Source organism: Notothenia rossii (genome assembly GCF_949606895.1).
Source record: "Notothenia rossii genome assembly, chromosome: 2".
Classification (NCBI taxonomy): domain Eukaryota; kingdom Metazoa; phylum Chordata; class Actinopteri; order Perciformes; family Nototheniidae; genus Notothenia; species Notothenia rossii.
Window position 1 is genome coordinate 20,375,513 of NC_136904.1, and position 139,011 is coordinate 20,514,523.

Genomic DNA, 139,011 nt, shown 5'->3' on the forward strand with positions numbered 1-139,011 from the left:
TTTTTTCTTCCCTCCCTTTTGTCTTCTGTCTCTCCTCTTCATATTTGCCCCAGTTTATCGGACCATCTGCCCATCCATCAGCAGGAAACCTCAGATAAATCCTCCTTTCAGGAAGAACATTATGGGACTATTCCTCCCGGCTTTGTAGGTGGACAAATGGGTCCATCATCGGCTGCATGTGTCAGGTTATCACGCAGCTTGACCACTAAACGAGGATCCTGTCTGACCTGCCATTACAGACAGTTATGGAAACTGAGAACACAATTAATCTGTTTGGCTTCGTTGTCTTTCTGTCTGTGCCTTTTAATGTTTGTAATTGATTTTAAGTAGGCTTTGCACCTCAGCAGTCGAAGGGGCCAGAATTAGTTCGGTCAATTTCCGTCCATCTCTGGTCTGGGCCAATTGATTCTACGACAAGGTCATATTCCCTGGACTGTATTGATCAATTAATCATAATGGATTTCCAATTGTCAGAGGCCACAGTTTGTAAGATCCTCCTTTATTACCTTAGAGACTGATAGAATGACCTTTGCTGGCCTTGCGATACCATCAGGAATAAAGATTTTTTTACACTACACACACACACAACAGCGAGTGTTTAATATGGGAGATAAAATATTTGATCAGTTTTATTCCTTAGAAGATTTAGTTTTATAAAGAACCAGCTTGTAAAATGGCACTGATCATAATTTTTATCAAGATCCTCTGAGAGTAGGAGTGGTTCAATGTGACTGTAAAATGATGAGTGAATGATGGGATGTGACAGTGACAGAATAATTCGTCCCATGTGCAGCATAAAAGCAGTATACATTGAAGAATATCACTGACACCTCATTAAATCAGCAATATTTGTGTTTCACATTCTGAGAAGTCACATTTAATTCTCCAATGTATATATTTGATAAATGGCATTTGGGGGTCTCTGCATCAGATTCTGTACGCTGCTCGGTGGAAAGGCTCCTCCTCTTCTTTGATTAGTGCCTTAGTTGTTCAGATGAAGGGCAGGAGGTGAATTGATCCGAGCGGTGTCCTGTTCATAGGCAGAGCTCAGCCATTTGATGTGAGTCAGGAGGGGACAGCCAGTCCGACGGCAGAGACGCACAGGACTGAACGACATTACTCTGAGGCGGGGGAGGGGAGAGGAGAAAAAGGGTTTGCTTTGACCTTCAGCAGACCTTCGACAGACAATAATAACCGGAATGCCACGCCTCCCTCTGCTCCTCCAATGTTGTGCACTCTCCTCACATCTTCTGTTCACACAAGCACTTATCATTTTAAATTACGACTGTGACCAGTTGAGAGTGGAGTGCACAAATACAGAGACCTTTTTCTTCATTTGAAGGCTGTCTCTGTCTGTCTCTTAGAAATAACATTTATATTCTACTAAACTGCACCAGTTTATTCACATTATTAAGAAATATGTAAGGGAAGTTTGTCATTTGGGAAAATGCTTTTTGGTTTGGTTTCCTGGCTGAGAGTTAGAGGTGAAAGTACCACTCTTATGTCTGTGTGGTAAATATGAATCTAATTCAGCTTCCAGTTACCTTAGCATAGCATAAAGACTGGAAACAAGGGCCACAGTAAAGCTCACCTGTTTGAGCTGACAGCCAATGGGACTCAATCCCCGTGCCAAGGAACCAGATTAAAATCTGGCCTGGGACCATTCACTAATTTCATCCACTATGTGTTCCCCCTTCAACCATTTCTTTGTCCAATAAAGGCTAATTTGGCCCCAAAAATCTTTAAAAAAACAAACAAAGGGAAACAGGGGGAAACTGTAACAACCCCATCTACCAGTGTTCGTATTCCCTAAATAACCTTTTACTATCCCATTTTATCTTAGACACTCAAAGAAGATTAGTATTAATTTGAGACATTGAAGATTAAGCACGACAAATGACATGTTTACCTTTGTAAAATTCATCATAACAACCATTTTTAACTAAACTTGACCAAAGCATTTTGTTGCCAAAATGTCAACACACAGGAATCAGGATACAAACATCCATAGAAAAACAAAGCTAGCACTTCCTGTACTGAAAAGAAGACTGACCAACAACCCTAATGGCAACATTTCGGTTATTTATTGAGAGACAATCACTGATGGAGATAATGAGCAAAGAGGGGAACTATATTCTCTGGCTGGATCACAGCTTTTGAAAGAGGACAGAGACACAAACACACACACACACACACACACACACACACACACACACACACACACACACACACACACACACACACACACACACACACACACACACACACACACACACACACACACACACACACACACACACACACACACACACACACACACACACACACACACACACACACACACACACACACACACACACACACACACACACACTTTGTTACTCGGGCATAATTAAATCAATGCTCGACCGTGAAGCATTATTGCTTAATTGAAGACTTGGTAATTATAAATGCTCATACATATTGAGCAGCAGCGGCAGACAATTCCTGGATGCCTCTCCAGCTGTGGAATTCACTTCGACAGTTACTGTAAGTGTCTCAATTCACAATCTGGGTGTAAAACCAGGAGAGGAAAGACTTCCACGTTCAGCGTTATTGCCATGTGCTTGACAGGCATTATCTCTCCTGAAACTACATGTGGCACCTTCAGCTATTGAAATGCTAATTTGAAAAACACTAAAGGGGTGGCAAACATCAGCATATTTCTTCATATCATATTAAAGCTGGGAGGCTGGAGGACTGAGTGATATCGTAGGTACCATACTGTGCTCGGCCCTGAAGAATAGCAATGTTATCTAAATCAGGTGAACACAAATCCACATCTCTAGTACATTCAATCCAATTTCACCAAAACTGTCCACACATTTCCATAATTGCTTCTGATGACAAGGAAAGGATGGGATGTCAAACAAGAAGCAGCAGAACTTAAAGGGATGGAGAGGAAAGGAAGCGCAAACATTGAGATTATGAGATCTGAGGAAGGAGGAGAGAGCGTGAGATTTGAGGGACAAACAGTCTTTCTGAGAATAATTAATCTTTTCTAAAACATGTGGTGGCAAACACATTTTCACATAGTTCTAAATGAGAACACAGTGATTACCTGTACAGTTTCTGTCACACTCTTTGTTCTCAACATTTCAACATTTTGGGTGGAAAATCTAATTGCTTTAGGCATTTGGATGTGGATGCAGGACCTGGTGCTCTTTGTTCTGCGCTGTAGAAGCATATGCAATTATGCATGCTGAGAATTAACATGCAGAGTAGAGTGAGGAGGCTTTGAATCTTCCATCTCCATATGAACAGTTCCGCCAGTGTAATGCATAATGAATTATTCAAGGTGTGTGTGTATGTAAATTACAGGAGATAGTTATGATTTGATTTCAATAAAGGTTGAGGACCTTCTGTGTGATTGTAACTGACGTGAGGGGAGGGACAATTGCTCTTTGTAGCGCAACTCAACATATTCATATACTTATTATTAAAAATCACTGCACAAATCACATCACACACACACACACACACACACACACACACACACACACACACACACACACACACACACACACACACACACACACACACACACACACACACACACACACACACACACACACACACACACACACACACACACACACAAACAAGTCCACTGTATGCTTAATATCTTTTGAGATATATGGTTTCAGTGCAAAAATTAAGCAACTGAGTAGCATCTTGTGTGTTTGCGTTGCCTAACTGATGTGGCAGAGAGAGGGAGAGAATGCGAATATATGAATGTAGAAAAAGGTTTTCTTGGTATACTGTGACACCAATATTGACCTTACAGTGACGTACCCCACAGTGAGAGTTGGGGGGCGGATCTTCAGAAGATCGGACAGAGTGGAGACAATAAAAACCACCAGTACTTCAACCGTAGTGATCACCTTCACATTTGCCTCAGTCGAGCTGCTCTAAAACGCTTACATTTGGTTTAAAAAGCATCTGCCAGGTTATTGACTAGTGCTAGCCATTATCCTCATATTATCTAAATTGGATACCTGTCAAATTCAGAATAAAATGCAAATCATGTCTATTACATAAAGCACTACATGAACTTACAGACAATTATATTTCTCCATTGAAATGTCTCTACTACTCGACAACTCCATACTCAAATATCGGCTCCAGTCTCAATTTAAAGAGGCTTTTTGTTTTGTTCTTGTTTTGTCTGACTCTCATTATTAATTTCTATTGTATTTTTACTTAGTTATTTTATATTTAACCAAGCACAAACATTTGCATATCTGGTTTTGTTGTTTGTTGTTTATGTTTACATGCTTCCTGATCGACCTTTACAGTAATACAATCATCAGGATTACAGGAATGCACATGTTTTTGTTCAGTTTAATCATGTCTTTCTTGTGTAGCTACAATTCCATTTGGATTAAGCTGGAATCACATTTGTTGCACAGCCTTGTGTTGCATTATGACAATAAATGATCCTTGAATGTTTGATTGAGTATTCTCCATGTAAATTTCATTTCAGCTCCAATGGCAAGCTGGAACAGGATGGTACAGAAGGTAAGACGCATGATACTGTCAGACATTGTAGAGTAATATAATTTCAACAGCATTTAAGATACTTAAAGGGAGACAAAAGGGCAAATCTGAATGCCTGTCATTCATCAAATGCCAAAATGCATGAAATGACATTCACAAATAAAACAAACACTCCTATAAAGTAATAGTATCAACCACTGTCAGATGGAGTTTCTTCAAAAAAACAACCAAAAAACGAATAACCCTCCTCAGTTTCTGTCGCTTCACATTTGGATCCAGTGGAAAACATCACCTGCTGCTGAATTCACATGAAATCCAATAAACAGACTCATATAGCACCGTGATGAAGTTTTGGTCAGTCCAGCATCCGAAAACCACTGATGTGGCTGACCAAACCAATGATACAGTATGGCTCTATCCACAATAGCACAAGATCGATAGCAACACAGAATTGGTTTATGTGGTAGCTCAAAAGAGATGTCCACAGGTTACAGGTATAGGGGGTTAAGTCAGTGGAAGCAGAATGGGGGCAGGGGGATGTGAAGCAGCTTCTCCTGGGATTATTGACAAATCCCCAGATATTGATTGGATGCAGTAGCTTCTGGACACATGCGTCCAAACTGATCCCTTCAAAGCTCACTGTAAACTGCAGAAGAGGAAGCTGGAGGGGTATGTTGTGACAAAGACATATGTTCTGCGAAGAGAAAGTGTGTGTCTCTCTGATAGCCTTATTGCTGCTTGGTTTACTGTTTACAATATTCAGCACTGAATGAAAGATTGCCCTGCAAGGGTTTATGGTTGTTGCAATTGGACCCTGTGTGTGTGTGTGTGTGTGTGTGTGTGTGTGTGTGTGTGTGTGTGTGTGTGTGTGTGTGTGTGTGTGTGTGTGTGTGTGTGTGTGTGTGTGTGTGTGTGTGTGTGTGTGTGTGTGTGTGTCTGTGTGTGTGTGCTGTTCAGCTAGTCAGTGAGATAGTGGTCTGTTTGTATTGACATGGTAAAGAAACTGCACACTGGTCAGCAATACTCAGCAAGACATTCAATCACCGCTCTGACGACTCGCACGCTCCTCCCTCCCTGGGGTTTCGGCACACACACACACACACACACACACACACACACACACACACACACACACACACACACACACACACACACACACACACACACACACACACACACACACACACACACACACACACACACACACACACACACACACACACACACACACACACAACCCTTGTGACATGTTGAGAATGGCAATATACTTCCTCAATGTCTGAGTATAGTATCGAGTAGGACCTCTCTTCTTTAGGCGTCAAAATAATAATAATAATAATAACAATAATAATAGTATTATTTTTGCCTTTATTTTAAAAGGAATATCTCTAGTTATATTCAGAGATTCATATTCATGCTCCCTTCAAGTGTTCAGTAGCAAACAGGAAAGAGTTATCACCTAGCTGGATGAGCAGAATGGAGCACTTTCTAGCTAGCTGCAAGATATACCTGCTGCTGACGGAATAGATGAATAATGATGAGGCATTGTTGGGCTACATATGATCAAAGGTTATTTTTGTTTCCCAACAAGTTATTTAAATGTCAAGGATTTTACATATATATACATAGTTTGAGGGAAATAACTAGAAAAATGATTAGAAAAAGTCTAAGTTATTGTGTTTAAACTATTGAGATTAAGACAAATAAAATGACTACCACTTAACTTGAAATTAGCGTGTCTTCTTATCTAATCTTCTACATTATATTTATGTCAAATGCTTGGATATACCTTAACTAAAAGTACAAATAAAAGTTTGCTTCATGGGAAAGATTTGAGGTGAACTCTGCCTGTAGTGATTACATCTGGCCATCAGGGGGCAATGCTTTTCTTTCCTGTTCAATGAGAGAATTTCATTTTTTGTCTACATTGTGTGTGTGTGTGTGTGTGTGTGTGTGTGTGTGTGTGTGTGTGTGTGTGTGTGTGTGTGTGTGTGTGTGTGTGTGTGCGCGTGCGTGTGTGTCATCATTCATACATTACCAAGCATGCAGACCAATAACATCGTGCCTATAGGATGAGACAACAAAGAGAAGGCCCACAGTAAAGAGTCTCTGTAATGGATGCAAAGATGGACAAAGGCCAGTCAGGTCTAATCATAACATGGAGCCAGTTAAATGATTTTTACCAGAAATGCTATTTAAAACTTGAACTTTGTGAAGATGACCGTGAAGTATGCAGTATATAAGCCGATTGTCAATTGTGAATGATTGTACTCTCTGTCCCCTTGATATCATTATGAGCTGTGAGATTCAGTCAGTGGTCCACTCTTTATACTAATAGATCCCTCTGGTGAGCTCGCTGGTATTTTATGGTCACCTATTGATTGTGTGATTAGCGGCCCTGCGGGGTCCACCCACTTCATGTCCAGTTGAGAGTAATGGTTATTGAGTGAGCTGTCAATGGTTAAGAAGGACCAGAGGAACATGGTGGTGGTGATGCTGGTTGACGGGGGATTGGGGTAGCTGCACTGACCATCCTGACCTTCACCTCGCCTCCACACCAGCCCACTGATTCGATAAGGCAAACCAGAAACCACGTTGACCGCCATCTGGGACCTCACCATCCACCCATATCTCCATCCCTTTGAGTCTTTATCACACAGAGCTTGGAAATTGGCCCTGTGTTTCAGCACAAAAATATAGGTCCATCCATTAGGCGGACTACCCTTCATCCTGCGGGTGATGATGCAATTTAAGAGCAATGCAATCATTCCACATGATCCAATCTTGGAGTACAATCATGGGATTAAAGTGGACCCTCAGGCCAGTACTCATTTTTATATGTTTCTGTTGTCAATAAAACAAGCTCAGCAGCTTCATATTTGTATCTTTGTGCTCCTAAAGGTTCAATTAAATACCTTGTATACATGAAAAAGAAACTTCAGGGCTGAGCCTCTAGGAAAGTGGATTAAACATTCAAACATTCTGATGATGTACCCTGCTAGAAGATACTGTACGAATACATTTGAAAAATAGTCATTTAAAGTTATTAATTGAGTTTTTTCACTGTTTTTTCTATATTGCCTCTAAGACACAATTTCAGTTTGCAAAAAAAAAATCTAATAAATGTGGTTGTGTTTGATAGAGGATTAAGGATCTGTACGTTACAGGCTTGTCTCACAGGATTTGGTAAAGCAGATGAATGAAGAGTGAATTCTCCCGGGACCCCTGAGAGGGCAGCAGAATAATGGAGGGTAACTTTGAGAGGATTATCCTGACCGCAGAGGATTGGAAAAAGAAGAATATCAGAGCAGTGAATATAAGTGACCACATATTGAGTCAAGAAATATGCAACTGCCGGTTCTTTCAGACTGCATTACCACAAGCTAAGACGTCCATACATTGTTGATACACATTCAGACAATTAACTACAGGACATGAACGGCAGCTTCAAGGTGAACCAGAGGGGACGAAGTTCAAATAAAATACACTGGTCCCCTTATTAGCTTTGAAAGCTCTCCAAACACATCTCATGGTCCTCATTCACAGATTCCCACTGAAATCAAAAGCTATTAAGTGGAACCTTGACCTTAAGTTACCAAAAAATGGAATGTTAAATCTTCACAAAGGTCAAGGATAAACTCTTATGCTCAATGTCTTTACTACTTTAAACCTTTGAGTATTTTAAAGTTTAAAAGCTGAAAGACGCTGAAACACTCAGTAGAGCTTCTCGGGACAGATGAAAAAAAAAAAAGAGTTAGCAACTAGCTTATTTCCATGGTGAAATTGAGCAGTTTAAGAGCCAAATATATCCATCAGGAGTTGGCTGAGAACAAAAACAGAGTTTAAAAAAAGTTTCGAGCTCTGAGACAAGAGTTTTGGTCCAATATCTTGGATTCATTTAACAAGTTACCAGAATCACGTCTCCAAATGATCAACATACAGTAAGAGGAAATGATTTGTCAGTGTTGAGTTTAGAGCTTTCTTCTGCTGCCTCCAAGTGGCCAACAAACAGGTTCTAGGGACACGATACTGTAAGACATGTTATAATAAACACTATTTCAAGCATTCACTGCCTGTGTTCAGCCATATTTGTCCACATAAAGCACAATTCCTGAATAAGAACGTCACACCTATCTCCCCCCAACCAAGCCATCTCTATCCAATAACTTCCTTCTCAAATCTCCGGGGGACAGCTGGGCAAACACTGACCCGTATCTGCCTCTTTTTCCATGACCCTTTAAGCTGACCTCCCCCCCACCGGCTCCCCCTTTAGGCCCCACTGCTCCCTGTGCTGGCCCCTTAGTTCAAGCGTCCCACCTCGCCAGCCAAGCAACTGGACCTGATGCCCACCCAGGGCTGCGGTCCCTCGGCGGGAGCGACGTATGAGACTCAGGAATTCACAACACTTAAGAGTTTGGGCAAATACAGAAGGTCGCTCCACAGAAGCAACAGGGTCAGCCCCCTTAGACAAAACCAGCGTAGAAGCCTCTGCTGCCAACTTTTCTTTCTTTCTTTCTTTCTTTCTCTTTTTTTTTTTTCCTCTCAGGCACTTAGCTAACTATCTAAACTTTTATTTCTTGTTTTATCGGTTATTTTCTGCAGTTGCCTGCTGACAGAACATAGGCATCTTCTTTATCTCTTGTTCTTTGTTTTAAACATAGACATACACATACACACACACACACACACACACACACACACACACACACACACACACACACACACACACACACACACACACACACACACACACACACACACACACACACACTCACACACACAAACAAAGACAACAATTCTCGCCTCATTCATTCCCCAGTGACTGCACTCCTTAACCCTTCCAGGGCTCAGACAGCCAGGCTTATATAACCTGCAAAATACAATCTTATGTGTGTACAGTTATAACCTCAGCCGTCATTCTTACAAAGCAAAAAATACTCTTCAGGAGCTTTTTATTCTTTCAGCATTTTTGTAGAGTACTTGATTGTATTAAGAAATACATGCAGATGAGGTATACGTGTGTGAAAACAACATCATCAACGTCATCTCAGTGAGTTCTCAGTGAGTTTGTGCAACCTTATGGAGAATGACAGCTTTGTGTACAGAACAAATTGCTCCATTTGCTTAATGTAAATAGTAGTGAACAAATATAATTCCTCACACAAACACGTTTTATATTAACACATTTGTTAACAAAAAACTTCAAGTGTGAGTGATGCTTTCTGGTCCTGTAATTTTATAGTATTATAGTTAAAAGACGTATAAGGCATTATAAGGGACAATGAGTTATTTAATGGTTACTTTACATCATTTGTAAAAGGACGTGGATGAGTTCAGAATGTACTTCTCAAATCATAATGATTGTATGAAATCAAGTCATGTAATATGTGTTTATGCACCCTAAATGAAAAATCACATGCTTGCTTAAAATAGCTTCACAATCTGTGCAGCACAAGACTCCCTCTATCCTTAGACCCTTGGTTTGTTGGAAAACTGTAGATTGTGAAGACTGCACGGTCTTGCTTCACACAGAATAAAAAGGCAATTTCTTTAATAAAGGGGGGTAACATTACCAATGAATTGTAGAAAGAAAGTTTACGGATTTCTATTTCCTTTCTGGGAAGTTACTAGAACACTATGGCCCCTGGATAAAACAATGTGCTACTGATTATTGAATCCATTAAACCACAAACCTTTCAAATAGACGGGTGGTGCTATTTTATCACATCTTAGTTTTGATCTTACATATATAAGCTATCTATAAACAATCAGATACATACAAAACATGTTCTCACAATCAATAAAATGGTTTCATTTTGCACCAGAGGAAATAATAACTCAATAAAAGTAGAATATTCTCAGTGAGATTATTTGATTAGCTGAATGTGAGATATTCATGTTACAGGGCAGTTATCCAAAAAACAAATTGATGTGGATTCAATGATGAACTTTGTTTAATTGATCAACTTGCATATTCAGACTTGATATCATTCATATCTGTTGATATTCCTCCTGGGTACCTTGAATCATTTTACATTCAGTTCAACATTAGTTGTATTCCTCCCTTGTGAGCGTTCTGCTCGGCTGCCCTGCCAGCAGACAGACACAACCAGCGTGCCAACAGGGGCTGATCTGAGGCCAGAACTGTTGCTCTTTCAAAACACAGGTCTCCTCCGTAGCAGTGCTAGTACTAGGACAATAATTTGCTCCCTGTGACTTATCCTCAGCTACTTTATCTCCATCCTGCCAGTTGATGCTGGAAGGTAGATTTCTGCTCCCAGCATAGCAACTGCTAGTCACTCTAGTCCCCAGTGTGTGGCCACGCCCTGGGGTCTAATTAATACAACACACTGTGCATCCATATGGCTCTGTGTGATTAAACAGATAGAGAGAGGAGGGGAGAGAAAGGGAGAGAAAGGGGTGGGGGTGCAGGCGGGGTCTACTCTTCCATGTTTTCCTCACTGATGGATAAGAATATATTGCTGCATTAGCTGTTTCCCTGTTCCCGCTACAACTGTACTCCGTTCAGGCAGTGAAACAGGAAGCCGCCCTTGGCACAAAGCAGCGTGATTAGACCCTGAAAAATCAATACGTAAAATGTTTGAGTCAATCAAAGAGACAATGAATACCATCTTTTTTTCATGTCATTCGCTATGAAACAACACTTCCTCAAGGCCAGATACAAGTGTTGGAACAAAGCCCTGTTTGCAGACTGCTATTCCCCTAGGGGGATTCTTCCTGAGTATGGATTAGAGACAGGTGAGGGCTGGGGGTAATGGGCAGGGACAGGCCTGGGGCAACAAGCAGCAAGATGAAATGAAGACCAGGAGAGGAAGAAAAAACTGAGGAGAAGAGAATATGTGCTTAAATAGTGAACCTGCCGTAGTGATGGTGAAGATGCCTCACCTCCCACCTCCATCTCTTTCTTTCTCAAATAAATGTATCCTAATCACTAGAGAATCCCTTACATTGTACTCAGTTTGAGTGGTATCTATACTGTACATGTGGCTGTACAGAGATTTCTGACTCCACCTCAGAACGACATTAACATAATTGTTTTTGTGGTGCTCCAGGAATGGCAAAATATCGTTTAAACAGTCTTCAGCGCTGGCATTTATGAGGCTGTGCTTTAAGTTAAATGCTAATATTGGCATGCCAAAATTATTTCAAGAGCATGTAAGCTTTGTTTACAATACTAAGCATCTTAGTTGGGTGTACATTTGAATCAGCATTCAACACAAAGTGCAGCTGAAGCGTGTGATTAGTTTTGCAGTTACTGTGAATTAGTAAAATATTAGTCTACTTTGACCTGATGATGCTTGAAGAAAATGTATGGGATTGTCAAAGTTATTCCAATTCATCCTCTGGGGCTCATGAATGTCTAAACCAGACTTCATGGAAGTACATCTTATATAAGTTGTGACCTTTTACTCAAATACAGCTTATCACAGAACAATTTTCATTCAAATGTCTTTCTACACATGAATAGACTTCGAAACTGTGGCCTTTTTGAGCCATTTCTACACACTTTCCTTGAGACTGCAATCCAGCAGGCTTTCTTGAGGGAATATCCCACAGTTCATTGTGTGTATAACCTAATGGTGGAGCAAACACACACAACCTTCTATCACCTCTGCAGAAATCTCACCTTAATATCTACATCTAATGTTAAAATACTGTATGAGAAGGCAAGGCTGGATACCACAGGGGTAAGTCAGTATGTTTTCCTTTTTGTAAGCACACACCATATTTCCCTCCCTCTCTAGTTTACATTCTCACACCTTTTTCCGTTCGTTCGTACCTCCACCATCCTTCGATCCTCCCTCTCCTCGAAGCCACCCCACATCTCCATCCCTTGCTCCCTTTGTCCCACCCTCCCTCTTTTCTTTGTCCTGCTCCACACATCACTGCCTCCGTGCGCACAGGGGATGCGATATCTCTGCCACTCCCCCTCCCCCACACTATACCCTCCTCCCACCTCTTTTTCTTGAGGGCGCGTGGGTGCGTTGTAGATGTTAACCGTGAGTGGTCGCAAGTATGTGCGTGCATGTGTGTTTAAGTGACAAATGAAGAGAGACTTGATGGTTAGATGGGGAGGAGGGGGGGGTTGCTCTGTCAAAGATGATAACTGCATATCTCTGCATGTGAGCCCTACACACCCTGCCATTGAAAAGGCCACCCAATGTATCTCTCAAATACATATAAATGTGCTATAAGGGCATCTATACAGCCTGCATGGTCGGCTCCTGCAGAACCATTCCCCCGGCACCCATTGCAATCACATCAGCCCTCCTTTTCTCAGAAACAGCCACTCCATTAATGCTTTCAGTGCCACGTCTCCTGTGGCCTCAGCATGTTAATGCCCACATTCTCCATCAGTCACCCTCCACCACATGACACTCCATCTTAAACCGGAGCCACAGGCAACAGCACAGGGAAGAGAGAAGTGGCAGAAATTATAGTCTATTTTTCAAACCACGCAGGCCTTCACACAAACGCACCCAGAAGAACACAGTCACTGCACAGTATTACATAACAGGCTATTATTCAGCTAAGCTATTAAGTTAAGTGCCGGTAGTCTATTTGCCAATTTTACATCAAACATCTTGTTAAATATGGGCTGCACCCTTATTTTGTATACATTCTTTTCAACCCTATTTTTACAAACATAAAGTGAGTTAGTGGAGAGAAAAAAAGAGAGAAAAAAGAGAATGGATAATTGGACTTAAGTTTCCCAAGCGACCAGAACCATGACTCCAAAGGAAAATGTGTCTGGACCAATAAGAAACTGTTTGCTAACACATTTGTGATATCAATATCAAATAAAGGGTCATATGTCAAAATGTTAAGAACCTGAAGTGAGAAGTGAGTCAATATCAATTAATCGTTGTTCACACTTGACGCGCAACACCTGAGGTGGTAAAGACCAGAGCATTTTAATTAAACAGATCCCTAAGTGACTAAAATGACATCTGTTCTGACCACTCGGCAGCAAACACACCATGAGTGGAAACTCTGCAAGTGAAGAGAGGATGGGTGCCTAGTGTATATGTTTTAGCAAAACAACTTGAGTTTGAGTCAGGTTGTTTTAAAGAGAAGAGTAAAGAAGACAGATGTTATATGAACAGCAACAGCTAAAACAAATTCAGACCATTAACCACATTTTAAACAATTTGACGCAATGAAAAGGATTATACTTAAAGATGACTTTGACATTTTTACTCATAAGTAAGTTATTTGACATTGTGATAATACTATGTAAAGCCTGCCCATAATATATCTAATTGATTGTTGAAACCACACACACACACGCACACACACACGCACGCACGCACGCACGCACGCACGCACGCACGCACGCACGCACACGCACGCACGCACACACACACACACACACACACACACACACCACACACACACACACACACACACACACACACACACAGAGGACCGCACTTAAAAAAGAAACAGGAGCTGACAAGATGGTTCTGATTATTTGCGACGTGAGAGGAGGGATGTCACCTGGGAAGTGTGTTACGGCTGGGAAATCTGGAAACAGTAAAAAAAAAAGAGGGGAAAAAAACATGGAACATCAGAGGTAGGTGGCCGGGTATGAGAGTTTGCTGGTGTGACCTCTGGCCTCCCTCCCTCTTGGCTGCTCCCTTTGAGCCGCTAAAAGGCGTGCGGTGTGAGAAGCCAGAAGACAGCTGCACCCCCCCTCTCCTCCTCTGGGCCCTCTCTGGGAAACTGAGGTCCCCTTTCCCAACTCACTTTAAAAGCTGTGGGGTCAGGAGGAGCCGGGGCCCAGTTGAGGTGGTCCAGCCGGGGATAGAGTTTCACTGCTTTACACGGCCAGTCTGTCTGTGTGTGTGTGTGTGTGTGTGTGTGTGTGTGTGTGTGTGTGTGTGTGTGTGTGTGTGCGCGCGCGTGTGTGTGTGTGTGTGTGTGTGTTGGTGTGTGTGTGTGTGTGTGTGTGTGTGTGTGTGTGTGTGTGTGTGTGTGTGTGTGTGTGTGTGTGTGTGTGTGTGTGTGTGTGTGTGTGTGTGTGTGTGTGTGTGTGTGTGTTGGTAAAAAGGGGAAATAAATGGGATGCTGTTGTCTCTATATTTAAACTACAAATAAAGAAGAAACTTACTGTAATAATCACAATCACCTTCACTCTGCCACATTATCCAGTGCAGAAAACATGTATTTACACATGGATGCCATGTTGCACAGGATGCTACAGTTCCTGAAGTATGTGCAAACAATATAGTGAATCAGTGATATTACGGAAAGTACAACATAATTTGTAGTTTTACTTGCCATCCTAACTTTACAGAAGCACTGTCCTGAACACAAACTGAGAGTGTGTGTCTTGGGAATTGCACAGATGCTAATGTTTCATAGCTTTGCCAGTGTTTATTGATTACTATAAGAGCACACTCTGCAGGGTAAATGCACTGAGATCTGTGATCTGTGAATTTGCCCGCATCTGCAAAGTGAGATATTCAAGATAGTATACAGTATTTAAGACATATTGTGCAAACCACTGAATTAGACTGCAAGTACAATAGGTCAAAGGACTAAAGGAAACTGGGAAATCAGTGAGTAAACTGGATGGATGATTGATGGTTTGGCCAATAATTTAACCAAGATCAAGAGCAATCTCGATGGGAAGTTCTTTAAGTGCTCAGAAAAATGAAAGTTTCAACATCTGTGTAACATCTGAGGGCCACTGTGTGATATGATCCAACGCTGCAGAATAACTACTCAATGGACCTTGAAGTGAGATGGTTTTGTTTGATAATTTTACCATTAACCTTCATTTCCTCTTCTGAATTAGTTGGGCTTGTTTAAAAACTCATCTGACAGTTTTTTTTCCTGCACCGCTGGACTTGTTTATAATTATTATTGCTGTATTCCCAGTTCATCAACGATGGTAAGGATAACCAACACTATAAAAACAAACTGGAATTGTCTTTGGATTGAAAGCAGAGACCAAAAGAGGAGGTTGATCTATGTCTGACTTCCCCTTTGTCTCCAAGTTCAATCACGCATTGGGATTCACAGTGATTAGAGGTCCGGCACCAACCTTTATCGACCAGGAGCTCTGGGCCTCATGCTCAATACTCTTTGTCTGTCCAGCAGGCCATGAGTTAATGTGCCGAACAGTACAGCAGGAAGGTAAAGTAGGGAGACTGCACCAGATTGATCTGCTGCATCTCAGAGGACCACAGGAAGCAAGCAAACACATCTGTGCTGTACATTACGCTTCTTTATCCACCAAGCTCAAGTCTTAGGTACACACACACACACACACACACACACACACACACACACACACACACACACACACACACACACACACACACACACACACACACACACACACACGCACACACACACACAAATAAAGACAATCTCTGGACTTTTTATTTCTAGAGCTAGTTTATTATCACTGTTATTGTTTTTTATTCAGTTTTGCACAATGAAACCTTAAACAATACAAACCACTAAACATTTTCTATGTTTTTACACACATACACACATACAGTACACACTTTGTATGTGGATATGTATACAGAGTTAAACTTCAACACCTTGGTCTAGAGAGTGTAGAAACATACATTTGTGGAAACATACAGAAGTGATCCCTGACAATGCTCTGAGAACGCTTTTTAAATCATCTCGTATTGACCTGAATTAAACTGTGGGAGAAACAGTAAGACAGACAGAGGCAGTGACCTCTGCAGACAGACAGACAGATGTGTGATCATAGGCTGGCTTTACAGATCTATGCTCCTTTGTTCCAACTGGTCGATCTGTTAATTGAACGCAGGCAACACAATGGATGAGGCTTGTTTTTTGACATAAACAAGTAGTTTACACAGCTGGTATATGCATATGGTTTTTGGTTTCAGGCTGGCACCACATTTGAACCCTGTAGGAATTTAAAAATAATGATAAACTGCATAGACACAAAAATATTTAGTTGTATCGTTAAAAGAAACTGAAGCTAGAATAAAACGTCTGACAGCGTTTGCCTTCTCTTGCCCTTTGTTGCTGTCACATGTTCTACTGCAGGTGAAGACAACAATTATTTCTGTGAAAGCATATACATAAAAGACTGATTGAAAAAAGCCATACATTTTTTTATACATACATAACTAGTTTTGTGTGTGATAAGATTCCTGTCCTATATCATCTCAACCAGGACAGCTTATATACTGTTAATATATCAATCTATGAAGAGATGGTGAACATAAATAACAGCCATGCTTTCATTGGTCATGTCCTGGTTGACAATGCCAGTAAAGTTAAAAACTGGTGGTATCTGTGCACCAATCAGGATTGATCTAATCTTTAACAATATAAACAATTAAATATAGTTCACCCCAGTTCATCTATTTTATGCATATGAGTACAATTCTGGATACAAACCAGCAACATTGGGCAAGAGCAGGTCAGATATTCTTACGCCTACATGGTTAAATATGGCAACAAGATATTGGCATCATTTTATCTTTAGACTAAATAAAACTATTTTGCCTGCAGTGCTGCAGGATCAAAGCTTAGACTGAGAATCACAAACGTTAATGTGGTGCTTTTGATTTTACAATGCATGTCTCTGAAAGCTTAAACAAAGATGTTTTTTACTGACAAGCTGTTATTCACCTTCATGTTTGACGCTAACCTCAAAGGGAAGGTTTTGGGGGGTGGGGCGGTCTATCACCTGCATGCACAGTAGATCTGACCCAGGAGCTTTGTTCTTATATCTGTGGCCAAATTAGGGATCACCCAGTTGCTTTAGAGAGTGTTGACAATCAGAACAGACATCAATACAGAACAGACATTGTCCTTAAGCAAAGAGGGTTTGCAAAGGAAAATCAAAACAGCTTGTCAGTTTAAAAGGTAACAGGACTGACAGGATGTCAACCCGAGTCACTCGTGAGGATGACTGGTGGAAACAAGATGAAGATGAGGTGATAATCAGACATCAGTGAGAGCAAGACAGATTTATCAACGGAAAAAAGGTCACTCAACCTATTTTCATCAATACACACCATCAAAACAGATTGACCGACAGTGACCATCAATAGCACCATATTGAGCTCACAACATTATTTGTCTAAATATCACAGTGCTACCATCACAAGTCCAATAATGCTAACCAACACTTTTCATTTCAGCTTAAATAACACTTTAGCTTTTACATAATTTCTCATGCAGATCTACTGTAGGGTTCTCTCTGCCTACTACCTTTAAACACATTGGATTCAATCTGCTTTCTTGACAGAGGTATATAAAATATAATACTGATCTCAAACATTAAAGTACATTTACATTAAATCAACATTTGACAAGAGTATAAATCACTTCCAAATCTTTAAACTCAGCATTATTTGACATGTACAGTCATCGGGGTCTCAGAGCAGAACAACATAGAGATAAATGCATCGGAAATGTAATCAATTCACAATCATATAGGGTGATCATTTGGTGCCACAATGATCAATACCATATCAGATAAAGGTAATGTATTTCAAGCAGAGGCTTTGGACTTTCAGAGAAACCAAAGAGAAAATATTTCAGGTTACCCAAAACATACTTGCCCTTGAGATCAACCATTGACAGCATTGTATTTTTACATCCATGACAGACATTATACAGAGACAATGTCAGTCTAACCAGTCGAATATGGTCATTCTGATCTGGTTACCTGGGTTCAGTAAATGCATAAGACAGAGAATTGCACAGACATGTATAGTCAACACAGTTAGAGACATACTGTATACTGGCAATGCAAAACAAATCCTACACATGCCCAGCCCAGGATGCCTTTTTTGTGAGAACCTGAGAAGAAGTATGAATAAAATGTAAATGCAACTAATATTTTTTTTAATGTTGTTTAATACTTATGTAATACCTTTATTTATTTCAGTAAACTATTGTCTCAGTTAACAGTTAAAACATTAGTCTAAAATGTAAAAAAAGAAGTCCCAAACAATTTATTCGCTTGAAGCTCAAGATAAATTATTTAATACTTTTTGTCTAAAACCCAAAAATATTCAGTCTACCATCATTTAGTGCTTGAGAAATGTGTTAAATGGTTAATCAATTGTTATGCCGATTTATTTATAGATGTATTGAGTGAATAGTTACAGCATTAGAATGAATATCAATACTAAAGAGAGAACTACAGAAGGTTTTTAGTCATTTAGGTTTTACGTGAATGTGATTTCCCTGAAGTTGTCACATATTATATATTCGCAGAAATTGTTACTTTGTGTTTATGTCTAATCCCTACATCCACGTTTTTAATCACACTCTGGGAAACTAAGGTGGAATTTAAACTATTTTCCGATACATTGTCCCTATCTGTTTCTAGCACAGCAGCCAAAAAGAGGACACATGTTTATCATCCTGCCAACTATTTATTTTATTTATGTAAAATGACCAACAAAAAAGGCATCCCTTAACTGGGCATTAGCAGAATTTAAAGAGGGAAATGAAGTAAAGTCCAGAAGGCCAAGTGCGGCCCGCTAAGGATCAGAGAGTCCCTGAGCATACACTCTCTCTGTCCAAAGTTCAGGATTCCTTAATAGAGAAACAGAGGCTGGCTTACTGACAGGAGCTTAGTTTGGTGATATAGGACTTCCCAAGGCTGCAAAATATACAAGACAAAGGCCCTTTTATCTCAGTGTCAGCGAAGGAATCATGTTCCTTCTACTGATGGAGTTACAGAAGCCAGTCAGTCTCCGGTAAATCACACAAGTTCTAATATTAAACAGTAAAATGACAACCTGACCTATCGAAGTCTTATCACGTAAACATGATCGTCACTGCACCACATCCGCAGTGAATCAGGTTAAACATTATGGCACTAAAATCTGTCACATCCACGGGTGAGATGTGGGCAATTTCCTGCAGGATATTAACCCTAAATTACACAGAGGGACAGAGGAAGGAAGGAAGGAAGGAAGGAAGAGAGAAAAGCACACCACTTGTTTCCCCAGTGAAATTACTCTCAACAGTAAATACACTGATTAAGGCTGCAGCAGCCCTGGAGATTAAATATCACGTTGGTAGGTATACAAATATACAAGCAGGAGACATTTAGGCTCAAGCATTTGTTTCTGCTATTTTGACAAGTACCACTATTGTTTTTCCAACACTTGTAACATAATATTAACACCAGAGCGTACAATTAAATACAATAAATGAATGCAGGGAAAACATCTGCCAACAAATAAGCATAGACAAATAAATTCATAAGGCATAACATTACAGTACCGAAGGTGATCAATACAACAGAAACTGTGTCTAATGCAGGTTTGCAAAAATACACGAGGGTGGCAGGTGATCCTCTGTGGGGACAGAAACAACTCTCAAGGTGAATGTCAATTATTAATTTTCCAATTTCCTACATTTTCATTGCTCATTATGCTTCATTTACTAAACAGCTTCAATAACGGTAAAACTGTAAAACCACCAAATGCTAGCCTTGCTAGCTCTGCTGCTTCTCAGAATAGCAGAGAGTTGTTATTTTTGCAAACGCAACGTGGGGAAAGCTGGCAGACAAATAGCTACCAAGTGAGCTGACCAACCTACACCAAATGACATTTCTTGGATTAAACACCACAAATGTAGATAAAGGTGTAGTTGCCTTTGCAAAGTGCAACTCAATGTTAGCTTTTCACTGAAGTGAGGCAACATAACCATTTAGGTCAACACTGCAAACATTAAAACAAATGACTAATTTGTCAAATTTGTATACTTCTGTGCTTGTTTTTGCTAAGTGGAAAATGTTGCACCTGTCAGAAATTCCCAATTTTTACCGTAAATGTAGCATGGTTTAGGTAATAACCAATTTACCTGAGGTTAAGGAGCAAGTACGGAATGAATTAATTTGAGTTGTAAGTGTTGGAGTTGTAAGTGCCACCCGCTCTATGTTTTCCAGTTTACTTATTCAGTGATCAACTTTTTACAGAGAATATATAGTCAAACAGCTTGAAGGCTTGTGATATGAAAAGAAAAAATTAACCAAATTACACATTCACATCCTCATGAAACTAAGCATGAAATTGAATAAAAGTAAGTGCACGAGATAAAATTCCTGAAAAAGTTCTCCCTCCTTTTGTGTTTGTGTACTGTGTACCCTTTTCCTGTCTGACCAGCATGTGGCGACCATTGCAATATATATATATGTACATTTTTATATACGTATGTGTGTATTCTTCTAATCCTTTGTTCATACTCTGTGTCTTTCCTTCATTAAGACCTAAGAGAAAGGCCAAAAACAGGGTTGAGGTAGGTAACCATGATGCATCAGAGCAAGTCCTGTACAGTATGTGACGACAAAGAGAAACAGAGAGCCGGGAAAGGAGCCCTGTGATTGGAGAGTCACCCTCACCCTGCTCTACACTACATCTGTAATCGTCAACATCCAGCGATATTATAAACATGGTATTCCTGAAGCACTTAAACCAGTCAGTGTTGACAGGAGGGAGGAGGCTGAGCAGCAGTTGTGTTTTTTGAGGAAGAAAGTATCAATAGTCAAGCATGACCAGCAACTGTCATGTCTGAAAGGCTACTACTTTGTTTAAAAAAGGAGGCAGATAATGTGACATGAAAATAACATCACTATAATAAGAGCACTGCAGCAAAAAATATCCAGAATGCGGTTAGACATACATTGCATCCCATTCAAATCAAAGGAACAGTTTTGGGAAACACGCTTACTCGTTTGTTTTGATCAGGTAAGAGAAGACCAATACACCTCTCACATCTGTCCGTTAAATATGTTATGATTAGTTGGAGTTACTGCTCACAGTCAATAGATAATCCAGCACATAATCCCCCCTAATAGGTAAATTAATTGAGCTTTATATACAGATAAAGAAAATGTGTGTATTTCCCAACATCTAAGTATGAAGATGGAGCTGGGAGGGAATTCAATTAGCTAAGCATAACGACTTGAATGACGGGAAACAGCCAACCTTGCTGTCTAATCAAATCTGCAAACTAGAACCTCTAAAGCTCACTAATACCTTAGTTATTTCTCATTTATTGTATTTGTGCTCAAACAGTAATTTAAATATTTAAATGTGATTTTAGGGGCGAAAATGTGCTGCACTGTACATGCTAAGCTAGTGCTAAGCTAGGCTAATCGTCTAGCAGCCGTAGCTTCTTGGATAAAATATGAGTGGTATCATACGACTGTCAGCAATAAGCGTATTTACCAGAACAATTTCTTTAAGTCAGTATACACCAACAACTGTGATTTGGTAAGATTTGTGCTTAAAAATCTTCTTGTTATACAAAAATCATATAGCCTACCTATGAAAACATTCATTCCAAAAAAAGAAAAATCTGCATACAAACTCACACAAATAGACACAATTCAATCAGCGCCATTTCAACACACATGTATGATGTCTGCATATGACATAATTTTGCCTGTTGTCCAATTGAACATGATGTAATATGACTCGTTGAGCAGTAAAGAGCCCTGGATAGATCATTAGCAATGCAGTGTATCTCTAATGCTCTTCTCATTTAAAAAGAAAAAAAAAAAAAGGTTAAAATGGAACAACATTATTCATACCTAACGTACTGTAATTCATACAACAGTGTTATCAGTCTGTCAACTTGCATGAGGTACTGACATTGTATCTACAAACGCCATATTCATCAACAGAGGGAAACCAGGATTTCACAGAGGGGAGAGAAAAGAGGGTTTTTCATTATGCAATAAACAGACAAACAACAACAGCGACAACATTAACATTGTTATCTTGAGGTAGAACATTAACTTCAGCATTTGGAAGTGCTTTATGTTGGATACTTGTTTTTTTGTTCGTTTTGCTTCAACAAGCAGGAGAAGAGAGACGATCCTTGACATCTGAGGTAGTGCGGCACCTGATCTTTTAATTTTTGAACCAATCAGTTCCTCCGCATGTAACGTAATTGTGAGCACAGGGGAAGGTCATGTCCCGAAAAGCTTCCCGCAACACATTCATTCCGGCTGAGGTAGGTTTTTGTTGAATCGTAAGGTTCACACAGTCAAGTCTAGAGCCTGTATGAAGGCCAAGACCTCATTTAAAATGTTGATATCACTGAAACAATGTCCTGAGACAGAATACATCGAGTCCCTGGACGAAGGCTGAGGTCTTCTGTGAGCGATAAGGTGGAATCATTGGTAGTGTGAGCAGGCAGCAGGAGTCTTTGACATCCACAGAAAAGTAGAGATAAGACCAATAACTTATAACCACTTTGACATATAGGTGATAAAGATATATATGTATATATATATTTATAACAATTAAAAATTAAATCATCATTGTATAACAAGGACATTCTGGGGCCTCTATTCTGTGTGCTACCCAACACCAGAAAATTAACAAAAGACCAAATTGTAAAAAATAAAGAGTGTTTGACTGGCCTGTCTGGCTAGAAAGAGCCAACCCCCAGAAGAGGGCTCAGGCAGAAAACACTCTGATATACTGTCCTAGATCCTCTAGAACTTCTTAACTTACTAATAAAAAACATCTTTGCACAAAAGGAAAAACTACTTTGAAAGGAAACACTTGTCAACCTGAGTGAGAGAAGAGTCTAAGTGGACACTGTGGACAGTGTCGTGTGAGGGGCCTTTCGTCCTGATCAGCCCTAGTCCTGCCGACCCACTCCGGCTGCAGGACGCTCCTGGAACTGCGTCTCTCGCTCCAGCCCAAACTCGTCCAGCGGTATCGTAGACAGCTGGGTGTCATTCAGCACGTAGGAGTCAGACTGAAACACATGCATTATAAATAGAGTTAGATAGAGAGCACATAGTAGAGAAAGACAGGAAACATGGCAGGTTCCCAGCCACCACGAGGCTTTTGTTTATCCTCATTATTCCTAACCTCGACTTCATTTTTGAGTGCTTTCATCACACAATAAGGTTGGTATAAAACACTGTAGCTTTAGCCTACGCCAAATGTTCTTCCTAAGGTTTTGCCTAAATGTAGTAATACAATAAGTAGTGAGTGTTAGAACCTGCAGTTATTCTAAACCAAAGAAACACAATGCTTTAGGTCATATTTTGGTTTTAGGAAAAGATTGAAACATTTCAGAGAGGTAAAAAAAACATATACTGTTGTTTGTTTCTGCTCAAAAGGTGTTACACATTTTAAAGCCTGGATTAAAGCCATTAAACATAATGTTCAGCCTCTCACACATATTGCTAAATAGGATTTTCTGATCAAGATAAATAAGTATATGGAGCGGTTTAACATGCCTTCTTGGAAATAAATCGGGCATGACTGAGAATAAAAGTACAACAGATTTAAAGATCACAAATTCTACACTTTATTACATTTTTTGCAGCTCCAGGCAAGGCTTTCAGAAACACTACATTTACCAAAGTAACTTCTGAGATATTAGAATGTGGCGATAATGCCAAGAACACAAGAGATACAAAGATTATACTTAATCGTGCTTTTAAAACAAGCTTTCAAGTTAAAGTAAAAGTGGATGTTCCTGTGAGGTTGTTAATAATCTCTGAACAGGAAAACCGTGACTGTGCACAGTTAAAGCACGTGCAGCATGTCAAACTTTAACCAGGAAATGAGGCTGTAAGCTGTGCTGGATGTTAACATTGGACATCTTAGGTTATAATATCATGTCACATTTAAAACCGAATGGCTTTCAGTTTATATCATTTCTCGTAACCAGGACTCACCATGCATGCATCTTGTGTGGTGGGCTGAGTGAAAAGTCTCTCAAGCTCGTTGCTGTCGGCCACCTTCTTCCCAGCTGTGCTGCCATTGACCTCCATCTCTCTCCTGGCACCCCCGTTGAGCCCAGAGGCCCTCTGGGAGGAGGAGGAGGACTCCAGCACAGCGCTGTGCCCTGCCTGGGGGGTGGCCTGAACCGCCTTACACATCATTAACCTGGGGATTACATGAACACACACACATGAAACTCAGCTACACACACACATGATAGGCAGACATTAACCTGGAACATTCATTATTGGAAAGTTATTTAAATTGCTACTATTGTTGGTTTACACATGATGTTTGTACTGACCTGCCGCGGTAGCTGAAGACGAGGAAAAGCACACAGAAGATGATGCAGGTGACTCCGATGTGTATGCCGATTATGATGCCTGTGGTGGATGTTTTGCTCTGTTCATCTTTCACACAGTCACATGGGGCATCCAACACTGAGGAGACACAGCACACCTCACAGTCAAACATTCATTAAAGTTTGTGTAAACAAAGCTAAGTCAGGAAGGAGCAATACAATCAGATGACCTGGGTGTGATGTAGGACAGTGTGTAAATACATAAAGATGTGTCAGACAATTACCGGATTTCTCCAACGCCTCTCGAAGAGAAACAAATCGGATGGTGGCGTTGCCATCTCCGTGTTGGTTGTATGCGAACAGCTTTATCTCATAGACCAGAGAAGGATCTGCACAAAAAGAAAAGACGGAAAGAGATTTTCAGATATGTCTTTTAAGCTACGGTAAATCAATAATTAAGTCAACTAAACCTAAAAGATTTATTAAATTGTGACACTTTCACTCATTTTCTTTGTTGAAATTCATAAATAACTTGTTTGTGCATAGAGATTATGAGCTGCTTGTTTTTGCACCCAGATCACAATTTTCAAATAAGGTTTCTTAATGAAGATAACAATACGATTTAAAGATAGAGATCAGTTGGTTGAAAAAGCTAAATCCTAACGAGCTACACATCTCACCCAGCTGAGTGATGTTGTACTGTGTGACGTTGCGAGGGAAGAGGATGGGGCCAGTGAACATCGGAGTGTGGGCTCTTCTGTAGTACAGTCTGAAGCCCTGTTGTTGGCCCATCTTGGAGGAAGGTTCCCACGTTGCCTGTATAACACTGCTGTTCATCACCTTGGTGAAGAGAGAAGGGGACGCTGGCACTGCAACACAACACAGACCTTAATCAAAATTCTGCAACAATATGATAGTCAAAGTTTATATTTTGTGGTTTGAATAGTGACTACTCGTGTTTAGTAAGATTTACAGTTAAGTGATGACTACTAGCTCAAAATCTTTCATTTTTCCCACTCTCAGCAAGCAGTTCAAATCTATATTGCAAACCTCCAAGCATGTTTATTCTTGGTGATAGATATGCTGTGTGTTTGTGTTCTTCTTTCTCCAGCTCACCCTCCCCGTGAGTGGTCTCCGTGACACTGTCTGATGGTTTGCTGGCCCCATGGGATGTGTAGGCCTTGACGTAGAAAGAGTAACTGGTGGAGGGCTCCAGGTCTCGGATGATCTGCTGCAGCGTCGCTTTACTGAGGGCCTCCTCATACTCCATCTCCGCAGGGTCTGAAGGAAGACGATGGGTTGAAAACACATAAATAGGAAAAGAAAGCAGGAGCAGGCGTTAAAGTGGTGGAAATGGGATCAAGAGAGGAAACAATAAATACAATCTGTTTCTGTCATGATTTTATGATTATTGCCCATTTCGCTGGTTTTATCAGAGCAGCTCCGTTAGGTAATAGCTAATCTAGTTTGGCCCTGGGAGCCTGAATGATGATGGTTGGCTGAATTGCAGGGTGGAGAGAGGAGATTGAGGGGGCAAAAGGGGGAGTTTCAAAGGCTGTGTTAAAGCATTTTATTGCTCTCAATTCAGAGACAACCAACCATAACCACTATCTACATCCAGCCCTCAAACCATTGGGCCATACCATCGTGCAAGGGTAATTACAGATCCTATTGGTTGGCCCCCAGGGCCCTTAATTATCCATCTGATGAAACTATTGAGGAGAACAGCAGCTGGCGCTACGAGACCCTCACCCCACACAAATACACACAAGACACACATACTTGCCCAAAGCTGTAACAAACATACTGCATGTGTGTAAACAGGCATGCACATGTATGTACACACACAGACAGTATCATTCCAATACACTCATAGATCCCAAGGCCAAAATATATGAAGTTTAGTTATTTAATTATCCTCATTATTTCCCAGTATATAGTAGAGGCTAGGAACTCGTACTGTTGCAAAAACACAATTTTGGTAATTTATTAGATTCTATGATTTTACACTGCCACTGTAAGTTGGCATTGGATAGAAGTGTACCCGCACTGGGAGTTTCTTTTATAATTAATTGAAACTGTTTATTGGGCTGTTGGGTTGTTTCTCTCTGGGGTCCTTTTCAGATTTTCTAACAACAAAATGCAACTTGAAACATGAGATCACTTCCTTGTGTGTTCATTTTGACACATTTAATTGATCATAGAAACACCTTACTTAGCGTTAGAGATGAGAGTGACAGTCATTTATTAAAGGGATGCTGGCACCATTTGTAATTTGTGTGTTAGTCCTGCTCGCCAATTGTTTCCCCAGGCCACTCACTGTCAGTGTCAGTAATGTCTATCAACATCACTTCAGTATAAGCGTTTCATCAGATCATCATATCTAATGGTGACTTATTTTCATGTAATTTATTGCATATAGCCATTTAGATCTTCATTGCAGCCCTACCTGAAGTCTTGCGGATGTGCAGCACATAACCGATGATGTCCTGCGTGTTTTGCTCCGGCTTTCTCCAGGACACCTGGATTTTGGAGGGGGAGAGGGCCTCGGCCCGCACCTGGGAGGGCACACCGGGCAGTCCGTTGGCCCCGAGCACTGTGAGGCGGGCGCTGGCCTGTGTGGAGCCGGCGCTGTTCTCAGCGATACACTGGTAGATCGCCTCGTCGTCCTGGCTGATACCATAAATCGTCAGAGTGCTGTGAGAGGAGCAGGACAGAAGAGAGGGGACAGGAAGGAATCAAAGTGGGAAAGAAAAAAGAAAAAGGGGGATGTTTAGTTTCTCTGACATCAATATGAAAGAGAAGATGTTTGAATTTTCAAACCCAAAGAAGTTCATTTTAAAATGATGTTAATAGTTATTTTAAATTAATCTTAATTACATTTTATGATGTTATGTACCAAAATTGTTACATAACTACAATTGTCAAAATCCCCTTGTGACACTTTTCTTTAAAACTGAATTAATATCTGTTTTTCTGATCAAAAATTGTTTTAATGCGTTTCAACAATGCATAACCAGTGTTTGTCATTTAGAGATTCGAAAGCAACATCTTTGCATACAAATGAGACAGCGGTCTGTACTGTTTGTATGTACAAAGAGAAAAAATTATTACAAAGAACACAAACAAACAATAACAATGATATCTGTTTTTGACTAGTTTTCCTTATTGAGGAAAGTATACTTATATCTTCTTCTAGTAGAGCATCACATTTGATTGTATAGTTTTATGTCTTGAGAACTAACGTATGACTTGTCTCCAAGAAATAAATTACTCCACTGAATGAATGTACTGTAACTTCACACCTAAGGAAAGGACTGCACAGAGCAAAGAAGATGAATGTGACATTGTGACAGCATGTCAAAAGTGTGTGTGTGTGTGTGTGTGTGTGTGTGTGTGTGTGTGTGTGTGTGTGTGTGTGTGTGTGTGTGTGTGTGTGTGTTTGAGTGAGTTACAGAAAGAGCCACACATCACATCACACACTTCAGACAGCAGCAGTGTGCACAGAAGATCCTCACTACTCATGCAGAGGCTAGCGTGCACTTTCAAACTGATTCGTCTTCGACTCGAACTCACAGAGTAGATACATCTATTTCACTATTTCAAAAAATGTAATTTGCCTATATCAGTGAAACCTTTCATCTGTCCATCCCCACATAATGTACTCACCTCATCACTCATACCTATATACACACATACACATCCTCCCACGCTCAATGCCTTCACTCTATATTCCCTTTCTTCCACCCGACGCTCCTCACGTCGCACATCCACAACTCTGCTCTTTGTCTTTCTACTGTACCACTGCTGCTTCTTCTTCCCTCCCTCCCACCTGGCCTGTCTCCTGTTATAGGAGAAGTATAAGCTGTGTGTGTGTGTGTGTGTGTGTGTGTGTGTGTGTGTGTGTGTGTGTGTGTGTGTGTGTGTGTGTGTGTGTGTGTGTGTGTGTTGTGTGTGTGTGCATGTTGGGTAAGTGTTATTAGATGAGAATAAATAATTCCACTCCTCTTATTTGCCCTAAGGCAAAAATAAAACATTTAACATACTATTGAAATGAGACCCTGTGGCGCAAAACAATTCTGCATGCCATTTTCCTATCATGGCCATTTTGTCTGTATTTATCGAGTAAAATGTGCAGGAGAAAATTGAAAACGCACACATAATGTATACCTTGGCAATGTTGAAGGGCTTGTATCTTGACTTTATCTATTTTCTCTGCTTTAAAATACCTTGGTTTTGGCATTTTAAGAGATCAGAAGCGCTTTTCAATTGAAAGAAGGAAAACCCTCTGGCTCCTGGCTCTCATGCTGTGCTTTAAGTTGAAACAGTAGGATTGAATGCCGCAGGAGTTCACCACACCCTGCAGCATTCTGCCTAATCCGCCACTTGCAATTTCTAAGAACCTGTTGAACAGATTGTAATCTTTCTTTGACGGACAGGTAGCATAATTTCTGTATTAAATTAAAATGTATTAAGAAATGCCAGGTTGATCCCCGTGAGGGAAAGCATGGCATTTATTGAAAGAACTACATATCAGCCGTGTGCGGTGCATGGGGACTGTGACCGACCACCTTCTGGACCTGTGAAATTGGACATGAAGAAATTGACATTTCAGCTATCGACACACGGCGCTGAAGTCCAACCAGCCTCAGCGTGGTATGTCGGGATGAATTTGTAAGGACGGGGGGGGTGCCGTGCCGGGTCAGCAGGCAGGATGGAGAAGAGAATCGTTCCATTTGCTTTTCAAAATTGATGTGCTGGCTGGGATACAATTATTGTACGTCTCTAATCTGGGTCAGAATACGCTGCGAGGTGGAAGAGTTATTATTCTCCCTGCTCTGCCAGGTGGATTCAATCTGGACAATTATCAGGTCAGAGAGGCCCTCTGTGTTTCACCCACTCTGAGCCAATCTCACCTCTGACCCCTGAGGTGGCAGCAGTCGCCAGCCTCAGCTCACTACTCAACCATCACATTTCTGACAGCCTTTCATATCAGCGATGGATGGAGTGTTCGCAGACAGGCAGCCCTGACCAGACGCCGCAAAGAGGCCCCGGAGACACACTGCCCCGATGCCACCGGGCCTGGACGGGCCTCATGGGTGTGTGAGGGGAATGCAGGGAAATTTCACAAGACGTTGCGTATTTCAGAAAGTTCAGTAGCGGCCGGCATGTGTGCTCACTCACATGCAAGAACACACAGACACATGTATACATGAATTGCCAAATATACACAGTCTGATCCTGCTGACGTTTAGCTTATGAAATACCACACCTGATGTCCAAACTTCCTTTCCAAATTCCAAAACGATAAAAGCTTTAGTGGTTTCAACGTTTAGAGTATCCGAAAATAAGTATATGAGTAAGAGACAGAGAAGTAATTTGGAGATATACTGTATATTTTAACTTTTATAAATTATATTGTTCACATATCCCTTATAAATGATTTAAGATGTGGGATCAATAGGGTTTTTTGTTGTTTTTAATGTTTTACAAAGATAAGAAATATTCTGTGTTTTGGTTTCACCTTTGCATCATATTTGGGTGTGAACCAATACTTTGTTTTTTTTAGAGACTCTATAAACAACTTGGCAAAGGAGAATAGCGTCAAACCTGACAGACCTGATGGATGCTCGATGTTTAGAATAATTTGTTTTAGGCTGCATTGCAATTTTGTTGATTAAGATAAAAGAAAAACCTGGGGTACTGTAAGTACCCAAGGACTACGAGATGCAGTTAATGAAAATAAGTTAGAACTGCAAAGAAAAATACTTCTTATAAGTTAAGTTCTTTGTCTGGACAACTGTTTTCTTCTACAGGTGAAAGAAGAGAATAAGATAAAAACAGTTTCTCTTTCAAACATCCTCAGTAAAGGAGAGGACAATACCACACAAGGTTCAAGGGACTCTTTAAATCTCTCTTATAATGATTTTTTAGAAGAGCTTTTAAATAAATAGTTTTGCCCCGAATTGTACAATACATTAATATTCAACAGTAGAGCAAGGCCACCAAAGATCCCTACAAGGCGTGAGAAAAAAAAAGAAGGATGGGAAGTCTGAGTGAGACAGAAGAAGAGGTCTGGGAAGTATATGGCCTGAATTTGGGCTCTTTGCTTGTCTTACATGATCTCCAGAGCCAAGCTGTCCTATCCTGACAGGTTGACACCATCATTTACTCATCAGTTCAAGGTCACTTCACAGATTGATGGATAAGGCCGTGGGCCAGGGGAGTGGCTGACAGAGGGGCCTTGGGCCTGTTGTTTGGCTGTGTTTACTCTCCGTTGTCTCTGAGCAGCACCCCATCAAAAGCCAGCGTGGCCATTGTGGATTCAGCAAGAGGGAGAGGGGGAGAAAACTAAGGGGACAAAGAGAGAACAGGAGGAAGAGGTGGGAAAGGGGGAGGGGAGGAACGATGAGCTGTCTCTGGCCTGAGAGGAGGGAAGGGCCCAGGGATATGACTGATTACAGGCGGGGTCAGAGTTCAAGGCCAATGCCCAGGCCCCAGCTCTCTGTAATGGGGGCAGGAAAGGGGGATGTGGGGCACAGAGAGGGGCCGCAAACAAGAAAGGCACGTCTGGGTAAAAGAAAGAGAAGAAAAAGTGAAAAAAAGAAAGCCCTTTGAAAGGATTCTGCAACGAAATGTCCAGGTTTGTGTGCAGCCTGTTCCTTCAGATGTTGGCCATTAATTATAAAACACACCACGATGCTCACACACACTTGAAGCATGTTCTTTCCCTTACTATACAACTTAAACTCTCTCCACACCAGTGTCAAAAAGGATCCTATGTATTCTAAATTATTTACAGAAAGAGAGTAAACTGATCAAATGTTTATGGGATCTTTCCTTTAAATCTTCATTCATCACAAGAGAGAACTAAATGTTTGTCAATAGTACAGTATCACTTTAAAAAAACACAGATTGGATTTCAACCTAACGATTATTTCACTGTCTGATGTGAGATCACAGCTTGTACGTGTTTGATTATAAGTATTAGCGTTAGTGGCTTTATAGTGAGGCAAGTCCTTATAGTACATCATTAGTAACAGCTCTCATCCAGGCTTCTCATAGCTACAATAGGATGTTTCACAGGAGCCTGGCGAACAAGGCCCAATAATGTTCTGTTTACAGAAGCTGCTTATTAGCTTTTCTCTGACATCATTGCATCTTATGCAGCCTTTCCTGTTGCTGTGTCTTCCTTGTTTGTGTAAAGTGTGTAAAGAGTGTAAAGAGTGCGTGTGGACGAAGCTAGATAGTGCAACACGTTGGTGAATTTTCATGTTTGATTATGCGTGTGCACAAAACGAATGATGGAATGCACCACAGGGCTATTTGTGCACATACAGGGCTCACTTGCTTTTTGATTAATGTGTGTGCATGCATGTGTGTGAATGAAATGTACAATCGATTCCCCATCCTTCCCTTGTCCGATTCGCTTTTGAAGGTCAGCGTCATGAGAGATGGCTTAGGGAGAAACCTTAGTGTACAGTATGTGTGTGTATGTGCTTTTGTGTGTGTGTGCACACACACACACACACACACACACACACACACACACACACACACACACACACACACACACACACACACACACACACACACACACACACACACACATACACACACACACACACACACACACACACACATACACACACACACACACAAACACACACACACACACACTAATTAATATTTCTGCTAGGTACAGTACACGGCACTCACTATATGCAAGCTTCCCGTATCCGATAGAGTATATATATCTATCTATAGATAAGAACAGAATTGTTGTGCCGCCCAGAGCTGTTGAATACAATTTGCATATCATTACTGCTGTTTTGCCTTGGTTCACGAGGTAAATTGTGCCCTATGCCACATAATTTCCCTCCTTTCAGGACCTCCACTGCACTAAAAACACACCACATAGCTCTTTTGGCTTCAAGTTATTTTTTTTAATTTCATATACAGCTTAACTTGAGCGGATGGTTATAGCTCGCAGGGAGAGCATGTAGGCTCCAATGATAAATAAATAATCTAAAAATCTTGACTTGATTTAATCATGGGGGTTGGTTGTTCGACCCCTTTCTCCTCTAATGTGTGTACTGCACATGAAATGTTAACCATGGAACGCTATTCCACTAAATTATATTTTGGGAGAGGAAACGTTTATATTTAACAATTCTGGTAACTGTTCCCAGGCCACGCTAGGTGTGAACATTATTTCACTGGTAACATATCACATTTTTAACCCTAACCCATAAATCAGTTACTCTATTCAGATCCAATTTATTGAAAACATGTCATATTCTTTTTTTATTCAAAACAGTAAAAATGACACCTGAAGCCTACTGGTTTGCAAATGCGAATCTTTGCTGGGATTTACTTTAATCTATTTATAATAAACAAAGAGTACTTTTGTTTGGGGTTGGAGTTTGGGACATTGTGATGTTCAAGTCAACATTTCCCAAACAACTCTAATTAATAATAAAATAAATCGGCAATTAATCAATGATTAGAATAATTGTTAGTTGCGAATGAACGCAATCCAGGAAATAGTAACATTATCAAAAACAAAATAATAACCCTATAATTTCAGGGTTAACACTCTGGATAGGACTGATATTCACATTAAACTATTAACAAATTATTACGACAATAGAGATAATGATAACGACTCAGACTGATATGTGTTCTTTGTGTTCTCCTCACAGTTCAGCTACACAATACAAAAAGATGCACATCACGCTGCCCTGCTCTCCAAATGGCTGACTGCTTTTCCTGGTCAGCTAGCTGAGTTTATGAGATAATTAGCTAATGGTAGATCTCAAGCTGAGACCTGCCTCCTTAACCAATCACAGAGCAGAGTCTATGATGTATGACATGCACATTATAGCAGGTCTAAAGCATACACTAATGGTGGCAAGTGGAAAACACTATGATTCTCTCAACCCGCTCTATCTTTCTCCCTCTCTTCTCATTTGCTCTTCTTGCCGACTCATCATTTCTCATCTGACCACCAGTTCATTTTTTCTCCTCTTTTTTTATATGTCTGAGTCCGGCCTTTCATTTATTTCTTCCCCTCTCTTCTTTCCTCCTTTGTTAGTCCCTCGCTCAATCTCTCTGACTAATATGGACTGGTGGAGGCAAGTGGGAGTGGAGCAGTGTGTGTGAGCGATGGAGGTGTCCGCCCCCTTCACTCACTGCTGCGGAGTGCAAGTATTGATTTTTTTGGGTGCAACTTCAATATATTCACTTCACATCTCTCTTTTATGAATAATAACAAAATGCACGGATGGTTGGCTGCAAGGGTGAACTGGAGAAACGTAACTTTCCACATCCAGGAATGCATAAATGCAGAATTGACTTTAATGGATGGAGTGTCACAGTTTAAAACCACACACCCAGAAGTAATAGCAACAGGCTGGACACTCAAGTGCTTGAAACCATGTGAAGGAAAACTATTGATCATGACATCTTATCAGCTATCACTCTGTACAACTCACATGCAGCATCTACAACAGCTGAACTGTAGATCCAATGTGTAATTGCTCCTCTTTTATCTCTAAGATAGATCTCTGTCCAGCTACAGTACTGTAACCCACTGAATGCAAGTTTTACAGTGTGTGGCACTGGGAATGATAACTAGCAGAGCCTGTCTCGGGGTCCTCCTCCTAACGACATTCCTGGGGAGTGCCATGGGAAAGCCTCCAACATCCAGTCAATACGCTGCTCGCATACAAAGGCACAAATAAATTGAGGTTCATGTCTTGGCAAGCGTGTATTCCAGCAGCTGCCGTGATAGAGGCAACAGTTAAGCAGATACATTGAAAATGTGATGATGCCAATGATCAGCTCAAGGCAGCAGTGATTAATACTGACACCCATGTTACTTCTGCGAGCTCGGTCCAAGTTTGTCGTCAAGGTTGAGAGGAGATCGGCGCTGTGTTAATGACAGCTCGTATTATGTGGTGGATTATATCATTGTTCTATTTTCAGATTCAAATAATAATAAGATCACTGAACCACTTTCTAATAAGTCCCCCTTTATAAAGAGGTTAATAAGGCTGCAACACAAGTTGATTATTTATTTCCCATCAATACGACATAAAGACTCTTAATATACATGTAAAGGGTGACTTTTTAAAAATGGTACCAACATATCTTCTAATAGGAATTATCCATTCTGTTTTAAATATACCTACATGTAGAATATAAATATGAAGAATACATTGGTATATCAGATGTTAGCACTGCAAACGTCTTAAAAAACATGATGCCATAAACTTTGCTAAGCAAATTTAATTTTAAATAAAAAAATGTGAATAAAAGCCGAAAAAGAGAAGTTTCACCAAATGTAATGCAGAGCTCTAGTTTTGTTTGGTTATTGTTTTCTGAACCCAATGGTCCTTCAGATTGTTCTATCTGAAGGAATTCCTATATGATTACATATACGTAAGAATACAGGGAAAATGTTTGTCCTCACCTGTTGTTGTTCCTGAGTTTGACGTGGCCCCCGGGCTCCAGGATCTGCCCGTTCTTCAGCCAGGTGAGCTGGGGCTCCGGCTCGCCCTGTGCCTGGCAGGTGAAGATAGCGGTGGTGCCGACGGGCCGAGCGATGGACTGGGGTGCTTGAACAAACTTTGCCGGAGCTGAAAGAGGAAGGAGAAAGGGAGACAGATTAATCAGTGCCAGAGAAAGAAAGAGGTTGATCTTAGCAGGTTCCAAACGTTATATCAAGTGGTGTCAGAAGAAGAAAACAAAGCAAGAAAAAACAATATGGTTAATAAGAATAGAAAAGGCAAGAGAAAGCGGGAATGAGAGGAGACAGCTGCATGTAGGCAGGCAGCTGTCAATTACAATAAAGAAGCACCGTACTGCATTATACTGTAGGTGTATGATATAAATACCGTTACAATATATAAGACAGGGTCAATTAACAGGATTATATGAGACACCAGCTCAATGCAGATACAGGGAATTAAAAGAGAGCGAGAAGAGCAGAGAAGTGGAAGAAAGCTCTACCCTGTGCTTTAAAACAGCAACACATTTTCATGAAAATAATGTGCTACAGTTCATAGTTTCATCATTTCCTCTCTCATCCTATGCTACAGGCTTCCAGCTATGGTCAATTAGTGGTAATAACTTATTCATATGAAAGGATTCTGGTAGCAGAGAAGGTTCTTTCTTTGAATCACAGAGTAATAACGCTTTTATCCGCTGCAGTTTAATTAATAGTGGGGTGTTTTTATTTGAGCTGACAGACAGAGTCTCTCCTCTGCACTCGTTATTGTCCCAGACATTATCTGTGATTTGATAACCTGAATTATTTATTCCCATATTAACTAAGAAAAATGTTATGGTAATTATAATATCCCGGAGTAATCACTCGAGGGTAGAAAGCTTGAACACTAGGACTATCATATTGGATGATAAAAAACAGACCATTTAAATCATCATTACCTGGTAAGAGCAAATTGTAAAATGTCACCTTTAACAATAAAACTATTTTCAATTATGCTAAGTGACTTTTAATGCTAAGAAAAACCCTGCATGAATCTCCAATGGCAACAGTTGTTCATAAAGAGCTAAGCTTAAGAGATTATTAGTTTCAAGCCCATTCCTCCAGCATTACATCTTAAAAACAAGTCACACATACACAGGTCATCTTTTGAGTTAGTTTCTTTAACAGAAGTAAGTAGTGCAATTTATTAGGGACTATTTTTCGCAGCGGACTAATACCTTTTTGGTGCACATGTGAGCTATAGCTGCTGTGTATATGGGATTGAACGAACATGTCACTAAAAATATATTTTGTGCAAAAACAAAGGTCTATGGCAGAATGTCACATATAAGTCTTAGGCAACAATCAATTTATTGTGAGCTTTGTTCTTTTCAAGGTAAAGCTTTACATCAACAGCAACATTTTTTTACGATTATTGTGTTATGTCACGTTTTGTATGTCTTGTTTTGGGTGTTTTGCTGTTCTCCCTGTCATGTTTTCCTCTTGGTATATTGTCTGGTCCTTTTCCCTGTGTTTTTCCTCCTGTCGTTAGTTTCCCTGGTGTGTCTAATTGTCTGATTGTGTTCACCTGTTGCACTTGTGTTTCTCCTCCCCTGCCCGGCTGTATATTATGGGCTCAGAACAGTCTCATAATACACACATGCACACGGAAGGATTCACACTTGTTTTTCATGATCCGCAAAACGATTCACACTTGTGTTTTTCAATGCACACACAAATGTGTTCCGTTTCATATACATGTAAATAAAAGCAAACACAGAAAAAAGTTTTACATATGTATTTTTGATCCACACATATTTGTTTTCCGTTTAAATCCCCTGAACCTGCAAAGACAAACCGCTTTCTGTGCACGGATCGCTGTGCATTCGTGTGTGGGTTTTTTGAGACTCCCCTGACGCTCACCCGATTCGTACTTGTAATTTCTGTCATCTATAGCCAATCAGATGTCTCCTCCAGTCTAAGCCAATCACATGAGCGCGCCCCCACGAGGGTAGGATTTATTGCGTGCATGACGCTTCATATACGCATTTTGCGCAGTCCGGTCAGCTCGCTAAACAGAGGGCGGAGCTTCAGGTGATCATGCAGAGCTGCGTGTCTCCGTCAGACTCAGCAGCTCATCTGATCTCTCTCTCGCGTCCGGTTACACTTCACTCGCATTTATGCCCATATCGATCAGATCCAGCTCTCCTGATCGGCCTTTATAGAGAGCACCGATCAAACTATTAAGAGTGAATATCGGCCGATAATGACCGGCGGGGCTCCCCCCCGTTGACAGTTCACTGTCTAGCACTGGCTTCGTAGTGCACTGATCGATTAGGCTAAGCTAAACTGTAGCTGCTCCCTCCACACTCACAACTTCATAGAGACATAAATAAAGCAGCTGTATTCGCCATACAGGAAACACACATTTAAAACGGTTTTGCCTGCCGTTTTTGTGTACACACAAGCATTCATCAATGGTTCGGAAAGTGGCGCTGTACATTAATAATATAAAGGCTTGTATTTGCGTGCATTTCCAGTTCGGAAAGTGGCAATGTACTGAGAGTGGAGGTGTCCTGAGATTAGCGCCTGCAAGCAGGCTCCATGGACCTGTCAGCTCCGGACATCGCAAAATGCGTACATGAAGCGCTACGTCATGAACGCAAGAAATCTACCCTCGTGGGGGCGCGCCCATGTGATTGGCTTAGAATTGAGGAGACATCTGATTGGCTATAGATAGAAAAAATTACAAATACGAATCGGGTGAGCGTCAGGGGAGTCTCAAAAAACCCACACACGAATGCACAGGTCACACGATCCATGCACAGAAAGCGGTTTGTGTTTGCAGGTTCAGAGGTTTTAAACTGAAAACAAATATGTGTGGATCAAAAATACATTATGTAAAACTTGTTTCTGTATTTGGATTTTATTTACATGTATATAAAACGGAACACATTTGTGTTTGCATCGAAAAACACAAGTGTGGATTTGGAAATACAAGTGTGAATCCTTTTGCGGATCATGAAATACAAGTGTGAATCCTTCTGTGTGCATGTGTGTATTATGAGACTGTTCTGAGCCCATAGTTTCTCGTCTTGTGATTACCCCTCCCTGTATTTAGTCTTGTCTCTTCCTGTGTTCAGTGTTGGTTCGTCTTTTGTTTGTGACCGAGTTCACCGGTGAGTGTTCTGTTTTGTCCAAGTTATTATTTTATCCTTTAAATAAAGGCAATATCAGTGTAATCTGCATTTGTGTCCTGCTTGCTTCACCCACCGCAACACATTTCCAGCCACTGAAATATCTTTGTTTAATGTCTTTATTTCCCTTCAATTTTAATATGTTTGACTTCTTTCCCCCGGTTCTTTTGTCCTCCTTGTTGTTCCCGTCCATAAAGACAAAATGTTCTCTGACACTTTTTCAATGTAAGCATTTCGATTTTCCCATTAGAAAAGCTAAGGGGCCCTCAGGCACTTGCATGATGGCTGCTGACAGTGTGAGGTTCTTTATATATATTCATCTTGTACTCTTTCCTGTATTCGTTCTCTCTTCCTCTCTCACTCAGCGTGTACGTTCAGGACCGTCTTGAAGGGTGAAGGTCAAAGGGACCTCGATGAAAGCAATAATCTGCACCTGTTGGTTGGATCACGGCATCTTCCATACATCTCACTCTTTTTCTTCCTTTTGGGCTGTGACACTGTGACTCCACCCCCAGTCTTCATTTTGCTTGGATTTATTTTTGTGTCTCAAAGGAAAACCTTAAAATGAACATAAATGAGCAGTACTCTCGTCTGCATTCATTTGGTTGGAGTTACTGGCCGCTATGCTTTCTTTCTGAACTGATTTACCAACCAAACCATTTAAAACCTCTCATATTCACAGAGGTGTCAAGTGGACACTAGACTATTTGTACTTCAAAATAATAATTCTTCAACAACCTTTAGTTTCTAAATCTTTGTATTTTCCTATAATGAAATAAGCATCTCCTACACTGATTTTAGGTAACAGTACACCGTTTTTTCCAAAAATCCATAACAAACCCTAAGACATTGACACATACTTAACATCCATGGCTTTGTTCCTGCTGGTTGTGACACTTGTCTCTGACTTGACAGGCAGATAAAATGAAATATTGACCAGGATCAATACTGCCATGGTCTGAAGCAAAGCCTGGTCCATCTGATCAATATGTGAGTTTGAGGCAGATGCTGTATATGCCTGCTTGGTGACAATTAATGCCCCGGGGGGCCGCCCACACCTGGGCTAATCCCATTGGTCAAGACATGCATCTCTCTGGCCTATCATCAAACACTTTCCTGGTACAGGTTACGTCACTCGTTTGAAGATGAATGCACAGAGAGAATAATAAAGCAGAAGAAAAGTTGAATAATAAAAAGCATATTCGGAGGCTTAAATAGCAATACCTGTTTTGCATGGTATAACAAATTAACTATAAATATAATTTATACAAATGACAATTTATTGAAAACATATTTTATAGTTTTGTTCCAATATAAAAATATCCTACATTCATATACTGAAGGCTTACTGGTATGGATATACCTGCGTTGGAGTTTTGCTTTGTTGTGAAATTGAGAGTGGCTATACAAAAAGACCTCACCAAGTTGGCCTTGTTGCATGGTAACAATCTGATTGTAACCCTACTACACACATCCACCTCTTATACAGAGTTTATCAGGTTACTACAGGGCTTTGCAAAGCAAGAGTACAACTATAGGATTGACGTTTGCACTTTATAAAGCAAATGTATATGAGTAAGACTGCTTGTTACATTGTATTGATGATACTGTGTGTATGTTGTTGGACTAAGAGATTAAACTCAAAGGAGTTATAAAGATCAAAACCTGCAATTCAATACGCGCAAATTGCTTTTTTCCATATGTGTCCATAGGGAGGGGAAAAGACTGATAACTACCACACTAAAGAAGCAGGAGAAATACAGTCCTTTAGTTGAATGTGTCAAGTTGTGGCAGAACTTGATTAACACGCTGTGGTAAAAGATTGTGAAGTGAGAATACTTGACACAAAGACACAGTAAATCCTGCCTGCAAACTTTTATATCTTCTAACAATACTTGCTCCACAGACTTGAACAAAACCAGCAAACCATTGACATGTCTTATGTGTTCACCAAATCTCGAAAAAGGTTTTTGCGATAAAAGATGCAATTACATGTGCCTCTAATGTACTAAACTGCTCATGGTTTCTTGTCCGTGTGGAAGGGGCAACAGTGGTAAAAGCTTTTTTAAACAACATTTGAGTGACTTAAAGGTTGGTTTTACAAAAATGACTGCTTCATTTGATGTTGTAGGTTTCTTTCATTATTAATTATATCCACCTTACTGATTTGAATCATGTACATGTCAGGTCAAATGACATTTAAATACACTTTTAATCATCACACATGCACACACCAAAGCATAAAGTGATATATAGCCTTTGCATTTAACCCATCTCACTATTCGAAGCAGCTACTACCTAGCTAAGCAATGTTAGAAATGCTTTGTGTTGAGGATGGGAAGGCGGTGAAGTTATCCCATGGCAGTCCGAGTGCCCACCCACAGAATCCACAAGCTTTACCTAATCACCTGAATCCAGCTGTATTTCTGTGTTTCTCTCCACGACTCCTACACAACATTTTGAAAAATAGCACTTTCCTATAATCCTGAACTCACCTTGGACCACCAGACGTCCCTGAGCAGTCCTACGAACGCGGGTCCCCGGTTTGTTAGCAGCACATACGTAGACCCCTGAGTGCTGCACACCCACATCTGAGATCATCAGGTTCCCTGTGCCGAGTACCTGGATGCCCTCCACACCGATGGGACGGCCGTCTACCCAGGGAAGAAAGAGAGAGAGACGAATTGAGAAGGATGGGAAAATAATGACTGTATCTAGGGCAGCAGAAGAAAAGGACCAGGTGTGCACATCTACAGTATGTTTTCATGTAACATTGAAGTAAATGTGTCAAAGTGGGCTTGAATTCCCAGCAAGAAAGAATAAAACAACATTTACAAGTCAGAAAGAGGCAATGGTCATATTATCAGTCAAGGATGCAGCTATCAAAGCCCAGTGTATCATCCTTAGAATTGTAAGGTCATTTGACAAAGCAGCAAATACAACAGACTTAAATGTAATAAAGAAAGGAAGCTCACTGAGTTCCTGTGTGCTGTGTGAGCGGCGTTCATGCTTTAATTAGTTGTCTTAAAGGTAACTTGTTGTCAGGGTGACATTCTACAGAGGACATTCATCATCTGTTTGTTCATTTGTTATTGTTAGTGCAGCTTTTTTAGTAGGTGTTCAGGTAATAAAAGCTTTCCCACTTGGGCTGAAACTTTATTTTCTTTATGCCTTTGTCTAACAGTACTTTTGCTTTTAAACAGTTACGCAGGAGATGTTCCAGCTGCCACCGGGGGGGCCAGGAACTCTAACTGCAGCGTCTAATTTCCTATCTCCCTAATCCATAGGTGCCTCCTCCTGCTGTACTTACATGATAAACTCACACTTTCCAGTGCTTCTATCTGCAGTCTCTAACCCAACAATGGCACCAGTCTGCCTCTGATATTAGCTATGGGGCCAAGGGGGCATACTGATCCTATGTATGACTTCCATCTGCAGCCTGTAAGCCTGTATGGTCCAGACTTGACAAAAGGCCAGTCAGGAAGGCAGGGAGATGGCCACCATTTTGGATAAAAACCATATGGTCACGAAACAGCGCTTTTATATCTTTAATGAAAATGATTAAAGCATGGCCAGTTCTAGTTTATGCTGTTTGATTAAGTCTTCCATTAAATAACACTCATGTGTTTATTACAAAACATATAAAACAATATAGATTATGAAGGGATTATGAAGGGATCATAAAGGGATTAACAATAACAAGATCAACAATAAAACAGACAATTTGGACAAATTCAGTGAAAATAATAATGCAATTAAAATCAGCCTCAAGCTAATGGGAAAATATGAGTTGTGGGATGCTCTTTAATCAGATATATTTACTGGCCCTACATTGCAAAGCATCACAGAAAACCCACAGTCCCTCTCACAGCTTTTCAGGTGAAGTGAACAATCCACACAAATCTATGAAACGTAATCCAATGAAGATTTAATCTGGTGGTGATGGATTATGTAGAGAACAATATTAGTAATTAATCATGACAAATTATTGAAATGCAATAAATCACTCTAGCTTCCCTGCCGAGCCGTTTTGCTCTGCGTCTGTCACTGCCATTTGTTTAATTGCTATTATGTCATTTTTTCCATTATCTCGAACTAACTTCTCAGTCCAGAGAGCTTTTGTCTCAACAAAAGCCGTCTTGTTCTTTTCTTGCCTTTTTCTACTATATTTCTTTCTCTCTCTCTTGCCCCCTTAATCAGTTTCTCTCTGTCAGGCACTAATTAACTTAGTGTCAGAAGAGAAAGAGCACAAGCTAGTGGGCTGTGGTGCTGTTGAATGAATAGCAGCAAACAAACTCTGGCATTAAGAGTGAGTGACTGATGTGAAACTATCAGATTCATTATGCACCTTGTCCCAGCCTCCCTGCCGTAATCTAATTCATACAAATCCCATCGTGTTAGCATTTCATTCTAGCGACATTGTGTAAACCAATACCCTCAATCTGATTATGCCCAAATGCTTGGGAAGGGCTGCAATTTACATTTGGAGCAGCAAATCAGATTGCATAATAGGTAAAGAAAATAGATACCTGATTGGAAAAATGGTCACGACAAACCTTGAGTGATAGTAAAGACAAAATGTGGGAGGGGGAAACTAATGGTATATGTTTCAGCACCTCATAGCAATTACTCAGATGCTCGTCGGTGCTTCGAAGGAGGTTCAACTTCATGAGGAGATGAAGCATGCATTTATCAACACAAAGACGAACATAATGTTTAGCCCCAAGGCCTAATGTTGAATCCCATTGCCTCATGTATGTACGCAATGGATGCTCCATTGTATCAAATGTATTCTGTGCGCTCATGTACATTACACAATGCAGTACGGATCAAAGCTGTGCTGCAGAGAACTACAAAGACACAAGGACACCAAGCACATGCAACCCACACAAAACTCTCAGATTTCCCAAGCACAAACGCACACAGGGCTCAATGACACATGAATCCTCAGAAACACAAACACACTTGCATAGAATAAAACATTTCAAATCCATATGTGCACCTTGTGGGGTGGTTTCTTTGATCTGATCTGGATTTATTTCCTCACCTAGTCTGCTCCAAGACACGATGGGTCGGGGGTATCCGGTGGCAACACACTCCAAAATGGCGGTTTGGTGAACAGTGAGGGTGAGGTTTTCCGGACCGACCACTATCATAGGCTCTTTGTAAACAGATGACTGAGAGCCTGGAGAAAAACACAGGGGGAGAGGGGGGGATAAGATGGGACCAAGCATGATGGATGGCCTCCTTTAATTGGATTTCTCTAGAGTGCATTAGCTCGATATCTCCTGAATGAGGCAGGAAAACAATAGGTTTGGAAAAATCTAGGGATATGCGGGGTAGATAGCATGCTCATGGTATGTAGATGTGAAATATAAGATTCAAATGCACCGACCTGATACAGTGAGAAGTGCCTCGGTGCTGTGTTTCACTCCTGCACTGTTATGAGCCACACAGCAGAACTTTCCACTGTCCTTGTCACGCACACCTGTGATCTGCAGAACACCTGTCGGCAAGAGGGTGTACCTACGAGAGAAAACAGAGGCAGGGGGAGACAAATACGATGAGACCTGGTAAATGGACGATAACATGCTGCCATCTAAAATCTCTAAGTATCAGGCTGTGATGTGGTCTGCTCCAACCTCTCGTCCTTGGTGTCCACCGGACGGCTGTCTTTCTCCCAGCTGATGAGCGGCTCTGGCAGACCGTGGATCTGGCACTGGAATCTTGCCACGCCGGCCTCCTCAGCGTGAACTGACTCTGGTTGTTCATGGAAGTCTGCCATGGCTGTAGAGAGAGGGAGAGCGGGATATTAATTTGTAAACATCACAACAGCAAGCCTGGCAGCTTACAGGGAAGCACTATTTCTGCAAGAACACACAGCTTCACACGTTGCACATTTTTATAGACCAAGAAAATATGGAGTATTTTCTTCACACATTAATGTTGTCCTTTACAATCTTGTCTATATATCTGCAAGGGTAAAGTAAAAGAGCTTCACAAGCTGTGTGAAGTGGCAATGACTAAGTGCATTCACAAGCTCAAGATAAGAGATAATGATTCACAGGATGTGAATACCGACTAGCTGAAAAAGTATACAAGTGTAGGAATGCTGTATTTAGGAACACAACATCATCTTTTAACAGCGCTTGACATAAAGTAGAGATGTCCCGATCCGATCACGTGATCGGGGATCGGAGCCGATCACGTGATTTTCAAAAGATCGGAATCGGAAGAAAAAAATCGGGGATCGGGATTTTTTTTTTTTAAATACTTTTTTTTTTTTTTATTATTCAATGTTACAAAACAAAAATTACCATGTTCAAGTCTAAAAGTCATCCTGAGGCCTTAGTTTTGGTTTCAAATTACACAACATCATGTATGTGTTGCTTCTTTGAGGCTTGTTTTCATAGACCTGGTTGCTTATTTCTCTCAAATCTGGCAACAGAGTGGGCAGGGCAGTGTCTAATTGTAGCAGTAAGCTAACGAGTACTGATAAGCTTTATTTTGTTTTGATCCAATGCTGTACAACTAAACTGATCCAATGCTGCTGTGAAAGAAAGAAGCTATATCCATGTTGGATAGAATATCCAATTTAAATAAAAAAATAACCTTAAGGGACAACTTGAATGCTTTTTTTCTTTTTTTTCTCTTAATGCATTGCATAAAGATCGGATCGGGAAAAATCGGTATCGGTAAATTGTTAAAATCAAATGATCGGAATCGGATCGGGAGCAAAAAAAGGTGATCGGGACATCCCTAACATAAAGTGCATACTTCTAGCTTTACACGTCAAAGTACTACACAGATCAATGACTATATAGTCTGTTGAAGATGAGAAGGAGAAATAGTGCCAGTTGTAAAGTATTATTTTGAAGCCATGAGTTAAAAAGGAGGAACAGCTTTCCTTTTTATAGAGAACAATTATTTTGTTCAGAAAGATACACAGCTTGTGTGACTATGACTACTAGATTGAAGATGGAGGACTCATAGACTGACACTTATACTGACATCCACGGCCACTACAATAATGCCTTGAACATTCCTTAGATACTAAAGGGGAGCCACTTTAAGCATTTTTCTATGATGGCTACAACCTATTACTATACTGATGTTGCATTCTCCAAAGGACTCTAACATTTTATAAAACTTTATAAAACGTTTTCTTTCTACACAAATGGAGACACTTTAATGTTTTTGTTAAATCCGCAAATATTGTTCCCTTGCACTGAGGTGGAGAGTAATCGCATTGTAATTTTTTTTTTAATCCAAGCAAGTGCGACAGAAAACAACTGAAAGAGATTATTTTCTCTATAAAGGCAAAAATATACCTTCTTCTTTCAAAAGGAATATCTAATTAGTGATGCAACAGTTATTCTGAGCCTTTAAGAAGAAACATGTTCCAGCTATAGGAGCATCTGGTGTACAACTCTATCTGAGTCATCAGGTGCTCAAGGTGATGTCTACATACATGCCGATATAAATGTAAGATAGAGGGAGTATGGATTTCCTGCCATATGTTGACATTCAGCATGTAGACCTGGCATGTTTTTAAAGATGCTTACTAACACAAACAAAGACAACAAACACACACACACACACATATTGCTATGTAGCATAACCAGTATCGATATCCCTACAGAGGGCCTCACTCAGCTGCACTTCACATTTCTACTTGCGGCAGAACAAAAGCAACATTGAAGGTGGAGCCAGCAACAAACTCAATTAGAGAGAGGCCCTCTTCTTCCACAGTTCTCCCTCCTTCTTCAACACAAGTGTACTCATTTAAACGTCAACCATAATTAACTAGGAAACAGGAGGACTTGTCTGAACACTGTCAGCATAACAAGAGGGACGGACCCTTATTATTTCATAACCTCGTGCTCTTCCCAACCTGTAGCCGGCGTCAATTCATTACTTGCAGAAAGAGTTTATTTCTGACTGACAGCTGCTTGTTGACTGTTTGTCTTTTCACTTATTTATATTTCTGTTCCCACTTGTCTTTATTTTGCACAGCAGACACTTATATACTGGTAATGGATTTCAATCCCTTCCTACTTATCATTCATATTTGGAAAGGGGATAACAAAGAGAAAACACAATATATGTCTGATTGGAAATAAAACCAAACCACCAAAAAATGTTTTAATGGACCACAGACAGATACTTTAGAAAGAGTGGCAGTACTTTAGACCCATGTGTCTGCAACAGTGGTCTAGCACTTCGATTATTCCATTTAGGAGCCTAATAAGAAGTGGGGCATTCTCCAACACGAGTTGACCTTAGATCTCTGATTGGATGTATGGCGCTTTAATATAAACATTTAACCATTATAATTGAGTATCTTTCCAGCAGTGCCAGCTTCACTTCCTACGCTACAAGATCTCTTTGAGAGAAGAGATGGCACGTCCACTTGTTCCCACTGGCTCAAGATAAATTACGCCCCAAAAAATCAGACTGTTACTCAGCCTGACAGGGGCTCAAATTTTTCCTTTGGCCCCTGTATTACGAGGCCACACTTAAACAGCTGCATATCTTACTGGGGTAATTCAGCTTAAGTGCCTATCTCAGGGGCCCAACTGAATTTTTCCACCTGGGACCCACAACCTTCTAGCCATAAAACATTTTAGGCTAACCTCACTGTGAAGTTTAGACAGCCTAAAAGTCACAGAGAACATTTACCAGATTTTATCACCAAATGAGTATTATAGCACATATGCAGCTTTTGATATGTACTTTAGATAATAATAGTTTTCTTTAATCACAGCTAACTGCAAACTCTAGGCATTTTAATCATTTCACTTAATGTGTAAAACACTGAACATAATTTCAAAAAAAGTATTGTATATCTCACAAGACAGTCTATTTGCCCGTACGAATATTTTCATGGGTTCTCACTTCTATTCGTGACTCGCTGACAAAAGCAATCAGAAATACTTTCTGTATCGGCTTGTCGTAACACGGAGCCGGGGGTAGAGACTGGCAGAGTCAGGCATCGAATCAAATCCCTGAAGGCACTGTCGCTGCAGAAAGGTTAGGAGCAGTGAAACAGCTAGGAACCCTTCAAAAAATAATGGTGAGTGACAGATCTGATCAAAGAAGCTTGCTGTCTTGGAATTCAGTCTTAAATTGAGATACAAACATGCTGCTGTTTTTACTTTCCATGTGTACTGGGAACACTGGGGACATGGAGAAAGAAACACAATTGCACTTGAATGCTTAGGAACAAAGGAGTTAAAAAGGAGGAACAGCGCCTATGGGAGCTTTCTTGTGAATCTCTGCCAAGTAGTCATGGTGTCCGCCGATCTGGCTGTTGTGCGTCCACCGGCTAAACCCCCCTAACGGGCCCCACCCTTGGCCTTCATGCATAAAACATGGCTTCTCTAAGAGGCCCACACCCCTGCGCCTATCGACACACTCGTAGATCAGACACAATCTGAGAAATCACAATGGGGTTACATACTCAGATAAACACGTACAGAAGCAGAGAGACTTGTTAACCATCTGCGCTAGATGCAGAGGAAAACAGCCGTTCCTAATCTACATTGTGCATGTGGCTTTTTATTGTTGGAGAGGTTGCAGAGTCAATCTAAAGTCATAAAGCGCAGCTACAGCACAGACATATAAACATATGCAAAGAGCTGCTTCAACAGAAACAAACAACCATATCGATCCCCCTTCTGCTGCAGGAGAAGATAGACACACACGAGGAACTCTCACTCACCCCGACACACTAGCGCTAACGGACAAGCTCCTTTACGGTTTTTCACTCTTCCTTTGCTAAGTGTTGACAGACACGTGTTTAAAGACTGTCCACTACCAGCGTGATGCTGCTGGCGTCAATTGAGAAGGTCTAATTATTGCAATAATGGAGAGAATGGTTGGGGTGCATACTAAAAAGAAATCCATACATACAAGCGCGCAATTGCTCCTTCAACATATGTCTCCGTGACAACCACGAAAAGAATAATGAGTGAGGGAGAAATACGAGTAAAGGTCGCGGACACAAAATGTGAAGCGTGGTGATTTTGACAGATAGCTGAGCATTAAATAGGGTTGTGTCAAAACTCTGGTCATCTAATAATAGCCATCAAAGGAGAAGCACACCTGCACGTTTGTTTCAATTAAGGACCAAAAGTTCCAGAAGGAAACATCATCAGGCTAAGATGGTGTTTTAGTAACATTTAGGTCAAAATGTCACATCATGAAAAGACACAATATGAATGATGAAATACAAATCCAATCCATTATTGGGTTCGAGAGCCAATGAGGAGCTTAAAAACCAGTCGATGTTGATTCATTTCCCAATCCATCAATTTCACAGTGCTAAATATTTAGGATAGTTGATTTTTTTTTTTTTCCAATCCAAGCAACTCAGATTTATCTAATGAAGAAATGTAGATTAAATGGTGATTATGTGAATGACCTCTTGCTGCATTATGTTTTGCCTAATAGCCCAAAAGTAATGATCCATCTTCTTATTGCTCAGTTAAACACACGCACACCAGAGAATAATTAAGAACGTGATTAAAAGCCCAAACTGTGCGGTTTCCTGTGACGACTCCTGCAGCAATGTCCGAATCAACCAATCTGATGAAACACTTCCATTTGTTTCCTGGGGATGATTCATTGATATGACGGAGGTAATGACGCCAAGAGAAGGGCATGCATCCTACGGCACCGTTCAAACCTGCAGCTACGGTGCAAAGCTTCAGTGAGCTCCCATGTTAGAAATGTCATCTCCCTCCCTCACACCTTCGCTTGCCTCCAGCCCCCCGCCCCCTTCCATCCTCACATTTTCAAGCGTTTTCTCGACTCTTCATCGCACACCTCGCCCCACCCCCACGAGCCCTCTCAGGCCTGTGACATCATTAGGCGCATGTTGTTGAAGCAGTGGTGATGATTGCCGTACCCACCCCACCCCCACTTTGGTAAACCAGTAAAATAGAGATGAGGCCCATAAATAATGGAGTTGGTGTACGGTGCTATTCCAGCGTGGAGAGCCCACACTTCAGCAGCCTTTAAATAGGCATCCCTGAAATAGCAGGCCCTGTGCTGGCACCCCAGAGATGGCATTTTAATGCAGATGTGATATTTTATTGGCTCCCTGCCCCAATAGGCCCACCCTCCCCAAAGCCTGGGCACTGCTGTGATCAATCTGCTGGTTCGCGTTGCGTGATGCTTATCACCTACGAAAGGAAGGGCTGCACGTGCGAGGGCTGTCTCTGGCACACATTAATTTGACTTCTTTAAATGCTTTGGCACATCAACACCTTCCTGTCAGTACCTGCATGAGCAAAAGCATCAGTTAAGCTGCATTTCTGCCGTTCACGCTCTACTGGCAGAAGTAAGGATGCACATGAAAAACCAGACCTATTGGACATTGGTCACACTCAAATATACCCTTAATATGTCTTATATGGCAGGACCATGCCAGTATGCTAAGCACTATCTGGCACGTAATTGAGTGCAAACTTTGCAATTACATGTATTAGGCATGGGCGGTCTATTTGTATGCAACTTAACAATTAACTATTCACTTTGGTTTTTGCAATCTTCTATTACAAAAAGCAAAAAGTAAGTTTAAAGGAGCCAGATCAAATGTCAGGTGATCATATTAATTTGACCATGAATGTCTATACCAAAATTCATGGCAACCAAAAGCAATTACGACACTTTACTCAAAATGACAAACTCATGGTGACATTAGAGGAAAGGGGATCAACAAGTGATAAGTCTGTTGGAAAACATTGATGTCTGTTCCAAATGTAATTGTAATCATCCAATAGTCTGGACAAGAGTGATGCACGTCCGACCACAATCCCCAGAGTCACACCACTAGTTTGAATAAAAACAAACAATCAACAATTTAATTATCATCTTTATGGTTTTACAAATACTGTATTAATACTGACTGGTGTGCTCATACCAAATGTAAAAAAGAATCGGAAGCGCAGCGTATAATGCAATCAAACACCAACGTGTTGTGCATTTCAAAACATGGATCAGATAAATCTAAACCAAAGAACGCTGTAGCCTGTCCACAGATTTTCTTACCTTTCCTTAACTTGTCTTTGGCTCATATTTGGTTATATATCAACAAACGTCTGAACATGGCAGATTTTCTTTCTTCCCCTCTCACATAACAAAATTGTTTTGACTGGGACTGAATTCCCTTTTCTGCTTGTGTTGCAGGGTTGTTTGCATTAGCTTCCCCGTGGTGTGATTGTCCTTAGTCTGTTGTGTTGATCAATACTGTACAGCCTGTGTCCAATAACTTAAATATAGTAAGATGGATGGCTGCTATTAAGACTCCCTGTCGAAGGTTGAGGGAGCAGCGATGCTACAATAGTTACCACTCACAATAAAGCTTGACATTTCTTCTCTGTTTAATCATAAAAAGTTAATGAGAGGCAATGATATGCACAGTGACCCGAAAAATAGAGACCCCTGCATATAGGGCGATCTAACATGACACTCCTGTAATTAATAGTACCTTTGTGAAGACACACATGAACGTTTAAACAATTACAGCTCAATGATAACCGAGCAAACTCAATCTGCTGATGATGAAATTCCAAAGCTCTTTCACACAGAAAATCAATTGTGTGTTTTATATCCCGTTTCATCTGATCATTATTTGTTATTTAAATTATTATCCTTATTAATAACATATAGCAGCCTTTTTGTTATATAATATTGCTACTGTAAATCCTTTGGTGGCTCAATAGCATTATAGGTTTGTCTATATTCAATACTGTCATGCTTTGTTTTACTGCTTGCCAAGATTGCCGATGCTGAACAAACACTGAAACTGAATATTTAAACAGTGTAAACATTATGAGTGTAAAGTCACTTGCTCTGGGTCAGCGTTAAGTAGAACAGTAATTAAGGTAAGAAGATAAAAGCTTATCTGTCACACAGAGAGAATATGATTGGAAGACACATTGCTCACTGCCAAGTTGCTTTTCCCTCTGCCGCTCCAAACCCCGACACCCCAGGGACAAAGCCTGGGCCCCACTAGTGCCCTGCATGTGCCTCTGTCACACTCCTTACTCCTGCTTCACCTTGAGCCCCCTCCACCCTCCGCCCTCCACCCTCCACCACCCACCCTATTGTCCCTCCGGCCTCTGCTCCTCCCACTCCATCACCCCCAGCTCCTGCACCCCTGCTCTGCCCCTGTAGCCCCAAATCTCCACTCTAAGCCTCCTACACTCACTCCAGCATGCAGGCCCTAATTAAAGAGAGACCCATTAAAGCACAACAGATGCTGGAAATTAAGGGATTATTTAAATGATTCAAGTCGGGACTTGGGTAAGATTAGAGACAAGTGAGAGAGTGAACGAGCTGGGGGAGGACAACAGAGAATAAAGGGTTAAAATAACAGACAAACCACTGCCATGAAAAGAAGCATTTGATTTACACCACACATTTTTTCTGTGAACCTTGTTGATATTGTTTCCTTTCTTTAATAATAAAAAAGTGTTAATATGTGTATTGTGCATGCAGGGACTCACAAACAACAAAGGAAGGGTCTGATGTGTGAGAACAAAAAGAGCCGGCCTTTTGTAATATTTAAAGTAACTAACTGGGCGTAAAACTGTGTACTCATTAAACAACTTCAAACATTCCCTCATGATAATGAGAAACAGGGCTCTAAAGGGCATCCTTTCAGTTCTCCAAATACCTCTCTGATAGTGTGTTTCCCACACAGCACATCACACTACCTAGTTTAATCTATAACACACACGTCTCAAACATGGGCCCAGTACGTTCAGTCTCAGTATAATGTGCGTACAATTCTATATGATAATCTGTATTAATATTGTATATTCAATAGAGATACTTTAGGTATACATCTTTCACCGTTGATATGTACACATGTACTGTTTTTGTTTATTTGTTTATAGTTTACTGTTTATATATATATATTTGCTGTTTATGTTTATTTTGTATTTTATTTGTATAAGAAATGAGAGGTAAAGAGTGTCTGAGGACTCACACAGAGCATACTCTCCCATAGGCCTGTAATAAAAATAATTGTATCTCCTCTTAACTTGCTGCCCCTCCCTCCCCTTTAGTTTGTCCCTCTGCCAAATTAGCACCCGACTGAGGAGACTGCATGTGCGATGCCTCCTGAGAGGTGAAGTCCCATTAACCTTTTTCAGACTTTGCTCCTCTAGCTTCAGCCTGCAGTGTTTTTGTCTTGACAGGGTTTAAAAATATGCATAATGACACTGGGCTGGTCTGTACGATTATAACACCTTGACTTATCTCTGATGAGTATTGCTAGTTCACGTGTGGCTCATAGAGGCATGGGAGCTAGCACCATTTGTTTCCTAGGAAGTAAGTAACACACAGCACTTTGTACAGCCTGTTACAGCAGTATCCATTGAATTCTTGAGTAGAAAACCAATTTTCAGAAGAGTACTAAAATAAAGCCTGAGAGAAGTGAAAGCTGAAAGTATACCCGAGGCTAACCTGTAAGTGGGTCAGGATTTGGGCTCTCCGTAGATTGCTCATGTATTACCTTTCCTCTCTCCTTTAACTTGTTACAGAGCGGAGAGTACATCTTTAATTCATTTCTTTTTGAATCTTGAGTATTTCAGATGGCATTAGGCTTTCCTTGAGGGACTGTGCTCAAAATCAATTGGTAGTAGAATAATTCAACTTCTTTACTCACACATGTACTCTTTACACACTACTAACACTTAAGCAATTATTAGCGTCAGTAAGGCTGGCCAACAGAAGCCATTTACCACACCTATTACGTGTCAATTTTGACATCAGGCTTTAATAGAAAAACATTTTTGTCGAAGGGTTTCTTGCAGAGAGTAATGGACATTAATGAATATTCTCTCACTTTTCTTTTTCACACTTGATTGTTGCAGAGAAGAGGCAATTCCGTCACAGTGACATTCTCTACTTGCCCAGAGGCCATATATCTGATTAATATCGCCAACACCTCAGCATGCAACGGCCTGCTTTAGAATTCAAATTAGATGCCTCTCCCGTCATCTAACCAGTATATATGAGCTCATATCCACATGAATTATGTGCTGTCTTTTATTCAGCCCATTCACTGTACGCCCTCTGCACAAAAGCGAAACCATACAACTGCTTTATCCCTGTCTTGTCTTGTTTCTCTATGGTGTTGGAGAGTTTGAGATATTTTCAAGCGCTAGGAGACATCTGGGGTAAGATAACGTTTATATTCAAATGGAAATGCCATTACATTCTTCTTTGGCTCGTCTCCGCCTCTTGTTTTGTGAAGCCAGAAATAAGCGAGGCCCGCTGACAGCAGTGGCTCTGAATAACAACCTGGACGGACATTTGGCATCACAATTATCCTCAGTCCAACACTCATTACTTCCACCTCATTAGAGGACAACTGTTGGCTAGTCAGGCCAGTCTGAGGAGGCCAGAATGAATCTCTTCCGAAGAGACTTTCCTTTATGCTGCTGTTTCTTGATCATATATCGCTGGTGGAAAGAACACAAGTGTAGGGAAATTTACATAGATGTATATTCCTCGATGTGTAAGTTGGTTCCTCTCTGAGAGCTTAGCCTTCCATGTTAACTATGCATCTGACAGTGATTTCGAGGGGGGCTGGCCTGAACCAGGGGTAGATGGATGACCCCACATCTGGCACTCCCATGGGACATCTGAAAGACGAAGGGCGGGACCGGCCCATGCGCTCCACTGCATCTCACAGCACCCTGCAGACTGGGTTCCCCTAATGGCTGTAAATGTCACCCCTTCTTCCTTCAATGCCACACACACACACACACACACACACACACACACACACACACACACACACACACACACACACACACACACACACACACACACACACACACACACACACACACACACACACACACACACACACACACACACACACACACATACACACACACACACACACACACACACACACACACACACACACACACACACACACACTCACACACACACACACACACTCACAGTAGCCTTTGGCAGTTGTAAGAGGGAGATCCCCTCAGCTGTGTGGTTCCCATCGGACATTTATGTGTGTCTCAGTGTCCCTGTTGGTTTTCAAAAATGCTATCCTGATCAAATGTACAGTCATTTATTTGTATTTATGTTTTTTGTATATTCTGTGTTGAAATTTGACCGTTTGTTTTGCTATTATGTAGCTGACACTGGAAATGATAAACCTAAAGGCTGTTGCGATTACTAAAACTACCAAATATGACTTAATGTACAATGACAAGTACACTTTTCCATTAAGTGTTGCCACAACACTTAAGCAAAAGGATCAAGTCAGCACATGTAAATAATGTATTAATATATCCTATTGAATCCATTATAACATGTCAAACAGCTTACCAGAAAAGTATGGATGTCTGGTCAATTCTACCCAAGTCATTTGGTCCTTGATAGAATCCTTAAGTACACATTTTTAGACATTCTTTTTGAAACCTCTTAACTGTTGATGGCTCACTTACAAATTTCAATGACCCCTCTCCTTAAAATCAGGTGTGGTTAAACCTCTACTTAAGAGACCACAACTTGATTCAGGGTCTGAATAAAAACAGTTATGTTCACTGTCTCCAGCCTTCCTTTAAGTAGTTTGAAGTCAGGGTGTTCATCACTACTGTACATCAACATGATCTGATGTGAAATATTTAGTACCTCTGGGCTCCTTTCTTAGCCCACTGTTTCACCTCGGCATGATTATTGTTACATTTTATTATCAGCCCGTTGGTTAAGCTTCCTTTTATTGGCTCCCTTTTCAGACTTCAAAATGCTTTGAGGGACTTACAAAATTGTAAATATGCATGTCCCTGCAAACTCTCTGATCTCCTTAAACCATATTGCATGCTCTCAGAATACAAGGTTCCCGTCCGTCCCCAGGGTAAAAAGCAGTCAGCAGGTTACAGGCTTTTTTACTATCATGCCCTCTTCCTGTTACTCTGTTGAGGCCTTTAAATACAATTTCTCATAATTGTCTATAGCCTACTGTCAATATTTTACATTGTCTATTCTGAACACATGTGACTGCAGCATATCTGTAAGTCCTGGAAGAGAGATCCGTCCTCTTTTGCTCTTTCTGGGGTTTATTCAATTCATCTGCCTGTTAAAATATTTTGGGGAGTTTTTCTAAATAGGGTATCTTTGGACAGAGGGTGTATCTGAATGACAATAAATGATCCTTGTATACCGTATAGATTGTAAAGCTCCATAGGCAAATGTGTAATTTGCGATATTGTGCTCTATAAAATAAATTGAATTGAATCAACCAATTTAATTAGGTTTATCTAATAGCCATGGTCTATTTTTCAAAGCAAAAGCCTGATTCACATAGGGCGCTAATTCCCATATGTGCCATGTATATTTGCATGTCCTCAAATCTTCATTTTGAAAGCGTCTGAGGTGACAATGAATGTAGATGGCAATCTCTCTGTGGGCCGCGCACTTCTCTGCTTATCCATGTTGTGCAGGCCTAAGCTCATTCTAAAGCGCCTTCTCTTCTGCCTTTTCTTTTTTATTCTTGCTTTCCATTTTCACTGCCACATAATCTTAAGAGAACAGTAGCATTATGTTGTTGAAAATGAAAACCTTTTCATCAAATACACAAATTAGTTTTACCATAGGGCTAATAAGTAGTATTAATATTCTCACCATCTGCCATATTTAGCTTTCCACAAATAAGTAAAACAAATCTTAAGGGATTCAAACATATGTAACATACTGTAAAGGAGTCTGTCGTCACAAAGCAGCATGGTGCCTCTCTGCACGCATTGTGCTGTTGATATGCATCTCAGTCATTTCTGAGAAATGATCCCTTGTTACTTGGAAACCAGCCCTGGGACACACTGTCACTTTTACACTCAGCTTAAAACATGTAGACACACTTATTCACGCATGATGGCTTATACATGGCAAAGGTGGAGAGACATGCATGCGCTTACTGACATGCACAAAAATGAGTTTCTGTCTCTCCCCCACATGCACGCACACACACACAGACACACACGTCCAATCACTCACACCCCTCCCTGCTCCGTCAGCTCAACTGACAGCAGTAATGAGTTTCTTCTCTGCGTAAGCCAACTGGCACTCACTCAAGGGAATTTTTCAGGCTGAATTGCGGCCATTAATCACAATCCCGGGAAACACAGTGCCATCACGTGTGTGCGGTAAACAGAGATTTGTTCGTGGGGGGCAATGAGACTAAAACATAGTAAAGGAGGAGCTACCCACTGTGAAAAAGTCAGAGAGAGCGGACTGATGACGAAGGAATGAGAAGGACCATGAAAACATAACAAAGTGTTTGGTTTGTTAAATCATCGCCCTTTTGTTGAGTACACGTCTGGGCCTCAGCTCATACTGGGCTAAATGGAGGGTAAAGACAGGAAGAATGAAAAGCCCAGATGCTCTATTCTGTAAATATGAGCTCAATTACTAGGAAGAGAGAAGCTGTGACATCAATCATGATCAACAAGATATGTGGGACAGCCTTCTGCTAACCACTGCACACATGACAGATTAGACTCACATTCATGAACATGTAAACAGAGCAATAAATCGTGTGTGCTGTAGAGTCACATTTTAAATGCAAAGAGAGAGTCAGTGGAATAAAATCTAAATATTTCCAGTGCCGCTACAGTGAAAGAAGCCCTTAAAGAAGAGCACAGAGCATTTAAGAAGCAGCAGCCATTAATGTATGGACAATTGCTTTCCCCTCGGATTGTGACGTCAAGATATTGTCACCAGTCTGTCCTCTTGTTGAGACAGCTGGAAATTAAGTCTGCCTCTTATTGTCTTTTCAATCTTTTCCCTCCCTCTTTCCCTCCATTCAGGCTGCCAGCTGACTACGGTCACCAGGGATATTACTGCCCCTTGCTGATCCCAGTCCCCCACCCCCTTGCATCAAAACTGGCTAATCCTGATGAATTCATGTTAATATGCAGTCAGTAACCCCAAGCTCTTTTTGGACGCACATGTGCGACTGCCACGCCCACAGCATGGGGTCTAGTTCACACCAATTCAGCAGGAAAAATAACCACAGAGCAAGAAGAGCAGAAGAGGAAAGGCAAGTGCAAGCCCTGTCATAACCACTTAGCGTTACGAGACAGCGGGTGAGAAATGAAAGCCCTTTGTCTCTGCTTCTGCCTTCAGTGTGTGTGCAAACAAAGAATGTGCAGATACTGTATTTGTTACGATGGCATATCTGTTCTATCAGATAATGAAATACCATTTTCAGGACTTGTAAACAAAGAGCAGCTCTGGATTTACATAAATTGAGAGAAATTTTTTCTATGAAAAAAGAAATCCCATGGCTAGGGCTTGTGAACAATAGAATAAAATACAGGCTTTGTCTTCTTTACCTACTGCAAACACAATTCGTATTATTTAATCAGAATGATGATTTAGTGATAAAATGACTTTAAGTGACAAATTGTGGTTTTAACAGCTCAAAATGTACATTTTGTACATATATATTCGGTGGACTTACAGTCCCCAACATAAAGATATCCAGTTACATGTCATGTAAAGGAAAATAATAATAGTACATTCTCAAAAATTGAGCAAGGAAATGTTTTACACAAATCGATAATCAAAGAAAATGTCCCCAATAATTATCTGTAAAACACTTATTTGATTTTAATGTCTTCTCCCAATTACGTCAAACTATTATTTTCCCCCAAATATATTGTGATATGTTACATAAGAGGTCCTCTGACCGAAAGACAAGACCTGGGATATTTAGAAGAAGTCCCTGACTCACATATCAATGTTTGTGTTCTCTGCTTTTAGATTTGAAAGTAAGATAATGTCCTCAAACAAAGAGGTTAACAAATAACTGCGCTGGTGGCTCTCTGACTATAATGCTATTCCATGAATTGGATGGCAGGAGCACTACCATAAGCTGTCAGACATAAGCACATATCACTGGGCTCTTCTAACCTGCCATCAGCCAGCTAACCCTCTAAAACTGTCTTCCCACTCACAAATAATGCCTATGCTGGCAAATGGAGAGGCTATTAAACCACTAGTATCATGTTTCATCTTTTCACGCTGAGGCAATGAAATGGTCCAGCTTACGACTTACTAACACACGACATGAAACCAATTCTGCAAAGGAAAAAAACTGAGATACATTCATAAATATGATTAAAGACTGCGGTTGGAGAGATGATACAGATTCTTTATGTGATTTTAAAATAAACACATCTCATCCTCTGAGCAGCTACTGAAAGAAACATCTCTTACGATGGATCCCAAAATTGCTACTACATCACTTGAGATGGGAATTTAATTAAATGAGTGCTTCAATGGGGCAGTTGGAGGGGGGGAATTAGCCTTAGTGTCATGTCTATGTGTAGAAGGAATGCTCACTGCACATAAGTTATTGTGTTTAACTTGCAGCAGGTATGTACAGTCACTGACCATACGCCTGAGAAAGATTGTGCACATGTCCACGTCAGTGCATGTATTTGATGTTAAGCGTAGGTAATGTGCATGTTACAGTGAGGAATTACGAGTGTGGGGTCAGGGGAGCAGTTTTCCGGCATGTTCTAACGGCAGAGGCGTGCTTCTTCAAGCTAAGCAAACTCGCCGCTGTTGCTTTGCATCCTGCTACCTATCGAAAGCTGCCCTTGAAACAAAGCTGCCGGGGTCAGGAGGTCACGGCACAGCATCAGAATGGAATGTTCCTTCCTGGTTCAAGGTCCAGCCTCCAGAGCCAGAGGGGCCCAGAGATCATTTGAGACCACTGACACATGCTCCATCTATTTTACTCCCCACCTCTCTCCGCTTTTATCTTCTCCTGCATGCTTATTCTGCTGTGGCCTACTTGCTGTGCCACTCTAATCACTCAAATTAAAGCCGAAAAGTAATCTACACTTCTACATCATGATTACATTTCCAATCCAATCCAACTTTATTTATATATCACTTTAAAACCTCCAGACCAAAGTGCTGTACAGAGATATATAAAAATTTACTCTCTAATGCATCTAATACAACTCAAATTGAGTGTTTAGGCTGCAGTTGTTTGAATGATGATTATCTTCCTGATTATTCAATTATCTTCTTGCTCTATAAAAAACTGATAACATGTATTCAAAGACTACGATGGCATCTTCAAAAATCTTGTTTTAAAACAGCCTGAAGATAACTAGTTAACTTTGACATGAAACTACTTGATAAGCTGAAATAAGGGATTGTTCAGATGTTCTCTTTCAAAAATAGCAAACATTTAAAAAACATACTGTTATAACAACTTGTAAAAATGATCGGAAATATAAGCTTCTTGAGCATCAGATTCCCAAAAGTTACACATGCTAACAAAACTACAGACGGCGCAAACAGGTTGTCAGTAGCAAATTGGTCATCGCGGAAATCTTTCATCCTATGCCAGCAGAAACTGCATATAATTGGTTCCTGTGGAATTCATTTCATCCCCGGTGAACAACTCCACACACACTGCAGCCTGACAGGATTTAACCACAAACACTTCAGGTGTTCTGTCCCAGTGTGGCAACGATGGAGAAAGAGTGGGAAAGATTAGGTTGAACTCTCAGTGTTGTCCCAATGAGCTCATGTCTTAACATAAAACCCCTATTTCAGAATATGATTGCAAGGATGATTGCAAGACATGCACACACAAATACAAATCCTAAACCCATTCAATCATTTCCTCTCACAATCTCTTAGAGTATCACACTCGCTCTGCCTCATTATTTCTAATACACACACACCAGTTAGAGTCCACTTCAAGTGAGAAATAAGTCTTCCTACACGACATTCGACAAATAATAGCTTTAATAAAAAACTTAATAAACAATATAATTGTACAAGGAAACAATTGAAATAATGGCACTCATTTCCTCAAGCCGAGCCCAACATCGACATGAAAGTAACAACAGCAATAGATGTTAAGAACTACATTGTTGTATACAACTGACTTTTATTCACAGCTACTGACTTATAAGACTTGGTGGTTAAAAAGAAAACGCATGACAGGGACAAATAAATGTCCTTTCTGAGTGAGGGAAAATGTGCTTATTATGCTCTCGTTCTTACAGGCTGTCTGCGTTGCTTGTTTGGGAGGGCAGGGTTAGGCTTGTTATGCTGCGGCAGGTTTGGGCCACCTTGTTTCACTGCCAAAGCCAAGGTCAATGCCATTGCCCCGGGGCCAGCAGACAGGGGGATGGGTCCCCACTGGTGAATGAGCAGGAGGCTGAGCGTTGGAGGAGGGGAGGCGTAATGGGTGGAAAATAAAAAAAGGGGTGGGGTATTCTGCACTAGTGCACACAAAAAGGTCACCCTTTCCCAGATAAACCCCCCTCTCGTCGTCCAGCCTCTCATGACCTCTGACCCCTCTATTTCTGAGTCAATGCTGAAACAGAGGGAGAAGAAGGAGGATGGGGGGGTGCAAGGGGAAACACACCCACCCAGAGTCAGCAGTGACTAAAGGGGGCCTCATCCACAGCTAGCTGAGTCGGTCAGGAGAACAAATGCTCAGGCCACCGTCACAAAGCAGAGCCACCAGAGGCTGCACATCTCCACAGCCTCTGCCTGTTCCCAGCCACTCCACTGCCCTGCATTTCACAACTAACAATAGGTGCTGCTCTGCTCCGAGAGGTACCCCAACACACACAAACACGGGCTGGAGAGGGGAAAGGTGGCTGAGGCCCAAAGGAGAGCTGCTGCCTGCCCATCACTGACCGGCCTTTGTCTCCGACTCTTCTGCTTATTGGCCAACGCAGAAAGATTTCCTGATCCCTGCTTAAACAAAATGGGAAACTGGACTCTGGGCCCCTATGTGTGTGCGTGTGCGTGTGTGTGTGTGAGTGCGTGCGTGTGCGCGTGCGTGCGTGTGTGCGTGTGTGTGTGTGTGTGTGTGTGTGTGTGTGTGTGTGTGTGTGTGTGTGTGTGTGTGTGTGTGTGAACAACTGAAAGGGCAATAACGTCAAAATATAACCCTTTACTGTTATTTCTTCTTCTCACACCTTCCATCTTTATCTGTTGTTATGACTGTTTTTCACACATGTTAAACTAAATGTCTGCCAAAGGAGAAGACAGGAAGAGGGAGTTTTGGAGTTTTTTTTATTGGTGGATGGTGCAGACCCTGTAAAGGCTTTTAACTGCCCAATCTGGCCATAAAGGCGCCGTTAAGTGTAGTGAAGCGCAGTGACGGGGCAGTAGCGAGAGCTAGCCAAGCCCCTAGTGAAGCCTGGGATCATAGGAACACCAACATACCCTTTGTTGATGAAAGTAATTACCTGTTGCCTAACCTTTTCCTACACCATATCCTTAATCTGAACAATCCTTAAATACGATCTTTATTATGTGTGGACCAAACTAAAAACGTTTTAATGAGGAGGACTAGAGAACACACTACTGCAATGGGTTAAGGTGACGACAAGACACACATGCAGGTATCAAACCACCGGATTAATTATATACAAGTGCTTGTAACAGTCAAAAAAATCTAACTCTTTAAACGAGTCAATGCACAATTGCTACGTGCAGATGGGAAAGCCAGACTCTGGACCGACCGGTCCAACCTTTAGCCCGGCCTCTGCTCTCTCGGTCACCTTTCACCTCTATTACTGAGGAATTCCTCCCATGAGCCTTAAAAGCAGGCAGAAGGAATTCAAGGTACCCCCTTTTCCTTTGTTGGTTTGAACAAAGCTACGGTGGTCCAGAGACATCCGGAGACCCACACAGACTTCATACATTTGACGAGCACAGATACGGTTAGATCAACACATCACAGACGCTACACAATCTTTAAACAACAATCCCAAAATTGAACTTGAAGTCCATCGAACACTTGATCACAGTTGAAGCTGAACTTTGTGTAGCAAACAGGTAAATACAAGATGTGTTTGTTTACTTTAAATTCATCAAACTGTCAAAAAAACACATGTTCCACTCATTAGGATTACTACTGTATGTTGACTTGTTAGTATTGGGGGAATCTTTTTTTTTTTAAGTCAACATTGCCTTCTGTTACAATTCGATAAAAAAGGCATAATCTGAATGGGCATTATCTGGATGATCAGCTACAGTGTACACAGCTGATGAGAGCAGCTGCTGGTCAAGGTTTGCTTTAGCATTCAAAGATCTTTTGAATCAGTTGCTCATTATGTTGTTCTCTCTACATTCTTTCCTGTTTTCTTTATTTATTTTTTGTGGGTTTGATATATCTTAGAAATAATTGGTAGTTGGTTTACACCTAAATATCTTTCCTTTCCTTTCCACAATGAAAGTATGTTGAAGGCTGTGATTATATGTGTATCTGTCTGTCTATGTCACATATAGCCTATTGCACCTAGTCCTATAGCCTATTGTGTGCCTATGAGTTATTCTTGTATAAAAAGCACATTGCCACAAATCTCTTTGTCTTTTCTAAAGCGCTATACAAACACTACATCACCCTAAGAAAGACACAAGTAGGATTAAAGCCATGTTCAACATGAAGACAGTGCACCTGGAGGAATGAGCAAAATGCTATTTTGAGCAGTTCAATATTCCCATCTCCCGGCTGTTTCCCCACTCACCACAGTATCTCTTCTCCGGTTTAGTGTCTTTATTTGCTAAGTGATGTTGTTTACACAGGAGGATATTTTTAGTGTATATGGGTGCCCGCTCAGCTTCACACAGCAGCTCATCCCTCATATTACAAGGCAGCTCTGCACTAACAGAAGATTGTTATAGCTCTCCATGCATGTCTGTGCTCTGCAGGGAGAGTCCTGTCAGCACAGCCAAGATTTAAGCACAATAGCAACAATTGAGCTCATGATTGTGTTGTATCAGCTGTTCATTTCTGACACTTGGACACAGAGGTGATTCAATAAATGTAATACTGCAAAGCAGGTTGCATATGTAGGACTGAAAATAAGGATTATTTTCAATATCAATGAATCTGCCTAATTTATTAGATTCATTGATCAATAATTTAGTCTATATACGGAAATAGTAAGAAATGTCCATCCTAGGTTCAAGTTCAAGGTGCGCCTTTAATGAAATATTTGCATACAAACAGTCACTTTAACAATTACTAGATACAAAATAGGGGGTATTTTTATATCGATTAACTAATTGATACAGCTCTAGATGCCTGGCCTTTTTATTTCTATATGCAAAATAAGCAACAACAAAAAAAAAAACAACATGTAAAAAGTGGTTCAAGATTTGATTCATAATAACTTGGAAAAATGATCAAAACTTTCTGAATTGGTTTGGAAATCAAACCATTCCCCCCCCCTCATTTTTCCCCACACAAGGCATGAAGAGTATGGGGTCTCTTGGTGATTTTGCACTGCTTCAAGTTAAATTATGTGTCATTTGAAGATATAATTGGCAATATGGTTTCAACTGTTTTCTATAAAATAACAACCCAAAGTGGAAAAACAACATCTTTATATAGGCATGGGAGAATAGACACATATACACACCTGCATCATATTACAACCATGCAGAGCATTGGAAAAGGACCCACTTTGTAACCACTTCTGAAGAGTTGATCACTATTCTAAAACAGGAAATAAAATATCTTATTCATTGCCACCAATTCTAAATCAACTAAAAAAGATCTTGCATAATCAGGCAATTAGATCTGAGTTTGTAGACCGCAGGTGTACAATAATAAATCTGTTTCAAGTGATTCTACACAGCTGAGGCCAGAGCTCTCACCCCATCAGCCTGCCTAATCAGTACAGAAAAAAGATAGAAAGAAAAAAAAGCTTTTTCTTCCTCAATCCTTCTGACACAGTGGCAGACAGATGGAGGGGTGTTGACCACACAGCGGGAGGGAACACTCAGGTTTAACATCAGTCCTCACACCTGCCTGAAGGGAGGAACAGGGCAGGCATAGGCCATGTCCTAATGCACTCCTACTGCCATCTGATGTTCTCAAGACAGGAATATCAATGAGAGGTGCACTACCGGCAAATGGTAAGAATAATGACTAATCTATATATGCTTTTTGGCACAAAATAGCAATACCATATGATTTTTCCTAAACAAATATGATAAATGAAGGTATTACTGCTACAATGTAATTGAAAGGCAGTAGCATGCATGAGCTAATCTTGATTTTTCCCCGATTCAACAGGTTTAATGTTCAAATGTCAAAATAGGCATATATGGCATTTAGTCAGCTAATCTATATGATAGAGAGATTACTTGCTTCGTGGCAAGCGAGCAGAGAAGAGCATGCGGAGGGGGTCGAGGGCGGGGTTTGGCAGACAAAGGGAGCTGCAAGGAGATGTAGGGATAGCGCTACAGCATTCACCCAAGCAGGAGGCCATGGAAGGGGAGGGGACAGTAGGCTTGGAAGGTGATGGAAAGCCACCTTCTACCCTTCAAACACAAACGATGCAAACTTGCAAATACTCCCACATAAACTAACAGGAGCTTCACATAAATCACTCACAAACTGGTGTCTGAGTCTGAGGAGCTGCTAGTGGCAATTCATCCAAGAAGATTTTAAATGTTGCATGCTGCAACTTTTCATCTTCTGCCACAGCTACACGTGTACTTTGTAATGGACTCTGGCCAGTCACCATCACAGCTATTTACATTTACACCCCTGAAAGGACCTAAATTCACAGTGGCATGGGCATAAACTGAGACACTTTTACAAGCATCCTGCGTCTTCTCCTATATTTCATCCTTTACAGCCCTCTTGGTTCTTCTTTTCTTTTTTATTCAAGTCTCATTCTGAGTCTACCATTATTAACTGCAGTTAAATTCACCATGACCATTTCAGAATTAAACAAGGTGGAATTATCATCTAGCAGCCAAAGGCTCTGTCTGAAGAAGTAAATACAATAATTAACACTTATAATACCCATTGTACTTGCATTGATTGCATATTTTACTATTTGTGCTTTTTACCTTCTTCATGCACTGACTTCACCTTTGTATCTCAGAACACTTCATATTGTGTTTGCAAAGCTTTCCAAATGGTCCCTGAGGTCAATTGCAGTCTCTACAAATTAATGGGAATGGGGAAAAAAATAAATTATTTTTTAACAAAGCTTCAACTCTTTACAATTAATTCCAGACGAACAGACAAAAGCAAGTCATTTCAATTGATCCTAAAAGCTATTTTGTAACAGGGGGGCTTTTGTGGTGTGTTGCCTGGTGACGCGGGTCTGCTGTGGGGGAGGGGCGGGAGCCGTGGCCAGGCCCACTGTACCAAGCTTGTCATTCAACCAAATGATGAAAAGCTTCCTGAACGTAAGCTAATGAGGAGGTCCTAGGGAAACTGAGGAAAGAGAGAGAGGACCGGACCATCAAAGAGATAACATTTAGGAGGGAAAAAAAGAGTTTCCCTGACCGGCCGCCGAATTAAAGGGGCAACGGGGAGTCAGTCCTAACAGCCCCCAACCGTGAGCTCACACAAATGGTTGTCAAGCAAATAAAAAGTGAAATTTATGGAGGGAGGTTGTGTGGAGAGTAAGATGGAAGCGTTATCCACTGGGAGGGCTATAAAGAGGCGGCAGTAATCACACCACCCTTTGCATCACAGTGGTACAAGTCAGAGCTCTGTTGTAAGAGGGACTATAACACAGCAAATTACCTCAAAAACACAAAAGAGAGCATCAACATTAACAAACACACAGAAAAAGAAAACAAACACTAGTTAGTGATCTTTGTTAGGAGAGCTTTTACTTGTTTTGGGCCATTTCTCTTCATAAAATAAATGAACACTCTTTATACTAAATTATTTATGTCTCTGGTGGGCACCTATAGTATGAAATAGACCAGTGATTGTCCAAATCCCTTTAGAATATACTTCGCCTCTAACATTAAACTCTTTTAAGACCTTAAATCAAAGACCTAAAACATAAAAGTCTGATAAATTGAGGCTTTAACAACAGGGGAACACTATACTAAACAAGAGGCTGCAGGTAACTGGAGGCAGAGCAGTGGAATGAAGCTGGACGATGAAGGATTATCATTATTCTGAATGTACAGTACAAACATCCTCTATTGAGCTTTCCAAAGACGCCTGAACTGAATGACTGCAGGTAAGAAAGCCGTTATGCCTGCTTATGAACAGCCCCTAGGTGGGGAGTAACCTACCAAAACTAATGGTGCAATGAAAGCCTTGTTAGAGCATTTTCATACACTGCAAAACCAACTGAAAACCAGTTAAAATCCACAGTTATATACTAACATGACTGTTTTAGGGCAATAACTCAAAATACAGAGGGCATTAGTGAGTAATGATTGGTAACATGGGGACAATTTACAGTCAGAAGTTCTTATCTCGCGAGTCCTTTTGAAGGGTCTCGGAGGATTATTTCCAGTGATGGCTTCTTACTGCCTTGATAGGAGTGGGACTCCATTAAGGAGGGACAGACTGTAATCATAGCAGAGCCTCTACTCATTCCGCACCTCGCCTTCAAAGACTGCTCCATGCAACACCAAAGTTCAGAGGTCAGGGGTCAGGATGTGAGGTTCAGTAATCCTTCAGTGCCTTCCCAATCAATACAAGACGAAAGGAAGCGCTGAAAAGATCTGCAGGGGGACTAAAGCCCCGTCAAAACAGAATATTTCTACCCTGAATTAATTTGAACGTGATCCACCAAGTCCAAGGTGTGATCCAAGTCAGGTTCATTCACCAAGATGAAATCAGTATTCAATCCACAGCTTTTCAGAAGCTGATGAGTGATGGCAGTCTGCTCTACATTTCCACAATCCTTCATTTTTAATGCTCATATACAATATGAATACTTCAGTTAAAAATGCAGGAGTTTTCTTGATATTTCATTCAAAGCTCTGTGAAGCACAATTTGACATTACATTGCAACAATGTAACAAGGCTGATGCTAATTTAACAGATGAATGAGGGATAGTGTTGCATGGTCCACTGCATCACAACTCTTTAATTGATATAGATCGTCACTTTTATCAAGGCTTTAACTACACTATTCTCACCGGAGTATTCGTCTATCTTTACATTATTGGAGAAACACATTAATAAGCCAACTTAGAGTATACTTGCTAAATTATTTACAAACACAGAACCATTTCTGAGTGATCACACAATTAAAATTGCATCTCAAAGCACATCTTGATTTATCTGGAAATCAAGCTCTTTCTCACTCAAAATTGTTTATTGAACAATTGCTACCAGATCTTGATGCCATAAATAATACACTGCTGAATAGAAATCATCAGATTATTTGTACTGTATGTTTATCTGCATGCTTTCCAGGTGATGAACATGTTATTACAACTATGTCAAATGAATTTGTTTGAAATAAAAGTGAGGGGGTTTATACTGAAGGTTACTCCTGATGCCAAACAAAGTAAATGTGATGAAAAAAGCCGCTACAATCTGACCTTTGAGAAGAAAAGCCTTCAAAGGAGGCCTTAAAAGGTTGCATGTGTTTGACAGCGACAGCCACTGAGCTGAAGTGACTTTTCCCTTCGTCCAGCGAAAGCATCCCTGCTAACCTCCCTATCCTGCTGAGTGGAAAAGCTGTATTGGCCACAACAGCACAGCAGTGTGCTGTCTACACATGGCTCGGGAATCAACAGGCTACTGTGAGCCTTTGTCCGTCTCTGTTTTACAGTGTATATATAACAGAGCCTTTCAAAAAGTCTTAACTCAATGCAGAGTGCAACAGTACAGTATCTCTAGAAGAGCTGCAGCAACATCTGAGCGTGTCCTCAGAGGAATGTGCACATCAGAGACGCCTTTGATTTTAAGTAAGTTGAGTAATGCACTGTGTGTGTTCGAGAGAGAATAGCGCAGTCAGATCGACTGTGATAAGATTAAAACATAGTAAATGAACCATGGCAACAGCGCTGAAAATTTTATTTGAACTAGAGTGGCTTCATATAAGAGATTTGTGGTCAAACTGGGGAAGATTTATCTCGATTCCTCCACCAGTGAGAGGGCAGCTGTGTAGCTTCAAGCTTATTGCACTCCTACAAAGCAGCTTGGAGACTCTCAGCGTGAGGGCTTGTTAATGCTAAACTCACAAGCTTGAATTTCCCATCAGCACTGTAGATGAGCATCAGAAAGATCATTACACTCAAAGAATGATAGTAAAATATTCAAATGACTCTTCACTCAGGGAAATTAAGTACATTTGAAGCATAGCAATACCCGATGACTGGGTCTCGACTGAAATATGATCCCTCTGCAATATTTCAATTCAAATGTTTACATTCGTAGGGAACACAGATCACAACTTAATTAAGCAGCTAATGTTGCAGATTCTGCTTGTCATATCTGCATCAATCATGATTTATTAGTCTGTCACTTGAGACTTTACATAATGACAAAACAAATAGGCCCAGACAGAACATTGAGGTGGTATCTCAATGTGCTACTTTTAAGGTAATACGGTCAGATTTAAAGATAATAAAAGACAGAATGAAAATATCTAATTTGTTTAATCTGTTTAAAAAAATTAAGTTTAAAAACTGTACATTGAGGTTTAAAAGTAAAGTGACTTCTATAAGCGTGACAGTGGAAAGCCTAGGTGGTTTTAGTTATTTTTTAACAGAGCTGGGATAGCTTTTCCCCCGTTTTCATTCATAATGCTAAGCTAACAGCGTAATATATGTTTTTTGAACTGCTGCTACTCGTTTTTAGCCATGACTGTGTACTTATCCGTCTCTTTTCTTTTTATTCTATTACTAATGTGTGTTTTTGTTATCTATATTTAATAAGTTAGCCTATTATTGAATGCCTTTTTTTGTACCTGCTATGCCACTTTTGCTGTAAAACTGTAAAAATTGCAATTCTGATTAAGCAAACAGGCTGCATAATGAACAAACATTAATAACATTGGACAAAATTCATCTCTACTGATCTAATTCTTGGCAACAAAAAAACATATACAAACTAAAATAATAAAACAAAATAACTGTGCACCACTATTAGAAAGAAGAGGAGACTTACTGGCTGCCTGAATACGGGCCTTGCGGCTCACCACCAGCCCAAAATAATTCTCGGCCACACACTCGTAGTCGCCCTCGTCCGACGACCTATCAGATTTGGTCTTCTGGAAGTGAGCGATCAGTAGTGAGCCGTTGATGAAGGTGGTGTGATGCTGATCCTGAGTTAAAAGCAGGCCGTAGTGCCTCCACTGTATTGTTATTGGGGGGATGCCGTCGACCTGGCAGTGCAGCATGAGGGGCTGCTCCTGTACCGCGATGATGTCCCTGGGCTCCAGTCTGAAGGACAGTTCTGCTTCGCACATCACACCTGAAGAGACACACACACACACACACACACACACACACACACACACACACACACACACACACACACAAGTTTACTGTATAGTTGCGCCTGAAGATTCAGTCCTAATCTTGTAAAGTATTTCAAAAATACAATTTCAACTCAATGTATTTTTCATCTTATAGTTTTCCTAGGTTTGCCCAGTGGTCATGGTTAAACCCCATGGAAGCTCCAAGAAAAAGCTAATAAGTTGACGATGCCTTAAGATTTAATGATTAACATGTCGACCATGAACCACAACACTGAAGATGCGTTTACCCATCCATTCATTCCTTTTCCATACCTACTAACCACTGCCCAGGGTCATGAGGTACTGTAACTGGTAGCTGCTAAGTAACACATTTCACATGAACTCTCACAATATAAACAAATAAGAAGAATGTGTCTCATGTCATATAACTAATGGCATCACATTCCAATTAATACGGTTTAATCATTTAATAAATACTACCTCAATAATTAGTATAAATTATGTAAAAATGTGCAAATATGAAATGCCAAACTGTACTGTGCAATCACCCTAATAAAGTGCAAACTGTTCACTAAAGTGCTGAGTGACATTTCTGAGCAAAAGGGAAGTTGTTTCATAAAGTGCAAACCCACATGTGCAATATTACAAGGCCCGAAGCCGTCAGTCCATAGTAACAAAGTTACCTTCGTTACACAGCTAATTAATTAGAAGCCTTGACAAATATACCTCCAGGCTACAGTCACAAGGGAATTCATAGGATCGAATGCACCATATGAGCATGTGTATTATTGTACAATACCCACAATGACACACACACACACACACACACACACACACACACACACACACACACACACACACACACACACACACACACACACACACACAAACACACACACACACACACACACACACACACACACACACACACACACACACAAACACACACACACACACACACACACACGTATGTCTTTATGTGTAAGGACTTTGTCACCGCTATACCTGTTCTTTTTATTGTTGCTACTCAATACAATGTGATATGTTAACAGTACTAAATCTATTTGTGGCTTTGCGTTCCACATCATAATGACATGAAGAGATCTTTTTTTTTTTTTTTTCGGTTTCTGAGGGCAAAGAGGGGGTTGTGGGAGAACAATAATAAGGATGTAAACAGCCTGACCTGACTCTGTACTATAAAAGAGGAGCTTAGCGGGGCTCTCTCGGTGTCATGTTTCAGCTGCTGATGGACTAAGCACTACCAGTCTCTGCCCCAGGCCCTGGAATCTGGTGGGAGGGGGCCAGGGGAGGGCAGTGGAGGGGGGGCAAAGCACAAGGGTCAAAACAGAGAACCTCCGGCCTCATCCCTCAAATTCCAGCCGAGAAATACTTCCCCTTAGGTGCAAACAAGGAATTCATTGACACACTTCTCCATGAAGATCACATATGGAGTATAATGCAAAGAAACATTTCCTCTTCCTCTCTTTTACTCTGTATCCTTTTTTTTATGCGACCCCACCTCCTTTTTTTTCACTCAACAAGCACTGAACGTAAATGGCCATGGGACCAGAGAGACATCAGTGCTACCACTTGTGAAAAACAAGGGGGTGGTGGTGGAGAAATATTTAACCCTTAGCTGGCAGGCAGTGATCCCCATGCCTAGGCTGTAGCTCTCCAAAAAATGATGCTGGCCACAGAGCTCCATCTCCTTTGGTCCAACAAAGATCACACGGGAAAGCAGCCAGCAAAGAAAAAAGATTCTGCAGCCACACATCCAGTCAGTCACACTTCATGTTTTGATCAAAACATGGATAGCTCTCAAATAAAGTAAGCATTATATACTGTGCCAAATGCTTCTGGACAAATTTGAGGAGGAAAAAAACATGAACATCAGATCAACTGAAATATACTGGAGGCTTTTATTTTCCTAAGCTGTAAAATAGGGTTGTGCTATTAAACTTAAGAATTTCTTAGGGGACACTTATTTGAGGACTCATCATTTACTTGATTTCATGGACAGACCTGTCACGAAGAATTGTGCAAAAACTCCACTTTACATCTTGTGATTACCAGAGATGTGCTCATACGTTTCTTGAAATCATTCAGTATGAAAAAAGCATGACTGATCAAAGAAATAAATCGTAGTTAGTAGACTAGCAGAGGGTAGCCCTAAGAAATACATTACTCAATGTTTTCACTCTCAGCAACTAACTGGATGATAACAGTCCAGTGTCCAGGTGTAGCAATGGCAGTGATTTGATTAAAAAGCTTTAGTGATGTTGTTTATTCCTCCTTGTTAATTCAATTAATCAGTTTCTTCGATGAGCTAGAACAAGGTAGGAGTTGTTGTGCTCCGGCTTTCCTAATAAATAAAGCATGCTGCCTGAGTGACTGGCTAATGCATTGCTGAGCTCCAGGTGGGTAGAAGGTTACAAACAACAACGTGACAAAGGTAAGTCAAAAACGTGTTGAATCATCTGACAGATTGAGAGTCAGAATATATAAGAGGACTCAAGAAACAGGGGATGAAGCGTTTTGTATGGTTTATGTTAAAGTAATCTGTGAATGCTGAGCATCCAGAGGGGGTGCAGAGAGGAGAGCACAGCTGTGGAAACTGGTGGCAAGAACACCGGCTTTCCAGAGGAACACATGTTCACGGACATGAATCCATACATGCGTGGATTTTCATGGTTAGATAAGGGGAGGGACACACACACAAATCCTAATGCAGAGGAAAGAGACACTAGCATGTCGGATTACCGGTTGAGACCAGAGACAAGTGTTGGCTAAGTGTGGCTCATGCACTGGCTTACCATTGACAGATAAGTGTGGCTGGCTGGCACAAAGGTTTACTGCTGCTGCAACAGTAAAGTTAGGGTCTCACACCAGCCACTGACAGAGAGATGTACTTAGCAGACACAGAAACCACTGGTAGAGTTCAGTGAGCTCAACACACACCACAGGCTGCTTACAGTCAGCAATATCATATGATTCCCCTATACGTTTTGGAATTGATTTAGATTAAGTATTAGTTTTGTAATAATGCTACATATCACAACATTATCGTATAGTTATATATTAAGAATACCTAACTAAGCATCCATCTGTTGCAGCTTTCTCATATGTCTAAATATCCAGGTTAATGTGCTATAACTGACTCCATTATGTTAGGTGTGTTTAAGATGGGGAATAATCTTTTGCAAACTAGACAATGATTGTGAGTTTATCCTCCATTAATTTCACTGAAATGTAGATAAGCTGAGGCACAGAGGTAGCATTTCCACTTTGAAGAAAATGATGTGCGTCACCTATATTCCACATGAGTGGTGAGTATTAAACAGGAATACACCTACAAACCCATAAGCATGACTTAAAAGGTGTCCTTCAGCATGCACAGCAAAAGTCATATATTTGCATAAGGATCAAGTATATGTATATGAATAAAACAATGCAGGTCACTCACAAGTATACAATAGTACAGTATCTTGATTTCATTATGAAGCAGTGTCCGCCTAAAAGCAATATTCATTCTACTCACAGAGAAAATACAATGCATGAAGCATTAATACTTGTATTCCTTTGTATAGGCCTATACTTGATACATTATTTATTAATATCCATTTTTTTTAGCTTCATGAACACTCATAAGCTTGTAGTTCCAAGTAGTCAGCCATTCACTTGTTATAATAACAGCAGCTCAGTGACGATCACAGAGAAATGACAGTAATATGGTTACACTGGTGCAGCACCACAATTCTGAGAAATAGTCCATGTGTGCATGATAGAAGATGTAGGGCAGCTGTTGCAAAATCACCTCTCAAGGTACTGTACACTCTTTTTTCTCAGAGAAGTATTCACCTGAACTCTCTTTCTAGAACAGTAATATACTACATTCTGGTAGCTTTGAATGAAATTGGTTTATACCGCAGACAGTAGATAGGGTAAGAACATCAAAAGTTAGGATGTGAAATGAAAGCTCTCAGTATTTTCTCTTTAATGCTATAATTTAACATTGATACGATCATATTGACTGAAGCTTGAAAGACAAAGCTAACGCAGTCACTCCATTCTTTCAAAGCAAACTCATCTCTTTTTGATAAACCATCATTTTCATATCATAAAATCTTTTGAATATCTACTGCCTCAGAGTTGTTCAGGCCATTAGATATAGTGCAGTTTTTCTTCTTATTGCTTCTTATCATCTCTTCTTAAAATCTCATAAAATGTGCGTTTATCTTAACTGGATCCAATCTCAGAGGCGGACTTAAAAAGAGCTTCATCTATTTAATGTGATGGCTAGATTGGAAATACATCCATCACAGAGTCTGTGTTTCTGAAGTTCTTGTTCCCAGACCCAGACTGAACATGTTATGAACCAATGTGTACTAGCCTTTATGATTCCAGTCAGGGCCTTTGAGGGTCTCTGTGTGGTATGCTTTGCAAACACTCAATACTCTCTCCTGCCTTTGAATTGCGGGGCCTCACATAGAGAGAGAAACTGTGCAAAAAAGAAAATTTGAAAAGAAGAAGAGGGACAGTCTTGACATTTAATCTGTACAAATATTCCTCCCAGCAGGCAATAACCACAGTCTTTTAATCTATCCTCAGAGCAATAACCACTGTCATTTCACTCTGCCACGGGGTTGGTGTGCAATCAGCTCTACAGTCAAAAACTCCATCTATTTGCAAGTCCCAAAAAAGAAACTCCATGAACTTTTGAAAGTGTGTCACCTTCCAAATGTAGATGGAAGAGTAGTAGGATTTTTTTTAAATCACTTTTAGGAGATGGAGGTAATTGTCATTGCAATTCAAAAGCCTATAAGCAAAATACAAAAGTGCAACACCTTATTATCTGGTTTAAATACGTTTAGTAGTATTTAAGCCCTCATCCCTCCCTCGGTGCTGACTTTCAAATATTGAGACCATGTGATTAACAATAACATCGGGTAAGGGGCTCTCCTTCTGCAGCTCTGCTATGGGACGCCTGATAGAGAAGGCAGTCATGAGGACAACTACAGTAGAAAACTAAGCATTTTTCTGCATAATTCACTGATATTTTACTGGGAAATTTGACTTTCTCACTGCTTCAAGTTTCATTTGAACATTGTTCTAATCATGCTCCCCAAAAAATATACATGGAAACACAACGGAAACATGTTGACTACATTGCACGTGGCTATACTTATGTTATTGTTATGCTCATTAGCGATGTAGATTTGAATATATTGCCCACATGAAGTAGTCACATGGCGAAACAATACCATCATCTTGCGAAAACGTGTGAAGTTCTGCAGAATGCACACGGAATTTAACTTTTAAAACATTATCAGCGTGTCACTCAGTAACCTGCAGGTACAAATTCCGCAGTGCACATGGCTCCAGGACCAGTCTCCACATTGGCATTTACAGCCGAAATGCTAACGGACATCGGAAAGGGGCCAAGTTCAGGGTTACTGGTCAGCAGCACACTATCGCTGCCTGCAGCATGGACCAGGCTCCGGAGAGAAGCTCACTAACAGTGGTTAACCTCCGCAAAGCCACTCTGCACCACTAAACTCTCTACTGGTATAATAAGATAATTTAACTTACCAATTAAAGCATTTAGAAATATTCCCAAAAAGCACGGAGCAAGGCGGCGGCGCCTTGTGGATGCCATTTAAGCACTTAAAGAAAAAATATTCCAGCACTTGCACAAGACAACGTGAGGTGAATAGACGGGGGTAAAAAAAAAACCCCAGAGATATCCAGCTTCAAGCACTACATGTTCCGACCTACACTGCTATACTGTTTGGTGGCTCGCTGGGGTCGAACACGCTTTCGCCATTTTAGCCATCTATCAGGAATCTGTCAGCATCCCGCTCTCTCTCTCTCTCCTCCTCACTCTGCTGTATCCCAAAGACTGCCTCTCTCTCTTTCTATACCCCTCTCTCTCTCTCTCACTCACACACACACACACACACACACACACACACACACACACACACACACACACACACACACACACACACACACACACACGCTGAATCTGCTCTCCAAACAAAAGAGCCGACTGCTGACTGTTTCGCTGTAAGCACGAGAAACCTGCAAAAACGGCATTATTTCTGCATGTCAATAAAACAACCACTTCTCTACTAGTAAGCAAAGCAAGCCTACTAGTTATAGTAAATACACAATACTAATAGGCTAATAGAAGGCCAATACATTTATTGGGATATTGGTCATAACCATAATAACTATGATGTAATATTAGGATAATGGTTATGTTTCTACGATAATCCGGATGAATTAAGAGATTGGCACAAAACATATTTATTCTATCATTGGTAGAATACATATGAACAAAGTCGCCTAATTGATGCAACAAATAACAAAAAAACATCATGCACCTTGTGTCCACATTGAACACGTGGTTACTACTGTAGCAGTGTGTTTCTAAAACGCAGGCAGAATTTCGTGAGCACAACAAAAATAACATTATGAAATTCTGTGACGTCAATTTGTTTTATTTTTAAGGTTGACATGATAAATAAACAAGGAGGACCCAGAGCACCCAGTTACAACAAAGCAGCGGTTGTTTTAGCTGTAGCTACTTCATCTCCCCCTAGTGGGAAGACGAATCTCAACAAAACACAAAAAACTGTTTGGATATTGCAGTCCAGTAAATGAGGTAATGCACGGTAATAATATTCCAACATCCGTGGCCCTCTTTTCTAGTGCACCATTGTTTTATAATGCAAGAGAGAACACACATTGACACTCCCACAAACTAAATAGGCAAACAACAGAAATAAAATCATTAATGAGCAGGCTACTGTGATTACATTGCAAAAAAAGTTTTTTAAGGATCAACTAATACGCTCTTGATTGTTTTGATTAAATTATTTAGCGTTAACACCAGAACATATTGGATGCAAATGTGATGTCTTTTAATTTTTTTAGCTGAACTGAAGAATAACAAAATCATTATGAGATTATCTTAAAATGAAATTATTTAAAAGCAAGGGGTTAGGGGTTAGGTGTAAGTGCACGTGTCGTGAGAAATAAGTATTTCAGGCAAGGTTAAGCATAAATGTAGTAAAAAAAAAAAACTGCAGGTTGCTCTTTAACACTTAATTACAACAAAGCTCGGGTTGTTCACTTGTACTCGACCTCTCCCTAGTGGACCAAACATGTACTTCATCATCTCTTAAAAAGAAAACAACAAAAACATCTACAGTACGCTGTCACCTATGATGCAGTAGCCTTTCCAGTGCAGGCACGTGCACACATAGACATCAAAGTGGGCTTGAGCCCCTGCCCTTTTTCTTCCTCCAGAGAAAGTGCCCTTTCCCCCCCTTTTTTATTTTTTATAAATGAATATATATCTACTGCTGTTTGCGCACAGTTTCCCCTATTGATTGAATACAAAATTAAAATAGCAGGTCGGGAGATTAGACTTTGAAGTTCCTATGCTCTCTCTACCCTCCCTCCCTCCCTCCGCGCCTCCTGCACAGCTGTGCGGACAGTCATCGTCAGTCACTTCAGACAGACAGGTAGCAGCACCTCCCACTTTACTGTGCCATGTTATGCCGGCTTTTCTTGGTTTATTTTGAAGGTGAGTGGTAATGAACAAATTACTATACTGCCAGTGCCTCGAGTTTACAGCTAATTAGCTGAAACAATGGTATGGCTACTAGCTAATGGATAAGTTAGCTCAAGGTTTAGCTTTAAGACAATTTATCATGGGGATACAGGCTAATGTACTGTACTTAAGGGAAGACACTTCAAGTGAATACTGTAAAATGTGTATCTAATAACGTCATCACAATCGCCACATTGATATGCAAATTAGGCGTTAACTAGGCTTAATTCAAATGCACTAATTTGCATGCAGTTACCAAGGCATTGCAGGTCAAAAGGATCAAAGAAAAAAACATATCACCTCTCAACTTCCCCAGATACTGTAGTTACTTACGTCAAGCCAGTATTTCCCCCTGAAATGTAATGTTTAAATATGCAGATTAGCTTTAAATCTATAGATGAATTCAGACATGCTAGTAAACGAACACCATTTATATGTGTTTCTTGGAAGTTTTATTTCCACTAGCGTGAAAGAAAACATGGACGCAAAATAGACCAAAATAACAAGTACGAACAAACAATCTTTTTGCCTGTAATGTCCTTAATCCCATTCTATCTATGGTCGTGATTCGTTTTTCATTCAGCTGTAATGTTGAATGATGGCCACTGGGGAGCAGTAAACAGTAACTTCATAATTTTGATTGTTGGCTGCTCATTTAATAACTATTAATTGTACTAGTTTGTTGTCTGCTCTTGTGCATTGTGAATACTAAAGAAGACCATTGTCTCTGTGTTAGCTGATTATTTTGTAGAATTCTGTTGAGCGTTAAACAATTGTGTGAGGGTTGAGTGTGAGGGTATTAAAATAAATTGTTCAGTAAGTCAGAGATGTGCAACTATATTTAACTTTTGGTTTTAAAACACTTTTTTATAAATGATTATGGGAAGTGCTCTTTTTCTCACTTGAGCACCTGCCCCCCAAAATGTATGTGCACGTCCCTGCAGTACAGTATGTATGATCATTGAGATGCTCAAGTGTTAATCTAAGGGTGCCGTTTATATGTCTTCATTGTTGTGCCATGATTAGGATTATGGTTTCAAAATAATGCATTTTGCACTTATGAATGTATTAATTTCCAATATGTAAGCAAGTATTTTATATTCTTAATTAGTTAATCTTTGTTGTGTAGTGCCGAGAGACGGGAGTCAGAGGTGGTGTGTCAAAGGACAAAGCTAGTTTAATATTAGACATGAAACAGCATGTAAACAACTTCAAGCCCGGGAATAACTGACCGGGGAAACAGTAAATCCGGCTAACTCAAATGTCCGTATGGAACAATACCCCCACCCCCATAGTTCCGTGGGTAAATTATGTCAACCCACCACAAAAGCCCCCCCAGAATTCACCCATAGTCAAAATCCTCGGGTCGGGGAGGAAGGACCACCCGACCCCGGCGTGTACGGACCACAGGGGCCGAGGAGGGCGGGGCCGCAGGCAAGGGCAAGGGCGCCAACGAGGGTGAGGGCATCCCCACAGGGGATGGGGGGCGGAGCAAGGGAGGGCCCTGACGCGGGGGCAGAGCCAACTCCAACGGCCTGGAAACGTCCACATGAGCAGGCTTAATCCTATCGACGGACACAGTCTCAGGTCTGCCTCAGGTCTGTGAAACCGTAAGAGGGGGGCAGTGGACCAACAAGGTCGACATTGACATGGTCAAACCTCCTTTCATGAACCGCAAAAAGTTAGAAAGGGGCCCTAGTATGGCGGTGCACTTTAGCCCGTTGACAGGCCACGCATGAGTCGACCGAGGACTTCACGTCCTTTTTAAGCCCCTGCCACACAAACTTCTGCGACACCAACTTCACGGACGGTTATATCTCACACAGGCTCCACCCTCTAGTGGACTCTATGGGTAGGCTACTACTCTCAACCCTGCTATGCGAGCCTTCACACACTGAGTTTGTATAAACGTAGCCGGCCAATCAGGGCGAGCCTACCTGAATGCGGGCGCAGGCACACAGTATATGGCGGCCACGCCTCCTGATCCTGTCATCCTTTTCTCTTCAGTGAGCAGGACAACACCTCAGAGAAAGTAAAATGTTTAAAAGAAGAAGAAAGAAGTTATCATACCTTCATGGAGTCCCCACTTCTAGAGACCCGGGCCTGTCCTTCGTGCCGTGGCTTAATAGCGGGCGCCGATCCCCACCACCTCTGCTTCGAGTGTTTGGGGGACCAGGATATGGCCCGAGGCGGTGCAATTCAGGTTTGCCATTCCAGCGGGGCGGATGGCTTCGTTTGCCAGGGAGGAGGATGACAAGGACTTCTCGTTGTGGGGCACTTCCATGGAAGTCCACTGCCCAGGTCTGTCCACCAGGACTTCCCCCTAGGTGATGACCATGGTGGCGGAGCGTGGCAGCCCATCTGCTCCCAGCAGGCGTGACAGGGCGGCTGCAAATAAACATGGGTGTGTTGGGCGTCTCGCTGATTGCTCTTCCGCAAGATGCCCCCACCTCACCGGATCAGAGCGATTATTTGGCCAAATTAATAGCCTGGTATATGGTGTGGCCGCCGCTGCTTGCCGTGTGATGTCCCTGGGGGATCACAGCTGCATGGCACTTTCCACACTCGCCGCCCCGCTGCAACTCAAAGGAAGCAGCAGGTGGGCGAGCACACATGAGTGGAATAAACCACAGAAAGGGCTGTCAAAGCACTGTGCGGGTTGAAAAGACACGATTGCCGGCGTGCTGTTGTCAGACACACCTTGCCTGGTGTAATAGCTCCGATTAATACATTCCACCGTTTAATGTGAAACACAGCGTCACGGCCCGTCCACACGGCGGCGTGCGTTGAAGCTTCAACGCTTCATGCCCATTCACTTTGAATGGGGTGACGTCACGCTTTGCCGAACTGCATTGTGGTTCCGTTGCTTCGCTTTCCTCGCGTTGCTCGCTTCAAAAGTTGAGCAATGTTCAACTTTTGAAGCTTCGACGGAAGCGTCAGCCAATCAAATCATATGCCAGTATAAGCTCTAGCCAATGAAACCGCGTGCAAACAGTGTGTCCCGGGCGGGAGATTCATGTGATTGGATGTTGGTTGAGTTTCAGACACACCCACCGGCAAGCTTCAACGCACGCCGCCGTGTGGACGCTGCGTTAATATGAAGGCGCACGGCCCCCACTTGGCCGGGGTGCATTCAAGGACCTCCGCAGAAGAAAGGTGGGTTACGTATTGTAACCCTAGTTCTAGACTGATGTGTGTGTGAAAAATTGCATTCAGTAAAAACGATTGCATTTATCCCAGAGTAAGAGTCTCTCTCCACAATTCCACATTTCCCCATAAAGTCAGTTTCAAAGAGAAGGCATTATGACGGAGCCGTGGCCCCACTAGAGCGTGCCGCGGGGCGTTCAAGAACCTCAGCAGAAGATCGTCCCTTTCTGTGTCAGCCCCCCATGGGGCAAACTTCCTTTTATGGAAGGTTTGGCAGCGGAGTAGGCCACCAGAGAGTAGCCTAGCTTCTTAGATGCGGCTCCACAGCTGCTTGCATGTCCCCTAACACAGTTGTATGGGGAATGTAAGCTCAGCTGTGTACTGACAGAGTGGACGGACAGGACACTGAGACTGGGTTACTCAAGGAGGATGATAGATTTTCTCAAAAGGAATGCAGGCCCTGTTGCAAAAACGGTGGTTTAAGTATTGTAACCCTAGTTCTAGAGTGATGTGTGTGTGAAGAATGCATTCAATAAAAACGATTGCATTTATCCCAGAGTAAGAGTAATCTCACCCCACAATTCCACATGTCCCCATAATGTCTCGTTGAAATCGGCAAGATCCATTTCATACGATGTTAATTGGGCACCCATTATGAGACACAATTCCCCACTCGCCGCTCCAGTTGTAACTCCAGTAAAGGAGGCAGCCAGTGGGCACGCGCATGTGAGTGTGATTAACCGCTGGAAGTGCTGTCAAAGCGCTGTGCGGGTGCAAGGACATTATGGCCGACGTGTTGTTGTCAGAAAACACACCTCGCCTAGTGTAATAGCTCCGATTGATGCATTTCACCTTCTGTGTGAAGACGGCATTACGAAGGGGCGCGCGGCCCCCACGAGAGCCTGCCGCGGTGCCTTCAAGGACCTCAGTAAAAAATTGGCCCTTTCTGTGTCAGCCCCCCATGGGCCAATCTTCCTTTTATGGAAGGTTTGGTGGCGGAATGGACCACCAGAGAGTGCTACAGCTTCTTAGCTGCAACTCCACAGCTATTTGCAGGTCCCCTAACACCGTTTTATGTCCCCTAACACAGTTTTATGGGGAATGGAAGCTCAGCTGTGTACTGACAGAATGGATGGACAAGTCACTGAAACTGGGGTACTCACTCCAGTTTTGCAGCGACCCTCCTCCATTCAGGCACATCTATCATCCCAGGAGGAGATAGGTTTCCTTTCAACAGAGATTCAGGCCCTGTTGCAAAAACAGGCTGTGTCTGTTGTGCACTCTCAGGACAGAGAAAAGGGGCTTTACTCCATGTACTTACTGGTTCCCAAGAAGACAAGAGAATTCAGACCCATTCTGGATCTTCGCAGCCTGAATCAGCACATTGCCTTCGAAAAGTTCAGAATGTAAACCAATTACTGGAACTACGGCTGCCGGGCGATTGGTTCACAACAATCGACCTGAAGAACACTTACTTTCATGTCGAAAATTGCTCCAAAGCACAGAAAGTATTTGCGTTTTGCCTTCCAGGGAGTAGCCTACGAGTACAGACTATCGGTGCAACAGCCACTGTACCCTATGGTTTTCCCTGGCTCTGCAGGAACATCCACCCTTGGGGGTGGACGTGTTTGCACACGAGCCATGGCCAAGAAAGCTGCTCTACGCCTTTCCACCGCTGCGTCTCATTCTCCCCCTCCTGGAGAGGGAGGGTGAGACGAGAACGATTGTCAGTCATCCTGTTAGCCCCAGGTCGCCGCTCGGTGCCGAGGTACGCAGAGGTGACACAGATGATGGTGGGCCAGCCCTGGACGGTTCCTCAGGTCTGGGGGGGCGTTGTCTTAGGAAGCAGGTGCAATAGGGGCATTACCCACTCTGGGCCAACCTCTCCAGGCTTGGCTCATGAGAGGGACAGGCTGAGACGGGAGGGACTGTCTGACAAAGTTATTCAGAATATCCAGGCAGTAAGAGCAGGATCCACCACAGCCTGTTACAGGACGAAGTGGTTGGGATTCCAGCGGTGGTGTGAAGAAAGGAGTCTAGAGCCTCTATCATGTACGTTGGGCTCTATTCTGTCCTATTTACAGATACTGGTGGACAGGGGGCTTGCTTATTCCACAATTAAGGTGTATGCAGCAGCCATCTTGTCCTGCCATGAGGGATTGGGGGGCAGGTCAGCCTTTAGTCACCGCTTGTGTCGCGTTTGCAGGGGGTCAGGAGACAGCGCCCAGTGGTGCATGTCTCCACCCCCGCAACATGGCGGCTTCGCTCAGGGTGGCTTTGGTGGCATCGAAAGCGGCCTCCCTTTCGGCCGTCCAGTCTATGGCCTGGCTGGGGGACTTGTCTTTGAGGGCCTCATACAGCAGGCGCATGGTGTGGGCAGCCCGGCGGATGAACCGGTGATAAAACGTCACCATTCAGAGGAACTCTCCGAGCGCCCGAGCTGTGGGCGGTCGGGGAAAGGCGGACATGGCCTCCACTTTTGACGGCAGGGGGGCGGCTCCATCATTGCTGATGAGATGTCCGAGGAAGTGGATGGAGTACAACCCGAACTGACACTTCGCCGGGTTGATAATCAGGCCGTCTTGGTTGAGCCTCGCAAAAAGTTCTCGCAGATGGGCCTGGTGCTCTTCAGAGAAGGAGCTGGCGACAAGGATGTTGTCTAAATAGACGAAGACGAATGGCATGTTTCTGAGCGCCGAATCCATCACCCGCTGAAAGGACTGAGCTGCATTCTTAAGTCCAAACGGCATACGCAGAAACTCGAACAGCCAGAACGGCATAACCACCGCAGTTTTGGCCACGCACGTAGCAACGGACCAGATCCACCTTGGAGAAGACCAGCTTGCCCGCCAGGTGTGCAGAGAAGTCCTGAATGTGAGGGACTGGGTAGCGCTGCCGAACTCCGACTTTGCGACCGCCAGCATGTCAGGGTTGAGCCGCCGGGCCCTAGCGTAGACTGGGGGGCCTTTAGTGTCAATGTGGTGCTTGACCCCGTGTTTGGTCGTGGCAGGGGAAAAGGTGGGCTGCGTCAAGTCGGGAAACTCACTGAGAAGGTGTTAAAACTTGTCACCCTGTGAGAGTGAGCTGGAGAGCCCGCTGAATGATGCCTTGCCGCGGACACATGCGAACGAGGCAAACGTCAGTGCGTCCACCAGGCGGCTGTACTTGATGTCCACCAGCAGTCCGTGAGCGCACAGGAAGTCTGCGCCGAGGAGGGGGAAGGAGATTTCAGCTGTGACGAAATGCTTACCTTTTCTGCTACCGCTTTACCTGCAGAACTGTTGGGCCGACGACTCTTGTCTCCGATAGTATTTGCGTGATTGGTTGCTTCAGCGGCCCACAGCGATTGTCCCTCAGAGTTAACTTCCGTTAAGCCTGTCCGATTTTGGAATTTGCCATTCTTACAGTAGTCATTGTGACTTCCATTTTTTTTAAATAAATAAAACTCCACATAAGTAATGTAAGTCCCAACAAGTTGTCTTTGATGACTTCATGGAAGTATAGGCAATATGTATACAGAGGTGGGAAGTAACTAAACATTTACTCTACTGTCCATAAAGGTGGGGTAGGTAAGTTTGAGAAACTGGCTCGAGATACACTTTTTGTTATATTCCATGGAATGCTTTAGATCTCTTGCATCATTGGGTATATTTAAACATGCATTGTTATCTCACTTTCACCTGTCTGTACTTGTTATTAACTGATATTGATGAAACTGATTTGCTCGACTGTCTCAAATTGTAATGATTGTGTGCATTGCTTGAATTTCACTTAACAGACTGTACAGTATGTGGTTTGTCTCGCGTGTCATGTTTTGCATTTTGTCTTTTTGTTTATGTATGTATGTAAGTTGTTGCTATTGTCGGGACCCCCTTGAAAACGAGATGGTGCATCTCAAGGGGTTTATCCCAATGAATAAAAATGTCTATATATATATGATTGCTGTAGCTACGGTGCTGTGTTTTTCTAATTTCAAAATTCAAGTGACATTGTTCTCTTTAAATATACTTTGTGAGGATCGACCCGAAGTGGGTATACACAGACAGGAGGTGTTGTCAAGTGAAAAATGGCAAGCATCAGCTCTGGGGACACCGTCAGAGACCAACTACTTCAAACAACTAAGTTAATAAAAATGATCTTCCAACTTGGTAAGAATTTTATAATTTGTTCATTGTTTTGTTTTCCTTGCTTCCTTTCCTGCAAATGCTGGCTCTACTATGGTCTTTTGGCATGATGTTAATGCTTTTTTAGATATTACTTCTTTGCAGTGAATGCAGATTATTTTTAGATGGTTTACAGTAGTTGCAAATCTTTAGAAGATACTTCTTAAATCTTCTCTTTAGAAATTTGTCTATTTTTTTTGTTAAGTAGCTTAAAAATGTCATGTAAAAATAGCAACAAAGAAATAACCATACATTTTATGACATACAGTATTACATGTAATTTAGGTGATGCTTTATCCAAAGTGACATACATACACTTCAACGCCATTACATTACATTAAATGGTATTTAGCTGACGCTTTTATCCAAAGCGACTTACAATAAGTGCGTTCGACCAACAAAATACAAACTTGAAGAAAACAGAATCATATAAGTACATCAGGTTTCATAGAGCTAAAACATTTCAAGTGCTACTCAACTGGCTTTTAGATAAGCCAGTCCTTTATTAGTATATAAGTGCTTTGTTAATATTCTATCGCTCGAAGTGGAGTCGAAAGAGATGAGTTTTCAGTCTGTGCCGGAAGATGTGTAGGCTTTCTGCTGTCCTGATTTCAATGGGGAGCTCATTCCACCATTTTGGAGCCAGGATAGCAAACCCACGTGTTCTTGCTGATGGGAACTTGGGTCCCCCTCGCAGTGCGGGTGCAGCGAGCTGTTTGGCCGATGCAGAGCGAAGCGCACTTGCTGGGGTGTACAGTTTAACCATGTCCTGGATGTAGGAAGGGCCAGATCCATTCGCAGCATGGTACGCAAGTACCAGTGTCTTGAAGTGGATTATAGCAGTTACAAGAAAGCCAGTGAAGGGAGCGGAGGAGTGGCGTGGTGTAGGAGAATTTAGGAAGGTTGAAGACCAGACAAGCAGCTGCATTCTTGATGAGCCGCAGAGGTCAGATGGCACATGCAGGTAGACCAGCCAGGAGAGAGTTGCAGTAGTCTAGGCGTGAGATGACGAGAGCCTGGACCAGAACCTGCGTCGCTTTCTGGGTCAGCTGGGGACGCATCCTCCTGATGTTGTAAAGCGTGTATCTGCAGCAGCGGGTTGTAGCAGCTATGTTTGCAGTGAAGGACAGTTTGTTATCGAGGGTCACACCCAGATTCCTTGCAGTCTGAGTCGGGGAAACAATAGAGGTGCCAATGTTGATTGTTGGGTCAAGAGTGGGAAAATCTTTTCCCGGAAGGAAAAGCAGTTCAGTCTTGTCAAGATTGAGCTTGAGGTGGTGAGCAGACATCCACCGAGAGATGTCTGCTAGGCAAGCAGAGATGCGTGCGACGACCTGGGTCTCTGAGCGGGGAAAGGACAGAATTAATTGGGTGTCGTCAGTGTAGCGGTGGCATGAAAAACCATGCAGGCTAATGACAGACCCGAGCAAGTTTGTGTACAGGGAGAAGAGGAGGGGACCGAGAACAGAGCCCTGAGGGACCCCTGTAGTTAATTGACAAAGGTCGGACTCCGACCCTCTCCAAGTAACCCTGTAGGTGCGGTCTTTGAGGTATGAGGTGAGGAGGGAAAGTGCAGAGCCTGAAACTCCAAGTTCTTGGAGAGTGCGAAGGAGGATCTGATGGTTCACCGTGTCGAATGCAGCAGACAGGTCCAGAAGGATGATGACAGAGGAGAGGGAGGCTGCTTTAGCAGTGTGCAGTTCCTCAGTGACAGCAAGGAGGGCAGTTTCTGTTGAGTGACCTGCCTTGAAACCAGACTGATGTGGATCCATAAGGTTGTTCTGATGGAGATAACAGGAGAGTTGTTTAAAGACAGCGCGTTCAAGTGTTTTAGACAGGAACGGGAGGAGAGAGACAGGCCTGTAGTTTATAACATCAGACGGGTTGAGTGGGTTTCTTTAGGAGAGGGTTTACTCTTGCCTCCTTGAGACTGTTTGGAAAGTGACCAGAAGTTAGAGAAGTGTTGATGAAATGTGTGAGAAACGGTAGAATATCAGGAGCGATAGTCTGAAGTAGGTTTGAGGGGATATTGTCCAGAGGACAGGTGGTAGGACGGGCAGAGGTAACGAGGGTAAGAACCTCACTTGGAGAGAGAGGGGAGAAGGAGGTTAGTGTGTTGGTGAAGGGCGGGTCTGGTGACCCAGCGGTAAGTAAAGGTGAGTCAGAAAAGTGGTTAACCAAGTCGCTTGACAGAAGGGAGGAGGGGGAAGGGACTTTAGGGGGGTCCAAGAGGGTGGAGAAGATGGAAGATAGTTTTTTGGGGTTGGAATAGGAAGATTGGATCTTATCTTGAAAGAAAGTGCTTTTTGCCTGAGAGATCGAAGGAGAGAAAGAGGAGAGGAGAGCCTGATAGGTTAGGAGGTCGTCATGGTGTTTGGATTTCCACCGTTTCCGCTCTGCTGCCCGAAGGATGGTTCCATTAGCACGCAGTGCGTCATTTAGCCAGGGAGCAGGAGGGGACTGACGAGCCTGCCGAGATGTGAGAGGACAGAGAGAGTCCAGAGAGGATGAGAGAGTAGAGAGGAGAGTTTCTGCAGCAGAGTTTGGAGGCAGGAGTTGGAACGAGTCAGAGAAAGGGAGGGCACCGATGAGGCAAAGGTAGAGGGGGAGAGGAAACGAAGGTTGCGGCGGACAGGTAGAAGAGATTAGTTTGTTTTGTTTGGAAAGGGGTAGAGAGAATGAAATGAAGAAGTGATCGGATGTGTGAAGCGGGTTTACAGAGAGGTTAGGAGTAGTGCATTTCCTTGAGAATATGAGATCAAGGACATTGCCAGCTTTATGAGTTGGTGGGGATGGAGACAGTGAGAAAGCAAAGGTGGTTAAAAGAGATGTTAGTTCAGATATCTTCCATGTCTGGAGGTTGAAGTCTCCGGGAGGGCCAGTTTCAGGGATGTGTGAGAGATTATCTAATTCCTCCAAAGTCCCCCAAGGCGCCTGGTGGATGGTAGAGAACAACAATGGTTAATTGCATAGGATGGGTTACTGTGACGGCATGGAATTCAAAGGTGGACGGAGTGAAGTTAGGTAGCTTCAAAAAAGAAAAGAAAAGCTCCAGTTGGAAGAGAGGAGGAGACCAGTGCCACCTCCTTTGCCAGTGGGTCTGGGTGTGTTGGTGAAGGAATATGCTGTGGAGAGAGCTGCTGGGGTGGATGTGTTGGATGGAGTAATCCAGGTCCCAGTGAGAGCAAGGAAATCCAGAGACTGCAGGGAAGCGTAGCCAGAGATGAAGTCAGCTTTAGGAACAGCTGCCTGGCAGTTCCACAGGCCCCCTGAAACTAGATGTTTGATCTCAGTGGAGCATGTGGAATAGATGAGAGCAGGCCGGTTATATCGATTAGGAGATATACGGGGCTGGTGATAGTTGCGAGAAGACACATAAACAGGAATGGAGAAAATACACATGATTATAGCATGAGAGGCTAAAAAACTAAATAAAATAAAACAAAATAAAACACCAGCGATACTTAGCTCAATCTGAGTAGGATTTGCCTCCTCTTTGCCTCCCTTGTGACTCCCGCAGGACTCTAATGTCTTTGTCAGTCTTACTCCCGCAGGACTCTAATATCTTTGTCAGTCTTCGTCTTTGTTACGATCTGCCTGTGTTGTGTTTTTGTCATGTCTGGTTCTGTCTTTAGTTTCCTGTCTCTCCGTGTTTCCCCTCCCATCGTGTCTGTTTCTGCTGATTGTGTGCACCTGGTGCCCGGTGTTGTCTCCTCCCCTCTCACCTGTGTCTTGTTCAGTTGATTAGTTTGTGTGTATTTAGCTTCTGGTTTTTCTGTTGGTCTTTGTGGGATTATTTGATGTTGTTGGAAGGTTCTTTGTTCAGAGGGATTTTTGTGTTTTTTGCCTTGCCTTATTTTTACTTTGTTGCTAGTTTTTGCAATAAAAGTATTTTTGAATTTGGATATTCTGCTTTTGGGTCCTGTGTACCTTGCCCTCCAGCCGTGACAGAATAATCCCACCAAAAGATGGACCCAGCAGACAGCCTGTACGAGGTGACGTACAATTTGACATGCTTTAAAAACGACTGTCGATATGCCTCCAGTAGTGAAGAGAGGCAGTCTCTTATCTCAACGGCACGCCAAGAAGTAACCTCAAGGCCCTGGTTAAGGGAGTTACTACCCGAGTGGGTGGAGGACTTTTTTGGCAGCTTTGAGGTCAAACCTGTTTCCCGGCCTGCTAGCCCCTAGCATGCTAGCAGTGGCCAAAAAGGCTCCTTTCAAGGACCCCTTCGCTGGGTCTCGTCTGGCCTTTGGAGGTCCTCTGAGCCTCCACAAGGCTTCAAGGCAGCATGGAAGGAAACGCAAGGCCAGGATTCCATCCCCGACAGCCATGGTTCCGGCTCCGGTCCCAGCCCCAGCAGTCATGGTTCCGGTTCAGGTACCGGCCCCAGCAGCCATGGTCCCAGTCCCAGAAGACATGGTTCAGGCCCTGATTCCGGCCCCAGCAGCCATGGTCCTTCCTCTAGTCCCAACTCAAGTCCCTACTCAATTCCCTCCTCCAGTCCCTTCCCAAGTCCCTCCTCTAGTCCCTTCTTTAGTCCCTTCTTTAGTCCATTCTCTAGTCCCCTCTCTAGTCCCATCTCCAGTCCCTACTCTAGTCCCTACTCTAGTCCCTACTCTAGTCCCCTCTCGAGTCTCCTCTCGAGTCCCCTCTCCAGTTTCCTCTCAAGTCACCTCTCGAGTCTCCTCTCAAGTTCCTTCTCAAGTCCCCTTTCAATTCATCTCTCGAGTTCCCTCTTAAGTCACCTCTCGAGTCCCCTCTCAAGTCCCTAGCCAATGTCCTGGTCCGTTGGAGGTTCCGCTGGGGGTCCTGCCAACTCCATGTCCTGTCCCGTTAGGGGTTCCGCCGCCTACTCTTCTGCCGGGGGTCCTGCCAACCCTATGTCCTGCACCGTTGGAGGTTCCGCTGGAGGTCCTGCCAACTCCATGTCCTGTCTCGTTGGGGGCCCGCCGCCTACTCTTCTGCCGGGGGTCCTGCCAACCCTATGTCCTGCACCGTTGGAGGTTCCGTTGGAGGTTCCGCTGGAGGTCCTGCCAACTCCTGCCAGCTCCATGCCAGCTCCATGTCCAGTCCCGTTGGAGGTCCCGCCGACTACTCTCCTGCCGGGGGTCCTGCCAATCCTATGTCCTGTCCTGTTGGGGGTCCCGCCGACTACTCTCCTGCCGGGGGTCCTGCCAATCCCATGTCCTGTCCCCTTGGGGGTCCCGCCGACTACTCTTCTGCCGGGGGTCCTGCCAACCCTATGTCCTGTGCCGTTGGAGGTCCCGCCGACTACTCTCCTGCCGGGGGTTCTGCCAACTCCATGTCCTGTCCCGTTGGGGGTCCCGCCGACTACTCTCCTGCCGGGGGTCCTGCCAACCCTATGTCCTGTCCCGATGGGGGTCCCGCCGACTACTCTCCTGCCGGGGGTCCTGCCAATCCTATGTCCTGTTCCGTTGGAGGTTCCGCTGGGGGTCCTGCCAGCTCCATGTCCAGTCCCGTTGGAGGTCCCGCAGACTACTCTCCTGCCGGGGTCCTGCCAATCCTATGTCCAGTCCCGTTGGGGGTCCCGCCGACTAATCTCCTGCCGGGGGTTCTGCCAATCCCATGTCCTGTCCCGTTGGGGGTCCCACCAACAACTCTTCTGCCGGGGGTCCTACCAACCCTATGTCCTGTCCCGTTGGGGGTCCCGCCGACTACTCTTCTGCCGGAAGTCCTGCCAACCCTATGTCCTGTGCCGTTGGAGGTTCCGCTGGGGGTCCTGCGAGCTCCATGTGCAGTCCCGTTGGAGGTACCGCCGGCTACTCTCCTGCCGGGGGTCCTGCCAACCCCTTGTCCTGTTCCGTTGGAGGCCCCGCCATCACCTGGTCCTCTTCCGTGGTGGATCCTGACGAAGCCTGTCCCACCGGCTCCGGTTGCTGTTCGGCCGACGCCGGGTCCTGCCTGGCCCTCCGGAGCTGTCTGGTCTTCGCCCTCGAGCCCGGCCCCCTGAGAACCGGGGTCTTCGCCCTCGAGCCCGGCCCCCTGAGTGCCGCGGTCTTCGCCCTCGGGCCCGGCCCCCTGACTCTTCCTGCCGCTGCCTTCGCCCTCATGCTCGGCCCCCTGAGTTCGCCCGCTGTGGCCTTCGCCCCACCATGGACTCTGCCTTGCCCCCGGGCCGTCTGCCCGAGACCCCAACCTTGGACTCTGCCTTGCCCCCGGGCTGTCCACCCGAGTCCCCCACCTTGGACTCTTCCTTGCCCCCGGGCCGTCCGCCCGAGTCCCCCACCTTGGACTCTGCCTTGCCCCCGGGCCGTCCGCCCGAGTCCCCCTTCTCGGCTTCTGCCTTGCCCCCGAGTCGTCCGCCCGAGACCACCTTCCGGACCCCCTCCATCCACCCTGCTGGATTTTTTTTGGACCTTTTAGGGACGTCTGGGATCCGTCCCTTGAGGGGGGGGGTAATGTTACGATCTGTCTGTGTTGGGTTTTTGTCATATCTGGTTCTGTCTTTGGTTTCCTGTCTCTGTGTTTCCCCTCCCATCGTGTCTGTTTCTGCTGATTGTGTGCACCTGGTGCCCGGGATTATTTGATGTTGTTGGAATGTTCTTTGTTCAGAGGGAGTTTTGTGTTTTTTGCCTTGCCTTATTTTTACTTTGTTGCTATTTTTTGCAATAAAAGTATTTTTGAATTTGGATATTCTTCTTTTGGGTCCTATGTACTGTGACAGTCTGACGCTGGAGCTGAAGCTCCAGGAAAGTTACCTAAAAGGGACACCTAATTGCTGATTTCTCACAGCTGTGGGGCCACGCCCCTTTAATTAGTTAATTCTCTGCAGCTGGTGGCCCTCAAAAGAAATCTAGACTGCCTCCCTCCTGAGTTGTTATTGTATTTTCAGTGGCACTGAATGGTTTTACAATTACGTTAAAGCCTAAGTTATAAAGTTATGAGTTTAACCCTTAATACAGTTACACCTACTCAATAAAGCTCTTAGTACTCTACAAATGTTTAAATCAAAGTTAACCCAAATTAGTTGTCCCAAGTTTCTGCCTGACAGATACTGTAGCGGTTTTGAGATTTAAAATCACAATTTCAGTCAGATCAACTACAGAGCATTTATACAGAGTACAGTTAAAATCTCTCACTCTGACACCTTGGACCATTTCACAGTGCACCAATGCATCCTTTCCAATCATCGTTGTGAGCTTCAGCCTCACAGGATGTGTCTGTTTGCAAGCTGTTGCTTACTTCCTTTTCAATGAAGACCATATCACTTTGAGTGTCGAGCAAGCCTTTCCATACCTGGATTGCTGACAGAAGAAACCCACACTGGCACAATCATTGAAGTATTCTCAGATGGCTCCTCAGTATTCACATTAAGAGACAGTGTGGTTGCTGCTTCATCTGTGCTGCTCTGACTCAGGACTGATGATGTTTTTGCTGTAGTGTACATGTCATCATGGAGAGATGTAGGATGTTTTCCTTTGCAGTTGTCACATGAGTTGCATTATGGCCTGGCTTTAGAAAGCCATAGCACAGTTTATTTTCCTTCACATATTTCCTCCGTTCGTCCAGAAATGTACTTTTGAACTCAGGACAATAGTGCAGACCATGATTACTGTCTTGACATAGCATACATGGAGGCCTTAAACTTGTTTTTGGCTGTCTTTTAATTTCAGTCTCTGTGGCTGTCTGTGTGTGGAGAACACTAATGTACTTCTCCCTTCTTTCAGATGATGTTTATCTGAGTTTGACTCTGCTGAGTGGAGGGCACGGAATGAAGTAATAGGATTACAGGCAATCTCTGCTTCCATTAACATGAAATCAACAAACTGCTGGAAGTTTGGAAATTCTTGTTCACTTCTCATGACTTGAGTAACCTTTCTGTTCCACTGTGATGCTGTCCAGTCAGGTAGCTTTTGAATCAATTTCTGATTTTCCTCGCAGTCATTAAAAATGTCCAGACCTTTAACATAGGGCATGGCTTCCTGACACGAGTTTAGGAAATCAGCAAATGTCCGTAATCCATCAGCCTCCTTTGTGTGTATTTTTAGCCAGTTTGACAGTTTTTCTCTGAATGCTCTCTGTATAATAACGGTATTCTGCCCTTGCAAGAATACTTTTTGGATTGCAGGCTTGGCAGATAGCTTAACACGGAAATAAACACCCAGGAGACAGCAGCTCAGTTTTGTAAAAAGACATAAAGACCCTAGGATTTGAGCAAGGATTTTGTTGACAGGAAACAGGAAACTACGGTAAGCATTTATGGACACACAGTGCAAAACCCAAAACCCTTTGCAGGTCCTCTTGAAGGAGCAGCGCACTCCCCGCTTGGTATAATGTACAATACCACTAAGTCCCTTTGAGAAGGAGAACAACTTCAGAGGCTGGTCTTGAATACACCCTGGGAGAACCAGTGGAAGTACGGGGGATCACCTGTACTTCCACTTTACGGACCCTGTTGTCTTGTGTTGCAAGGTATTCTTGTCGCCAATGTGGGACAGCTCTGGAGGACGGGCAGGAAGGCTGCAACAGGACAGCTCCGGATGACGGGCAGGAGAGTGGCGTAGGCCGCGATGGGACCCCTCCAGAGTCAGCTGGATCGCCGGAGGTGCAGGAGTACTGTGATCGGGAGACGGTAAGACCCCGGACGGGACAGGTTTCGGAGTAGGCGTGACCATAACCGTTGTCGGCAGGACAGGAGTCGGCGGGACAGTAACCTGTGTCGGAGGGACATGTGTAGACGGGACCCCCAACGGAACAGGGGTCGGCAGGACCCCCGGCGTAACAGGAGTTGGCAGGACCCACTACGGGACATGAGTTGGCAGGACCCCCAGCGAAACAGTAGTCGGACGTGGTGTTCGGCGACGCGGGCGTTACCCTCCTGTGTGACGTCTCCACGGGCTTGTCGCGGCCAGTCGTTCCCGCCAGCTGGAGGCGCTCTGTGTTCGAGGCATTGCACGGACTGTCATACCCCGGCGTTAAGCCTTCAGTGCGCTTGGTGGCCGCGAAGTTCGTCTGGCATGGGCTGAAGAAGGACGTGAGGACTTGGGCTGGTGAGTGCGTGGCTTGTCAGCACGCTAAGGTGCACCGCCACACAAAGGCCCCTTTGGAGAGTTTCCTGGTGCCTGAGAGGAGGTTTGACCACGTCAACATCAACCTGGTTGGTCCATTGCCCTCCTCTCAGGGCTTTTCCTACCTCCTCACCATGGTGGACAGCACGACCCGTTGGCCGGAGGCCGTTCCTCTCGTGCCAACATCAGCCGCAGACATTGTCCGGGCTTTCATTGCGACGTGGGTGTGTCGTTTTGGCACCCCGTCAGACATTTCCTCGGACAGGGGCTCACAGTTCACGTCCGAGCTCTGGAATGCCATGGCGAGTGGTTTGGGGGTTAAGCTGCACAGGACTACCGCTTACCACCCTCAGGCTAACGTCCTCTGTCAGCGGTTCCATCGCTCCATGAAGGCGGCCCTCAAGGCCGGCCTTACGGAAGGTAATTGGGTCGACAAGCTGCCTTGGGTGATGCTGGGCATGAGGACTGTGCCTAAAGAGGATCTGCAGTGCTCCACGGCTGAGTTGGTATATGGTCAGCCACTGAGGGTTCCGGGGGATTTCCTCCCCAATGCATCGGTTCCCTGGTCGGCGTCGGCCCAGCAGGCTTTCCTGCAGGACGCCGCTGAGGTCTTTGCTCTGATCCCCACTGCTTGGCACGGAACTCGGGTGTCCCGGGCTCCCGTGGAGCTCCGCTCGGCGGAGCATGTGCTTATCCGGCACGACGCGCACAGGGGTCCCCTACAGCCTCCTTACGATGGCCCTTTCCGGGTTTTGGAGTGTGGGGACAAACACCTTGTGGTTGACCCGGATGGTAAGGCTGAGCGAGTTTCTGTGGACCGGGTGAAGGCTGCTCACCTGGACTTGGACCAGCCGGTGTTGCTGGCTCGACCTCCGCGACGGGGCCGCCCCCTGGCCAGGATTGGGGCCTGCGGCTCCGGTTCCATTTCTTCCAGCGGCCACCCCTTCAGAGGTCGCCTCCCAGGCTCCCGTTCTTCGGAGTCGGGGTGGTCGGCTTGTCGTTCCTCCCCGCCGCACAGATTTTGTGTATGAGTGAATTCTGGGGGGGCTTGTGTGGTGACACGTGATAGGACATAATTCACTGTGTGTTTGATGTGTGTTGCAGCCCGGACCCGTTAGTGAGGGTACCGGGGTTGGTTGTCATTCTGGCTAGCATGACATGCAGTAGCAGCAAGTGTACTCACCTTGTCTATTTAAATGTATAATAAAGTGTGGAGTTCCATATTGAACACACCGCCTCCGACTCCCGTTCATCGGCTCTACAATACACAACTTTATAATAAAATGCACACATTTACCTGTTTTTAGACTAAACACAGGTATACGATAAGTAAAAAAAAAAAAAAAGGTTATCATGAGGTTGTTAACATCGCAATGTATCAGTCGACGTTTGCTGGAACTACTTGTAAACAGCGTGTTACCTGACCGACACACAGCGTTGAGACCGGCCAGGTAGAGACCTGTCTCCAGTCAGCACCGATGCAGACTCGCTGTTTGATGGCTTGATAGCCCAATCCCCCTCCACACCGCCGTTGCGGACCCTCCGTGCGAATGTGCAAAACGGAGGGGTAGTGTGTAGAGGTAGGGGTGTAGGGGGCGGTTTGGGATTGGGCCGACGTATATACAGTATACTTCCGCAGCGTCCATGTAAAGTTGGCGTCAACCCTCACGGGGTGAAAACAATATTTGCGCTTATGCGGCAAAATTTGTGTGGCGCGGCACAGTTTTCGACACTCGAAACAGAGGCCATATAATCATATAACTTTGTGTGGGGCCTCATGTTGGCCAGGGATGGCCCTGCACTACACTACCCAGAATCCTCAGCTATCATTTGGAACTACAATATCCGCTTTGCTTTACAAACCCCGTGATTAGTCCTCAAGCTCTTTGATTGGATGTTGGAGTGCGACAAGGTTACGCCGAGCGTCAACAGCCCTTTGAAATGGAATGTAACCACGGCAGACTATCCAAAACTGGACAAGTGCATGTTTTCAGCCCAGCCTGAAACATGCACTTGTCAAGGTTCAGAGGCAAATTATGCAAATATGGCAGTAGCCATCAATCATCTTAATGTAGCAGGATGAGTAGTAAATGCTGTTGTAAGGCATATTCTTCTAAGCCTATCACCGCCAGGGGGGCACCCTATAAAGGGGCAGAGGCTTCTTGCTGGCGGCCTCTTGTTCGTTGGTGCCCAGACCTACCCACTTCCGTTCTTGCCGCGTTTTGCTTCCGCCACCTAGGTATGTTGTAGGAGAATAGCTGGCTTCAGGTAAAGTTCCGCAAATTCTCCATCATACTTACGTGTAGTCACGTTTTGTTTTTGAGCATGAAACTCTCTCCTCTCTGCCTGATCGGTATGTACAGCGATTTATTCAGTCCATTCACCACACCTTTTCTGAACATTAATACTGTATTATACTTGTGTGTTTATGAATCTAGGGCCAAGCTAAGGCTTTAAAGAACCGCTGCTGTTTTGCTGCACCGAAAAAGACGGGTTTTTGACGCAGGAAGAGTCCTCTCCTGCTGATGTTCAGGTGTATATCAGTATGTAGTGTCTCTACTTTAAAGAGTCCTCTCCTGCTGATGTTCAGGTGTATATCAGTATGTAGTGTCTCTACTTTAAAGAGTCCTCTCCTGCTGATGTTCAGGTGTATATCAGTATGTAGTGTCTCTACTTTAAAGAGTCCTCTCCTGCTGATGTTCAGGTGTATATCAGTATGTAGTTTCTCTACTTTAAAGAGTCCTCTCCTGCTGATGTTCAGGTGTATATCAGTAGGTAGTAGTGTCTCTACTTTAAAGAGTCCTCTCCTGCTGATGTTCAGGTGTATATCAGTATGTAGTGTCTCTACTTTAAAGAGTCCTCTCCTGCTGATCTTCAGGTATATATCAGTGTCTCTATTGTAAAGAGTCCTCTCCTGCTGATGTTCAGGTGTATATCAGTATGTAGTGTCTCTACTTTAAAGAGTCCTCTCCTGCTGATGTTCAGGTGTATATCAGTATGTAGTGTCTCTACTTTAAAGAGTCCTCTCCTGCTGATCTTCAGGTGTATATCAGTGTCTCTATTGTAAAGAGTCCTCTCCTGCTGATGTTCAGGTGTATATCAGTATGTAGTGTCTCTACATTAAAGAGTCCTCTCCTGCTGATGTTCAGGTGTGGTTTTCAGAGGAAACAAAGAGAAAACCATGCAAAAAGAATCCATCCTGACCCAGATGCTTTCCACTGAGCACCCTCAGGTGTGTGTGTGTGTGTGTGTGTGTGTGTGTGTGTGTGTGTGTGTGTGTGTGTGTGTGTGTGTGTGTGTGTGTGTGTGTGTGTGTGTGACCCGGCTCTATTATAGAACGAAAAAAGCAAAGATCAAAAACTTCAAAGTAAAAGTCTTTAATTATTCAATTTAAAAAACGAAAAAGTCCCGTCATAATAACGAGATGATCCAATCACAGAGCTCCAGTGCTCTGTGATTGGACGAGAGATGATCCAATCACAGAGCTCCAGTGCTCTGTCTATTATTTCATAAAATAGATCACTAACATAGTTGTATATAAAGGAGAAAATATCATACATAAGAACAAAAATATACAATAAATATATTACACTTCCAATAAATTCAATAATTATTTTTATTTTTGCGATACTTTTCAGAATAAACATAAATACCATTTGAACTCTCATTGCAAACAGTGGATTAGTGGAAAGCTTTAAAAACATGTATTCACATTCCCTCCCTCTCTTTCCCTCCCTCCCCCCTCTGACATCCCCCCCCCCCCCCCCTCTGACATCTCTCCGGTGACCTCTCCACCCTGCCTCCCACCTTTCCTCCCTGCCCCAAATGGTCCTGGACTTTAACCCCCCCCCCCCCCCACATACACATACACACAGAACCTTCCCTCATCCTGCACCAGTCATTTTTCTACCCATCTCCGCTGCTACTGCACAGAAACTGTACTTTGAACATTTTTCTATTTTGCACAAAAAATACTTGCATTAATGTCAATTCATGCTCTGTGGATTGATTTTAAAATATATATATATTATTAACCAGCACTTATTAATACTATTACTTACTTTTATACCCCGTTTATCTAGGCCCTTTTTTTATCTTGTTCTATGTGTCAAACTGTGGGACTTTGGGAAACGGTATCTGGAGATTTCTGTATGTATAACACATGGAGACATGTTGACAATAAAGCTGACTTTGACTTTTTGACATAGTGGCACATTATCAAAACCCACAGAGCAGAAAGGAAGGGGTGTTCTTTTTTTCATGATGAGAGAATCTGGGAACACTTAATGATCCCAAATCCTTTCACAATGCGGGGGAACCCTGAGACACAGGGGAAACCCGATACAGTGACATTACATTTCATTAAAGTGGACTTCTTATCTTCTCTAATAACTGTTCTAATAACTGATCTAATAACTGATCTAATAACTGTTCTAATAACTGATCTTCCTCCACAGCCCCCTCCTCCTCCCCCACCTCTTCCTACACATCTCCCTCCTCCTCCTCCCCCACCTGGCCACTTTTACTGAAGTAGACTATGTACTCTGGAATGTTCGAGCGGCCGCTGACGAAGGCGTTGAACCTCTTCAACAACGATGGTCTACTCGTCGTTTTTAAGATCAGAACAGAGCTATGTTCAAACTCATCCACCCACTCCTTCTCTACCTCTTCCTCCACAGCCCCCTCTTCCCCCACCTCTTCCTCCACAGCCTCCTCCACAGCTTCCTCCCCCACCTCTTCTTCCACAGCCCCCTCCTCTTCCTCCTCCTCCTCCACCCCACATCGTAGATTCAGCGTCCGGATCTCCTCTTGCAGGCGGGTGATCTCCAGATCCTTCTCCTCTTTCTCCACTTGGAGCTTTCTGTTGATCCTCAACAAAGTGACGATCTCCACATCCTTGTCGTCAACAAACGGTTCCTTCAGTTCTCTCAGATCCTGGTTCTCCTTTCTCAAGATGTCCATCTCTGCTTCATGCTTGATCTGCGTCTTAAGGAGATTTCCATATCTCAGGTTCAGGTTCTCCAAGTCATCCCTCAAGATGTTCCGCTCAATCTCCATACAAACATTTACTTCCTCAAAATGTTCCTTATGTTCTTTAAGATCCTGGTTCTCCTTTAGCAAAGCATCCATCCCTCCATCCTTTACTTCCTCACAAGGTTCTTTAAGTTCTTGGAGATCCTGGTTCTCCTTTAGCAAAGCATCTATCCCTCCATCCTTTACTTCCTCACAAGGTTCTTTAGGTTCTTTGAGATCCTGGTTCTCCTTTAGCAAAGCATCTATCCCTCCATCCTTTACTTCCTCACAAGGTTCTTTAGGTTCTGTGAGATCCTGGTTCTCCTTTAGCAAAGCATCTATCTCTCCATCCTTTACTTCCTCACAAGGTTCCTTCTGTTCTGTGAGATCCTGGTTCTCCTTTAGCAATGGATATATCCCTCCATCCTTTACTTCCTCACAAGGTTCTTTAGGTCCTATGAGATCCTGGTTCTCCTTTAGCAAAGCATCTATCCCTCCATCCTTTACTTCCTCACAAGGTTCTTTAGGTTCTGTGAGATCCTGGTTCTCCTTTAGCAAAGCATCTATCCCTCCATCCTTTACTTCCTCACAAGGTTCTTTAGGTTCTGTGAGATCCTGGTTCTCCTTTAGCAAAGCATCTATCTCTCCATCCTTTACTTCCTCACAAGGTTCCTTCTGTTCTGTGAGATCCTGGTTCTCCTTTAGCAATGGATATATCCCTCCATCCTTTACTTCCTCACAAGGTTCTTTAGGTCCTATGAGATCCTGGTTCTCCTTTAGCAAAGCATCTATCTCTCCATCCTTTACTTCCTCACAAGGTTCCTTCTGTTCTGTGAGATCCTGGTTCTCCTTTACCAAAGGATATATCCCTCCATCCTTTACTTCCTCACAAGGATCTTTAGGTTCTGTGAGATCCTGGTTCTCCTTTAGCAATGGATCTATCCCTCCATCCTTTACTTCCTCACAAGGTTCCTTCTGTTCTGTGAGATCCTGGTTCTCCTTTAGCAATGGATATATCCCTCCATCCTTTACTTCCTCACAAGGATCTTTAGGTTCTGTGAGATCCTGGTTCTCCTTTAGCAAAGCATCTATCCCTCCATCCTTTACTTCCTCACAAGGTTCTTTAGGTTCTGTGAGATCCTGGTTCTCCTTTAGCAAAGCATCTATCCCTCCATCCTTTACTTCCTCACAAGGTTCCTTCTGTTCTGTGAGATCCTGGTTCTCCTTTAGCAATGGATATATCCCTCCATCCTTTACTTCCTCACAAGGATCTTTAGGTTCTGTGAGATCCTGGTTCTCCTTTAGCAAAGCGTCTATCCCTCCATCCTTTACTTCCTCACAAGGTTCTTTAGGTTCTGTGAGATCCTGGTTCTCCTTTAGCAATGGATCTATCCCTCCATCCTTTACTTCCTCACAAGGTTCTTTAGGTTCTGTGAGATCCTGGTTCTCCTTTAGCAAAGCATCTATCCCTCCATCCTTTACTTCCTCACAAGGTTCTTTAGGTTCTGTGAGATCCTGGTTCTCCTTTAGCAATGGATCTATCCCTCCATCCTTTACTTCCTCACAAGGTTCTTTAGGTTCTGTGAGATCCTGGTTCTCCTTTAGCAAAGCGTATATCTCTACATCCTTTACTTCCTCACAAGGTTCTTTAGGTTCTGTGAGATCCTGGTTCTCCTTTAGCAAAGCATCTATCTCTACATCCTTTACTTCCTCACATGGTTCTTTAGGTTCTGTGAGATCCTGGTTCTCCTCTAGCAAAGCGTATATCTCTACATCCTTTACTTCCTCAGATGGTTCTTTAGGTTCTGTGAGATCCTGGTTCTCCTCTAGCAAAGCGTATATCTCTGCATCCTTTACTTCCTCACAAGGTTCTTTAGGTTCTGTGAGGTCCAGGTTCTCCTTTAGCAAAGCATCTATCTCTCCATCCTTTACTTCCTCACAAGGTTCTTTAGGTTCTGTGAGGTCCTGGTTCTCCTTTAGCAAAGCGTATATCTCTACATCCTTTACTTCCTCACAAGGTTCTTTAGGTTCTGTGAGATCGAGGTTCTCCTTTAGCAATGGATCTATCTCTCCATCCTTTACTTCCTCACAAGGTTCTTTGGGTTCTGTGAGGTCCTGGTTCTCCTTTAGCAAAGCATCTATCTCTCCATCCTTTACTTCCTCACAAGGTTCTTTAGGTTCAGTGAGTTCCTGGTTCTCCTTTAGCAATGGATCTATCCCTCCATCCTTTACTTCCTCACATGGTTCTTTAGGTTCAGTGAGATCCTGGTTCTCCTCTAGCAATGGATCTATCTCTCCATCCTTTACTTCCTCACAAGGTTCTTTAGGTTCTGTGAGATCGAGGTTCTCCTTTAGCAATGGATCTATCTCTCCATCCTTTACTTCCTCACAAGGTTCTTTAGGTTCTGTGAGGTCCTGGTTCTCCTTTAGCAAAGCATCTATCTCTCCATCCTTTACTTCCTCACAAGGTTCTTTAGGTTCTGTGAGGTCCTGGTTCTCCTTTAGCAAAGCGTATATCTCTACATCCTTTACTTCCTCACAAGGTTCTTTAGGTTCTGTGAGATCGAGGTTCTCCTTTAGCAATGGATCTATCTCTCCATCCTTTACTTCCTCACAAGGTTCTTTAGGTTCTGTGAGGTCCTGGTTCTCCTTTAGCAAAGCATCTATCTCTCCATCCTTTACTTCCTCACAAGGTTCTTTAGGTTCAGTGAGATCCTGTTCCTCCTTTAGCAATGGATCTATCCCTCCATCCTTTACTTCCTCACAAGGTTCTTTAGGTTCAGTGAGATCCTGGTTCTCCTTTAGCAAAGGATCTATCCCTCCATCCTTTACTTCCTCACAAGGTTCTTTAGGCTCTGTGAGATCCTGGTTCTCCTCTAGCAAAGCATCTATCTCTCCATCCTTTACTTCCTCACAAGGTTCCTTCTGTTCTTTGAGATCCTGGTTCTCCTTTAGCAACGCATCTATCCCTCCATCCTTTACTTCCTCACAACGCTCTTTAGTTTCTGTGAGATCCTGGTTCTCCTTTAGCAATGGATATATCCCTCCATCCTTTACTTCCTCACATGGTTCTTTAGGTTCTATGAGATCCTGGTTCTCCTTTAGCAAAACATCTATCTCTCCATTCTTTCCTTCCTCACAAGGTTCTTTAGGTTCTGTGAGGTCCTGGTTCTCCTTTAGCAAAGCATCTATCTCTCCATCCTTTACTTCCTCATATGGTTCTTTAGGTTCTGTGAGATGCAGGTTCTCCTTTAGCAATGGATATATCTCTCCATCCTTTACTTCCTCAGATGGTTCTTTAGGTTCTGTGAGATCCTGGTTCTCCTTTAGTAATGGATCTATCTCTCCATCCTTTACTTCCTCACATGGTTCTTTAGGTTCTGTGAGATCCTGGTTCTCCTTTAGCAAAGCATCTATCCCTCCATCCTTTACTTCTTCACAAGGTTCTTTAGGTTCTGTGAGATCCTGGTTCTCCCCTAGCAAAGCGTCTATCTCTCTTTTGGTCTTTTGGCACCACTTGAGGAGCTCTAAATATTTCTTGTTCAGCTCCTCATTGGTTAAGACCTCCTTCAGGTCTTCCTCCTCCGTCTTAGAGGCCTGCTTCTGCATCTTCTCCTCCTTCAGTTCTTCCTCCTCCGTCTGAGTGGCCTTGTCCTGCATCTTCTCCTCCTTCTTTCTTCTTAAACTCCTCTCCAGCTCCAGCTTCCCATCCTGAACCTGTTTCTTCAGAAGCTGGATCATAAATTCATGCACTTTGCAGCCCTTTGGTTTCACTGGAGGCTGATCTTTCTTCAGAGGAACACCTGAAGGAACATCTGATGGAATATCTGAAGAACTGACCGCCAGCTGCTCTCTGTTGTCCTCCATTTCTATGAATGAGCTGCTGTTTAGCTAACAGGGGCTAAATGTACTTATTGGACTTTAAGGTCTACAGTGAATTGACTAAGTGTTGTTCACCTGTGAATATTACCTGACTAAACTATACGTGAAAGTATCCTAATGTTTACTGACCACAAACCCTGTTTCTGCTGCTCATGCTGTGATGACCTGTCTTTCAGAGATACCTGTAGACTCTGCAGACTCTCATAGACTCTGTAGATTCTCTGAGTACAAAGCCACTGTTGAGGTCATCATTCTGAAGGTTCCATCTCAGAGACCAAAGCCAGTGATGAGGTCACCAGTCTGAAGGTTCCATTCTAGATAAGGTGTGATTGACAGCAGCTGACCGTGCTGTTGCCTGGCAACGCTGTTTTGTTCAAATCATATTAAGAAATGTAAACATCAATAAAAAATACTTTATTGATCCCTAAACACAGGAAGTTAAAGTACTGAGCCAGGCCCGGTTCTACGGTGGTACATAGGCATGCAGTGTCTCTCAGTTTAAAGTAGAGACACTACATACTAATATACACCTGGGGCCGTATTCACAAAGCATTTTATCTTACCGCTAGGAGTGCTCCTAACTCGCGCTAAAACATTTTACGTAGGAGTTTTTTCTTAAAAGTTATTCACAAAGCCGCTGAGACCTACTCATACTAAGGATAAATCACTAAGAGTGAACTAAGAGTGACGCGCCGTTGCTATGGATGACGTCGATTCTCGTGCATGAGTTTAGAAGCGGTCAGTACGGTGATTGGTTGTTCAGAGTAGGCGGTCTCGGTGAAACCCATCTGCAACATCCCACAAACGAGCCCACTAAATCACCGAAAAACAAGGAAATAGCCTCGGCTAGAAATGTATTCCTATCAAATAGTTATGGACAGTGCAGTTAGCAGAATACACGCATGTTGACAAGTTTGTGCAGACCACGATAATGACGTAGTATATGCACGTTAAAGAGAGAGAGCAAACAATAAAAATACGTAAATTGCATTAAATCAAGGAGGCAATTGAAAGCACCCTGCAAACTATTATCCAATGAGCATATTTCCGGTACTTAAACACTTTCAATAACAGCCCATACCGCCGTTCAAGTCCCCCTATCATGATGAATGAAAGTGAAGTTAAACGCAAGCGAAAGCCCAATTTGTCCCAGGACCAATTGTTACTGATGACAGGTAAGTCCATTATTAACATTGCTTGCATTCATTTGGGGAAAGCATTTGCATGATTTAAATTTACAATTAACAAAGGCTACAGTGATATGAAACGTTGTGAATGAAACTGAAATTTAATTTGTAGGAGGAGGATCTGCACCAAAGCCATTGTCCCCAGTTGCATCAGTGGTGTACGCCGTCCTAGGCTCTGACACCAGCATAACTGGCCTTGAGGGTGCAGCTGATCCTGCAGTCGAGTTGCTAAAGGAGATTGAGGGGTATGCATGCAATAATTGCAATAGGCTACATGAAAAACCTTTCTGTTTAATATTTACAGAAGAATTACAATGTGCAACTGTTCAACCCACTTCCTAAAAATGTGTTACAAATTATATATATATCTTCCCCAAAGGAGAAATCAAGATGAAAGTCCAGCTGCAGCATCACATCACACAGCTCTTCCTCTTCTCCCCCTCCTAGCTCTTCCTCTTCCAGCTGCACCTCCTCCAGCTGTGCCTCCTCTCCCAGGTCTTCCTCTCCCTGCTCTTCCTCTTCCAACTCGCCCTCTTTGTGCACCGCACCCCCTGCCTCTCCTCTCCCTCCTGCTGCTGGTGCCAGTTCACTAGTGGAGAAGAAATTGAGGATAGAAATGAGGGTTTTAAAAAGGCAAAAGAAGGTCCTTAAAGCGAAAGAGCGGCTATTACAACTGAAGACAGAATATTACAGTCTTAAGATAGACAAATTGAAAGAAAGCATATAAATGTGCATATGAAATAAATGTTATGAACTACACAAATGTGTGTTGACTGATTTGTGCCAAGGTGTTTACCTGAAATGTGTATTCACAAAGTGATCCCTAAATGCCAGTCCATTCTGCTCCACACGGTCAAATTCATTATCATGTTCATCTCCATCATCATCATCATCGTGGTCATCATCATCGTGGTCATCGTCATCATCATCATCATTATCATCATCATCGTCATCTGGCTGTGGAATGTTCCTCCGCTTGCAGAGGTTGTGGAGAATGGCACATACAGTGATGACAGTACTTGCCCTCTCTGGGCTGAGGCGTATTTCGCCGTGCAGGACATGAAAACGACGTTTCATCTGCCCAATTCCTCTCTCCACATCATTTCGTGTATTTTTGTGTACTCTAAAATATATGGAGGAAAACAGTAAACAATAATAAATATGGATTCAACAAATAAAAGACGTCAAAGAGCCAATACGATGTTTTTTACGCATAGGACTAAGCGTAATCTGCGTAATCACTTACATGTTATACTTTAGCTGTGCTCCCGGTTGTGGATTGAGATAGGGTGTCAAGAGCCACGTCTTGCAGGGATAGCCACTGTCACCCAGCAAGTGACACCCAACTGGTACATGGTGCCTCTAAAAAAGCTGCCTCAGACCGCTCTCCATTAAAATACGCGAATCATGGGTAGATCCAGGCCACTTTGCAACAACATCAAGAATGTTAAAAGTTGCATCAAAAACAATCTGCGTGTTGATGGAATGTACTTTCTTTCTATTGACGAACACGTCCTCATCTTTTGATGGCGAAATTATTTTTATGTGCGTCCCGTCAATAACACCGACCACACCGGGCATACCTGCAATTTCCATGAAGTTGGCTTTGATCCTGTGTAGTTGTTGATTGTCCAAAGGAAACCGGATAAACTGTTGGATGATATGTGGTCTAGAGAGCGCGTTGATGGTTTGGTTTATGGTACGGCTGACTGATGGTTGCGATATTCCTAAATCGTCGGCATTGCAAAGTTGCATTTTCCCTGTTGCTAAATATCGTAGTGTTGCCAAACATTTTATTTCCGGACTAATCGGGTTATTCCTGTTAGTCGGGGATGTTATTGCATCCCGCACTAATTCCACAACAAGTTTGATACCCTCACGATTTAGCCTATATCTCTTGATCAATTCACAGTCTTCCATTGTCTCCAAAACATTTCGTCTCGCAGCCATTTTCAGATTCTTTGTGAATAGGTCTTACTGAGTTAGGAGTCCTCTCGAGGACTTTTAAGCTCTCCTAAACTGACACGCCCATTATGTTTAGGAGTTTCTCCTAAATTCGCCAGTTAGGAGCTACTTTTAGCCTTAGAGAGCCGCAGTGACGCGTCCTTAAACCCGGAAGTAAACTCCTTCCGGTTCCTTCGTCTAAAACGCAATGCAATTTCTCCATAGGATTTTGGAAAATAGCTCGAAATAAGATCTGTGGTTGACACATATTTAAGAGATGGATCACGTTTTGTTCAGCCGGATAATATCCACATGTCAACCCTACTTTTATAATTTTTGAATAATAAATCTAGTCGGCAGAAGCAAAATGCTAACGTTATGCTATAAACGAACTACAAGCCACTACAGCAGCAGGGTCGCACGACTTCAACGTCACGCCAACTTAAGATCGTTTCAACTGACTTTCGCGTACTTACATATTTTAACAAAGCTTTTCATTTGAGCCACACTGAATTTCACTAGAAGTCATGGCTGTGTCAATTACCAGTCTGATATCATTTTACAAAGATGACAAGAAGAGTGTAGATAGAGGAGAGAACCACTACAAGTCAGGACACGTACAACAGTGCAGCCTAGATGAAGGTGTGCTTACCGGTGTTGTCATAGCTAGCATGAGGGACAAGGTTTATAGAGTGTCGGTGAGTAGTGATAGCGAGAGTACCATTAAGCTAGAGTTAATTTATTCACATTAATTCCCATCAACAAATCCATTTTATGTGTCACATGAAATCTTTATTACAAATATTACACACCAGAAAACACAGAAATATCCATGAAATAAACATACAGTAGGCTATAAACAATTAAAGGGATAATTGGGAAGGCATTACAAATGTAAATATATTTTAAATAATAAAACAATCCCACCACCACAGGTATCTACAGGAGAAGAGGGAATTCTCTCCACAAAATGTGAATGCCCACGTGGAGAATGGAAATGCAGTCATGCGGCTGCATTAGCCATCTTTGCCATCCACAATTTCAGCTGCACTGAAACCCCCTGTCAGTGGAAGAAACCAAAGGCAGCTAAAAGTACACATTCAGTGGAGGAGCTATTTCCTCCAACCAATAACTCATTCAACCCGCTGACAAGAGAGCCCACCTCCGAAGATCGTGACTGGCTGAGGGACAGACTCGGGGGCGGGTTCTCAGGAATTTCTTGGCTTCTCTCCCCCGAGCCAGAAGAGGAACACTACAGCTTGGAAAAACGTACTGTTCCTGAAATTCTCAAATCTGTTGGGAATCAAGGACCTGAGGCAATTGTGGCAAGCATGGCATTGTCTGAAGAGCAACAGAGGGCAATTCAGGTGGCTACCACTGGTCAGCGAACCAACCCAAACTGGCATTTGTTCAGGAAAGGAAGGTTGACTGCCAGCAACTTTGGAGCTGTCCTGAGGTCAAAGCTTGTGACTGCTTCCCTTATTGCCAGGGTGCTAGGGCAACAACAGGCCCTTGATGGTGTTTTGTCTGTATAGTGGGGGACTATGAATGAATGTGAGGGCGTCAGGGCATTCACCACTGCAACCCAGATGCAGGTCCATGAGTCAGGTTTGTGGCTCTCCCAATCAGGAGTGTTGGGGGCATCTCCAGATGGTCTGGTAGGGTCTTCCGCTGTGCTGGAGGTAAAGTGTCCCTACAGAGCCAGGGAAATGACAATTAGTGAAGCATTGCAAATCAAGGGCTTCTGTGTCAGTAAGGAAGGAGAAACATTCAGCCTGCGTGAGGAACATCCTTACTGGCACCAAGTGCAAGGTCAGCTTCACCTCACTGCAAGAGACTTGCTACTCTGTGGTCTGGACTACGAAAGACAGTGTCATCATTCCGATAGCCCGAGATGACAATTGGCAGCCTAACCTGTTGGCTCTTGAGGACTTTTTCAAGGCCCACATGCTTCCAAAGCTGGCACTGCCGGAATAATCACCTTTGTCACTGTTGTGGTTATTTTCTGAAAAAGACAGAAAAACAAAAAGGCATTAATTTACTTGTTCTGAGTTCAGAGAGCACTGCTGTTAAAATTTAAAAAAATCTTTTAGAGAAAACTCAGCTTCAGGATGTTATGGTTCCCCTTTGAAGATCTTTCTTGTAGCTGCTGCGATCCTTGTTTGAGTCGTTCATATGTTCGATGAAAAAGATCATAAATCTATCATTTTCAAATATAGTAATTTTAAGAAATTGTGAATAGTTTTTAAATGTAATTTACTCACCTTTGCAATGTTGTGGTTGTTAGAGTGTTAGGTTTCTGACTACAGAGAATAACATATTTACAAAATAATATTTCTTAATAAAAAAAGGCAGTCCATGCAGAAAACTATTGTGGTTTCTTGATTCAAGCCTGCCTCTGAATCCCAAATCACAAACCATTCAGTAACGTTTTTGATAGAGAAAGACAGAAAAACAAACATGAGCCTACCCCGAGAGGCCGGACTTTTCAAGGTAAAAAGAAAGTTTAAAGATTTATATTTGCAGATATTATCAGCACATCTGAGTCAAATTAATATGTGTATTAAACAGAACCTAAATAAAAGAAATACAATGCACCCAGTTTAAAGACATTGTTTGAGTTTAATGATGAACTCAAAATGTAAAACAAAGTATGAAACATGTTTCTGGATTGATTAAAAAGCAGAATCTAAATAAAAGAAATGAAATGCACCCAATGAAAAGACAGTTTGAGTGTAATGATGAACTCAAAATGTAAAACAAAGTATAATAATACATTTTATTTATATAGCGTTTTTCTACAACTCAAAGACGCTTTACAGTAGGGAGGGCAGACAAACAAGGAAAGGCAAACAAATAAATATAGTAAAATAAAATAAACAGAAAAGTCAGTCAAGAGGAAGTTGATTGAGAGGGGGGGAGGGGGGCTTACAGATTTGAAAAGATGTGTATGAAACATATGTCTTTACATGTGAAAAGACACTATTTTTCTCCCACCTCTTTTATGAGAGGACGTTGGAAGTTCACTAGTGCGCAACATACCTGCACCAGTTTATCTGCGAAGGGCCTCAGGTGAGATGGAATGAACTTTAGGATCCTAAATTCTTTCAAACGAGCATTTGCTCTCTCGACGTGAATCCTATTTTGTGCGATAAGCTTTGTAGCCTGTGCTTCGCTGTGTGTCAGTTGGCCATGACAGAGGAATGGGGGAATGTTGACAGTGACTCCTTCAGGAAGAATGTTCTGGATTAAGAATCCCTTGTCAGCCAATATCAGATCTCCAGGTTTGAAATGCTGAAGAACACCAGAATCCCGTACTATCTCTTTGTCACTTGTTGATCCTGGGTATAGTTTGCTGCAGTATGTGATCACAGCATTTGGTGCTACCCCGAGCAGTAGTTTGAAGGAGTGCATGCCACGGTAAGCAGAGTAGGTCTCTTTCTGGATATCCATTTGCTTGGGGATAGCAATTTTGATGTCCGTACAATCCACTATCATTCTGCAGTTTTGGATGTGCCGAAATGAAGAAGGCAAGCTGGTTTTATTTTTCTCCCGGCTGGGAACAGTACTCATTATGTCCTTAAAAAGTAATTTGTGGAGAACCTCTATAAATGTTACAATCACATTTCTGACAGTGCTTTCACCACAGTGAAAGAGTGCAGCCAGATGAAGGTGTGTGTAATTATGACACAGTTTCATGAGGGTCATGAAAACTTGGTCTTCAAGACTCAGTGCTTTGGGGAACCAACCTTCTGGATATGTAATGGAACCCTCAAAACGAGCAACATACTCACACACAGCACTGAACGTGTCTCTATCTGGCAATCCTGTCTCCATCCGAAGAACCTTTTCACTCAGCTGAGAGGCAGAATACTTGTCACGGCAGTAACTCTGCTTTGCCTTGGACTCCTCTAGCTGGATCTCTAGCTGCATTATGTGTCTTTGCTGAGATTGACGTTTTTCTTCTACCGTGGTTGCTTGCTCCTCGGCATTCTCAGATAGTGGTTGAGGATCTTCATTAGCAGCCGCCTGTGTTGATGGACCTGCTTCCTCTTCAGTCATTAGACACGCAGCTTCTTCCTCCATTCCATCAATTATCCCTCTCAGACAGTAGGAATGCTCTTCTACATTCTGTGCTTCAAATGAAACAGGCCTTTTTCTCTTTTGTAAAAGAAAATGACAGAGATGCGGGAACAGGCATTGGGCTTCCTGTCAGCTCGTCTGTTGGGAAGATATAAAATATTAGTTTCATGGAAGTCACACCGTCACATATAAGAGCATTAAGACATACAGTACATAGGCTAAAGCAAAACACCTAAATATATAACCTTGCACTTTGAAGTCTCGTGAACATTTTCACTATTTTGACATTTTTATAGATCAAAATTGAACTAAAGAAATAAATGGGAGATTAATCCATACTGAAAATATGTGTCAGCTGCTACACTAATTATAATAGTTATATTTCTTAATTAAGATAATATATTACTTTATTGATCCCAATTTGGGAAATGTTTGTGTTGCAGCAGCATAAAAAGAAAATATAAGTTATTATATATACAAAAGTATGTGAGGGATGGGATATTAAATTGAATATAAATGTAAAATGTACATGTGATTTTACGTCCAAGAGAAGCTATGGAGCAGAGTTCTCTGCCAGCCAGAGGTGATTTGTTATTAGTTCAATATGTCAAACTGATTTCCCTGACTACAATCTTTAGTTACATGGTGAAACGTTATGGTGAAACGTTATGCTGCTTGTACTAATTAGACTTATCATATAAGCCACACAGGTTTTAATAGGATGTATTCATTATCTTTACTTATGTTGCGGTCTTTTCAGCAGCGCCATCTCTAAAACGGCGATACAGTCACTACCCATCATTTACATTTCACCGTGACATGGACAAAAATGTAACATCAGCTTACCTCATAGCACGAATCCAGACTCTCCTTTGGGAAACATTGGCCGGGAAACGATAGAACGAGCACGTTCCATGCGAAGACCTGTGGCTGCAACCCGGAGCAAAGCAATAAACCATTGCGTAGCTAACTAGTAGCGCCAGCTTTAGCTAACGTTAGCTAACGAAACGAACTGCCGAGTAAAATTGGAAAATGCTGGTAATTAATTGTTCTATAATTTGTAAAACTACGGTGTTAAAAAAGACAATTTCAAAAATACAGATTCTAATGGTCAGATATATACTGTATATACAGATACTAAAGATATGCATGTACTTGCTTTAAAGCAGAACACAGGGGAAAACAAACTTAGCGGGAGTGTTTACGTGTTCGGCGTAATGACGTACAACGGCCTCGACCATTTCTGTAGTCCTATTCAGCCACTCGGTAACAACCATCGTTTTTCAGACACGTAAACTCTTCAAAATTCCCCAGTGGGGTCACTGCTGATGTATTTAATGTCGTAGAACAAAACGTCAATTACCTCTTAAATTTGTGTCAACCACAGACCTTATTTCGAGCTATTTTCCAAAACCCTATGGAAAAAATGCATTGCTTTTTGAGGAAGGAACCGGAAGTGCTAAAAATGCTAACTTACTTCCGGTTATCTCTTTCTCCCGTCTGTGTGCGAGGGGGGCGGGGCAGTTTACACACACGCAGCTGCTACATGCAGCAACACACGGAGGAGATGGCGGAGAGAAGCGCTCCAATGTGTGGTTAAATGTTACCCGTCTTGAGGTGGACAATGCTCCTTGCCAAGAGTGTTTAGCATGTAAGTGCGGTAACACGAGCAATTTGTCTAAACATTTAGCAAAAGTGCACCACATTCAGACGGAGGAATGCACCGGGTTCGACTGTCTTTCTAGTAGCTCTGTAGCCCCATCCACGAGTAACGTTTCCACGTCAGGCATTATGTATGCTAGCAGCAACACACGGATTTAACTCAATTATACAAACATGGGTTAATGATGTTAAAGTTTCAGCTATTCTGTTTACAGTTCTGTCATCAGATTATTTAATACGATTTGTTAAAACATTGTTGTTTCTTTTGATGTGAAATATTATTTATTTTGTTTAAATAAAAAGCATTGTTAATTTTTTTCACAATTTGTTAAGTTAATTTAATAATATATGTATTTTTGAATCAAGTTTTCATCTTTATTGTCTTCATTGTTAGTTTCCAGTTAGTTTCCACATGCCTAAAACAAGCTCAAGCTAAATCTAAAAGTTGATGGCTAAATAAGAGCGTTTGAGAAATTGCGCAAGGCATACAGTAATAGTCCGAATAGTCCATTAATCGTTTCATTAATCGATAGATTAATCGATTATCAAATTAGTCGTTTCTTGCAGCCCTAGTTATCCCATGTATAAATAAAAAGTGTTATTCAGCAACCCTTGCAATTTGGGATTTTATTTTTGGTTGGTAGACCTCGGTGAACTGGTCATTTCAAAAGTAGCTCACCAGCCAAAAAAGTGTGGGCACCCCTGATCTAAACACTCAGAGTCCTTACCTCAAGAGCTGCAGTTATCAGCCTCTCAGTCTGACTGGAGAGGACTCTCCCTCCAAATTATTGTAGAAACATCTTCTTCTTATATCCGTTACGGCCCGTCCACACACAGGCATGAAAAAAATCTTTCAAAGCTTCGCCCATTCACTTGAATGGGGTGACGTAGAAGACTTTTAATCTTCGCCGAACTGCATTGTCGGGAGCGGAGCATGGTTTTGCAAGCATTGGGAGCATCAAAACCCAATGCTTGCGAAGCTGGCATCAGCCAATCAAATCCCGTTTATGCAAATCCCGCCAGTGCAAGCGCTAGCCAATCAAACCGCATACTCAATCTCCTCATATTCCAAACGAGAAATTACGGTAGCAAATCACCCGGTTCTTTACGACCAGAACTATTTACCGGGATACAAACCGGAGGAACCAGGCATGGAGGGAGGTGTCAGAGACAGTGGGTGAAACTGGTAGGTTTTCACCTGTTTGGGGAGTTTATATCCAGTTTACTTTGTTTTAAGATTGCTATTGCTTTGTATGTCGGGGGCGGGAGATTCATGTGATTGGTTGTTGGTCGCGTTGCTCGCAAAAAATCGCCAAGCTTCAGACACGCCCAGCATCAAGGTTTTTCAAGATTTGTTTCATTGCCCGGCGTCTACACTACAGGCATCAAAAATCTTGATGCTGGGCGTGTCTGAAGCTTGGTGAAATGAACTGTCTGGCTCTCCCAGCTTGCACGCGGTTTGATAGGCTAGCGCTTGCACTGGCGGGATTTGCATAAACGGGATTTGATTGGCTGATGCCAAGCATCGAGCCTCAAAAGTTGAACATTGTGCCGATAGAGGCTCGTGATGCTTGCAAAGCCATGCCATGCTCCCCACAATGCAGTTCGGCGAAGATTAAAAATCTTCTACGTCACCCCATTCAAGTGAATGGGCGAAGCGTTGAAAGCATTTTTCGATGCCTGTAGTGTAGACGGGTGTGTGGACGGGCCGGCTAGCACCAGATTCTAATAACAACAGCGCTGGTACCGGTGGCGTCTATCTTTCCAACCCAGTTTAGATTGAACCACGCCCACTTCCGCATTACGCAAGAACGTAGCTTTAGCGTCATAGACTTCATCTTCGGCAGTTATAGCGGTCGCAGTAAAGCAGGATATTGAATAGTTGTTTTTTGTCTTTCCAAAGGATTTGTTGACTGAAAGTAAACGATCCTGTAATAGAAGCCATATCGAAGAGTCCTGAGATTGTATTACTGGTGTTTTATCATCTCAGCTGGTGTAAGTGCAGAATATTGAATATAACCTTGACTATTACTGTGTACTTCATTTATCTGACAGCATTATTTAATGATACTATTTTATATATATATACTAGAGATGTTAAGATTCACCGATTCGCATCGGTGCACCGGCATAAACGTTCAAGATGCGAGTGCACCGGTTGAAAGAGTGCACATCGGCTACAGTTTGGGTTGAACCGGGTTGAACTCGCGATGCATCGATTGCGTAGCGTCTTTGCATCGGTAAAAAACCGATTCATTCATATAAAATCCCCTCATCTTGTCAACGCTCAGCAGACGATCTTTGATATTTGCTTCGCCACTACGGAGAACGAGAGTCTCAGTTATCAACACACACAGAAGTTGAGGAGAAAGAGAAACACAGCGCACCGAAAAATACCTACAAATCAAACGTTTGGCAACATTTCGGATTGTTCAAGAAAGACGGTGTAATAGTAATTTATGCTATATAGTTGACCGCAGGTCATGGAGAGTAATAAGGTATCCGTAGACCTTTGTATGAGGTATCTTTATTACTTAACAGGTCTACAGCCGTGATACATAGATCCGTCCTAGATGCGGACTTGCATACAAACAGTATCACTCCGCAGCCGCACCCCATCAGTAACGTCCTGATGGTATATGTGCGCGGCACTATTACTACAGACGGTCAATTTGAAAAATCACTCGCAAATTGTTAACGATGCCGAGCCGCTTTAAAGTACACAAGTAGTACGAGGAACTTAGCGACGCACTTAAAGAGGCGACGTGGGGTCTGCGGCTGAAAAGAGAAACCTGAAAGTGAGACATATGAGTTAAATCACTCAGTGAGGTGTTCTGTCAGAGAGAGGTGTTTAGCTTACAGCAGCCTGTGACGGCCAATAATAATTTAAATGTCTTCCTTACTGTAAGCAGTTATGAAATACCTGTTTGTGAAAGGTTATTTGTTTTCTTTATTGTTCAGATAGAAACCAATGCTTTCTGCTCACTGGTGAGTTAGCCTCTGAGTGTTAAGCACATCAGGCTGGCAGCTGTATGGGCATTGCTCTATGGTAGCTGTTATTTGCACATTGTTAATCATGAGCAATGCATCCTTACATTGTTTAACTGTGAGGTGTTATACAATTGTACTCTGGAGAGCTTTTAAAGGTAAAAAAATAAACGGCATGATGGGATGTGCAGTACCAAATATGTAAAGCACTTTTTTGTTAATGTATGATTTGCTGCATATAAGGAATAAAACAAAAATCTTCTGTCGTACCATATTGAAGTATCATTATTTTTGCATCGTGTTGAATCGCATCGTATCGCCCCGAATCGCATAATGTTGAATCAAATCGTATCGAATTGTATCGCAACAGGGGTGAATCGTATCGTATCGCATCGCCTGGTGTTTCAAAGGTATCGTTAATGTATCGTATCGTGGCAACGTATCGAGATGCGCATCGCATCGGCCTCAGTGATGGAGATGCACATCCCTAATATATACACACATTTATTCATTTATAAACATATATATATAAACACACACTTATATGTACTCACACATGTATTGATTCATTTATACACACAGATGTATTCATTCATTTATACACACCCAGCATTATTTAATGATACTATTTTATATATATATATACACACATTTATTCATTTATAAACATATATATATAAACACACACTTATATGTACTCACACATGTATTTATTCATTTATACACACAGATGTATTCATTCATTTATACACACACAGCATTATTTAATTATACTATTTTTTATATATAAATATATATATATACACACATTTATTCATTTATAAACCTATATATATATAAACACACACTTATATGTACTCACACATATGTTTATTAATGTATACACACAGATGTATTCATTCATTTATACACACACAGCATTATTTAATGATACTGTTTTATATATATATATATATATATATATATATATATATACACACACATTTATTCATTTATAAACATATATATATAAAATCCTAAAACATTGGTATAGTTATGCTAAAATGTTTATATTCTCTTTAAATGTACTTCATGTGCTTGCATGTTATTCTTTGTAATGCCTTGTCTTTTATCTGGACAATAAGTCTGTTATTAAGTGGTATAGTTTAGATGATGATGATGATGATGATGATGATGATGATGATGATGATGATGATGATGTGTAGGTGAGGCATTGATATGAGCAAACACATCCAATGTAATTTGATGTTCATCATAGTATTGAGAGATAGGTCTTATCAGATACCTTCAACTGCGGGTACTCCTCTATATTGTTCTGTGTGCCTCCAGAGCACACTAAAACACGAGGTCTGAAAGGAAAGCAAAAAAAAAAGAGCCTATAGTTATTCAGGTACTATTCTGATGCTAATACTTTAGTACTTATACTGATGCTAATACTTTAGTACTTATACTTGAGTATTTCTACACTCTGGTTTACTCAAGTACAAGATCTTATCACTTCTTACACCTCTGGAAAGCACTTTTATGTAAAGGAATACATTTTTATAAATGTCCCAACATTTCATTTTTACATGGCAAAACGTTAATATGTTATTAATGTTAAAAAAGACATTTATAAGATATTATAAATGTCTATAAAATATTAAATAAACGTTAACATGTTACATGACAAACAAAAAAACGAAACATTATATATAGGCTATATATACAGATGTTTGCTAATGTATCCCTCTTATATCCATCAGGAATTAATATTAAATGATGAATTAATATGACCTCAGCACTGCATAAGTGTGGTCGTCAGTCATATTGACAAAGAAGCACTATTATATTGTATATTATGCAGTTTTTATAAGGACGGTATTTTGCTTGTCAGATTCAGATTTCGCGGGTGTGCCATGTCTATGACGCTATCGCGTAGAGCTACGTCGATCCTTGCGTAATGCAGAAGTGGGAGTGGTTACATCTAAACTGGGTTGGAATAACGATAGACGCCTACCGGTGCACCCTCCCTCGCTCGCTCACTCGCATTTTGGCTGTGAGCTGCGGGCGCCAGATAAGCCAACATCCCCCATTTTCATCACTTACAGCGCCCATCGTACAGGGCAAATGAAACGTGTAACCGGGGTGAAAAGGGTTTTACATTTACTTAATTATGAATATTGTTACATCAAGGCCGAAAATTAGGGTGAGCCCCAACAGTCAAAAAAATTGTTTCCCTCCCAGAACTGCGAGCGCAGCGACTCCCCAGATCAGGCGCCCTAGGCGAAAAGTTATAACGCCAGTGCTACGGGCCGGCCCTCAGTTAATATGCAACTCGCAAATATCTTTCTCTATCTCTCTCTCCTCTCTTCTCTCTCTTCTCTCTCCTCTCTTCTCTCTCCTCTCTTTTCTCTTCTCCCTTCTCTCTCTCCCTCTCTCTCACTCAATGTTAGTACCATAGACTGTATATAGGTTGGTACGCAAATGCGCCTTTTTTCAAATGACCCGGTGCTCTGTTTTTGGCGGAGGTGCGCATGCGCACCTGCGCACCAGTTATCTGCAGCCCTGCTAATAATGCTAACGCCAGCAAATACAATTGCGGCTTCACAAAACTTTTACGGGGCGTGGTTTGCAATTCAGAAATTGGAACCTTTTTCTCCACAGGAAAGTACCTGGTCTCCAGCAGGGACTGAAAAGGGGGTAAAAGTTCTCATGAACTAAGTTTTCTTTTTGGTGTGAATGTAAAATCCCAGGAACTATCGGAAATAAAATGGAAAAGTACGGGGAAAAGTACTCCGGTGTGAAAGCGCCTATTATTTTGTAAAAAATCCAACACCTTATATCTCAACATCCTTTAATTTGTTGGTTCTTTTTTGTACAGTAATGTTGAAACTCTCCACATTACTTGATATCCCCAAAAGATACACAATAAACATTGGTGAAGATGAGTTTGATAGCACTATTTTTCTTTTCTATGGTTATATTTTCTATAAGCAAAATAATATCATTATTGTGAATTGTTTTGGACACCAAAAAAATAAAATAATGACATGATTTATCTGAAATATCCCACTAAATGCTGCAGCTTTAAGAGAGAATGATATTATGATATGAGGGATTACCACACTGTCCTTTCTTCTGGGCAACCCGGTATCACGGCAAGACATGAACATGTGACGATTTACCATGCTGGGAGACGTGAAGATGTCACGATTTCGTCCCTTCAAACGTGACAGTTACATGGTTTTTGTTAACCCATGTTAACCAGTGGAGAAATAACCGGAAATGCCAAGCAGATGCTACCCCGATGGTCGGTTGTTATTGTCAATATTAATATAATAATGATTTATTTTTTAATATTCACACTCGATTACGCCAATTTTCTTGTTGCCCCAGCTGGTCGACACCTCTTTTAGCAGAAACAGAGGCTACATTAATGTATTAAATCGATGTTAATCCATGCGTGTGGATGTGGAATTAACGGACGTGACGTTGTGCGATTGAGGCAAACTTTTCAACTACAACTGTAGTTATATTTAAAAACATGTTAGAAGGCCTCACAAAATACTTTAATGAAAATTCTAATGTAAATGTGAAGGAATGTGTGTATAACAAAATACATCAGTCATAAACGAAACCGGAAACAGACTTAGGCAAGATCCTCAGCTCGATGATTGGATGGTTTAGCCGCAATGCATGCTGGGATTTGGTGTTTATGTGATGTGAAATCTAAAAACGTTTTTTAAAAATAAAATAATACTTTATTCCGAGTGTGCTTACTTTTCTCTCATAAGTCATCACATAATGGCATTGTAATACACAATACACGCCCTGCTGAGAAGCCTTCTAGACAAACAGTAGAACTGCCGCCAAAACTGAAAACATGGCGTGGATCATAAATATATAAGCAATTAAATAACATCTTACATTTCTTTTCACACAATACGTCTCCTTGCAGTATCAACACTAATTCGGCTGACTTTTATATTTGATCCAATGGTAGATAGGCTGTATTTACACCATAACGGTGCAGAGCTGATAGAAAGGGACACCTGGTGGTTGAAGAACGTTATTGAATTTTATTATTTTATTATTAGATATTAATAGGATCCCAATAAAGTATATTCATTACTCGTTGTTCTCTACTAATAATTAATTAAAGACTGTATATAATCACTAGTTTGCACATCCTTTTCAAGATTTCAAGATGTTCTAAGCTAAAGTTTATTGACATATCATAGTATACACAACTACGGTGTAGTTATGCAATGAATGAAAAACTTGGGTCGCAGGTTCCTCAACAGTGCATTACAAGAAATCTATCAATATGTGTGTATACCTCGACCATTAAACTGTCATTCTGCACATTTCTTATACTATCTACATACATCTTATAAGAGTATAATACATATGTATAATATTAGTTTAATAATAAACAAATAATAAACAAATAAGTGCTTTAACATATTAACATTGCAGGAAAGCAATATATTAGACGTTAAGTACTTTATCAGGCTTAATATTTATCTGTAGATACAAATGTCACTGTGTGTGCTGTGTGCTCTGTATGTGTGACCATTAAAGAGGGTTTCATCCCTCCATATTCTTCTTCTATACCCCCAAAGCTTTTTTCTTATTCAAAAGAAGACCTTAACCTAAAGTAATCTTTAATGTTTAAATTAAGCCTTATTAGTTTGTCTGTTTTGCACATCCTCCTATTAATATGTAATAATAAAATAATACAATTCAATAACGTGCTTTAACCACCAGGTGTCCCTTTCTATCAGCTCTGCACCGTTATGGTGTAAATACAGCCTATCTACCAATTGGATCAAATATAAAAGTCAGCCGAATTAGTGTTGATACTGCAGAAGACGTATTGTGTGAAAAGAAATGTAAGATGTTGTTTAATTGCTTATATATTTATGATCCACGCCACGTTTTCAGTTTTGGCGTCAGTTCTTCTTCCTGTTTGTCTAGAAGTCTTCTCAGCAGGGCTCTATAAATAGATAACTACGGCAGATATGTAATATTTACTGCAGCCGAATCGTGTATTACAATGCCGTTATATGATGACTTTCAAAGAGAAAAGCAAGCACACTCGGAATAAAGTATTATTTTATTTTTAAAAAACGTTTTCAGATTTCACATCACATAAACACCAAATCCCAGCATGCATTGCGGCTAAACCATCCAATCATCGAGCTGAGGATACATCAGTTTCCGGTTTCTTTTATCACCGATGTATTTTGTTATACACACATTCCTTCACATTTACATTTTAATTTGTATTAAAGTATTTCGTGAGGTCTTCTAACATGTTTTTAAATATAACTACGGTTGTAGTTGAAGAGTTTGTAAATTAACATGAACCGAAGCTGTTGCCTGGCAACTCAATCGCACAACGTCACGTCCATTAATTCCACATCCACACGCATGGATTAACATCGATTTAATACATTAATGTAGCCTCTGTTTCTGCTAAAAGAGGTGTCGACCAGCTGGGGCAACAAGAAAATCGGCGTAATCGAGTGTGACTATTAAAAAATAAATCATTATTATATTAATATTGACAATAACAACCGACCGTCGGGGTAGCATTTGCTTGGCATTTCCAGTTATTTCTCCACTGGTTAACATGGGTTAACAATACCGTGTAACTGTCACGTTTGAAGGGACGAAATCGTGACATCTTCACGTCTCCCAGCATGGTAAATCCGTCACATGTTCACGTCTTGCCGTGATATCGGGTTGGTCTAATGAAGGTAAACACAGCGAAGGCTGTGTGTAAAAGGCACAGCTCCACTTCCTACTTGGCGAACCTGTAACTTTCATGTGTGCACGAGAACTAATCTCTTGCGCACGAGAAATATCGTGATGAGCAAAACCATGTCACTTGGCCCAGGTGGTTTCCACAGAACGGACAACACATGTTTAACGACCATAAACACACTCGTACCGTCCATAGGTACCAGCGGTCTATCCGCCAAAACAAACTTAAGTTTGTGTCAATCACTTAACGTCACTTCTGGTATGATGGGCATTCCATTTCCGGTTTGATTCTCTAGTTTATTAAAGTGTTTCGGCAAATGTTAAAGTGTTTCGGGAAATGTTAAAGTGTCTCGACACTTGTAAACTTGTCCTAGCTTTGTAAAAGTGTTTCGCATCTTGTTAATTTGTTTTTGTTAATGTAAAATAGTTTTTTCTTTGGTAAAAGTGTTTGTTTTATAAAATGTAAATTCGTTTTGTAAAATGTAAATTTGCTTTATAAAATGTGTGTCTCGCTTTGTTAAAGTGTTTCACACTTTGTAATTGTCTATTGCACCTCTCAGCCACCATAGACAGAACAACAGCAGCATTTTTTGGGTTATTTATCTTGACCATTAACACTTCAACATGTGAATTGAAGCACTGGTAGACACCCATTTAAGCCCCGGCCACACGAGGACGATAACGGTCGTATCTGCCACAGTTCACTATCAGATAGACGGTTCGGCCGCACGAGGCCAACATGGAAACGCATAAAACGATAACGATAACGGGTCCCACCTCTCCTGCTCAGAGATCAGCTGCTGGGCTGTTACGGCCCGTCCACACTACAGCTTCAAAAAAAGCTTAGAGCTGGGCGTGTCTGAAGCTTGGGGATTTTATTCGAGCACCGCGACCAACAACCAATCACATGAATGTCACGCCCCGGACATACAAAGCAAAAAAACCCGGTTTTACCAGTTTCACCCACTGTCTCTGCCACCCCCCTCCATGACTGGTTCTTCCGGTTTGTATCCCGGTAGGTGAAGAGGGTCTGGTCATACAAAACCGGGTGATTTGCTACGCCGATAATTAGTTTCTCCTCCATCTTTTTTTTTAAATATAGGAATGAACGGCGGGATATCTCTCCCAGCTTAGACGTGGTTTGATTGGCTAGGGCTTGAGCTGTCAGATTTTCAGAAACGGGATTTGATTGGCTGGCGCTGGCTACTCCGGCGTCTCCGGCTTCAGAAGTTGAACTCAACCTCTGCAGCCGGAGACGGCGGAGACGGGTTATGGCTAGAAAGGATCCGTCTTGTGTAAATATGACGTCACGTTCTCGTTGTAACTCTCGTTGGAGCGGCTCGGAAACACATCTACAGCAGTAACATGCAACATACACATTAATGCAGCAGGACAATAGTAAAACACTGAAAGGGAACATGTTATTGCACCAGGAGCTATCTTGGGACTTTTACTGCGACGTTGACTTGCCTGTGAATAAAAAAATAAACCATAGCGTTGGTGATCTACAGTGTTGTCTTTCTTCTTTGAACAGCAAGACCGCTAACACCCTATTTCAACAATCACACTCCCTGTCATTGACATAATTAATAGATAGTTTAGCTTCTCGCGATCATTTGCTGTGGCCCACTGATGTTAACGATCGTAACTGAAAGGCTGCCTCCCAAACGTAAACATTCAGCCACGTGACTTGCAAACTCTCGCGAGAGTTTTACACAAGACGGATCCTTTCTAGCCATAACCGCGGAGACGGACCGCTATAATACCCACAATTCAGTTCGGCGAAAAGCGAGGCAACGTGACGTGTGCCCTCAGATTTTGAGATACCCCGACCCGAGGTAGAACAAATGAAAACAATGATTTTTCTTATCTTTAGGGTCTCCCATTAATGAAATTGATTGTTGTCAAATGTTATTTTGGGGGAAAAAATTTTTTTTGGGTTGTTCTTTAGAACTACCCCAATCCCTGAAAAAGAGCCAAGTCAGACCAGGCCGAATATGGGAAAGGTGACAAAAAAGCCCATAACTCGAGAATGACATCTCTTTTCCTCTTCAGATTTGATGAGGTATGAACCAGGTGGCTGTCATACATCACTAAATAGTCAGACAATTATTTAACTAAAATAATACTGAATTATAGTCCTGTCAACTTAGCTTTAGTTTAGACGGAAATTGTACTTTTTGGTGATAGGAACATAGGACTCAATCACTTTTCTCTCAATTATCAGAAAAACTGAAATCCCTAAAAGATATACCATTACTGAATTGTCTTTGGTGCTATTGAACACTAACCAGTAGTTGTATGGAAATATCTGGTATAGTTCTATTGCAAATGAGATTTCTTTAGACATAGGCTTACCTCTTCTCTGAGACAGTCAAATTCCGAATGGGGGATAAGTGGCACAATAGCCTATAAATTAAGAATGCTCACTCTGATGGTCATTATATTTGGAGAGGGAAATACCAGGTGGCTGAACTACATCACCAAATTGTCAGAATAAGAGTAACCCAATACAATAACGTGTATTAGTTCTATATTGCAAGCCTCTAAAACATAGGTGTAAATAGTACAGGTTTTATTGAAACTGGAACCTCAATTCAAAGTACAGTATACAAATCATCAAATAATTCTGTGAGAGGTCAAGTATATAGATACTAGAATATAATGTTAAATGTCAGGTTCCTCAGAAAAGTTAGGGGACACATGTTGACATTCTGCACAGCAGGTGCAGAACCCCGTACAGGGAAGGCCAACAGAGAGGCACTGGCACTTTCCACTCTCTCCACACGTTGCATCTTTGCAATACAAGTGAGTAATGTCTCTCACTTCTGTAGGTGCTGGGGGTTTTGTAAATAGCACTGGTTGAATGGCCCCATCTCTGACAATCCAGCCCTTGCCAATAGGACTCCATAACAAGGGTTTGGGTTCGGGCTGTGACACCATATTGCTGTCTGAAACATTGCTCTTTGTAAATGTTGTTGAAATGCATCCTCTGTTGGCGGCAGATTTTCCGAGGCTGCATCTGTTGTTGATGCAATAATGAACCTCAGTTCATCCAAGTTTGTGCACATCAGTCCAATTTCCTTTTTTCCATATAGCAGAAGCGCCAATTCTCTTGCGACTGGCAAAGACTCTTCCAAGCTGGCGGAGAGTCCAAAATGGGCCAGATCTTTGAGCTCGCTGAGATGGGTCTTGAGTTTGGTGAATGCTGTTGTCTTTCCTATTCTGTACAAACTACTTGTTGTGCCACAGCCAGTGAGTGCATGACAAGCTGGTAGACATCATTGTATTTGCCGCCTAGGTTCAGGACCATCTCCAACTAAACGGCCTCTTTGAGAAATTCAAGTCCGGTTTCCGTTCCGCCCACAGCACTGAAACAGCTCTGTTCAGGGTCACAAACAACCTGCTGATGGCGGCTGACACTGTTTCCCCATCTCTCCTCATCCTCCTGGATCTGACTGCAGCATTCGACAATGTCGGCCATAACATCCTCCTTCAGCGCCTCCAATACACCATCGGACTATCTGACTCCCCCCTGAGTTGGTTCCAGTCCTACCTGTCTGGAAGAACAGAGTATGTCTCCTTGGGAGGTGCGAGGTCTCAGACACACCCTGTCACCTGTGGTGTCCCTCAAGGGTCGGTCCTCAGGCCCACTCTGTTCACCCTGTACACTCTGCCCCTTGGCCGTGTCATCAGCCAGCATGGAATATCATTCCATTGCTACGCTATTGACATTCAGCTATATATAAAGACAGACCCTATCCCGCATGCATCCTCACTGTCACCATCAACATCCCTTAACACCTGCATTGAGGAGATAAAGGCTTGGATGCAACAAAACTTCCTGCAGCTAAATAGCTCCAAAACAGAAGCTATTTTAGTTGGCACACAAAACCAGATACAGCGATCCTTCATAACCCACATCACCTTTTCTGGCCAAAACATACCCCTCTCCACAGCAGTTACCAACCTGGGTGTAAGATTTGACCGACATCTGACCTTTGACACCCACATCAAACACCTGTGCAAAACCTCCTACTACCACCTCAGGAACATTGCAAAACTCCTGTCAGATGCAGAACAACTGGTCCATGCCTTCGTTTCCTCAAGGCTTGACTATTGTAACTCTTTCCTCATCGGGACTCCTAGCGGGACTCCTAGCAGGACTCCTAGTGAGAGCCTTCAGAAGCTCCAATACGTACAGAACAGTGCCGTTAGGATCCTGATGAGGGTGAGAAAGTACAACCACATCACACCTGTTCTTCATTCCCTCCACTGGCTTCCTGTCTCATTCAGGATTGAATACAAGATCTCACTGCTCGCCCATCAGTTCATCCACGGGAATGCTCCTTCATACCTTAAATAACTACTCACATCGCAAACCTCCACACGCAACCTCCGTTCCACAACAAACCATCTGCTTCGCCCCCCAGGACCAAACTCCGCACAATGGGGGATCAGTCTTTCTGTGTAACTGCTCCTCACCTGTTGAATTCCCTCCCAGACCACCTGAGGACTCCACAGACCACTGAAGCCTTTAAGAAAGGCCTAAAAACAAATGTTTAGGCAAAAGTGCAGATCTGTAATGAGGACCCATCTCTGAAGAATAACACAAGTGTTATAACCTAAAGCAAAACAAATGTCCCAAACTACAGGAAGTACTTGAGGAGTAGTGGAAACAAGACTGCACTGTGCATGTTTGTGAGCAACTACATTGTCACTGCTGCCCCACAGAGACTACACTCAGGATTTGACAAAGGGGAGGAGGTGAAGAGCATCTGCACAGCAGGAGTAAGCAGTTTGACATCACTGTACAGTGATCAGGAGGAGGCAGTCACAAGGATGGTGCTCCATGCCATACATCTTGCAGAGTCATATTCCCGCATCATTGTGAGGTCTGATGACACAGGTGTGGAAGTACTGCTCATATATTATGCAAGCAAATACATGTTTGGTTCATCTCTAGTGTACATGCATGCAGGCCATGGAATGAGAGAGAGATATGTCCCCATCAACACCATAATGTGAGAAAATTGGATAAGACATGTCTAACTGTCTACCAGCATGTCGTGCACTCACTGGCTGTGGCACAACAAGTAGTTTGTACAGAATAGGAAAGACAATCAGCATCAGCAGGTCCTTTGTGACCCTGACCAGAGCTGTTTCAGTGTTGTGGGCGGAACGGAAACCGGACTGGAATTTCTCAAAGAGGCCGTTTAGTTGGAGATGGTCCTGAAGCTGGGCGGCAACTACAATGATGTCTACCAGCATGTCATGCACTCACTGGCTGTGGCACAACAAGTAGTTTGTACAGAATAGGAAAGACAACAGCATTCACCAAACTCAAGACCCATCTCAGCGAGCTGAAAGATCTGGCCCATTTTGGACTCTGCTGGCTTGGAAGAGTCTTTGCCAGTCGCAAGAGAATTGGCGCTTCTGCTATATGGAAAAAAGGAAATTGGACTGATGTGCACAAACTTGGATGAACTGAGGTTCATAATTGCATCAACAACAGATGCAGCCTCGGAAAATCTGCCGCCAACAGAGGATGAATTTCAACAACATGTAAAGAGCAATGTTTCAGACAGCGATATGGTGTCACAGCCCGAACCCAAACCCTTGTTATGGAGTCCTGTTGGCAAGGGGTGGATTGTCAGAGATGGGGCCATTCAACCAGTGCTATTTACAAAACCCCCAGCACCTACAGAAGTGAGAGACATTAGTCACTTGTATTGCAAAGATGCAACGTGTGGAGAGAGTGGAAATTGCCAGTGCCTCTCTGTTGGCCTTCCCTGTACGGGGTTCTGCACCTGCTGTGCAGAATGTCAACATGTGTCCCCTAATGTTTCTGAGGAACCTGACATTTAACATTATATTCTAGTATCTATATACTTGACCTCTCACAGAATTATTTGATGAATTGTATACTGTACTTTGAATTGAGGTTCCAGTTTCAATAAAACCTGTACTATTTACACCTATGTTTTAGAGGCTTGCAATATAGAACTAATACACTTTATTGTATTGGGTTGCTCTTATTCTGACTATTTGGTGATGAAGTTCAGCCACCTGGTATTTCCCTCTCCAAATAGAATGACCATCAGAGTGAGCATTCTTAACTTGTAGGCTATTGTGCCACTTATCCTCCATTCGGAATTTGACTGTCTCAGAGAAGAGGTAAGCCTATGTCTAAAGAAATCTCATTTGCAATAGAACTATACCAGATATTTCCATACAACTACTGGTTAGTGTTCAATAGCACCAAAGACAATTCAGTAATGGTATATCTTTTAGGGATTTCTGTTTTTCTGATAAATGAGAGAAAAGTGATTGAGTCCTATGTTCCTATCACCAAAAAGTACAATTTCCGTCTAAACTAAAGCTAAGTTTACAGGACTATAATTCAGTATTATTTTAGTTAAATAATTGTCTGACTATTTAGTGATGTAGGACAGCCACCTGGTTCATACCTCAGCAAATCTGAAGAGGAAAAGAGTTGTCATTCTCGAGTTATGGGCTTTTTTGTCACCTTTCCCATATTCAGCCTGGTCTAATTTGGCTCTTTTTCAGGGATTGGGGTAGTTCTAAAGAACAACCCAAAAAACATTTTTTCCCCCAAAATAAAATTTGACAACAATCAATTTCATTAATGGGAGACCCTAAAGATAAGAAAAATCATTGTTGTCACTTGTTTTACCTCGGGTAGGGGTATCTCGAAAACTAAAGCCTTTTTTGAGGACTTGCTGCTGGACTATTAACTCTGAGCCACAGTTATTAGGTTTTGTGCTACTATTTACCACCTATAACTTCTTGACCTCTCTGGAACCAACACAGTTTGTATGAATTGTTAATCATAAATGCTTTTGACACAATCGATTATAGTTTTAGAAGAAAATAATTGATCATATTGAGTCCTTCACAATATCTAAAGATACACAGTTTATTTCTGTTATTCTGACATTGGCTACTACATCTAATTCATGGTACCTTACTTATAAGGATGCTTGTGGTCATGTGAAGCCATTGAAAATAAAACTGAAACCTTGAAACTGTTACTTCTGATACTGATTTCACAGATCTGGAAAAGTTGCCTTTAACTACATTTGTTAGCCTACTATCTGTTGATTTAAACATGTAGAAAACCCCAATACCATCTCTTGACCTCTCACATTGTCACTTTATTTTACAGCAAAGCTAGCAAAAATATGGATGAAGATGTTTTTAGTTTATGGCTGGCACTTGAATAATGCTCATGTGTTAATCTCACTGCATGTGTGTGTGTGTGTGTGTGTGTGTGTGTGTGTGTGTGTGTGTGTGTGTGTGTGTGTGTGTGTGTGTGTGTGTGTGTGTGTGTGTGTGTGTGTGTGTGTGTGTGTGTTGTACAACCTTATATATTGTTATTTGTTTTAGCAATTGACTAAAATTAGGTTTTTGATACTTAATTGTATTTAATTGTACAAAATGTGTCAACATTAAATACCTGTTTTATTCAATATGCCAAGACAAACGCCTTTTTTTTTTATAGATAGTAAAACTATCTTATATTAAATAAAGTAAACATGTTTACATTTGCAGTAATATCTATTAAATAGTTTAAACGAATAGGCTATAATTAATGTATTTTAATTTACCTTATCATACTTTAAACATATTTACAGTTTTCTACTCAAAGAGTAATTTACTTTATAATGCTGTGACACTACAATTACAGCAGTTACACTTTAAAAGCAAACTCACAGAAAAGCTGTTTTTGTTTATCTTCTGAGTGGGGCATTTCAAAGCAGAAAGGCCAGCCATCCCATTAACCTCTGATATTTGGTGTATGGTGGTTTATAAGTGGCTAACCGAAAGCCGTTCTTAATTGACAGTGGTACCAATTTCTCCTTAGAAGTTATAAATTAACTGCTTACTTTCCTGTCACAAATCAGTTTATAAAGGATACTAAATTCGTTTCATGCACTTTTGGAAATGGCCACAAGATGTCCTCATCCCATTGAAGGAATTTAGACTGTCATCGTGATTATTTATTACTTTTTTATTTGAAAACATAACAGATAAGCTGCTCCTGCAGCTATTTAACCACAACAATATGACTCATAAATCTTAACCATACTAAAATAAAATTCTCCACTTTTTTTCTCTCTCTCTCTCCCAGACACACTCACACACACCATTTTGCCGACGGAAAACCCCATGCCACTCCCCTTTAAGTGAGCCAGTCTTCTCGGGTAGCAAGGGAGCCCAGCAGGGTACAGTTTCAAAGAGAATCGGTCATAATGTAAATATGACCCATTTTCCATTCATTAATCCCAGTCAAAGTTATTGATTTCAGAGTGTGATCAGCCGATGCTTGCATGTTGGAGCCTTCATCACCGGGACCGGATCACCCCCCCCCCCCCCCCTGCTGTCTCTCCTGAGAAGGTGAAGCCTTCAGAATAACAGCTCTGCCGCTATGAGACGAATAACGGGCAAAACGAAGGATGAAACTTTGATCGAGCTGCAGAGCGCGACAGAATCTCAGACAGGAGGTAATTAAATAAATATGCACTTATTAAACTTTAAGTGGGGTCACGAGGAGCTTTATATATTGTGCCAAATGTGTCGAAGATGCTTTCTACTACTGCTTGTTACTGTTGTTACCAGGGGCTAATCTGGCCAAGAAGATGACAGTATGGTGTCCTTGACTCTACCATGAACTGCAGTCTGCTTCGTACTTGCTCATGTCCCTAACTGATCATTAAATTCAAACAGACCTTTAACTAATGTATTCTTATGCCTAAATAAGACCCTCTAAAGCGAATATAGCTGCCTATATAGAAATAGGATATACATATATTAGGCTATGTAGAAAAACATGTCAGCAAAATATTCCAAGTGGTAGCCTACCACATATAATGACATGTTTGTGTTTTGCCCACAGCATAATAAATGACATTTTTAGGGTTTATTGCTTGTTCTTTTTTACTTTACTTTTTGACTTGATTCCAATTGAATGAAACAAAAAAATGGTTTTCTTGCGGACAGAAAAGTTAATACAGCTGATGTATGAGACACATCAGAGCAAGTTAGTAGCAATCCCATGACAAGCCAGGAGGCAAATGGATCAAAACAGACATGCTGGGTGTTTTGCTTTGAATCACGGGAATGTCCCCCAAAAAACTGGCACGTCATTCTGAAAGGCAGATTTCAATAAGATGTGTAGAATGGGTTAGTTAAAGACAAACTGCAATTTAACATAATCACTGAAAAATGGCACAATATCAGTACAAAGTGTGACAGAATATCCCAGCTAAATTGTTCTTCCTTTCTGCTTTATGTCAAGCTTTAAATACTGTATGTGTCTAGTCCTAATTAGATGGCCTTCTCTGAGATAGTCATGCTTCACAGGAAACCACTTTCAGTGTGATTTCTGACTGTGTGGTCACAAGAGTGCATCAGGCAATTGACAGTCTGGGGAGTTTAGCCAGCTCGGTTTTGCTCTCAACCACCATGTTACAGAGGACACCAAATGAGTTAAGATTAATATTTTCTTCAGCCATTGAGCTTCTAATGTCAACGTAATTTAGGTCTGCAGCCTTTTAAGTCATGCATGCTGCTTCTCATAGCCTTAATAACGGCTTGTGAGGATGATGTTGCTGTGGTAGCATTCTTAAGCAGCAAAGCTTCAAAACAGAGAAAAATACACTTTGCTCTTATATCCCCCCAGTGTGACAAAAGACAATGTAATCTGTGTTAATATTTTAAATGTTGCACATCTACACAGACACCCTGCAAAATTTGAATTGAATTACTTGGGATTTTGGAATTAAACAACATATTTCACGACTGGAACTATGTTTTTATCGTCATATAAACCTAAGAGGGATGGGCACTTCTTGTGCATGATACGAAAAATGAAGAAATAGCTCTATCAATAATTACAATGGAAATTACTGTGGACACATTTTTTTTACATTTTGTATTCTCTTAAGAGATCTAATTAACAATGCATTGATCCAAAACCTTTGTTATTAGTTCTGATTAGGAGGAAGCTGATTAGCCTAATGTACAGTCATAAGGTAATAGCTTTGGGACAAAAAGCTGATTCACTATTTAGATTTAGAAACTAAATTTAGTTTGAACCTGTTGAATTATTTCCATATTTATATGTACAGTATTATATTCAAAAATACAGCTGGCACAGATGGCAAATACTTTCATGACACAGGAAGTTCATGACGTGTATTGACTGACCATATCTTTTGACCCCTGCTTGTTCCTGTGCATTTTAGAAAGCCTGGTTCTCTTGTGATAAGAAAAGTTGTCCACTGGGTTTTACCGAAGAGGCTCAGAGAATGAGAGACTAATGTTTGCATTTAGTCCTGAAAGGAAATTATTTCTGTAGAATAACTGGACCTAATGGACAATTAAATATCGAATAGTCCAAATGCCCTTTTTAAGCATCATTATGATAAGTAAGCAATATGCATCTAAGAACTTTAAAAGCAATTGTTATATTAAGATGAGTTACAGCACTGTTATAATTGGGATACAGATATTTATTCTATAACATAATACTGTCAACCTCATATCATGTTTTTATAATCAGCTTTGAGAAGTATGTTTAGGCCTGCATAATTGCTGCATTAAGTGTTATTAAATTGATTAGCATTTTGTGCTTTAGATTAATACGTTAAGGAGTGCATTTGAGTGAATTAGTTATTTTAACATTTTAATTATTTCAACATTTTAACAGAATAACATGTATCACCTTAACTGTAATTACAATCTGTACATTATGTTAAAAAAAGATAATGTCTAGCCCACTGGTATCATAACCCTGCATATGTCTAGCTATCCGCACTGCATTACTGCAAGATCATTAAAGTGAAAGAAAAATAAAGGTGAACTATTCCAAAGCGTTCACATTGAATCTGTGTTGAGCGAACTTAATGACATCCCAACCTGATATTTCCCATATGTAAATCCCACACTCTTTAAATGGTTATCAGTGAGTTGTTCATTAAGACACGTGCCTTTTTATCATGGATGAGCTGAGTGTTAATAGACTGCTCTTGTTCTGCAAAGGCTTTGTTCTGGCTCTTATCAAGGCAGACCTTCAGCCACAGTGAAACAGAGAGAAAAGGCAGGAAAGGGTCTGTCCTCACCTCCATATATTCACTGTGTGTGTTTTTGGAGTGTATTACCTCCATCACCGCTGCCCAAACACTGAATTATAGACAGCCATGATAACGGCAGGAGGAGCACCAGATGCACTGCTACACAGTAAACTATTATACTGCTGGTACTTGGTATCATCCTCATAAAGTTTATCTTTTTCATTTGACTCAAAGCTTATCTGTAGCAGGTTACATTTCTTTTGGCATTCATCATGGACAGTATACCATTCATTCTTATCATATGATAGTTACTCATACTTTTAGGGCTTTATATCCATTTAAGGTGATCTCGCTCTGCTCTCTGCAGCCATGGCTGATTAATTTATCTTCCAGTCAGAGGTGAAACAGAGCCAAAGGGTTGCTATGGAAACAGGCATTGTAATTGCATTAGCCCCTCTGATCGAGGCATGATGCTGAATAAGACAAGGGAACAACCAGGCTTTTTCCTCCCAACAAACTACAGGAAAGCTAGGGTATTACTACGGCAGTATACGTATATAGCATTCTTTGGGATCATAATGATCTTTTTCAACCTTTTTTTTTCAGATTATATACAAATATTGTCTAAGTGTATAACATGGTTTCCATGAGCATCCCCTCTGCCTTGGTCTGTTTGCCTGGCCCTCGGACATTAAATATTTAAGGGAAAACAAACACTCTCGGCACTCGCCATGTTTCATGTAAGCTGTTTGTGGAACAGCTGTGCCACTGGGAACTATATTTGTCAGATAGTAATACTGTATATCTTAATAAAATGTTCCGTAATCTGGATATAAAACAACTGATATTACAAAATTAGGCATGCTTCTTGCCAACCAACACAAATCATCAACCAAACAACCAGGCCAGAGGCTGCATATCATGCAACCATTGAGCAACTCTCTCTGTCCTAATCTGCAATTACCAGTACTCCATGGCAACGCTTATCCTGAAACATGCCTTTCTCAACAGACATTCAAAGATATCAAACATGGTATTTTATTCGATGTTTTGTCTTATCAAGCTATTCCATTATCTCCTCTATCCTGCACACAATGTCTATTGTGTTTTTGAACTTTGCAAGCTTTCTGGGGATTGTTAAGAACCCCCCCCCCCTTTTGGACTACAACATCCTGAAGATAAGAAAGGAAACATGTTTATTTCACATTATGATACAAGCCTGATGGTTTTGTGAAACCAAAACACAACCCACTCTTCAAACACATTACTTACTAAAAGATATATGTTTCTTCATCAATTGGTTTTCTCTCCCTACTCTTCAAGATCCATACGTAGTATGTGCACATTACTTGCTATTGTTTGGTATTGTATTACAGTGAAACGTTTGTCAGTCTTGTTGGGGAAATATTTTCCTAGGCTCATAACTTCGACCCAGTTTATCAGTTTGTACTAACCTCACTGAGCTCAGGCACCTGTAGCCTTGGGTGCTGTGCTCTCAGAGTTTTGTCTTCCTATTCCTGCCTGTTGGCCTCAGCTGATAGAGGTGTCATTGTGCTTTGCCTGTTTTATCTTGTTATGCACAATGTTGATTATTCTCTCAGAACCAGCTAAATACATGGGTCTGGGGTAGAGATCTTCAGAATTGGTTTGGCATCCGTTGTGTCAACTCATGGCGCACGACATGTCTTATGAATTCTCCGACTGAAGCTCCAAATAAACCACCAGTGCCATCAAAGTTCCTGCTCTCTGAGTCCTGTCTCCATTGCTTCAGAAGTTTCCATCACAAGTCTAATTTCACCGCAGATCCATTAAGTCATTGTTTTGGCGCTATCAACCACATGATATTATCCTCATCATCATGATGTCAAGATTCTTTCAAGGCAACATGGACGAAAATAAACTGGGCTGATGATGATAATGTGATATGATTGAAAGCCCTTGAACAGCTTCTAAATAGACCTTTAGTTGAACTTTATTTGAATTCCCTTGTGTTTTCTAGGGCTCCAATATCAAAATGTCTATTTGTCGGGAGTAGTTTATATATTTTCCTTTTTTGTAACTACTTAGCTGACGACAGGAAATATGGGGAGAGAGATAGAGAGGATGGCTGAGACTCGGTTTGAGCTCAGGATGTTGTGGTTTCACTGTAGCATTGTACGCCTGCTACACAGTTCACTCACTTTGTGTTTTGCTATGAAAAGTTATGTCAGAATATTGCTTTACCATTTCCTACGTGAGTCCCTGCTATATTTGTCTAATCTCCCTCCCAAAATCAATACAGGCACTCATCTGGCTGTGTGGGGAAGGACTTTCCACCCATTTCATTTAGACCAGAGTACTAACCTGTATCACATCAATATTTTAGACAGACCAGCTCACAACCCACCCTGCACTAATACACCTCGTGCATAGAGGGAAGATGTAGGGCGTTCTGTGACATGTTTGAATCACTTCCCTTCCAAAAAGTGTAATGATACAGAGCTGTTGTTGGTAAGCCTTTGTTGTTTCAAGGATCTGAGCTGTTTCTGATTGAGAGGAGTAGGCAGGGCAGTCTAGCTGAGTGCCAGCCTCGTGGGGGAGATGCACAAGAGCTGTTAATGCTGCTTTTTTCAGTAGACACCTACAGTACACAGCTTGCTTGAGTCCTTGTAAAACTATCTGCTTTGTTATTTAACCAGATTCACCCAGGGCATCATCAATGTTTGGTTAGATGCTGGGCTACAGATGAAAGCCCTGGTCTGATCACCACAAAATATAATGTATTGCTGAGCTTTTATGTTGATTACTTTCTTGCAATTTGCACAGTATAGGCCCTGTGTATTGTTTGTTATTGTGAGACTCATTTATGGATTCTGCAATCTTTCAGACTGTCTCAGCAGTTTGTAATCATGCTTATTCACCTCCCCTGACCCACAGTTTAACACTAACCTGTGTCTGTCTGTCCTTTAAAGATGGTCCTGCAGTGTTGACCGCATTCAAGATAAACCTGCACTCAGGTACGGGCAGATCAGAGGCTTTATGTGACGCCTGTCTGTCATTTTTCACTTCATCCACTTGCTTTCTTATCATGCTGGACTCTCTTCAATAATGTACCATGTTTCTGTTTATTTTCTCTTAATTCTGCTTCCAGTAAGTCTACTATCAGACCCAGATATAAGTGTGTCCGTCTACCCTCCATCTCAGCTTCTCATTGTATCTGCAGAGCCTTTCTCCTGGAAGCTAAGTGTGCTGTGTCTTGTGGTTATCGCCAGAGTGTCAGATCTGCACTAATGCATGCATTCATATATACCGTGTATGAGGCATGTGCACACAGAATTCAGGTCAATTGATGCTCGCCACTTTGACAATGTATACTGTGTGGTTTTCATTTGTCAACCATCAGAGAAATGGACTCTGAGCTTTTTCTTTAATATCTCAGGTTGCATTATGCAATTGTGGGCAAGGTTGCAAATCAATGAGTGTGACAGCTTTATGTCAATATTGGATTTTCTCAAGATGTTTCTTCAATGTGATAAGGTACCTTGGTGTTTAAGGTATTCCTGTCTGGTCTGTTACTAAAAGTATATATCACATTATATGTCAATAACACAATATAAGGTTACACATACCATTATCCTATATCGTATATGTTTTTTTTATAGATATAGATACATATGTAATAAATAGTATAAACTAGAGACAAATTCTAAAGTTAGGTAAATAAATGTAAGCAGTTAGTGAACTACTTAGTTACCTCCCACCACTGCTGGTAAACGTGTGTTTACCTTTGAAGTGTCACAATAAGATGGCAAGTCTATGAGAGGACTTGATTTTGAAAAATATAAATGATGTATTGTTGTGTGTGCGTGCGTGTGTGTGTGTGTGTGTGTGTGTGTGTGTGTGTGTGTGTGTGTGTGTGTGTGTGTGTGTGTGTGTGTGTGTGTGTGTGTGTGTGTGTGTGTGTGTGTGTGTGTGTGTGTGTGTGTGTGTGTGTGTGTGTGTGTGTGTGTGTGTGTGGATGTGTGTGTGGATGTGTGGATGTGTGGGTGGCTGAGGTATCATCTCACATCCCCAGACAAATACTAGACCCAGGATGTCAGTTCAGATTGAGAGAAGCAGGTTCCCTTTCATAACATTTCTTTTGATGACTCACTGAAGGGGCCGCTCTCCTGCCAGTTACACATGCTGCCATGTAAAATAAAACAATAAAACTGTAGCCGTAAATGTGCATCTGTGAGAGGGCTATGCATCAAATAAGAGGCAGTCGGGCGAGAGGCGGTCTGTTCTTAGGCATTACCACCGTCAAGAATGGAAATCAGGCTGTAGTGGATTAGGTATGGGCATTACTCGGCTAGAAATTAGTGGATTTACTTAAGTCAAAAGCCTCTGCTGTTCTCCTCTCATCACCACATACCCTATGGAATTGACATATTCAGCAGCTGAAGGCTAATCGGGTAGCTTGGTTGGAAAGTGTGTTTTGAAAGTGCATGAGCTTTACTTTTAGATGAGTTTTAACTTGGTTAATGTTCATCTTTAAAAGCCATTGTTACTCAGGTAATTTTGCATGAGTTAATAACTTAGATATAAATATACAGAAGTTTATTTGAAGTTTTTTTTTTTCCTCTTTCGTGCTAGTCACTATTTGCCGTTGCTGCTCAATTCTACTAAAGGCAGGCTGCTCTGTAAAGACCCCTCTCTCCATTTATTTGACTCTCCGTGGAATTAGATATAACACACTGCCTGCCCTTGCTTCTGTTTGCTCAAGCCAGGTTCTGATAACTGGCTGTGCACAGTTGGAGTGAGACCAAACAACTGAGACTAAAAAGGAAAGGGGAAAAAAAAACCTGTTTAAAAAAAAACCTTCAGCTGCAAATTCAACGATGCTTCCCACAAGCTCACTGGAAAAATCACCCTGGGTCTTTGACCTCTCTACACTTCAGGGATTCCTATAATCTAAATGCTGGCATATTTTCATTCCTTCAGAGTGAGTCTGCAGCCCTGTCATTGAGCGTCCACATGGAGAGACCACAGTCCCTCTGAGAGGGTGTCTGGGTTGCAGCTGAAAGAAGCTAGGGATCTTTTTGTTCCTTGTGTGCTCACTGTGTTTCATTAGAAGAGAGGAAAGACTTCTGGTAGGCAGCAGCTCTAAGCCCGGGCCCCTCCCCCTCACTGCTGTATCATGCACGGTCCAAGCTCCCCACAGGAAGTGCTGCATTCTCACCATCCAGGAATAATAGGGGAGCAGAGCAGAGCAGAGCAGAGCAATGCTACATTAACACATTCCCTCTGCCAGAGAGGAGGCAGAAAGGGGGAACTGCAGGAATGCTTTGTGTTGTTGTATTACAGATGAGGAGGTGTGTGTGTGTGTGTGTGTGTGTGTGTGTGTGTGTGTGTGTGTGTGTGTGTGTGTGTGTGTGTGTGTGTGTGTGTGTGTGTGTGTGTGTGTGTGTGTGTGTGTGTGTGTGTGTGTGTGTGTGTGTGTGTGTGTGTGTGTGTGTGTGTGTGTGTGTGTGTGTGTGTGTGTGTGTGTGTGTGCTTGTTTGTGCGGCTGCTTTTGTGGCCATCATCCCACTCTCGGTTCATATAAATGCTTACCAATATGGCAAGAGTCTGCTGATTTATATTGGCCGCTCTTAGATTGAGTAATCTTAGAAGCATGCGTGGCCATCCTAATTACTGGCCGGCTCATTACTCTTAAAGGGATAATTTGGTTTTGACTGAACCTTCCTATTATTATCCTGTACACCACATATCCTGCATGGATATAAACAGAGATTAACCTAGCTTAGCCAAATGTCTGGGATGTAGGTGAGAGATAATACAAATACAGTTCTGTCTACTTGGTAGGCTAGGGAAAATATTTAAACTAGCAAACAATTAAAATGTTTACATTATGTATTGAGCTGTTTTTGCCCCTCCTTACATGGGTGTGGATGCATGTAAACAGGAAGGTGAAACAGATGATTAAATGCTGTTCTACTTGCATCTTCAATACACCTGCAACTGTGTGAATATGTATACATTGATTGATTGACTGTTTGAGTTTGGATGATACTGATCACTTAGCCATCCACTGGCTGTGCTTATATATAATAACATTGATATAGAACTATATAGAAGGATAATGCAGACGGACAATTCAAGCTTATTGAAAATAAAACGTGTATATTTATTTTGTTAGACCATTCTAAACTGAACTGTCCGATCTTAAGGAACAATCATGGTTCCATTATAATTTGTTTGCTGTTCAAACCTGCCACTTTCACTCAAACATAAACAATAATTATGCTAGGTGTTTGTATTATTACTTCACTCGATTGTCTTATTTTCTATTTTTCCTGTGCATAATGCATTGTTTGTGTTTTTTAATTCAGTCAATATATAACAAATATAGTACAATTTCTTTTTTCTTTTGCAGATGAAAATGGTGGCAATAGTGTGAGTTCATTATCTGAAAGAGCGACACTGCCTGGGCATGCAGAGGTAAGTTCCTGTGTGTTTGTTGGTGTGTCAATACGCTTGCAAATTGCTAAGGAAGACATTTGATATCAAGGGAAACACATTGCAAACATGTTAAATATTATTTGTGTAATCAGTACAATGACTGATTGTTTCTCAACCTGTTTCCTGTCTTTGTGCTGAAGAAAACTACTTGCTTGTTGTAGCTTTATATTTCATGTATTAGCTAAATAGCAGTATACAACTCTCTGCAATAAAGTGAATATATAATTCCCCAAATTGTTCTTTGGATTATTACATTCTTGAATTATTATTTTTCCGCTACAATCTGATAAACAGTCTTGTATAAGATTACAGGCAGCAGTTTTAGAAATGTTGTTATATTTTCAAAGCTTGTGTTTCTTTGTAGGCACAATATTGCTTATCCCAGTGTTTATGTTTATGACTGACCCTTTGTCGACTCTCTGCTCTCATCGCTGAGTCACAAGACCTTTGTCTCTCACAAAAGCTGCTCTCATGTCTCGAACAGCGTGACAGAAATAAACTTCACTGCCCAAACAGCAGCCTGTGGTCAGTCTGGTGGGCCCTCAGCGATACACTCAACCCAACAAGCAGATACTTTATCCCTCTTAATTAATAACACTGATTATATTGTGTTTCTGTGATGTATGAGACTATAATTCACTGCATAATGTCTCAGTGATAATCAATCAAACACGTATTTCTTAAATGTTCTCATTAGGTCACAACATGATTGAATAAACTATAAGGGGCAGCGTTCACGCCCCTGCTACAGGGTCAGTGTGGATGTGAGGGCCTGATAAATAAGCTGGGTGGGGTTCAGAAAACTGCTGACCACACGTGGTACTCCATGCTGTGGTTAACCCCTTCATAGTGTAGATATATAAAAATCTGATCTACATTACGTCCCACTCTGAAGAATATTTGTCCATTCTTGTAATTTGCTCATTTCCAGGAAGAGTGCTGTTTTTTAATGACAAGTAACGTTGCTAGAAATATCTAGCATTGAAGTAAAACATAATATTTGATTTTGAACATTACCAGTACATTCCTCCTCCCGCATAAACTATTTTTGTATAATGTCAGGCTGTGATTGTACCAGGTCCATAAATGTCTGTTTTATGTGGTTCCTCTGCAGCCATTGCGGCCTCCCTCTAAACTTTTCTCCCAAAGAAAACAACAGTCTCTTGAAATACTTTTCAATACCATCCCATGCACTGGAGTCACCAGCCTAACATAACTTAAATAACATGTTAATATGACATGATTTTGGGCACAATATGCCTTGCCCTCTCTATATAATAATATAAATCACTTAGTGTTAAAGTCTGAGCTCTTTATGTCTGTCATTGAGATTACAACAGTTTTATTTCTTGCCTTGTCAGCACCTCAAGTATTGCATTATTATGATTGTCTGTTTGCTTTCGCTTCCCACTCT

At 42.0% G+C, this 139,011-nt stretch overlaps 4 protein-coding genes across 8 annotated transcripts in view; 1 reads left to right on the forward strand and 3 right to left on the reverse strand.

Moving 5' to 3' along the window:
- Window positions 1-16,037: 16,037 nt before the first annotated feature.
- On the reverse strand, window positions 16,038-75,252 carry igdcc3 (immunoglobulin superfamily, DCC subclass, member 3). Its single transcript, XM_079666235.1, has 14 exons — window positions 75,129-75,252; window positions 69,227-69,532; window positions 43,926-44,070; window positions 43,679-43,809; window positions 43,331-43,468; window positions 40,779-40,937; window positions 35,069-35,234; window positions 27,041-27,288; window positions 25,708-25,872; window positions 25,272-25,460; window positions 24,876-24,980; window positions 24,595-24,730; window positions 24,245-24,455; window positions 16,038-23,310 (listed from the first exon to the last, which is right to left on the reverse strand). Exons 1-14 carry the CDS (start codon window positions 75,193-75,195, stop codon window positions 23,191-23,193), a joined length of 2,286 nt encoding a protein of 761 aa, XP_079522361.1. The 5' UTR covers window positions 75,196-75,252; the 3' UTR covers window positions 16,038-23,190.
- Window positions 75,253-103,685: 28,433 nt separating this feature from the next.
- Window positions 103,686-105,574, reverse strand: LOC307027985 (uncharacterized protein; the record flags this gene model as incomplete). The annotated part of the gene is made up of 4 exons (XM_079662678.1): window positions 104,831-105,574; window positions 104,381-104,707; window positions 103,920-104,173; window positions 103,686-103,798 (listed from the first exon to the last, which is right to left on the reverse strand). The coding sequence occupies exons 2-4, from the start codon at window positions 104,659-104,661 to the stop codon at window positions 103,686-103,688; spliced, it is 648 nt and encodes a 215-aa protein (XP_079518804.1). The 5' UTR covers window positions 104,662-104,707; window positions 104,831-105,574.
- Window positions 105,575-106,251: 677 nt separating this feature from the next.
- On the reverse strand, window positions 106,252-110,713 carry LOC307030266 (uncharacterized protein). Of its 5 annotated transcripts, none has more exons than XR_013805596.1 (3): window positions 110,458-110,713; window positions 107,510-109,749; window positions 106,252-107,221 (listed from the first exon to the last, which is right to left on the reverse strand). XR_013805596.1 is itself a non-coding variant. In XM_079666600.1 (2 exons), the coding sequence occupies exon 2, from the start codon at window positions 109,612-109,614 to the stop codon at window positions 108,511-108,513; it is 1,104 nt and encodes a 367-aa protein (XP_079522726.1). In that variant the 5' UTR covers window positions 109,615-109,749; window positions 110,458-110,713; the 3' UTR covers window positions 106,252-108,510. The 5 variants fall into 5 exon arrangements, 1 of the variants encoding a protein (XP_079522726.1); XR_013805597.1 differs by having other exon boundaries at window positions 106,252-107,204; window positions 107,443-109,749; XR_013805598.1 differs by having other exon boundaries at window positions 107,443-109,749.
- A 17,514-nt stretch (window positions 110,714-128,227) lies between these two features.
- LOC307027986 (anoctamin-5-like) overlaps window positions 128,228-139,011 on the forward strand; it is a 16,187-nt gene continuing 5,403 nt past the window's right edge. Inside the window, exons 1-3 of the mRNA XM_079662679.1 lie at window positions 128,228-128,543; window positions 134,066-134,110; window positions 134,245-134,366. Coding sequence (XP_079518805.1) covers window positions 128,468-128,543; window positions 134,066-134,110; window positions 134,245-134,366 — 243 coding nt within the window. The 5' untranslated portion in view covers window positions 128,228-128,467. The remainder of the gene's footprint in view (window positions 128,544-134,065; window positions 134,111-134,244; window positions 134,367-139,011) is intronic.

Coding starts and splice junctions, on each gene's coding strand:
- LOC307030266 (XM_079666600.1), bottom strand. CDS start 109,614: ATGGAGGAAGAAGCTGCGTGTCTAATGACTGAAGAGGAAGCAGGTCCA.
- igdcc3 (XM_079666235.1), bottom strand. CDS start 75,195: ATGGCATCCACAAGGCGCCGCCGCCTTGCTCCGTGCTTTTTGGGAATA. Junction 43,469..43,678: donor GGCACTTCTCACTGTATCAG/GTCGGTGCATTT, acceptor GTTTTTCTCCAG/GCTCTCAGTCATCTGTTTAC. Junction 24,981..25,271: donor GTACAACATCACTCAGCTGG/GTGAGATGTGTA, acceptor CTTTTTGTGCAG/ATCCTTCTCTGGTCTATGAG.